Here is a 102,380-nt window from a genome sequence, read left to right as displayed (position 1 = left end):
ACAGCTCCAACCATACTTATTTTAATTTTAATGAAATGTAATTTTCAGGTATGAATTTCTTATCTCTTTTCCTATTCTTATATTATTGTTGGTCAATTTCAGTCCATGGGTGATGCCTTTTACAGTAATATTTTTAGGGGGATTGCGTAAAGAAATGATGAATTATTTTTTTAATCAATTTGGTATTTATCGATGAATTAAAAGAAGAGAAATCTGTGTCACTTAATCGGTTCTATCAAAATCATTAACAGTCTCAAAAAGTGTCATCTTTTCAGGAGATTTGGCCGTGTGATTGACGATCTTAATAACAAATTTTCATTATTTTTTTCTTGCACTGGAGGTGTGATACACACATGCAACGAAGTTACAGAGGATATAACGTTTTTGACCCATTCGTCCCCCCTTGAAACCGCCATTGGGCTTCATTTCTTATGGCACTTCATTCGAATCGCATATAACATTTCCACTTATCAAATCCTTAATTTTGCATGAGTTCGATATTCAGGAAAAATCACCATATGGGGAACAATACTATTTGTGGGAGGGAGTGATTAAATATCACACAAATTTTCATCATTTTGTTTTCGTTTTACCCCATATCTTGTAAAACGTGTTTAAAAATATGGTCAATGCAAATGAAGTTACATCAAATCCTGGAACAAGTTTCTTTATCACGAGTACGGTCTCTGAAATGGGACAACAGTCTTGGTCCATAAATAAATGCACGTTTTCACGTTGTCGTTGTTCGTCGCGAAATATGCTTTATGTGCTAAGCTGCGTAAATCAATCACCAATCAATCACTCACGTTAAAATTATACTTGGTACAGAATAAACATGACATTATGTAGGAGAGTTTTATTATTTTAAATTATACTGAAAGAAAAAAAGAAATAGTACATTTTGGTAAATACAAAATACCAATCTAATTAAAATATTGATCTCTGATTACGTTATACTACAGACTCATATGTAGTATAACGTAATCAGAGATCAATATTTTAATTAGATTGACAAAATACAAGTAGTTTCCTTCACTTTGTTCGTCTTTATGCATGGTCACGTGGTGTGGATGATCTGTCACGGATTCAATTTTCATTCAAATTTCTGGCACTTGATAACAAGATGAGCCCTATAATATACTACTTGGTAACGACGAAAATAAATGAATCCCCAGAAGATGTGGTATGAATGTTAATGAGACAACTCTCAAGCCAAGTCACAATTTTTAAATGTAAACCATTATAGGTCAAAAGTACAGCCTTCAACACGAAGCCTTGGCACCCACCGAACAGCAAGCTACAAAGGGCCAAGAATGGTATGGCTAGTGTAAAACCATTCAAACAGGCAAACTAACGATCTAATCTATATAAAAACGAGAAATACTTATGAACCACATCAACAAACGACTACCAATGAACATCAGGTTACTAGCTTGCAAGTTACAGCACCCTGAAAGAAAGCAACTACTGTTCTAAAAGTTTTGTTACAAGACCGTCTTATTTTAGAAAGACTACCATATGAACCCCCCTGGTTGAAGGAATTAGCAAAATCCACAAATACCGGGCGGGGTAAAAATGGAAGTCTTGTTCTTAGTTTCAGTGGAGTTTAAAACTATATCACTTGATATTATAGTATATAAGCTTTAGTTTAAAATCTTTGATTTTTTTATGGCTTTTATTTGTCGTGTATATATGTAAAAGAAGATGGTGTATGATTGCCAATGAGACAACTGTCCACAAGATACCAAATGACAAAGAAATTAACAATTAATATAGGTCACCATACGGCCTTTTACAATGAGCAAAGCCCATATCGCATAGTCAGCTATAAAACGACCGAAATGCATTTATTTTAATCATACTACATATACGGGGGAAAGATGTATTTTTTAGCTCCTAATTTTACTCAAAACATCTGTAAAAGAAGTCTATACTATATTTGAGCTACTTCAATCATTCAATACTCCGAGTAACCAGTAATCTGTAATCTGTAATCTGTATAATAAATTCTACCAGTCAAGGCACACCTCCAATTATAGCTGGAGTGACATCCACCACCACGAATATATATATAATTAAAAACCAATTCTTCAGAGAACAATTGAAGGTCTTTCCACCTCGATAATAAGAATGAAATTTAAAGAAACGAATGTCACTCCTTGTTGATGTAATTTGGTTCTTCAAATTGATAATAAAAAATAAGATTAATCGGTCTATGCAGAAGACTTAATTGTTTTTAATATGAACAGAAAACAATTTTTAGCAAAGGTCAAAATCTAGAACGTCAAATTGACCTTTGACCTTGACCTCAATTTCAAGGTCATATGTCAGTGATTTCAAATCAAAACACCCCAGGTCAATCGTTTGTATGGTTGTGGAGAAATACTGATTTCAAATACATAAGGGGAGAAAACTCCTATAAGAGTTAACCAAAACACTTCGACTGAAATAGGTTGAAGTTGCGCCTTTTTATAAACAGTAATTTGGCAAACAAATCAAATCATTACCTGTAACAGTTTCTTTAAAATAACGATAACAAGCAAAATTCAAAATTTATAACATGACCTTGACCTTTGACCTTGACCTTAAATTCCTTCAAATGGACTAAGGACTTCATATCAAAAGACTGTAGGCCTATATAGTTACGATTTAAAATGTATGAATTTATCCAACAAATCGCCTTTCTTAAATTTTCAAAGGGAAATAACTCCCATAAGATGTCTTCTGATCACTCTAGTCAAAACAAAGCAAATCCTTCTCAAGAGTAGACGAACAATTTGGTGAAAACAGTTTGCTGAAATCTATTACGGTTTTAGAGATATAGCGATAACAAGGAAAAGGGGAAGCGGGGAGATAACTCCTATAAGAATAAGTGTTCGGTCACACAGGGTGAGTTTTGAAACCCCCATTACTGTACAAAATCATTGGCCAAAAAATCCATTTGATATGTTGTAAGACAAAAAAGCATCTCAGACGGCAGAAGAAAAAAAAAAAAAAATAATCAGAAGAAAAACAAAAGGTCTTTCCACGAAAAGTGGAAAGACCTAATTATCACACAAATAATGGTTCCATCCACCGGCCGAATATTATATACACACATGCCAATTTATACTATACGCAATAGGCAAATTTAAAAATTATCTAAATAAGAAGTGATAATTTGGACTGTCTTATGCTGAGTCACTTACATAAGAATTTAATTATATATAATTATATATAATTAACCAATAGTCTTAAACTTTCCTCCTCTTTTTGAGTTGTTTAGTATTCAGACCGAGAAGTCTATATCTTGTTGTATGTAGTAGGTGTAACATTTTCCTACATTGAGGTTCAAGAAGTTTTGATAAATTATCAAATATTTGATCACTGTTATTTTTGCAATAGTTGTAAGGATCGCAAATCAATCTGAATAGTTCAATGTTATTGACTCTGTTGCTCTCAGAGAAAATTCTACCAGCAGTTCTCACTATCTTTTCCAATATGGGTTTTCTTACAGCATCTAAAGTTACACAAGTAAGCAGGAAATGGGATAATGTTTCTTCTCCATTTTTGCATAATTGACATGTTGGGTCCACTGCATTAGAGTTATATTTGGCTCTTTGGGATTGTAGGATGTATACCCCTGTTGCAATTTTCACTCGCGGTGGCAATTTTTGTATTATTTTTGGGTCAGAAGTAGATATACTGACTAACGGATGACAATGACCAAGGCTGTATATTGGAGATAAATATTGTAGGCTATTGAAATGTTCTTTCTCATCCAAGATCTTTCTATGCCAGTATGTTTTAATTTTATTTACCATGCTTCTTTTCCATGTTTCTTTTGTTGTTATTGTATCCAAAGATTCTACTGGGTCTGTTAGTTGATATTTAAAACAAATTTTCTTTGCATCTATGAACCAACTGTTGCTTTTGCACGATTTAATTTTCAATTAACGATTTGCTATTTTCCATTCAACAGTTGATTTGTCAGAACATAGAATATTTCCAAGTAAAGTTATAATTTTAATATCAATTTCAGCATTTATGGGTAGTAATCCAGATAATAAATATATAGCCGGGGTTGCAGTTGATATTGGTAACGATAATATTTGTTTTATCGTTTTCTTGTAGAAAGATTGTAGTATTTTCAAAGATTTGCTGTTGGTCATTACAACATCTAGTCCATATAATAGAATGGGCATAACATATGTTCTGAAGGTGGATATAGATGTAGATGGGTCTAGTCCATTTTCTCCATGCAAGCCACTTGCCATTAAACTGTATAAAGCTCTTCTTGCCTTCTTGATGTTTTCCTCAGCAGTTACTAGTTGTGTGTTACAGTTCGATCTTTGTATCCCAACATGTGTGGTTTTATCAACTGTAGGCATTTCCCTATCATCCATAAGAAGTGTCGTATCATTATGGGCATTGGTGTTGGTTTGGATAGGTAGTACAACGCTTTTAGTAGGTTGTAGTATATATGACTTTCTTTTGCTGTAATCGTAACTATGTTGACTAGTATTTGTGCTTCAAACTGAGAATTACTAGTTATGGTAGGATCATCAGCACAAGTAGGCGCACTACAGTTGATCGTTCCAATATGTCCTCCAAACCCGGTGTTACATATTTCGTTTAATAGATCGTTTACATAAACTTTGTAAAGGTCGGCACTAAGAGTGCCACCTTGTCGGACACCTTGTTCAATATTAAATGCATTGGATTGTTCACCGTTCAATTTGACACTGGATCTTGCATTTTTATATAGATCATCAATCATGAGTATTTCTTGCGGTGTGAGTCCCATATGAAATAATTTACGTATAAGGCTCGAATGTTTTACTGGTCAAAGGCCGACTTAGCATCTAGCATAACAAATATTGTCTCTTTTTCAGATCTTTGTTCTCTCGTTGAAATTCCTCCATAATTAATGAGCAATATAATTTAAAGGAGATGCATTCTTGGTAAAGCCTCGCTGGAGTGGATTTTGTATACATATAATTTTGGGATTGATGCGAAATTTAAGTACTGTTTCTATGATCTTTGATAGAGTTGGAGTTATTGTGATGCCTCTATATTTTTTTGCGTCATTCTTGTTGCCTTTATTTTTGAAGACTGGTGTTAATATTCCAAATTTAATAACATCAGGTATAAAGCAGAATTCAAAAGAACTGTTTAGTAGAGTTTGTAAATATGAGGCAAGTATTTCTCCACCATGAATTAAATTTTCAGCAGTGACTCCATAGGTATCCGGGGATTTGTTTCGATTAAGACTTTTAATGGCATTCACGATCTCTTGTTTCTCTACTGGAATATGCCTGAAGTCATGTTTGCATATATCTATGATAGTAGCATATTCGTTGTCTACCTGCTCAATATATGCTTGGTCGAATTGACTGTTGTCACTTTGTTTAGCAAGATTTGCAAAGTGTTCTCTAAAGCCCTCCAATATTCCCCCTTCTGTGTTGTATTTTTGTCCGTTTACATTTAGCTCATCAATATGCATTCCAAATCTTCCTCTTTGACGTCGAATAAGTTTGAAAAATAAATTGGAGTTGTTACTTTTGGCATTAATCAGTTCGCTTTTCCTTTCTAGTTGTTGTTTTGCTAGTGTTAATCGGCATTCTTTTCTAAGGTTACAAGTTGTTACTTTCTTCTTCTGTAACCACTGATTATTGGGATCATTAGGTCGGTTGTTCTGTTTCCAATCATAGTATGCATTCTTCTTGTCAGTTATTGCTTGACGAATTTCTGGTGTCATCACTTGTAGTTTTGATTTCTTCTTCCTTATCTGTTTGGATGGTCCTGAGGTAGATGCCGCCTTGGATAGTAGCTGATTTAAGTCTATATAAGCATGTTCAATATTCTTTATAGATTGGAGGTTTTTGTTCAGTTCTAATATGCCATTTTTTTCGAGCCTGCAAGCAGAAAGCTCGACATAGGGATAGTGATCCGGCGGCGGCGGCGGCGGCAGTGTTAGCTCACTTCTTAAAAGCTATATATTTTAGAAGGTGGAAGACCTGGATGCTTCATATTTTGTATATAGATGCCTCATGTTACGAAGTTTCCGTCAGTCACATGTCCATTGTCCTTGACCTCATTTTCATGGTTCAGTATCACTTGAAAAAAAAGTTCAGATTTTTTGAAATGTTAAATTCTCTCTTACTGTAAGTAATAGGATAACTATATTTAGTATGTGCGTACCTTGGAAGGTTGTCATGCCCGTCAGACAGTTTTCACTTGACCTCGACCTCATTTCATGGATCAGTGAACAAGGTTAAGTTTTGGTGGTCAAGTCCATATCTCAGATACTATAAGCAATAGGTCTAGTATATTCGGTGTATGGAAGGACTGTTAGGTGTACATGTCCAACTGGCAGGTGTCAGCTGACCTTGACCTCATTTTCATGGTTTAGTGGTTATAGTTAAGTTTTTGTGTTTTGGTCTGTTTTTCTCATAATTTATGCAATAGGTTTACTATATGTGTTGTATGGAATGATTGTAAGGTGTACATATCTAGCGGGCAGATGTCATCTAACCTTGACCTCATTTTCATGGTTCAGTGGTTATAGTTAAGTTTTTGTGTTTAGGTCTGTTTTTCTCATACTTTATGCAATAGGTTTACTATATTTGTTGTATGGAATGATTGTATGGTGTACATGTCTAGCGGGCAGATGTCATCTGACCTTGACCTCATTTTCATGGTTCAGTGGTCAAAGTTAAGTTTTTGAGTTTTGGTCTTTTTATCTAATACTATATGTCATAGGTCAACTATATTTGGTGTATGGAAATATTTTATGATCTATATGTCAGTCGTGCAGGTTTTATTTGACCTTGACCTGGTTTTCACGGTTCATTGCTCAGTGTTAAGTTTTTGTGCTTTGGTCTATTTTCTTAAACTATAAGCAATAGGTCAACTATATTTGTTGTATGGAAGCATTGTTAGATGTACATGTCTGCCTGGCATATATATGGTTCAACTGACCTTGACCTCATTTTCATGGTTCATGTTAAGTTTATGTGACGGTCGTAATAAAGCTTTATATTTAGGAGTATCAACATAATATCAATGATTAGTAAAGAAGGCGAGACATTTCAGTGTGTGCACTCTTGTCTATTGTTGAGTTATTTTTCTCAATATCTACTTTGTCCCAGTTGATTTTCGGAGTCGAACATATCCTTTTGTTAGGTTTATTGTGCATACAATATTCATATTTAATTCTTGCTACGATGGGGTAGTGGTCTGAAATGTTTCCAGGTATGTTTTCAAGCTTGATGATTTTAACAATACTCCTGCTGAAATTTTCGCTATATAAGAAGAAGTCAATGTAAGTTGAGTCGCAACCATTTGGGTGTATAAAAGTTGGACCTAGGTCTTTAGTTAAAAGATTATGTTCTTTCATAAATTCCTGAAGATGGTTTGATCTTTTACTATTGGAAAATTGGCTTGCATTTTCATTTAAATCTCCTCCAAGCAGTATGATGTGAGTATCTTTAAATTTTGAATATATATTTCGTGCAGTAGATCTATACACTCCTGAAATTCTTCAATACTGTCTGGTGACCCCTTACAAGGCAGATATACTGATATGATTAAAAGTGGTTCAGCAGCACTGAATTCAATACATTGTAAAATTGAGAATGGAAATGGGGAATGTGTCAAAGAGACAACAACCCGACCAAATAAAAAACAACAGCAGAGGGTCACCAACAGGTCTTCAATGTAGCGAGAAATTCCCGCACCCGGAGGCGTCCATCAGCTGGCCCCTAAACAAATATATACTAGTCCAGTGGTAATGAACGCCATACTAATTTCCAAAATGTACACAAGAAACTAAAATTAAAATAATACAAGACTAACAAAGGCCAGAGGCTCCTGACTTGGGACAGGCGCAACAATGAGGCGGGGTTAAACATGTTTGTGAGATCTCAACCCTCCCCCTATACCTCTAACCAATGTAGAAAAGTAAACGCATAACAATGCAAACATTAAAATTCAGTTCAAGAGAAGTCCGAGTCTGATGTCAGAAGATGTAACCAAAGAAAATAAACAAAATGACAATAATACATAAATAACAACAGACTACTAGCAGTTAACTGACATGCCAGCTCCAGACTTCAATTAAACTGACTGAAAGATTATGATTTCATCATATGAACATCAGGCACAATCCTTCCCGTTAGGGGTTTAATATTATACCATCATAACATATATGGGAAGAACATAACCCGTGTCATGCCAACATGTTTTTAGAATAAATGTGTTTAGTTCCGATGCAAAGACCTTATCAGTGACTCAATATTAACGCCAAAATATGCAATCTTTAATGACTTGACAACAGTATTGTAATCATATCCCTTCTTAATAAGTCTATTCAAAGGTTTTGTAAGTTTCTGAGGTGAATACTGACACCTTTGTGCTTTATAAAGAATATTTCCATAAAAAATTGGATGTGAAATACCTGAACATATTAGAAGTCTGCATGTTGAGCTATATTTACGAATGATGTCTTTATACCGATGATAAAATTTAGTAAATGTTTTGACTAGTTTGTGATATCGAAAACCCTGGTGTAATAATTTTTCAGTAATACATAAATTTCTCTCGTTAAAATCTAAAACATTGTTACATACACGAGCGAATCTTACAAGTTGAGATATATAAACACCGTAAGATGGTGACAAGGGAACGTCACCATCTAAAAACGGATAATTAACGATAGGAAATGAAAAATCATCCCTTTTATCATAAATTTTAGTATTCAGCTTTCCATTAGTGATATAGATATCAAGATCGAGAAAAGGGCAGTGGACATTGTTAGTATTAGCTTTATTTAAAGTAAGTTCAACAGGATAAATTTCATTAATATACATACTGAAGTCGTCATTATTGAGAGCCAAAAATATCATCCAAATATCTAAAAGTATTATGAAATTTGTTTATCAGATGTTGTTTCGATGGGTCTTTGCTTATTTTTGTCATAAATTGTAACTCATAACAATACAAAAACAGGTCCGCAATAAGTGGTGCACAGTTTGTCCCCATTGGAATTCCGATAATCTGACGATATACGGAATCCCCAAAGCGAACAAAAATGTTATCTAGTAAAATTTCAAGGGCATATATAGTATCAAAGCATGTCCAATTAACATAGTTTTTTTGTTTATTGCTACTAAAAAATGAGTTTGAACATATATATTCACATTCTGATTTTTTGAATGCCCATTTAATTAAGTGTGTGAATTTTTTCTTAATGAGAATGTGAGGCAATGTGGTATACAGTGTAGAAAAATCAAAACTTTGAACAGATTCAAAATCACCAATATAAGCATGCAATTTATCAAGTACTTCCAACGAGTTCTTGACACTCCAAAAGTAATTTATTCCACTATTTTCGAAGGCCTTATTTGAACAATTTATAATCAGGTTTTTAATTGTACCAATTGTGCTGGTAAGAAGAATAGACAATTTAGTAGTTGAACAATGGCTATACGTTCGTTCCGATCTGGAAGTTGTGTTATATAGCTATCAAGTTGTTTTTTCCACATGATTGCAACACCTTTGATACCGGTCCGAAATAGTGTGAACCTTTGATACCCGAAATCCGCATATCAAGTTCAAATCTGTATTAAATAGGTATTGTAATGAGCTTATAATTATGTATATTCATAACCTCGATTAGTTGAAGATCAACAAGTTTAAAACAATGACGTCCGCATTATCTGTGAGAACACAAATAGGAATTAGGAATACAGTAATTTTCCAAGCTTAATTTAAATAAGAATTAAATACCAATTTCAAATAATATTACAAAATTACATCTGAATTGACTAATAAATCTTTCTATAACTACACGCTATCATATATGTGCTAAATTATATATGATATCCTTGGATTTTATTTCAACTTTCTTCTTGAATGCACGTTTATACTATAGTGGTATGCTATTCAGCTGTGACATTTGAATTTCAATATTTTTCCTTTAAAAATCGATCGAGCAAATCGTTATATTACAGTAACATAATATTCCAATAATCACAGAGATAATATATATCTACATGTATTTGTTGTTAAGTAGAAATATCGGTTTTATATAGCACATGCTAACGGCAGAACTCTTGAGCAGCAAAATGGTGAGGAAAACGTTAAGAAAATCGAAGCCGATCGATAATGAACGCTACGCCTCGATGAAAGATAAATGATCGACTAACAAGCTTTAATATTTATATCCCGTTATTGTGTGACAACATTACAGAAGAGAATCCGTTTCAATGAATGGAACATATTGTAATAATTATGTTTTGTCACCACCACATTTGACTGATGACATAGAAACCAAAGATTGTTGATGAAGGGGAGGTAGACTCGTTACTTCATGGAGTTCAATACGACGAATAACCACATGTGAAAAATCACAACATATCAATTCGTTTTCATTCATTGACATTTGGGATTTAACGACGGAAATTGTAAATATAACTGTACTACAGATTTAAGTACTCGTATATATAGGAATACTCACAATGTAAGCAATCTGTTGTAACTTGTCACTTTATATTTATTATGAGGGAATATATGTGGAATCAGTGTAGTACAGACTGAGACTGAATATTCCGTCAAGATGACAAACACTACTGCGATAGATGACTGTCTGTCAGAAAGGAGATGGTACATTTTCTTGCTCTCCAGTCTCTTCACATTTATAGCGGGAATTGTTGTTATTGCCGTATACCGTCTAATATTGTGGATATGTTGTCACAAAAGAAAAAAAATACCTCAAGCAAAAGTGGCAAATCATACAGGACCTTTACCTATTCCTGAAAAGAGGAAAGGCTCCCAAACAGTCGGTGGGGCTGCGGGAGGTACCATTTTCTTAAAGACCCCAGACCCAGAAATAGGATGGATGACCGAGGCAAAAGACTGGGCTGGCGAGCTTATTTCTGGCCAGACAATGACTGGAAGAATCTTGGTAAGTTGGTCTATTTCTGTTTACTTGTAGATCATCCCATGATTCAGTCTTAAATAACTAGAACTGATATTTTGTCTTTAAAATAAGTTGCATATGATTTTGAAACATATTTTTCTAAAAAAAAAACTAATATGCTTACATGCTTTTATTTAATTATTTTTAAAAGTTATTTTGGCTGCAAGTTCCTACAATGTTTTTATTACTCCAACCAATGTAAAAATGTAGTATAAACCCGAGGATAAGTAAACAAAAAATACACGTGTAGTATTCTATGCGTTTGATGATTTCTATGTATTACGAATTCTTGGCAACCTATCAGTCAGTGTTATGCAAAGAGTGATGTTTGTTACCCTAGCGATGAATGTATAGGATGGAAAAGAATATATAAGTTATAACATATGTGCTCACTCAAGAATACAACAGACAATGATAGATAATTGCTCATATGATTTCCATTCTATATATTATACCATCAGCTGCTGTCACTACGAATAAGTCGATAGTTTTAATTAAAAATGTTCTTGTACAACTCATCAACTATACCAGGCTACGACAAACGCCTGTTTCGTTTACATATATACAAGACTCGTCAGTACCGCTCGAATTAAAACAGTTAGAAGGCCAAATTTAGTTCGAAGTTGGACAGCAAATACAATTGAAAATTCCAAAAATGTATGCCTTTATATACGGTTAAGCCAATCTATGAGTAAGCAAAACTTAGTAAATCGAATAATTCTATAGTTTTATAGTTTATAAATCACAATGTATATATATATGCAATAACACTTGAGTTCTATGTATATGTAAAGTAATATATGTCATTGATATGCAATAACTGTTTAGTTTCCAGTTCCTTTGTATTTGTAAAGAAATACATGTGATATATATGCAATTCTCCATTTGTAAAGTATTTACATGTAATGTTTTATGATACTAATAATTCATTTTTCACAATACAAATATAGATTTTAGAAGTTTAGAAGAGTTTATTTAATTATAATTCTAAAATCAATTTCGTTCGATACGTAGATTCGGATTCAATATTTCATTAGAGTCTTGCCGCTTGCTATAAATAAATCCCTTATTCATATAAAAAAAGCAACAACCGACAGAAACATAAACATGAAATACAAATGACATTTCATAAAAAGATAACTTCAAATTGGACTTTGAGAGTCTGTCAATATCCTTGTCGTCTGACCTAAGTTCTATAGACATTATATCATTTGTACTTATGTACATATTTTACGGCTTTATAAGCAGTGCTCAGACTTGCACCTTCGAGACAAAAATCGATTAAAATGGATCGCTCCACAGTTATACTGCATGGTTACACGCTAACATATAAAGCGTGCACTTCTCGACTGAAAGCTTCCGAATAGTATCATAAATGTATGTACCGTGTAAGATACTGGAACAGATCATCTACGATCACATGGTAAAACATATAGAAAATGTCAGAGAGCTTACATTGTCTTAAACCATTGATTAAGGTCCGGCTATTCGTGTGAACCGAACTACTGGACATATTGCATAACTTCATGAAACTATGATGCTGGTCACCAAACTAAGGTCGACGTTGCTGGACTTCTCCACGGCAGTCGACACCCAGCAACGCAATAATTATATAGAAGAATAATATTTTATTTCATTAAAGGGCCCAAGCATTTTACAAAACATAACATTATAACTTGAGATTAAAACAAATAACATTCGGCAATGAAATCAAATGATATATAACTTTCTTAAGTAAATGTTTGAAAATCTTAAGCTTTTATAACACGCTGGTTATTACTGTATTGAAAAAAATAATATACAATACATAGTTAACTAACAGATATGTATAAAGTTGTATAGTCCTTTAGGTTCAGCATGTTTCTAGTTAATACAGTAATAACCAGCGTGGAGAAGTCCAGCATACAGTTTTGTAAAAATATCGACACTGACGAAGACCATTTGTTAAGCCGAAATATATATATACATGTGTTTCAAAAGCATGAAAGGAAGCTACATAGTTAACTTGAATGCAGTTGACGATACCATTGGGATATAAGAACGTTTTCATTGATAGAAGAAAGGAAAAGAGAATGTATTAATCAATATCATCTTCATTTCCATATTCTTAAGAAGATTTAAAAACCAATATCTGTTTGACTTTTAAATCAATAGGTAAAATTACAGCAATTTTTTTTAATATGTATGTATATACTTCTCTTAATGTTTGTATGTAAAACTATTCATATAATTTTAAGTTGATCAACATTTTCTACACTAAAAAGCTAGTTTAAAAGTCTAAATAAACTAGACCGCAAATATTATGTAATAGGATCATTCAATAAATCGTTAGATATTTTCTTAAAGTCCGGGAAAATGAAAGTCGATATTGATGAAGGTGATTCTGAAGAAGCGACATCACAAGTATCACAAGGAACCGTGCTCTGTCGATTACATCAATGACCTGCCAGATATCGGGGGTTGGGGATACTTCGATCCTTTTGTGGTAGGGGAGCAGCTGAGTTATCAAGTACTTTGTCCTTTTCATAAACTATGAGTTTTAAAAGTGCATACCCTATCGTATCTAAGACTATAGTTATCACGTGTGTGCTATTTCAAGGAGAGATAATAGATTTGTGTTGTCAGTTTATTTTCGACTTGTGAGTTTAAATTTCCCTTTGGTGTCTTTACTTGAAATTTATCTGATGGATTTCAATTGCCTCTGTGTCTGAAAAAAACCCCATAGAAAACTTTGCCATAGACTGCAGAATTGGTTAAAATGCAAAGAAGTGTTACATCTAGAACAGGGATACATTGTTCAGCCTTGAGCCTTCAACTCTAACAGCTCCAACATAGCCCATAAACTAACTGAATATAGGACTGTACACATCTGTAAATATACAAGTCAATGGACAACTCACATCTTCAATGGAGTCAAGAAAGAAGACTCAACACATGGCTTTCTCAGACTAAATCTACAAATGTGTCCAAAAGACTGCACAAAACATCTTACATATCAATGGAAAGATCCACAATGGAATATGGAACAATGGAAACATATATACACCATGAATGCACAAACGACTTACACCAACAACAAAGTAGTTGCTTAAATCCAAATACTCCTTGATCCTGATGGGTTTTTCGGGGGATGGAGCACCACTTTTGTTTGTCAACTAAAATGCTTGGGCCCCCTTTTATAGGACTTGCATGTGTTTGAAATCCTTTTAAAAATGTCTGGAACCTACGTTGTTTGGTCTCTGATGGATCGTAGTCGTCTTATTGACAATCACACCACATGCATGTATACCTATTTATTTTTTTCATTTAGAAAAGATCAAACGGTTGCGATAATTTCAAATCAAGACAAGAGCAATTGGTTACCACTTGAAAATGCTATTTGACTTAGATAAAAGATGACTTGATCTGCCGTGCAGAACAAGCCAATGAAGCCACCTATCAATCCTGACTTTGAATTTCTATAGTTATAGTAAATATAAAAGGATTATCAAACCTATAAACGTGTTAAGATCTGTTAAGACTTAGAAAGTGTCAGTATCCTGGTCTTAGCAGAAACAATCATAATAGAAATTCAAGATATCATCGGTTTTTGGACATCCTTGTCACAGATTTTTTGTTAAAACTTGCAAGACTGGCTGCTTAAACATTTGATTCATTTCAATCATTTTCTAGCATACAGTGTGCAACAGTTGGAATCAGCCGATAGTGTAGGATTTAATAATGTCCCCAATGATAAAATGTCCACCGGACACATTTTCATAGTAAATACTGTCCATGGACAATTTTTACTTATTTAAATATGTCCTAGACATAATTTCCTATGAAAATATGTCCTCATGTATGAAAAAGTGTCCATGAACATGGACATTATTCACTACCATAATATTGTCCAGGTGGACATTTTTTCACAGGACATTGTGTCCGCCAAGGGATTTTTTGATATAATTAAAGTATTAAATGATATCCATTGCCCTTATTATTACTGGACGCATTTTAACTTTAATTGCGGACTTTAATTAAATATTACTTTGACATAGAGATTTCTCATTATCTCTCATACCATCCTTATCTTCATATTTATATCTTTTGATATAATTATATACATGTATAATTCAAACTCAAAAAAGTAACATATGCTGTTCAGTATCATTTTCCTTGGAGGACACAATTTAATAACATTTACTACGAAAATGTCTTCTCACTGTTCTGTAGATGGACCATATTTCATAACAGTTGCTGTAAAATGCTGTCCACTAAGGAGACAATATTTCATGACAATGGACATAATTTATTTTCTATTGCCTTTTTTCCTGCCAAATAAATATAGTAAAGTTCTTCAGATTTGATTGTACACTTTCTTCTTATTGTTATTCTTTCATTGTCACTACAATTTGCTGGGAATTTCTCTATATTCACTTCAATCCATTATTTGTTTGTTTACATTTGTATTTTGATCAATTTCTCATCAATCCTTCATAATTTGATTAAAATCCAAGTATAATAAAACTTTTTAATGACATTTGTATTACTTCCCTTGGAGGACACAATTTAATAGCAACTACTATGAAAATTTGTCCTGTGGGTGGACACTATTTCATATCTTTTGCAGTAAAAATCTGTCCATTTGAGGGACACTATTCCATGGGAATGGACATTATTAAATACCTAAATTCTATGAAAAACTGTCCACATGGACACTTTTTCATAGGACACTATTATGTCTTACAATAGCTTCCATTCAGCTTTACGATTACGTCAATATAATACCCTTATTTGCATGTTCACATTGCATCATAACTTAGTAGTTTCCGACGCGAGTGTCACGATATTGGTTTGGAGAATAGTTTTTAGATATCCGGTTTGTTTTTTCCTATAGTATAATTGGTGATTTTGGTTTTGTTTTTTGTACATGATCTATCAACTAATAATAATGCAGTTATAATCATTGGACTAATTTAAGTATCATACAATTGAGAATTCACATAGCCCCTACGTTAAGAATTTCAACAGGCTTTTTAATATAGACATCAACCATAGACATAATGATATAGCCTAAATGACTTTGTATTATATAAGAGACATCGTCTACGTATATTTGTACATATGTCTCACTCTCATGTTGTATGTTTCTGATAGGAAATATAATTCATATGAGATCGAGAGTTCGTCAATATGTCACAAGTTAACAAATGCAATTATACTATTCCCAAATACGAACTAAAAGTTAAACCCTATTTAGTCCAGATAATCTGTAAGGTACCTTTCTAATGTGATCTTAGATCATTAAATGGATCCCATGTTGAAGAAGAAAGGCTTCAAAGCAAATATTTTAAATGATTAAAATAGCCAAGGTAACGTCATAATTATTTGGACTACTCCCTTTTACGATATTTTAATATCAATGTGGTAAAATTACGGTAGTAAATTTGCCAGTAAGCCCAAAGTTGATCATGCTTATCAGGGCCGTAACTAGGGTTCGAATTCAGGGGAGGCAGGGTTTGAGGGCCTCCGATTTTTTTTCTCAGTGAAATGGCTAAAATTCACCCGTCTTCCTTCGATTTCCTTACTTTTATAAACATCAGTATTGCTTGAACCTGGAAGCAATTTTTATGCAAAAACAAGCTGTCTGAGCCTGAGATTGCTGTTCGGGTTGAGCCAAGGCTCCGTCTAGATGGCCGTACTTTGACCTATAATTATTAACATTAAAATCATTGTGACCGCAGCCGCCAATTTTTTTTTCTCTCAGTAAAATGTCTAAAAATAACCCGTTTCCTTCTATTTCCTTACTTCAAGAGAACATCAGTATCGCTGGATCCTGGAATCAATTTTTATGCAAACAATTATTATCTGTATTTAAAGATAATTTTGTTAGAAATCAAACTGGTAAGTTTTAAAATAACATATAAACCAAGATCATAGAACGCAAGATATTTTTTTTTTATGGAGGACCTTGAATTTCAATATCGTTGTAAGCTGAACAGACATGTATATAACTACAACCAGGGACTTTCTATTCCAAGTATATAGTTAATATAGAAAGTCCCTGCTACAACGAATGGGAGTGTTTAACTACTAAGGCATGGACCATAATGTTCTTGTACGATCGAGAGACGTAAACAAAAAAACGATCCAACAGCTGATTCAGCCAGTAACGAATTTCCGATATCATAAAAGATTCACAATACAAAGGGAACTTCCTCTGCTTAATTGAGCCCCTAAATGAATGTGAATAGTTAAGTTTTTTCAAAATTGTCGAAAGCAAAGTTTCATATGTGTTCTCGTACGAATATATATTCTGAATAACAGACAGAGGCACACGAAAAAATAAATAAAACTATACTTAAACTGTTTACTTTTGATCAAAAATCCGGAAAATGACAGATATATTACGTATCATGATAACACTGTTACAACTGAAACTTGTGTTGTTTATAATATAAATTTAAGTTCTTCGTGTACATATTTCATTTTATTACTTCAAAAAAAAAAAATTGGTGTAGAAATTTCAGGGGAGGCAACTGCCTCCCCTGCCTCATAGGTAGTTATGACCCTGCTTATGTTAACAGTTCTGCCAGTAAAACATGAATCATCAGGGGAGCGAATAAAATTTATCTCATCAGAAAAAAAAGTTGATACTTGGTATTATAGCCTGACAACCTTGATTTTTCTCCCGTATGGAATTGCCAGGTCTTGATCTATCATATTTTGAAAGTGGTTGTGGGATAGCAGCTTGGATTTTTTCTTATCATGCAAATATCAATATTATTATTTATTTATTTTTCAGGTTGGTTTGGTGTTTCTTTTGAGTATAGCATCACTTATGATCTACTTTATTGATGCATCAACGTAAGTAAATTATTTCAATCCTCAAATTTAAGTTACACTCTTAGATGCTTATTGATGTTTTTGTTTTGGATTTCATGAACTTTATCCTGGAATTATGTAAACCTAAGTGTTTTATGTGAATATTATATGTATATATATACATGTACAAATGTATATATATGTGAGGAATTTTTTTCCGTTCTAAGTACATTCATTCTACAATGATCACTTAAAAGTATAATAAAAATTATGATGTTATTTTCTTAAGAGTTATTTGGGATTGTTATACATTTTTGTATTAATTAATAATAAGCTTATTAATAATGTAGGATATGAATAAAAATGCCAGGATAAACATCATTAACTAACAATTAAAAGGCACCTAAATGACACTTAAACTGAAAGGGAGCTAAAGGTCAACATAAAATCAGGCTGTAATAAATCACATTGATGAGTCCTGACTCACCAACATTCTAAAATATGGACTTGTGCCTCACCCAAGAATACACCATTAGTCTTCCACAAATATAAAATTTCTATACCATATACATGCATGCCAAGTTCCAAATTGCCTTGTTTTGACAAAAATTGGTGAATTTTCCCCCTCTCCCACCTCAGTTTGAACTCCTGCATAGTCTTTCATTTCTTGATATGGGTTAAACCAATTTTATAAAGATTCTGATTGTACACCAATGAGAATGCAACTAAGTGCAGACACAAGTAAACAAAAAATTAACATAAACTAGCCCTGGTTCAAATATAATTTTTTGGTCATAATTGACTAATTTCTTCCTTGTACATTTGTTTTAGAATTATATGGTAACTAAGGGATTACCATACCGGTAGAAGTATAGATTACTAAACATGCTGAATCAATGTTTAGAATGGCCTTTATTCATCATAAATAGCATCAATCTTTTGGTTGCTGTGTTATACTCATTAATTTTCTGGTTTTGAATACTCTTAAGTCTTTGCTACACAATTTGGCAAATATTGACACCGATGTTCTTTAAAGACCCAGATGGATTTTTTTATAAGGAACCTCAGTCACAGGTTTAACCTTTAAAAAATACTAGTTGGTGTTGAATGCTGATACCACCTTAATCCTCTTAAGAATATTAATTTCAGTGAGTGCATATATATTGTTGGGAAAAAATATATAAAAAAACATTTATCAGTAAATATAAATAGGCTTTTCTAATTTCAGTAATTTGTAATTATGGATAAAATTTTTGTTTTTAAATTACATAAAGTTTTGAGTGATTTATTTCGTGGTGTAGATTATAAAATATTAATTGAAAACTTAATATGTTGCTAAGGGCTTGCTATTTGTTTTGCATCACCAGTAACATATGAACAATAGATTTTAAAATTTCGATTCCTGTTTCCTCTATGAATTTCCTATACTGCATGTTATACCTATCAAATACAATAAGGATCATTTTAAAATATTGATTGCCACTCCAGATCAATTTTCATTGTATATAGACAATATACTGCAGTGTTACCTGTAGTTGAATTATAGCATACAACATGTATAAGTAATGAAATGAACAGCTGAATACCATTTAACATGTACAACTTTATAAAGATATTAATTGAATCAGCTAAAGCATAGAATATCATTAATCTCTTACGGATCTTGAAAAATAAAAGACAATTGTCTTTGGAAAGGGAGGAGGTATTGTGTGGGGTTTCTTGGAGACCATAAAATGTAAAATTGAAAATGACAATAGCGAATATATCGAAGAGACAACAACCACACCTGAAAGAGCAGATAACAGCTGTAGGCCACCAATGGGTCAACTCAGAGAGAAAATCCTGCACCCAGAGGTGGACTCCAACTGGCCCCCAGCTGGCCCCTAATTAAAATTGTGTACTAGTTTAAGGAAAATGAACGTCGTACTAAACTCCAAAACATGTAAATGAACTAAAAATTTTAAAAATTACAAGATGTACTAACAAAGACCAGAGACTCATGTGTCCACTGGAATTGTAAAAATGTAAATTATTTCAAAATGATGAACATGTATTGTTCATGTCAAGGCTTAATTATTTTTATTTGAGGACCTTAAATGTTAAAGTATTTTGATGTTCCAAACTTTTAGTCTTTAGAATACCTGATATAAGCCATAATTAGATACATTACATATACTTCAAAATAATACCAATCATATATGTTACATTATAAGGATATATTAAGGAGATGTAATATGATTGCCAGTTTGACAAATATCATCACAGTTCACATGACAAAGATAATTATAGCTATTATAAGTCTGTCACTGTATGACCTTCAACAATGCTGTTTTTTTTCAGAAGAATCTGTACTTTCAATTGGCTGACAAAAATCCAGTCTTGTTTTTCTCTCAATAAAATGCAATATTCATGACTGCACATGCTTCCTATGACTACATTTATACCATGCATAGAAAAACAAACAAAATGCTTTGTATTGGGATTTTTTGGTATTTTCACAAGGCCAGGTAAATTAGGGTGTCAAAGGGTTGAATATGCATTCATTTTAAGCATGAAGCAACTTTACTGCTTCATAAAAAATGTGGTTCAGACATTGTTTTTACCCCTTTTTTCATCTTCCCTTTGATTTCTCTAGATACAAGCTTTCAGTCCTGAATATAACAGCAGGTTAATCAGGACAAATGGGTAAAAAAAAAAAATCACATTTTATTATAGAACATAGAATCAAATACTGTGTAAAGCTGATACAGTGACCACATTTGCTTTTGAAGATGCCTTGTTCAAGTGCATGTGTTAAAATGTTGTGTTTGTTTATGTATTGTTATAATTCCCTGTAGTCTGTTAATAATTTAAATATTTGAAATGTTTTGCCTCATTCTTCCAACATTCAAATGTAGTACTTATAAAAAAGAAAATGTGGTATTATATATTACTAATGAGACAACTCTTCACAAGAGACCAATGAACACAAAAATTAACAACTTTAGGTCATGGTATGGCCTTCAACAATGAGCATAGCTTATACCACATAGTTAGCTATTATAAGAAGGCCCTGCAATGAAAAATGTAAAACAATTGGAAAATGAAAACCAAAGGCCTAATTTATGAACAAAGTAATGAACTGAAAACAAATTTGGGTCATATTTCCACAGATAAAATATTTATAGTAAAAGTTCAAAAATTTTGCAACAATATCGTTAACTTTAATTGTATTTTAAAGTACCAGATTTACTGGCTTTGTTGATGATGATTGATTTTTTTGTTGCATAATGTACAGGGGCAAATATTTCATGCTTGTTAATGATGATTGTTGAAGATGCAAATATCATTTATATCAGATTTTTTACACAAAAATATATATTTATCTGCTTATTTAACATATATTGATGTTGTAATTTAAGTTAATCATATAGAAATAGTAGATAACCATATAACATAAGTAAATGTCTCTTAGGATCTTCACTGTGAAGTTACCAGTGTATGTTTCAGAGAACAAAATGTAGGTTGTCAGACGAATACTTATAGTGAATAAAAATAAAATTAACCTATAAAAACATTTCTTATAATTTTAGGGAGGAAGTAGAAAACTGTGACCCATGGGCAGACAGTCCTTCCCAGCAAGTAGATCTTGCTTTCAACGTATTTTTCATGATATATTTTTTCATCCGAGTGAGTATTTCGATTAGTTTTACAATTAAAGAAACAAACGGTTGTGATTTTGTCTTGGAGATTGGATTTTATTCTCAGGAGAAATCTCTTATTTCTCTTTCCTTAGAACATCAATACCATTAGACCTTTATTACAATTCTCCGGAAATTTATGTACTTGTTATGATCTTGTCTTAATGATATGAGACATTTCTGGTTATATTTCCTACACAATTTTTCAGTTTATGTAGTCAAACCAAGTATAGGTATAATCTGAGATTAAAATTTTACAACCTATAAAAGCAATAATACTTTTTCAAAAAATTTCAAAATGGAACGAATAAGTCTTAGATTTATGTAATATATAAATTGGTATTTATATGATATATAAATAAATTATATACATTCACCTATATCTATCCATCTATACAATATAAATGTAATTTCAAGATTAGTATATTTAACCAAATTCATATGGAATCTCTTCTTGAAATCTCAAAAATAACCATTATATACATCCACCTTCTTCAAATATTTATGAATTATTGGTTTATTTTGCACTTCTTGAAAATACCTTTAGGAAACATTTTTTTAATATCTAATGCCAATATTGATAATGTAAATGATTGATAAACTGTTCCCATTTTATTGACTGTATGCCAGTGTATCTTTTAGAGCCATATTTATTACTATTGGTTATTGTCTTCGAAAAATATTTAGCTTTTCTTGTTTCTTTCAACCTTTTTATAGGTAATGACTAACAATTGGTTAAAAAAAAACCAATTTAAATGCTATTCTACAAAAGATTCATATTTGAAATAGATAGAAACAGCTGATTTACTTTTTTTTTAGCTGCCTTAAACATTAGATATTAAATCTGATTTTTTCAACTCCAAGCATGTCTTTCTAAGAAAATGGTGCAAAGAATTCACAACTGTAAAAAATTAAAGCAAAAATGGTTTGAAATTTTGTGCATATTACATGTTGGTTTGATATTTAGTCCGAGTTGTTACTTCAAATATTTGCAATAAGAAGACAAATGCCTATATTTGCACTTTTTATTAACTTAACCTTAACCAATTTTAACATTACACAGTATGCTAGATATGTCAAATTTTACATGTTGAATATTCATTTGATTACTTCTACACACAAAAAGTTCCATTTTAAAATCAAGCTAAGCTTACTAAGATTTATAGGTCACAAACTTTTTTTTTTTATATTTAATGATGTTTCTGTGGTATATGATCTGTACTAAAGGTTAATAAAAAGTTATGATTGTAGGCTTTGCTCCCTTTTATTTGCCAGTTCATAATTTTTGTATTTAAGAGCCTTTTTTTCAAATGAATCACATATGTAAAAATGAATGATTTGCATCACAAATAAATATTTCATTGTTATGTGATAATTCTTTATATATAAAAACTAACAATATTTATTGCAGCTGTTAACATGCTAACTTGTATAGCCGTGAATAGATCAAAAAAGACAATTTATTCGTTTGTTGGTGTTCATGAATTCTTAAAATCAAATCTGTGTTTGTTAAACCCATTCTTGATATAAGATAGCAATTGATCCATTGGTTGGTGATAGGAGTGTAAACCATTGTTGTTAACAAAGATTATTGGAAAAAACTGTATCACGGTTTCAGCATGTTCAGTAACAATACTCAAGTTTGATCATTGAAATCAAGTAGATTAATAACTTTGATTAGATTTTCCTCTTTTCATACATAAAAGATGAGAAATGCAAATCAGGAAAAAATAAAAGTATATATTACAAAACAGCAGCCCAATTATAAAAGAATACAAAAATAATTCAAGTATTAGCATCAGTTTATTATAAAAAATGTCCATGCTTCATACAAAATGTACTTAGTCAACGCTTTTACACCCCAATGAATTAACAAAAAGAAGCATTCAATTCTTCTTTAATGTTTGGTTTTCAGACTAGCAACATTATATGATTATTGGAATGACCCCTTCAAAATTATGCATTCAAATATAAAAAAGAAGATGTGGTATGATTGCCAATGAGACAACTATCCACAAAAGACCAAAATGACACCGACATTAACAACTATAGATCACCGTACGGCATTCAACAATGAGCAAAGACCATACCGCATAGTCAGCTATAAAAGGCCCCGATAAGACAGTGTAAAACAATTCAAACGAGAAAAACCCATATCAAATGTGTAACAAGCTTAATTCATGTCTGTACAATAACAAATGTATCAAAGATATATTTCTTTTTATTTTCAGTTTGTTGCAGCAAACGACAAGTTACTGTTTTGGTTAGAAATATTTTCTTTTGTGGATTATTTCACCATTCCTCCATCCTTTGTTGCCATCTATTTAGACAGAAACTGGCTAGGTAGGTACACATTTTTTGTGGATTATTTCACCATTCCTCCATCATTTGTTGCCATCTATTTAGACAGAAACTGGCTAGGTAGGTACACATCTTTTGTGGATTATTTCACCATTCCTCCATCATTTGTTGCCATCTATTTAGACAGAAACTGGCTAGGTAGGTACACATCTTTTGTGGATTATTTCACCATTCCTCCTTCCTTTGTTGCCATCTATTTAGACAGAAACTGGCTAGGTAGGTACACATCTTTTGTGGATTATTTCACCATTCCTCCATCCTTTGTTGCCATCTATTTAGACAGAAACTGGCTAGGTAGGTACACATCTTTTGTGGATTATTTCACCATTCCTCCTTCCTTTGTTGCCATCTATTTAGACAGAAACTGGCTAGGTAGGTACACATCTTTTGTGGATTATTTCACCATTCCTCCATCATTTGTTGCCATCTATTTAGACAGAAACTGGCTAGGTAGGTACACATTTTTTGTGGATTATTTCACCATTCCTCCATCATTTGTTGCCATCTATTTAGACAGAAACTGGCTAGGTAGGTACACATCTTTTGTGGATTATTTCACCATTCCTCCATCATTTGTTGCCATCTATTTAGACAGAAACTGGCTAGGTAGGTACACATCTTTTGTGGATTATTTCACCATTCCTCCTTCCTTTGTTGCCATCTATTTAGACAGAAACTGGCTAGGTAGGTACACATCTTTTGTGGATTATTTCACCATTCCTCCATCCTTTGTTGCCATCTATTTAGACAGAAACTGGCTAGGTAGGTACACATCTTTTGTGGATTATTTCACCATTCCTCCTTCCTTTGTTGCCATCTATTTAGACAGAAACTGGCTAGGTAGGTACACATCTTTTGTGGATTATTTCACCATTCCTCCATCATTTGTTGCCATCTATTTAGACAGAAACTGGCTAGGTAGGTACACATCTTTTGTGGATTATTTCACCATTCCTCCATCATTTGTTGCCATCTATTTAGACAAAAACTGGCTAGGTAGGTACACATCTTTTGTGGATTATTTCACCATTCCTCCATCCTTTGTTGCCATCTATTTAGACAGAAACTGGCTAGGTAGGTACACATCTTTTGTGGATTATTTTACCATTCCTCCATCCTTTGTTGCCATCTATTTAGACAGAAACTGGCTAGGTAGGTACACATCTTTTGTGGATTATTTCACCATTCCTCCATCCTTTGTTGCCATCTATTTAGACAGAAACTGGCTAGGTAGGTACACATTTTTTGTGGATTATTTCACCATTCCTCCATCCTTTGTTGCCATCTATTTAGACAGAAACTGGCTAGGTAGGTACACATCTTTTGTGGATTATTTCACCATTCCTCCATCCTTTGTTGCCATCTATTTAGACAGAAACTGGCTAGGTAGGTACACATTTTTTGTGGATTATTTCACCATTCCTCCATCACTTGTTGCCATCTATTTAGACAGAATCTGGCTAGGTAGGTACACATCTTTTGTGGAGTATTTCACCATTCCTCCATCCTTTGTTGCCATCTATTTAGACAGAAACTGGCTAGGTAGGTACACATCTTTTGTGGATTATTTCACCATTCCTCCATCCTTTGTTGCCATCTATTTAGACAGAAACTGGCTAGGTAGGTACACATCTTTTGTGGATTATTTCACCATTCCTCCATCCTTTGTTGCCATCTATTTAGACAGAAACTGGCTAGGTAGGTACACATCTTTTGTGGAGTATTTCACCATTCCTCCATCTTTTGTTGCCATCTATTTAGACAGAAACTGGCTAGGTAGGTACACATCTTTTGTGGATTATTTTACCATTCCTCCATCCTTTGTTGCCATCTATTTAGACAGAAACTGCCTAGGTAGGTACACATCTTATGTGGATTATTTCACCATTCCTCCATCCTTTGTTGCCATCTATTTAGACAGAAACTGGCTAGGTAGGTACACATCTTTTGTGGAGTATTTCACCATTCCTCCATCTTTTGTTGCCATCTATTTAGACAGAAACTGGCTAGGTAGGTACACATCTTTTGTGGATTATTTTACCATTCCTCCATCCTTTGTTGCCATCTATTTAGACAGAAACTGGCTAGGTAGGTACACATCTTTTGTGGATTATTTCCCCATTCCTCCATCCTTTGTTGCCATCTATTTAGACAGAAACTGGCTAGGTAGGTACACATCTTATAGGTATCGTCATAAAACATTCAATGGATTCCTCTTCCTTCAAAATTCAATTTGTGCAGTCCATCAGATAAACATATGTTAAGCAACCTACCATCAATCAATTAGTTAATCTAAGTATATGTTGATAGACCTTAAATTAATTTGGCAATTCAAGCATATATCTTAGACTTTCAATAAGTCAACCAGTCAAAGCATATAAGCAACATTCAACCTATCAGTCAAACATGGCATATTTTAAGCTAACTTTATTCTGATAATTATAGCATATAATAAGCAATATTCATTCAAATGGTTAATTGGAGCATATTATAAGCAATATTTAATCAATCAAAGCATATGTAAATAGATTTTCAATCATAGCATATATGAAACCACCTTCAATTAATCAGTCAATCAAATCATATTTATAGAAATTCAACTAATCAGTCAACCAAAGCTTTTATCAATAGACACTCAACCAATCAGTCAATCAATCAAAGCATACATTAATAGACATTCAACCAACCAAACAATTAAAGCATATGTTAATATACCTGCAACCAATCAAAGCATATGTTAAGCCACTTTCTGTTAACCAATCAAAGCATATGTTAAGCCACTTTCTGTTAACCAATCAAAGCATATGTTAAGCCACCTTCTGTTAACCAATCAGTCAACCAGTCAAAGCATATGTAAAGCCACTTTATATCAACCAATCAGTCTATCAATCAAAGCATATGTTAAGCCATCTTCAATCAATCAGTCTATCAATGATATTGTCAATTGACATCATTTGACATCCATTTTCCAAAATCTATTAATCAAACAATCTTTATGCATTTTTTCTTAAAAAGCAATTTTCCTAGATCCCTGGAACATCTTAATTATGAAACCAAATTTAAATGAAATGTGCATCAAACAGTAAGAGCCTTTTATCAATAGTAATTTGTTTATCAGATCATGGTAAACCTACTGCATGTTGTATTAGGCTCATACAGAATAATAATAGATATGATCATATTTAAATTTAGACTTGAAGACTCTCAAATGTTTTGATTATAACGCAATATTTTTGTTTTTTAGTATTGGCAGGAATTATTTTGAATTTTGAATTTTACCAAAAATTAAGAAGTTGATTTTCAGTTTGCATGATTTCAGAGTAAATTCAGACCCTTATCCTTAATTTTTCTGGTTTTGATGCAAACTAGACTTGCTACAAGTCCCTCTTAAAGAAATAGTTTATGTATATCCATGTCATGATGTAATTTGTTGTCTTTTTTACGAAAGCTGAAATACTGAAAAAAAATTGCACTTTACTGTTTTAAGATGAGAAAGTGACTTGTAATAAATCAGAATTGTAAACAAAAATTTAAAAAAGTGATTTGTTTTATTCTAATATAAACTGCAACTTTTATACTTAAGAGTTAATCAATTTAAGACAGTTGAAAGGGAGGTTCTATAAACTAATTCCGAAATAATACCTGCAAATTTGATAAGTAAATGAGCTTGTTGTTAAATATTGATAAAACCAATGGATTATATTAGAAAAAAATCTGTTTATTGTAAGTGGTATATATAATTCTGTTGCTGGATTCAGAATAATACAGAATGTGATGTCTTCAATGTTGAGTTCATCATGAATATGTATGAAATATTTGCAAGTGGATGTTAAACAAACAAAAATCATGCTGAATCATTCAAAGTTTTCACTTCTAGTCCTTGATTTAATGATTCTATCCCCAGATTCAATGCACTATTGAATTATCTATGAACTATTAGAAATATATTAAATACTATAAGATTTTTCAATCCATCTTGCATGGGAAAGGATTTGTATAGGTGTTGACTTTTGTCCAAACCTTTTGTTTATATGTACCTTTGATATTAAAATAATGAAATAATTTTGAATTGAGAATATAATTGTACAAGGAACATTTTGTATTATTGCTATGTTGTAAAATATCCTAAGTGACCAATTTAACAAATATAATGCAATAGCAAAGGAGTGATAGATCATCTAATAATTAAGACTGGCATCACAAGTCCATAGTTTGGTATTAAAAATTCATGAAAAATTGCTATATACAAAGTGAAAACATAGTGTTTCTATGCAGTTTGAATGCATTATGTGACATGCATCATAGAAGATTTATCTTGAGTGAAAGTAAAGCTAGCCTTGGGAGTATACTACTCATCTACTGTTCAGGAATTCTATAGAAAATATTGAATATGACATTTTGTAACTGACTTAAACGAGGATTTTATCATTAATTATTAACAGATGAAATTTCAATGTTACAAACAAAAAATTGAACATTAGCTCATATAACATGCCATTATATTTGTTATCTGCACAGCTTTTAAATAGTAAAGAAAAAGATAGAATATAAAGCTGAAATAAATGGCAATGTCTGCATAGTTTGATAAGAATTTGTGGGTGACTTGTAAAATAACAATAAATCTATTTTTCTCAAATGAGTAAGTGATGGGAAAACAGTAAATTGGCATCAATATTTTCTCCTCCATTAAATGAGTAATTCATTGGCAAACAGTAAAAATTGCATTGGATTGGAAAAAGATACCTATTAGGTTTTGATATGCATAAAAAAGGGTACCTCTTAGGTTTTGATATGCATCTAATTTTTATAGATTTATCTTATTTTCAACCTCAATTTTTAATTCATAGAAATCTGAATCAGTCACTTGAAATCAGAAATTTAAATTAAGTAAGACACCTACTTAAAATATATGTTCATTTGGACCCATCTCAAATTATGAATGAGGTAGAAAGAAGCATTTCGTCTTTTCTATAATAAGATGATAATGAAAATATTAACTCAGCTGAATAAGCTGGTAAAATAGGTTAAACTTTACAGATTACCTTTTATATACTGCTATATGTACTGAACTTCATACAACCTTAACTTATATAGAGCTGTTGCATTTACATCAATATAACATTTATCCCACAGCATGGGGCTAATATTTTACATCAAATCTTTTCAGGTTAAATGATTCCTCTTTAGGTCAATAAAATACATGATTATTATCTTCCTTAGAGACCTTATATGCTGTGAAAAATATATACATCTGTAAAATAATTGACTATTTGATGAAAGGAAGAGATTAAATAAGCTGTTCATTTAAAATCTGATATAACTTCTGTAAAGGCAATAAATAGAATGTTCATACTTTGCAACCTGCAGTTATTATATTCGACACTATATCGGATGTGTTTTTCATAGCAACATTAAAACAAGGATTTGTATACATACTGAACGATACAAATCCTAGACTTAAACAAAGAGGCATTGTATCGTCACACAAAGAAAAAAGCATATGTATATCTGTTATTATGCCTAGTAATAAAAAATATTTCCACATCACACCCAGCAATAAAGTGATTTCTACATCACACCCAGCAATAAAATGATTTCTACATCACACCAAGCAATAAAGTGATTTCTACATCACACAAAGTAATACAGTAATTGCTACATCACAACCATTTATAGTTAAATGATTTTCACATCACACCAAGTAACAGAATAATTTCTACATCACACCAAGCAATAAAGTGATTTCTACATAACACCAAGCAATAAAGTGATTTCTACATCACACCAAGCTATAAAGTGATTTCTACATCACACCAAGCAATAAAGTGATTTCTACATAAAGCAATACAGTGATTTCTACATCACACCAAGTAATAAAGTGATTTCTACATCACACAAAGTAATACAATGATTTCTACATCACACAAAGTAATAAAATGATTTCTACATCACACAAAGTAATAAAATGATTTCCACATCACACAAAGTTATAAAATGAATTATACATCACACAAAGAAAAACAATGATTCTATATCACACTAAGTAATACAATGATTTTTGTATCACACAAGTAATAACCTGATTTTTTCATCACACCAAGTTATAATTAAATGATTTTCACATCACACCAAGCAGTAGAAAGATTTCTTTATAACACCAAGCAATACAATGATTTCTACATCACACAAGTAATAAAGTGATTCTTCATCAAACAAAGTAATACAATGAATTCTACATCACACAAAGTAATACAATGAATTCTGCTTCACACCAAGTAACAAAATGATTTCTGCATCACACAAGTAATAAAATTATTTCTACATCACACCAAGCAATAAAGTGATTTCTACATCACACAAAGTAATACAGTGATTTCTACATCACAACCATTTATAGTTAAATGATTTTCACATCATTAAGTAACAGAATAATTTCTACATCACACCAAGCAAGCAATAAAGTGATTTCTACATCACACCAAGCAAGCAATAAAGTGATTTCTACATCACACCAAGCAATAAAGTGATTTCTACATCACACCAAGCAATAAAGTGATTTCTACATCACACCAAGCAATAAAGTGATTTCTACATAACACAAAGCAATACAGTGATTTCTACATCACACCAAGTAATAAAGTGAATTCTACATCACACAAAGTAATACAATGATTTCTACATCACCCAAAGTAATAAAATGATTTCTACATCACACAAAGTAATAAAATGATTTCCACATCACACAAAGTTATAAAATGAATTATACATTACACAAAGAAAAACAATGACTTCTATATCACACCAAGTAATACAATGAATTCTACCTCACACCAAGTAATAAAATGAATTCTACATCACACCAAGTAATACAATGAATTCTACTTCACACCAAGTAACAAAATGATTTCTGTATCACACAAGTAATAAAATTATTTTTACATCACACCAAGTAATAAATTGATTTCTACTTCACACCAAGTAATAAAATGATTTCTTCATTACACACCTTATAAAAAGTAAAATCACAAAAGTACTGAACTCAGAGAGACATTCAAAACGGAAAGTCCCTAATCAAATGGCAAAATCAAAAGCTCAAACTCATCAAACGAATGGAAAACAACTGTCATATTCCTGACTTGGTACAGGCATTTTCTTATGTAGAAAATGGTGGATTGAAAGTGGTTTTATAGTTAGCTAAACCTCTCACTTGAATGACAGTCACATCAAATTGCATTATATTGACAACCATGTGTGAACAAAAAAAAAACAGACATAACAGGTAAAAATGTCAATAAATGATTCTACATCACACTAAGTAATAAAATTATTTCTACATCACACAAAGTAATAAAATGATTTCTACATCACACTAAGTAATAAAATTATTTCTACATCACACTAAGTAATAAAATTATTTCTACATCACACAAAGTAATAAAATGATTTCTACATTGCACTAAGTAATATAATTATTTTCTAAATCACTACAAGTAGTATATTAATTTCTACATTACTTGTTTTTCATAAAAGTAAACTAAATGTTATTGAGTCATTTTTCTATAACTATTTTAACAAATCAGTAACACAAATTTTGTTGATTCACTATGTATTTAGTAAAAGGACTTGGTACAGGCAGTCTCCTGAATTTTCTACCAAATAGATATGAATTACTTGGTGATTAGACAGCATTAAATGGGAAAACCATCAATGTTTGTCTGATGATTTTTAATCATGAAAATTTAAATCTTGGAATTATAATACTCGATCTTGCACTAGTAAGTGTTGACGACCTTCAATTACTCTGTGCCTATTGGTTACTTTAGATAGGTGTTTTGGATTTCCAGGAGCTAATTATTCCAGAAGTTTTTAATCAATAAAAGACTTGTAGTCTCAAGAAACGCATCAATGTTATATAATTTGATTGCAACTCAAGAAATGAAATTTCCTGAATAGAAACACTTTAGCCTTGTTATTTGCATATTTTTGTATTGAATATGTGTCATTAATTGAAAAAATGGTAGACAATTCTAAGGTCATTGAGGGCATAATTCCTCTGTATTTGAATTTATACACAATTAATTAGTTTTGAGTTCTTTGATAACATTTCCACCTTCTCAGTGGTATATATGAAGTGGGAGCTGTACTGTGGGGTACAGTACTGTTTACTCTCTAGTTAGGTAACCGCTGTAGCCTTATTGTATATACATGTTCAATAGCCTGCTTCTAACAAATGTAATTAATATAAATGTATTAACTCAAATAATTCAACCGTTACCCCCTCTATCCACTACTGTTTCTTAATAGTTAGTTATTAAAAAATTTCAACAGAAAATTAAAGAAATGTTCGTTCTAAATCATGAGAGGTGTGTATATGAAGGAATCTTTTTCCTTAAAACTTGATTAAATAGTCCTCAATACTTTGAATGAAGACACAAAAGTACCAATTCTGAAGATAGCTATAGGCTTGCAATCATACCTTAAACTCCAGGGATAAACAATTTTCTTTGTATAATGTCTTCAGAGGTAATCAATTTACATAATAAAACAAAATCTGCCTATAGGTTTGATCCTTAAACTTTGTCTTTGAAGAGGGCATTTTTCTAAGCTTCTTTAAAGCGAGTGCTGAATCCTTTCTTTGTTGACATGAACTAGCATTAATATAAAAATATAAGTAAATTAAATGTTTACAAAACTGAATTAATCAAGATTTACCCAGGAATGGTTTACTTTGATAAAAGCCTTTCATTTGTATGCCCCATTTATGGGCATTATGTTTTTTATGCCCCATTTATGGGCATTATGTTTTCTGGTCTGTGTGTCTGTCTGTCCGTTGTACCGTTCGTTTGTCCGATTGTTTTTTCCGTTCGTTCGTCCATTCTTTTGTCTGTCTGTCCCGTTTCAGGTTAAAGTTTTGGTTAAAGTTTTTGGTCGAGGTAGTTTTTGATGAAGTTGAAGTCCGTTCAACTTCAAACTTAGTAAACATATTCCCTATGATATGATCTTTATAATTTAATGCTAAATTCGAGATTTTATCCCATTTTCACAGTCCACTGAACATAGAAAATGATAGTGCGGATGGGGCATCCATGTACTTGGGACACATTCTTGTTTTGGTACTTTATTTGGTATTTTGAGGTTTTTATTCCAGCATCACTGATTAGTTTTTTGAAAATGAAGAGTCCGGCATCTGGCATACAAAATTATAAGTCCCACAGGTATCAACAGAGACATACAGTGTACTATTTATAATACATGTTTCTAGGATCATTGATGATTTTTTTTTCACATTAAACCATTTTATTTGTTTAAATACACAGAGTATACATATGTGTATCCAGGAAGCCAAAATCAATATCTTGTATAGTAGATATTAAAAACCTATCCAGTCTTTACAGTAAAAATCAATTTTTCTATCAGTGTCTTCATCTATAATTGTCAACAGTACATTGTCACTGATAAAAAAAATCTTAGATAGATTTTATTCATAGAATTATTCACTAAGACTCAAGTGTCTCAGTTCCATTTGATTTAAAAACATGAAAAAGACCCAATATGTTTTTAGCCTTTTTGTATAATATACAATTATTATACATTATCAATTGCTTTGTAAATAATGAATATTGCCAGTTGAAATATGGTAAATATTTGTTGTTAACAGAATCTTTTGCTGTCATGGAGAATCGACTCTTGTAATTGTTATAGAGTGTCATTTGGATCACATTTAAATTTTGATTCAGTTTAGTTTGTTTAAAGTATCTTTTACTTAAATTTGTATTGGTAATGATTTTACTTTTATTTTTTTTTCAATATTGTGTCTAGTGTACAGGTTTGAAATGACAGACATATTCATGGTTAAGTTTAAGTAGATGTTTGTATTGTCTATTAGGTAACCAGTATGAACAGATCGAGCCATGTGATATTGTTCATTTCATACTTCACAGTGAACCTTTTTGTCATACTTAGATTTAGTTTTTCATCACATTCAGTTGAAATTGGGTGACCTGATAGGAACAGTAACTTCAACCACTTTGTAGCTACCATATTATTGACTTTTCTATCACATTTAGTTTGAATCAGATGACCAGTAGATTGATTGATTGTTTGATTGATTTGTGATTGCTTTACGCCACATCAGCACGAATAGGCTTTATCACTGCAAGTAAGCAGTAGAAGCTCCAATGGTATCTACCATATTGATAACTATGATCCCATTTAATTTCACTTGGTTGAGCTGAGGAAGAAGTTCTTCTATATGTTTCACATGGTATTGTTTAAAACTACATCCTAGAATATTGGCCATACATGTATACTCTCAGTGGAGAAGCAGCAAATACCAATTTTCTATTTGACCCAGCTGGTGATGGAAACTATAACCTCCAACAATCTTGGACAGCACCAACCACATGACCACCTAGGCTGTTTGCATTTCGTTTAAAATATTGTTAATTATAGATTTCTAATTGCATTTCGTTTAAAATATTGTTAATTATAGATTTCTAATTGTAAGATAATATATCTTCTGTAATTAATGCTTGGAAATCAATATTAATTGGCCTGTAGATAAGTTAAATGCTATATTATCTTAAATATATCCTGCATTAATTTTCTGTACTTATTGAAAACCAATTTAGATTACAAAAATCAAGACAATAATTTTGTTTAATAGAAAACAGTTGTTGTCTCCCATAATTTAATGAGATAATGTCATGTTGTCTTGTCATTTCACATAACAGTTTTATATATATACCCTGTATATATATATGACTATTGATTTTGGCCTAAGAACAGTCATGTCCAGGTCAGCAGCTAGTAATATCATGAAAAGATAATAGCTAATTTGTAGTCAAGTGTGACAGGGGGTTGAATAAATACTCATTGATATTAGACCCAACGCTCAGGAGATAAGGATTCTGTCTTGTGAATAGAATAATTAAACAATTGATTAAAGGAACAAAATTGTATTGTTTTTTATCAGCGGTTTATTCATCTGTATCACTTGATAAAGATAATTTATTCTGTGGAAAATCTTTTTTGTTCCAAAAATTATTTGGTCTGGAAACATAGGCAAATTTATCACTAAATTAAAATAACCATTTTGCTCATTAAGGTGACTCGAGGGTATAAAAAATTAAGACAAAATTAAACAGTTATTTTTCATTACACATTTTATTTATTACCTTTAGTAGTTGTTACTTTATCATATGGTAAAAAAAATATTCAAAAAAATCATTTCCTGGATGCCCCAGATGACTTTTAAGATGTAGATTCGAGGCCACAGACCACAATTAATTCCTCTATCAGTTCTTTATAACGTTTTGTATCATTAAAAAAATTGCACCATGCACTTTTGTCAATTTTTTTGTGTGTGTAATGTATAGTCCTAGTCCAAATATATATCCAAAATTCAGAAAGATTGAAGCAATCACTTTTACAAATTTAGCCAATACACATCCATACCCCTATTGACAAGTCTAGAAATGTTCAGAAAACTGTAAATATGACCTTTCTGCACTTGGCCTAATCACTCATTCCATATCAAAATCAGTTAAATACAACATCCAAAAATTTATGTCTTCTTTCATTTCCACCCCCAAAAAATCTAAGAAATGAGTGATGAAGGGAAAGAAAAAAAATGAAGGAAAAATACACTCTAATTAAAAGGAACTATATTCGTGGACAACGAAAAGCGAGGACATTAATTGTGGTTCTTGGGCCATCATGGGAAAAGCTCCAAATTATCTCCCTTTGGTGCAAAACTGCCATTTTTTGGCATTAAAATTGAAATATCTTTTTTAACTCAATGGTGACCTTTATATTTTATTATAATTTTTAAATAAGATGTACTTAAACTAAACTAGTGTCAAATTTGAGTGATTTCTGTAATAAAGTTCATTTTTTATTTCGATATTACCTATATTTCTCCTATTAGTTTAACAGAAAAAATGTACCTTTACAAAAATGTATGCTTCTTTCGAAAGCAGATTGTGAGCGTAAATGAACGGTGACCCCATTCTTTTATTTCATTTTTCTATCAAGTATAAGATAAAATTCATTTATAGGGAAATCCTATATTAAATAAAAAATTTGATTTAGACCCGCGAGCCCCTTAAGTATCATGATTGTTAAGCAGTCAGTTTTTCCTATCTAAGGTCCATGGTTTTTTCCAGTCACCTCAGTTTCTTCTTCCAATAAAAACTGTCCGCATGAAATAGTCCAAATGTGGCAAATAAAAGTGGTGTTAAAACACCGGCAATCAATGTTATAAAAGAAGTAGAAAAAGTAATTTGGTTGAATTTTATTACAAATTTTTCATTTTTGGGCTCTACAAAAAAGCATTGAAAAAGGATTAAGAATGTTGTGAAGTAAGATTAAACCATGCTTTAGGGATGTCATCTTATTGATGCCCACTCTTTATTTTTTGCATAAAGATGGTGTTTTCTTACTACTATTCAGATGACCTTGATATTCTGACCCCGAGATAAAAATAATCATTTTGCAAGAACCTTTTTGTTCTCCTTAAATAATGTAGATAATTGAATACTTGTACATCATCACAAAGAAGATTAGTCCAATACCAACATGGATGACATATGCTTATGACTTATGACCTCAAGGTCAAATAAAGTAAAACTTTTTGGGAGGGATCATTTAATTATAACGAGCAGACCTATTACACAAAAAATCATGAAGGATTACTTTGCTTTTTTCTTACTGGAGTAATTTCAATAGACTACAGGGAGACATATATTTTAGTCAAATAAAACAAAACAGTCTTCCTAGTTTGAAACACCTGTAGCACTATGGAGATGGACCGGTGCAAGCATAATATTGAATATTTTATGTACCCTCTCTCATACTACTTTCTCCTGTGAAATGTCTTTTCTCTGGTTTGTTTCATTAAATAAGTAAGTTGAGATACCTATTCATATATTTGTACTTAGAAATCTAAAAAATATCTGCATCATGAACTTTACAGGGAGAGATTTACACCAGTTTTTTTTCTCAGTTTATTCTGATAAACTTATTTTGTTGATAGATGTTAGTTTAATTTCTTTACCATATCTGCACAATTTCAGGCAGATTTTATTGAAAATATACCAGTTTGTTTAAACAGTAAGTAATATTAGAGAAAGTTTCTGTATTAACTGTTAGATTTTGAAAAGTATAAGTGTCAGCACGTACAATAATTTTACAATTTCTTTTGTTTATTTGTAGGTTTAAGATTCTTGAGAGCTCTAAGACTAATGTCTATCCCAGACATTCTGACGTACCTCAATATGTTACAGACCAGTACAATGATCAGACTGTGTCAAATGTTGACATACTTCATCAGTCTATGGCTGGCCTCAGGAGGTTTCTTACATTTAGTAAGTTGGAATTTTTAACAAAGATATCCCAACGAGTTTCCAAGATTAAAGAAAAAAATTGCAATTTGAATAAAATGAGATTTTAAAAAAAAGTAGTAAGTGAAAGAGAGTATAAAGGATAATTTTACATCAAAAGAACTGCTAAAATCGCAAAAGACATTTACATGATAGTTGAAATTGGAGCTGATGAAGAAAAAAAACATATTTTTAAAAGCAAAGTATCAAATTGAGTAAAGGAATGTGATAACATCTTTTAATTTTGAGAGTTTCTAGCAAACAGTATTAGGCTATAAAACATTGTTTGGGTAATCAGAAGTTTTGAAATTTATGGAAAATAGGAACTACTTAAATTGAAAGTTGAATGAAGATGAAATTTTGGAATCATTTTATCACATTAAACAAAAGTTCATCTGTTACTGACGATTATTTTGTTTAATATTTCCTTTCATTTCAGGTTGAAAATTCTGGTGATCCATGGAGAAATTTTGAAAATGCTAAAAGTCTGTCTTATTGGGAATGTTTATACTTTCTATTGGTTACCATGTCAACCGTTGGATATGGTGATATTAGTGCTAAGACAGATATTGGTCGAATCTTTATTGTCCTCTTTATAATGATAAGTATTGTAAGTAAACTAGACAAATATTTTATTACATAGAACATAAACCAATGAAAATATTTTAATACATGGTACATCGTATTGGATAAAGTCAAATTATTTTTTCCATGTAAAATATTTAGGTAGTATTTCAATCTTTGATATATATAAATTAAATGAGGACCATTATTGTCAATTTTTAATGTAATTAGATTAGTTGTTCATTTTGTTATTAAAATTCTGGAGCAAACTGATTTCTACAATACTTTTCTGGTACTTTTATTATGAACACTTATGCTGAAGAAATTTGAAAGCCATAGATGTATGACTACTGGTCTACTGTTTTGTAATTTTGGATCAAATGATTTCTACCGATTTACCATCATTCAGGAACTGTTGCTTAAATTGTAAATAGAAACCTATGAAGTTCTGTCACATTGAATCCAAATATACAAACCTATTGTATCCTCTTCAAAGCTGTCACACAACATAAAAATTATAATATTCTTCTTAAAAAAAGAACTGTCATAATCACACAGTTTTCAGAAATATCTTAATATATATGCCTTTTTTTCTGTAATTGTACATGTTACTTTCTAAATACATATAAAGATTTTACCACTGTAGCTGCCAACTTTTTGTTCTCACTGTATATAACATGCATCCATCTGTCCACCTTAAATGTGGGCTGCAGTGTGTCCCAACAAGTCTGTATTTTAATCATTGGTTATAATAAATATTTTGATATCATTTGTAGGGTATGTTTGCCAGTTTTGTTCCTGAATTACTGGAAATATTTGGTAGAAGACAGGTCTATGGAGGATCATATAAAAAAGAAAGAGGCAAAAAGTAAGTGGAATTGGAATATGATATTTATATGAATCACTAGCAATATATCTGACAAAGAGAGATAAAGTTTGTCAATTATAAACGTTCATTGGATTTCTTTGATATGAGAAACATTGATGTGTTTTTGTATTAATAACAAACTTATACTTTATGAGCAATCAATCCTATTGTGTAATCTATTATTCTACCTATCTGTAAAAACACTACATCTTATATATCACCTTTCTGACTTCCAGCAGTTACTGCACTGAGAAATACAAGAATTTTCATGAAAATGTGTTGAAAAGAGTCATATATTTTCACCAAGTTTGGCATTATATAATCCTTTCATAACATTTTACTGAGAATTCATTTACTCTGAAAATCCACATTTCTGTAAAAGAGAGGCGAAAGATACCAGAGGGACATTCAAACTCATAAATCAAAAATAAACTGACGCCATGGCTAAAAAGGAAAAAGACAAACAGACAAATAATAGAACACAAGACACAACATAGAAAACTAAAGACTTAGCAACACAACCCCAACAAAAACTGGGGGTGATCTCCATCAGGTGTTCATCAGGAAAGGTAAGCAGATATTGCACCACATGTGACACCCGTCGTGTTGCTCATATTAATACAAATCTGATAAATAGTGTATTTGGTGAGTCATATTCATTTCTCTTTTTGTGAATAAACTATATGTGTGAATGAAACAGTCAGTGGAAAAATTAGCATTTAAAACTTGAAAACAAAACCACATTTTGCTATTCTCAAAATGCCTCTATTGATTTTAAGGCAGATAGTGGTGTGTGGTCATATAACATTTGATTCAGTCTCCAACTTCTGCTATTCTCATAATTTGTCTATTTATTTTTAGGCACATAGTGGTGACTGGCCATATAACATTTGATTCAGTCTCCAACTTCTGATATTCTTATAATTTGTCTATTTATTTTTAGGCACATAGTGGTGTGTGGCCATATAACATTTGATTCAGTCTCAACTTCTGCTATTCTCATAATTTGTCTATTTATTTTTAGGCAGGTGGTGGTGTGTGGTCATATAACATTTGATTCAGTCTCCAACTTCTGCTATTCTTATAATTTTTCTATTTATTTTTAAGCACATAGTGGTGTGTGGTCATATAACATTTGATTCAGTCTCCAACTTCTGCTATTCTCATAATTTGTCTATTTATTTTTAGGCACATAGTGGTGTGTGGTCATATAACATTTGATTCAGTCTCCAACTTCTGCTATTCTCATAATTTGTCTATTTATTTTTAGGCACATAGTGGTGTGTGGCCATATAACATTTGATTCAGTATCTAACTTCCTCAATGATTTCCTACACAAAGACAGGGAAGATGTTGATGTGGAAATAGTCTTTGTTCACAAGTAAGTAGAAAACATTATCTTGGTGAAATAAAGGAGGTGTGTGGTGAATATTGATTAGAACAAATAACAAAAGCAAACTAAAAATGTAAGACGTGAAGTTACAGTCAACATATGGAGAAGTGTCACCTAGTCCATCCAACATTGTCAAAAGATTGAAAGGAAAAGAATTCAATAGAGAGTACTCGGAGGAATCTGGTATTACAACCATAGATAACTTATCATTTCCTAATTTTGATATTTTCATTATCATTTATTGGATACAGAATTTTTTAAGGTTTTGTGGGTACAAGTGAACCTCATATTCAAATGTTCAACAAATAGCACCTTTTCAATTGGATTTGTATACAGAAATAGGCACAACCACGAAATCAAATATCCACAAATATACAAGTTTTTAGCAATTCGCAAAAATTGATACCCATGAAAATAAATTCACAGTAATAGTGTTAAATGTGTTTTGTCAATACCATTGGATATGAATATTCAACCCTGACCCATCAGAAAAAAACACCTTAAATTTAATAATTTCATGCAAAGTAGAGGTATAAAGAGAAGTTTGCAAAACATATGTGTTAAATGAAGAGCAAATTTTCATTTCTAGGCAATACATGAACCTTAGTAAAGAATACATAGTAACTGCACCTTCTGTCCATGTATCCACCTGAGTGCTGTTAAACACTTGTTTGTATCAAAGAGATCTAGTCTTCCCTCCAATTCATATCATACTTTGCTTTTTTTCCATATCTTGGTTACCTGAGTACTTATGCTAGAATGAATTTCAAGGTCAGATTTCAAGTTAACAACATGACAGGAGATTGTACTGTATAAGCTTGAGTCCAACATCCTATTTCTAATCATTCATTGTCAAATGCTATATATCTTCAGGGAAAGATTGAATCTTATTGATATTCAAGTTCAGTGGCCAAAGTCAAGGCCATAAGATGACTTACAGGATTAAAGCTTATATACATTTTAACTCCATTCTTGCATTGAATCTTTCTAAAGCATTCCAGATACTTGTTTCTCTATACTTTTCAGTAAGCCATATCAGTACATAGGTATCGTTAATTATTGATTCAAATACATTTCTGCCATGCACTGTATCAGAGTTGGAATTGATTCAAATAAATTTCCATAATGCACTATTACAGTTATAGCATTGGATCTAATAATTTCCATAATGTACTGTTACAGCCATAGAATAAAGGGACAATTGACATAGGTCTAACTAAAACTATAGGCTATTTGGATTTTAATTTTTAAAATATGATTATTTTATCATTAAAAAATTACTGCAATTAAAAATTCTTGTATAAAATTAAAATAAGCTGATGGTAAATTTTCTTTCTAAGTTTAAAAAAGGAGTTTTATTTTAGTATGGTATGGAAAGGTCTGTAGAAGAAAATAGCATTGATTGAATATCACGGGAACTATTTTTATTTCTGTGACTTTTCCCACATGACTAGTCATATAGAATAAATGGCTTTAGTACTTTAAAAAGCCGTATTACAATTGATGATGATTACCATCTTTAGTGACATTCAGTATTGATATTGTTGTTCTGTACAAATAAATGCTCTGAAATATGTTACAATTTACTATAATTTGAATAATCTTAGTTGCAAAATGTCAATAAGTGTCTGCATATATCAAATCTATTCTAATTGCATTACACTAGGAAATTTATTCATTATGTATAAAAGTGAAATACTTTTTCGCATAATCAGCATATTTTTAAAAGTGCAGGATAACATACATCTTAATAAAATTAATTTGCTCATAATAAGCCCTGGAATGCTATATGAGGTTTCATTGATAAATTAATCATCATACTCACAAATATATGGGTCTATTCAGACACTTGCTATTAAAATTCGGAGGTATTCTTGACTTTTAACTATAGACCACTTATGAGTTTGTTGCATTTCCGTCCAAGTCTTTAGTTTTAGTGAACATCATTCATGCATTTAGGGAAATCTTCACTCCCTCCCCTTGTTTTTCACGAGCAAGCGGTTGAAAAAAAACTGATTCTATATTGCTGGAATTATTCCGCTAATTATATTCTTGATGAACTTTAATAGTGCAGGTAATACAGGCTGTCCCCTCTATCTGGTAATTGATATCATAAAGGCACACATATTTGACTAACTTTTCTGGTGAAGGACATACTAGAAAGTGGTCTATTAGCTTCAGAAAAAATTTATTTAATTGCCTTTTAAAAAAGAGAACTTAGTGAAAAAGGCCACAGGCCAAAGAATGACTGTGTTAGTTTCCTTAATTCCATCAATAAGTTTCCTTAGACAAACATTAATCACATAAAGTCTTAGGATGCCATCTGCTTCGGTTTCTTGTATAACTATTTTAAGGTAGATAATTGTCATTCTGTCATTTGGTTATTGACTAAAGCCAGGAGAAATTACCTCATTATTGGATTTGTTCACATCATTATATAGATAAATCTGTCCATAAAGAATTGACTAATAAATGTTTGCCAATTTCTGGTACAAAGTTACAAGGCTAATCATGAGTTATGGGTGCAGTAATCAGTCTGATATCAAACTATGATAATAGATGATGGACATTTATGAGAATGAGAAATGAACAGTTATTATCTGATTGCACTGGTGAACATTTTTTTATATTGTTTGTTGTACTGCCAAAATATGTTCTTCCTTTTAACATGTCATTTTCATGCATTTCTTTATTTAAAATTACACATATTTATTTACTTCACACTGGTATTACTTGATTTATTGCACTTGAATGGGCGGAGTTAAAACGGTTCGCTCATCATTGACCAGTCCATCTACTGATAGGTGTTTTGGGATAAACAAAGTTACTCATCAATGAAGTGTCCAGTTATGGTCATGGTAAATTCGATTGGCGACACTGATATGTGATTAGAAATCAATGATAATTATAACGGCAATCATTCTTATCACATACATCTTCAAATAGACTGTCCTTATGCAAATTAAAACCTAAGCTCCGCCCGATCAGTTGAAATAACATTGGTAATAATATGGCAATACAGATTTTTTGGTATAAAGTTTGCTGTGATTAGAGACATAAATTGTTTTTTCCAAGTAAACAACACATGAAATAAACAGTAGACAGTGGCGGATCCAGAAATTTTCATAAGTGGGGGCCCACTGACCTAAGAGGGGGGCCGCTCCAGTCACGCTTCAGTGATTCCCTATTTAAGCAACCAAATTTTTTCCCAAAAAGGGGGGGAATCCGCCTCTGGTAGATTGTCAACCCTTTGAATCTCCAAAACTATTTTGTCTAGATCAATAAAAATGCTTAAGTCTTCAAGGAATCTTTTTAATATCAACCTAAGAAGACTAAGTAGGGCTATCACCCTATACTATATGATCAGTCTGTCTGTCTTCCATAACAAATTGTGTCTACTCTATATCTAGAGAACCATTATCATTTCATACTTTATACTTGACATGTATTTTAGCCAACACCAAAGGTGGTGTCATATTTTTTTTGTACAACTTCTTAGGTCAAAGGTCAAGGTCAAATACTTTAGTTTCAGTTGACAACCCCATGTCTTATGGTAAAGATACAAGTTTTAACAGCGGGGCCCACAGAGATAGCTCCCATCTCAATGCTGTCTAGTTACATCTGGTTACAATGGTTCAAGGGAAACGTATCAAAAGCGTTAGGACAAAATGTAAAGAAGGCTTCAAATAACTGACACCTTCCTATATGTGAAACAGTTTGATTTGATCTGGCTTTGGTATCTGATGAAATATTGCTTTAAATTTAGGTTCCATACTATGGATTCATTATTATTTGTGGGACACCAAATTTCGTGGTTAAGTGGGTAAAGGTAAACCACAAATTTAGATGTTCAACAAAATATAAATTTTCATATGTTTATATGCATCATTTGGAGAAAAAAAAATCAAACATCAAAGAAAAACACAAAGAATAAACAGAGTTTAACTTATTACATGTTTTAAAGAGTTCTGTGGGTGTATGTTAACACTATAGACACTGATGATAATTGCTCAATCAAATTCTAATATAATTTGTTTACAGAATGTTGCCAGATCTAGAATTAGAAGGTTTATTAAAGAGACACTTCACACAAGTAGAGTTTTTCCAGGGAACAGTGATGGATGCCAATGATCTAGAGCGAGTAAAGGTTAATAAAACTTTATATTGATATACAAAATTAAAAGTGCTATTTGCCTAGTGAAATTCTATTTAATATATTAAAACATAGTCATTGAGTGTTAGTTGTCTAGCCAGTAATCATAATATGTAAAGGACTCTTCAGTCTCAGAATACACAGGCCTAATTCCTCTAGTCTACCATTGATCTTAGACGTCATTATATTACTCATTATAACCTTTTCCATTTGCATGATTTTTTTTCAATATTTAGATAGAAAGAAATATTGAATTGCTTTTTCCTTAAAAATAATTAGATTGTTAATTTTTCATTTAACTTAAGGGAAATTCTCTCCTACAATCTGCATTAGGCGACACCCCTGTGATGAAATGTAGCAGAGCTGAGTCCTCAACTTTATATAAATAAATGCATTGATAATCAGTTTATCTATATATTTTCCAATAAAATTGAGAATGAAAAGAGGGAATATGTCAACGTTCCATGAAAAAGGGACAATGAAAAAAAATGTTATATATTGTTTTATGATACAGATCCAGTCGGCTGATGCCTGTTTAGTTCTAGCTAATAAATACTGTACTGACCCAGACCAGGAGGATGCTGCTAACATAATGAGGGTCATATCTATCAAAAACTTCCATGCTGATATCAAAGTTATTGTACAGTTGATGCAGTATCATAATAAGGTATAGAAAAATCATATATATATATAAGAAGAAGATGTGGTATGAGTGCCAATGAAACAACTCTCCATCCAAGTCACAATTTGCCAAAAAAACAACATTATAGGTCATAGTACGGACTTCATACATTTAATAAAAATTTTATTCACATTATATTTATGAAACAAATATTGATGACTTATGACAACAAGAACATATTTAGGACTAGGTACTTGTATAACAGATTAGAACATATTTAGGACTAGGTACTTGTATAACAGATTAGAACATATTTAGGACTAGGTACTTGTATAACAGATTAGAACATATTTAGGACTAGGTACTTGTATAACAGATTAGAACATATTTAGGACTAGGTACTTGTATAACAGATTAGAACATATTTAGGACTAGGTACTTGTATAACAGATTAGAACATATTTAGGACTAGGTACTTGTATAACAGATTAGAACATATTTAGGACTAGGTACTTGTATAACAGATTAGAACATATTTAGGACTAGGTACTTGTATAACAGATTAGAACATATTTAGGACTAGGTACTTGTATAACAGATTAGAACATATTTAGGACTATAGGTACTTGTATAACAGATTAGAACATATTTAGGACTATAGGTACTTGTATAACAGATTAGAACATATTTAGGACTAGGTACTTGTATAACAGATTAGAACATATTTAGGACTAGGTACTTGTATAACAGATTAGAACATATTTAGGACTAGGTACTTGTATAACAGATTAGAACATATTTAGGACTAGGTACTTGTATAACAGATTAGAACATATTTAGGACTAGGTACTTGTATAACAGATTAGAACATATTTAGGACTAGGTACTTGTATAACAGATTTGGTTTTTGGACCAAACTACCTGACATACACAATATCTCCAATGTTCATTTAATTTAGTAAAACATTGATTTTGTTTCAGCGTTTCTATTGGTTTTTAAACATTATTAAAAATATTTTTGTAGATTTAATTAGATATACATAGAAAATTGCCTTTTTGGTCGCTGTGTGGCTAATTGTTAAGTCTGATCAATAGTATACAGACTTATCACTTTCATTTTAATAATGAGTTACTATCTATCAGGATTCTAATATTTTATTCATAAGAATATACACTCAACTTCTCAAGGCAAACAAATAGTAATGAACTTTTGGCGTGAAAACAACACCTTTGATAATTACTTATGTATCATAGGATTAAATAATGAAAAAGTATTGTAACAGTGCAAAAAAGACACAGCTACATCAATTACATGTTATTTAGTGAAAAGAGAAGGCCCGTCACCGTGTTTATACTTAAAAACAAAACAGATAAAAGATAAATGTTAAATCCCAAGTTCAACTATAACAGTTGAACACACAAGCAGATTTAACATGTTTTTCTGAACAGAATGACAGATAGTCCAAATGACAAGAGGATTGGTTGCACCATACAAATTCTCAGTGAGCAACTCAATTGTAAAGATATAATAATTCACTGCATCAATATTGTCTTTTTACATTTGCAACTGTTGTTACAGTTGTTTTTTGTCACGGTAGAAAAACTGAACATTGTGAACTTTGATATCTAACTGTTAGTGAAAGGAAATGTCCCAAATTTGAATCACAATGCAGATGTGAAGGACAGGCTTACCTTATTAACCCATTTCTGTATCACTTCTTCATATCACATCTCAGTCAGTGTGATACAGGAAATATCAATTCTTGTGGGAAAAAATAACTGGGACACAACCATGAGATAATATGTATTTTTATACTATGCAGAAGGTTGAAATTCCAAGTATCTTTTATATGGGGAAACAATCATCTGTTTGCAGGTTTCCTAAAACATGTGATTGGCTTTTGATAAAATGTCTAGTAATTTTTCAGTCTAATGTGCCACTGCACATCTGTTTTTACCAAAATGAGTTCTACAGTTTCCCATAGCAAAAGTAGGAACCTGGTCATTTTCATAACAGAACTACTTGTTAAGGTTTACAATTATTTCTCTACTCACAATACTTTCTATTAAAGGCTTATTTACTGAATATTCCTAGCTGGGATTGGAAGAGAGGAGATGATGCTGTATGTGTGGCTGAACTCAAGCTAGGATTTATAGCTCAAAGTTGTTTGGCTCCTGGATTCTCTACTTTAATGGCAAACCTCTTCACTATGAGGTCTGATAAAACTGTAAGTATATATTTATTCATAGGAGAGTTTAACATGTGTGCTGTGTATTTAATTTAACAGTCTTGGAATTAAAATTAGGAAAAAATCAAATTGAACTGCGATACCATCGCACAAGAAATATTTCAAATGATTAAATGAACCATTTAGATCTCACAAGTTTCTTTGATACTATATGAACACTCTTAAACCACAATTCTTTGTGTTTGGGAATGTTGACTTTATCATACATTCGTCTTTCCATCCTTGTTCTTAATTTTTATGTCCTATTTATTGGGCGTTATGTTTTCTGATCTGTACATCCGTCCATTATTCCGTCCGTCTGTCCAGCTTCAGGTTAAAGTTTTTGGTCAAGGTAGTTTTTGATGAGGTTGACGTCCAATCTACATAAAACTTAATACACATGTTCCCTATGAAATGATCTTTCTAATTTTAATCCAAATTAGAGATTTTTTCACATTTTCAGGGTCCATTGAACATAGAAAATGATAGTGCAAATGGGGCATCCGTGTACTTTGGACACATTTTTATTTTTATAATCGTGAAAAATTAGATGAAAAAATATGGAGTAGTAAAGGATAAAAGCATGTAATCTTCCAACATACAAAAACTGATCTTGATGAAATTAAAACCTCCTCATTTTTGTCCTTTAATATGCATCTTATATGGGTTTTATGTGGTACATAATGATATTTAAAGTTTCAAATAAGAGATCTTGTAGAAATTGTAGGATGTCAATAAATCAGATGGCATGGGCTTAATTTATTTGTGTTGCCTTTACTCTGATAACTTATTACAGAATTATTTGATTTATAAAGGAATTTATTTTAAATATATATTGATAGATAAAAGCCATGGTATGGATTAAATATGAAATAATGGAAGCTTTGGGAAATTTTAATGAACAGCACCCCAAAAACACAAAGAGACATGAAAGGGTTAACATAAATTTTTCAATGATAGGCAAGTCTCCACATCATAGGTCAAATATTCAGCTAAATTGAGAATGAACTCAGCATTCTGACTATCAAAGATCTGACCTCAACATCAATCTTTTGATGGACAGAAAACGTATTTCATAAATTTTCTTGATTAAGAGCTTGACATCTTCTATAGATACATTCTATTGTTGAAGACCAAATGTCTTTGTTTGTTTCTTTGTGTCATATGGTTGCTATTTTATTGGTGTATAGCCCACATATCTGTTTACTGCACTGTATGGAAAGTAAATAATGTTTTGTGTGAATTTGTTGCAGTTAAATATACAGTTAAATTCTATGATAAACAAGATAATATTTGTGTTATCAGCAAAATCAAATAAACCAACATGTTACACTGCATCAATGTGTATAATGAATAAATATTTTAAAAGGCTACTTTCAATTTGAATAAATTCTGAGTAGATTTAGCAGATGCAAAAGCTTATTACCTAAATTGACTAGCTATTACCATTAAAAATTTACATCTCAGACTTAATTAGGATTTTTTTTCAAATTGCATAATGCTCAAAAAGTTGCATGGATTTTCCAGTAGAGAGAACTTAAATTTTAATATAAAATTGATACACTTTTTGTAGCAGTTATTCAGTTTATTGATCCACACATTATGTATGTTATTTAGGTTTTCATTAAAGCAAGTAGATCTAATTACTTTAAGCACATATCAATAAAATAATATGAATATGGTCCTGAATATATGTTAGATTTTATGTTGATTTTGATATTTCAGCAGTGAAAGTAATGGAAAATCTAATGACTAATGCATCATTTTAATGATATAACAATTCCAATATTTTAGTAAAAAATGATAAGAGATATCATATAACTTTTTATCAAAGCATGAATGTATAACATTAATCAAATTTAAAAAGTTGATTTTTTAGGTGGATTTTCTTTGAATGGTTCTTTTGTACTGTTACAGGCTGTTATGACTAGGTCATAATGTCCATTTTTTTGTTCATTTATTTGTTCAGTTTTATAGGTGGCCACCAAAGTGACAGTAGAGTGACAACCATACAATTTGTTTGATATTTTGAAGGTGACCTTCATTTTTTATAAGGCATCTCTAATGCATTAATCCTGTTAACTTTCAAAGTCAATAGGAAAAAGCAGGGTCTCAAAAACATTTACCTCACCCAAACAAAAAAAAACCAAACAAACACAAAAAGCATTAACTAATACACTTGTTTTGCAACTTTGCCCCTTTGAAATTATCTTTGACTTCAAGGGGAAAAAAATATTAGACATTAGCAAGTGAATAATGAGAATCAGGATTAGTAGCAGGCTTACCTTTGTTTTTATAATGAACAATGGTCAATCCCATAACCCAAACGCTTGCAGTTTCCTAAAATAAAGAAGATTTGATTTGAAATTGCTTAAATCAGGAAATATAGGTGAAAATGTTCTTTATTATATACAACTGTACCTACTTTATAAGTTAAAAGGAATATGAACATCATAAAAAGATTTTTGTGGGGAAGGAATAGGAGGATGACATAAAAAGTGTGTTTTAATTACATAACATTACCAAACTGACCATGAAAGTTGTATCTACTATTTTTATTTTTTGTAGAATATGGAGTTACCTGATTGGCAGAAAGACTATTTGAGAGGAACAGCTATGGAGATGTATACTGAATATTTATCTAGTTCCTTTAATGGTATGACATTCCCAGAAGCAGCTGAGTAAGTATTACATTAAAGCTTGTTTACAGATTTAAGAAGATGTGGTATGAGTGCATATGAGACAACTCTCCAGCCAAGTCATAGTCAGTAAAAATAAACCATTATAAGTCAAAGTACAGTCTTCAACACAGAGCCTTGGCTCACACCAAACTGTATAGGGCCATCCAAAATGACTAGTGTAAAACCATTTAAAAGGGAAAATCATGCTGCTTTAGATTAAAGTGATTATACAAAGTTTTCATGTCCTTGAAATTCAGAACATGCTTAAAAAGTCCTAATCACATTGTAGAACTGAAGAATTCTCTAAACTAAAGTAACAAAAAAAATCTTTGATTTAAAAGCCATCAGGTCTTGATCAAAATCACATTATGTTTTGAATTGATTAAAATATAAAAATTCCCCAACTTTTGTTACAGAATTTGAGGGAGGATCCTAGATCTTAATTGTCTATGAATAAAACTTTCATATAAATGTCATTGAAACTGCAACCTGGCAACAAAAAAATAACTGAAATAAACATCAAAAGCTCAACTTTGTTTTAAATAAATGCTCTGTCTGAGTTTGCTGCACAATCTTTTGTTTTCTATTTTTAGATTATGTTTTTCCAAATTAGAATTACTATTACTGGCTATTGAAGTACGTACAGAAGATGGAAGGGAGAGCACTCTAGCTATCAATCCTGGATCCAAGATCAAAATAGAAAATGCTACACAAGGATTTTTCATTGCTGAATCTGCTGAAGAAGTTAAAAGGTATAGTTTTGTAAATTGAAGCAAAGAACAATTTTGGAATAGTATTCTTTCCTTGAGATTGCTTCAGGAATGGTAAGCTTTTGCAATGTCACTATAGCAAATTAGAAAAATAAATTATAATTGAAGTTCGACCAATAAGGAATAGGAACACAAACCACAGGTTGAATATGAGAAAAAAACAAGACAATTTGGAGAAAGTTTAAATTGACTTAGAATTAGAAGGAAAAAAAAAGATTTATTCATTTCTATATAATTACATTAGATGTATGTTTCATTATAATACGTTATTCTGATTGGCCAACTGCACATCTCGTGCTATTCCTGAAACAATTGTATTAGACAATAACATTTATCATTCATGATGACACGAGGTCCCACAATAAAGTGCACAGGTAAATTAAATGAAAACTTGATAAAATCGTGTTTTCATGATTCTAGCTAAAAAAAATGTAATTATAAGTATTGAATGCTTCTTTTTGTAACTTTATAGGGTTGTAAAAGCGTTGACCGTGCGCACATTTTTAGTATGAAGCGCTTCCGCGCTTCATACAAAATGTACTTCGGTCAACGCTTTTACACCCCAATAAATTTACAAAAAGCAGCATTCAATTCTTAAATAAGGATTTCAAGACATGTGTTTATAATCTGTATTGATACTACTTCTAGAAGACCTTTCAAAAATAAATTAGTGTCAGTATGAAGGTAAATGTTAGGAGGTAGAATATTTCTGTACAGTTTATTCAATGTACTGGCATTGATACTAATTTATGTTGTACTGTTTACCGTGTCTAGCTGTTGTCTTAACTTTCCTGATAATACATGTAATAATATTTATCCTCATCTATATGTCTATATCTTATTACTAAATTACTCACAGAGATAAAGAGCTATACATGTTGACATTGATATACATTTTTAGCTCACCTGGCCCGAAGGGCCAAGGGAGCTTTTCTCATCACTTGGCGTCCGGCGTCGTCCGGCGTCATCCATCGTTAACTTTTACAAAAATCTTCTCCTCTGAAACTACCGGGCCAAATTTTCATTGGGGTACCTAGTTTAAAAAATGTGTCCGTTGACCAAGCCAACCAACCAAGATGGCCGCCATGGCTAAAAATAGAACATGGGGTAAAATGCAGTTTTTGGCTTATATCTCTGAAACCAAAGCATTTAGAGCAAATCTGACGGAAGCATAATTGTTTATCAGGTCAAAATCTATCTGCCCTGAAATTTTTTGATTAATCGTACAACCCTTTGTTGGGTGCTGCCCCAGAATTGGTAATCTTAAGGAAATTTTGCCGTTTTTGGTTATTATCTTGAATATTATTATAGATAGAGGTAAACTGTAAACAGCAATAATGTTCAGCAAAGTAAGATCTACAAATAAGTCTTCATGACCAAAATGGTCAGTTGACCCCTTAAGGAGTAATTGCCCTTTATAGTCAATTTTTGTAACTTTTTGTTATCTTGTACAAAAATCTTCTCCTCTGAAACTACTGAGACAAATTTAACCAAACTGGTCCACAATTATCATTAGGGTATGTAGTTTTAAAAACGTGTCAGATGACCCTGCCTGCGAACCAAGATGGCCGACATGGCTAAAAATAGTACATAGGGTAAAATGCAGTTTTTGGCTAAAATCTCAGAAACCAAAGCATTTAAAGCAAATCTGACGAGATTAATTTGTTCGTTAGGTCAAAGTCTATCTGCCCTGAAAATTTCAGACTAATCAGGCATCCCGTTGTTGGGTTGCTGCCCCAGAATAGGTAATTTTCAGAAAATTTTGCAGCTTTTGGTTATTATCTTGAATATTACTATAGATACAGATAAACTGTAAACAGCAATAATGTACAGCAAAGTAAGACCTACAAATAAGTCAACATGATCAAATTGGTCAGTTGACCCCTTAGGGAGTTATTGTCCTTTATAGTCAATTATAAACAATTTTCATAATTTTTTTTAATTTTTTAATTTTTTTTTCGTTTCTGATATGCCCATAGACCAAGGTGAGCAACACAGGCTCTTAACCCTTAGACTGCTGCATTCATTTCTATTGTACTTTTGTGTATTGCTGAATAAAATTTTAATCACTGATGAAATAATCATGTTCACTTACAATTGCTGTATCTTTGTAAATATTGAATATTCATCAATAAAAGTTATATAAAAAAGTATTGTTAGATTCTGTATTTTTTATTTATTTTATTTTTGTGTGAGTCTCTGGTCATTTTTTACCTGTACAGGTGCAAATAGAGGTAAACAAAGGTAACTTATTTTGTTCCTGTTTTATTAACGAATCCATCAATGTAAAACTATCCATGACTTCAGAATTGAACCAATATATAAAAATCTCTTTTAAGAACTAGTTCCATTGTGGTTATCAAAAAAAAAAGTTTCTTCTAGAAAAAACAGCCTTTTTGATACAAATATTTTCCGGTATTTTCCTCCGACTTTCACTGCGCCGACTTTTACTTCCATGTACAAATATATTTATACGACAAGTTCATTGTTATAGCTTTCATCAATAAATAATCTTGACAAACTTAAAGTTCGGATCTATCGATGTCAGTCAATATTGATTCACATTTGAAAGGCGAAATGATAAACATCGCAAATCCTGTTTCATGTCATCCATTTTGGACAAGGTCTGGGAATCCCGGTGGTTCTCGCTTTAAAAGTCTTCTGTTCGCAGTTTTGATAAAATATTTCTATTTCCATCTATTATATCTTCTGTTCTCGTCCGAATCCTTTTTATCGGCCGCCTCTGTTAAATCGTTATCATTGAAATACTTCTGAACGTGTTGGCCATTTCTCCAAATATCCGCCATTTTGTCACTTTTTTCATCAAAAATTTTCACTTTCGGTTTTATTGCTTATACCTGATTTAAAGTCAAGAGACATTCGAAAGAACACAGATTTTTAACCAATCAGAATCCATACAAGTCGAAACTGCCGCAATCTCATGAATATTGACTCCGCCCATTCCATGGTAACTGTGTAAACAAACGAGTTACGGAAAACGACTATAGTCGCGCGTAGCAGTAGCGGACTGTTTTATCGGAACAACAATAGTCGCGCGTAGCAGTCTAAGGGTTAAGAGCCTCTAGTTAAGTTCATAACTTTACTAAATTGAAACAAAATCTTTTGTTCAATATTTTGCCTTTTGATGCACTCTTCTATGTTTATTATTTCAGAGCCTTTTATTATTGTCAAGCCTGTCATGGAGCCCTGAAAGAAGCTAGGGCTATCAAAAAATGTCGGTGCAGACCATGTAAGTTTTATCAATCATGTATCATTCAGTTCTATAAAATTACCTGTACTGTTGAAGAAGAAATATAGCTTAGTTAAAATATCTTAATAATAGATATGAATAGAGATGTGGGGAAAACATAAGATGAGCAACCTATACACATAAAAAACAAATATAGATCAACAGACTTCACCTTAAGGTTTTTAACAATGGTCACATACCACTGCAAGCTTTGTTTTGACTAAGTGTAAGACAAATGATGGAGAAAGCAGAAATTACCTTAAAACAAAATCTCTATAAGTACCAAAAACACATCTCATAAAATTCCTGACTTTGAGAAAAGCCCAAAGGGATGTTGTGGGGTTAAATTGGTTTTGTGAGGATGCAAAGCTATCCTTAATATCTTTTACATTGGAAAAACAACAAATACATTGAGAAATAAAACACATAGGATATTAAGATTCATACAGGCAATTAAAAGGATTGGATTAAATTCAGGTCTAAAGATACTGAACCCTCCCCATTTTTCTGTTTCTACCCTATAAAGTGTATATATTTTCATTAGTTTTCAAGCTAGAATATGTTGATTCAGTTAAACTGTTTTGCACACATAGAAACAATATTACAAATTAAAACATCTTCATGCGGAAATATACAGTCAAAATGGTAAGAATCGAGCGATTTTGTTTTTAGTATAAAAAGAATTGCTGAATTGAATGTTCAATGTTGTGTATAGATAAAGAAATTTTTCATAGATTCAGTGACATTGATTTGTCTATGGTTAGTTATAGATGCTGTTAATTGATAAGAATATAGATTATTATTTCAATGCTATTTATAGATGGTTTGTGTTTGATGTTTTGCTTTGTTGGTTATTATGATAAGCTTTAGATCTACCAAATGACATGGTATACATTTAAATTGAAACAACAGATCACGATCGAGTAATAAGGAAACCAATTTTTAGTTGTAGCACAGCTATTATTGGGAGGACATAGGTGCTCAATGTCATTTGGTAATATGTGTGGCATATAGCATGAACAGTTTTGGTACATCTTGGCTTACATCCAATCATATCAGAGTTTTCGCCAAACCTTTAACTTTCAATAAACAAAGGTTATCATGTAACTGTCTCTGAAATTAAGATTTGTTTGCATGGTGTTTATATCTAATTGGTAACCTCAGCCCAATTAAAACCTATTTTGAATTTTACGATTACCAGGGAAACTTTCTATGATCAAATAAAATAGCATGGGTAACTCTTTAACACCTTTCTCGAATCTCATCACTTGTGCCTCTCAACAAAATCATTTTTTTTAATTAAAAAATAAAAAAAAAGTGTATGTATGAGAAGTTGAAGTTCATGTATACTAGTACATGTATTCTTTTAAACTACTATTACAGTAATAGTATGCTTTGAGTGCTGTTAGGATATAAAACGACAGTTCACCAGACATCATTTTATATTTGGTATATTCAAATTATGGAGAGGGAATAATTTGTTATTTTTCAATCCTGTTTAGTTGTGCCATGTTGAAGTTTTTGTATAATGCTTGATCTTTGAAGTTTTTTTTAATTCATTGTTCAATTACCATCATGTTAATAACCAAAGTGATTTTTATAAACACTTCACAAACACTAAATGGGTTGCTGCCTGCTTGATTAAAAAAATAACAAAAAAGCAAAACATCAATTTCATTCTTATTAAGTTCCAAGTTATAAAGGGAGATAATTCTTTGATTTTATTTTCTATCAGTGGCTTTATTCAAGAAAGGAGCAACAGCTGTTATAGGTTTGTTAACATTTCATGTTGTCTTTTGTCATCATTTATTTATTATGTTCTTTTATCCTTTTTCTTTAAACGTTTTATTATTTATTTATAATAAATGTGGTGTAGGGCCAAAGTGGCTAATTGTTTTCAAACAATAAGATTCAGTATTGTGAAATTCTATTAATGTTGTACTATCTTTTGTTAAGTAAACATGAAAAGCTTTTTTGAAAAAAATGTACATGGTATAAGTGGTTTTTTATTTTTTTTATTCTGGTAATTTTGGATTTTAGCTTTTTGCATGCTTATGCAACTTCTGGCAATTTAAATATATATAAATCTGCTAAGAACCAAGAAAAAATTATAGCTTAACATGAGTATTTTGTATAACAATTTTCAATATTTCTATATCAACAACAAAAAAAACCAAACAAATGAATAGAAAAAATACAAAGGTATAAAGAAAATTCAATTTCACAGAGATTGTTGAAATCAAAGTTTTTTTTTTTAAATTGATAAGTTAACAAATTTAACTTGTTAATATAACTTCCCTACATAAACATAAACATAAACACTGTGCATCAAGGTTTGTTTTATTCCTGTTATTTTTATTTTTTTTAATTTAATATTCGTTACTAACAAACAGCACAGTGTATGTGAGTGTCTTGGTACTAAGCTTCACTATTAAAATGGTTTTAAAATTGGTTATAAGCAGCTAAAGAAATTTATTTTGTTGTACTTGAAATGATGTATGCATGTTTTTTATTTATTTGAAAATATGGAGGAAAGGTTTTGATTATTTTACTGAAAGCTAATGTTCATAATGCAATACTTTCTTGCTTTGTTTGCAAAAGAGGCTTAGCTTTTTATTTTATCAGATATTGGATGTTGTAATACTCTTTTATCCATGTTTATATAATACATTGTAAGTTATATTTCAGACTTCTGTTTTGTAGTTGAAAACTTTTATAACTCATAGAAGAAATAAATAAACAAACTTTCATGTATATGTAAGCTCCCTTTAAAAATGAATATGCTCAGTAAGTGCAAAATATTCCGAAATCATATGGAATGATCAAACTTGATATTCATTTTTAGACAAGGTGTTGAATTTCGCTCATTCACTCAACATTTTTTCATTTTAGGGTTATGCATTTTTTCTTTAGATTTTCTTTTGATATTTTGATAGCAGCACCACAATTGCTAAAAAAGATCAAAAAATTCTACCACAATTGGAATAAGTATTTAAACAGTAGCACTTTCTATTTTAAACAGGGACACAGGCTTTGTTAAGAACTGGTGAGAGGCATGGGGACACATATATAAGTCTACTAGATTGATTGTCACTAATTTGTTGTTACAGTGAAACCTGTTTAAACCAAACCTCTTCAGGACTTAAGATTTTGTTTGGTTTTGGCCAATGTTTGGTTTTATAAGGTTCACAACGCATACAATGTGATATGGTGGTGCTTAAGAACATGTTTGGTATATATACATTGTACAGGTTTTCGGTTAAAATGCAGGATTCAGTTTAGCCAGGTTTCACTGTACTAAGTGTCATTCACATAATGTCACTGATGGCAAAACACTATATATTTTGTCATTCATTTTGAGTTATTTAAAAATATTTTTGTTATTACTAGCAAATTGTTATAATTATACTACAGGGAAATTTGCAATAGCTGAAAGTGGTGAGATTTCAAGCATGTTCTGTTAGTCAATACTAATAGTCTAACAAACGTACGAATGAAGAATATTGTTGTAACAGTGTGTTAAATTTCTATAACAGCTTCACATTGTTTGTAAGTTTATTAATTGTATTCTGAGCTTTGCAGAACAAGAGTGTACAGTTAAGTATGCATCCATATATATCCATGATAAATGGTGGTTTAATAACCAAGTTTCTGCTTTTTCCATAAACAGAAGATTTCCAAAACCTTATTTTAAAATTCTGCTTACGTCAATTGTATGGCCTGTTGGAACTTTAATTCACAGGATACTACAAGACAATTCATTTTCCAATTGACTTTGAGAGCATCTACATGGACATCAAAGAATAGTTAATTTAAAAATCTTTTTCTGAGTTACTATAAGTTAATGACAGAAGTGACTCAGAAATTTGGAACCTTTATGATATCTCAATATGAATATTTAGTCCTTGGATAAGGATACTTCTTTTTTCACAACACCCTTATCCTAGAAATAACCTTTTATTATAATCAGTATGTTTTGTTTGATTTCACTACATGTGAAGATATTCACTAAATTTTGTGTTCCTACACATTCAAACATGTTCTAATGGTCACACACCCAATTAATGGTACATGTACCAATTTTATAGAAATTATTGTGAATTAAGAAATGTATTTCCTTTATGCAAAATTCTGATTCCTTGCCCAACTTCGGCTATACTTTTTTTGTAGTTTTCATCTTTTTAATAAGCTTTGGATTTTCAAATATTTTGGACTCAAGCATCACTGAAGAGACATTGATTGTGCAAATGAACATCTGGTGCATAAAAATTGGAACCGTGAATATTATTTGACATTCACACAGAATTTCTGCATTTGTTTTATGAAAATATGCATTTTACAGTTTCCACTTGACCCTGACCTTGACTTTTATATGGTTCACTGATTAATATTTATTCTTTTTATTAAAGTCAGTTTATCCTTTACAATAAGTTGTGGTCAACTGATGGTCAGTACTGTGGTACTTTAATTAAATTAACTTCAACCTAAACACTTATTTGCTGTCAGTGTAATATAGAATGCTTTTATATAGTATGTAACTGTATAAACCATGTTCAGCTTTAAATATATATAAATGAATGATTGTAAAAGTAAAAATGTGAAAGTATGTTCTTTTATGGCTTACAGCTTTCAGGATTTGTGAAAATGAGTTGATCTGTGTGGTTTTACTTGATGGATTCAGACTTTGCATTCAAAACTTTTGGTGATCTTTGATTTTGCTAAATATAATTTTTTTAGAATCGAACACACAAAAAATGTTGTTATCAAGGAACAAAAATACTTGCACTTTTTTCAGTAGTAGTTATGAAACTTTAGTAAAAGATTGCCTATTATCATTATTATATTATAGCAATACATCGGATGAAACGATATACAAAAAGCAGAGTTGGTCTAGCTTGTGAGTCAAAAAAGCAAAATATTTAACTAGTCAAAGAGCTTCTACTAACTATTAACAAAATATATAGTACCTGTTTGAGCTAGAATAACAGAGCTAACAAGTTAGATATAGATAGAGTTGTTGAGTATATCTAAACACCAATCTTATACATACTTTGGTGTTGAGAGTCATGTTGTTGAGTATATCTAAACACCAATCTTGTACATACTTTGGTGTTGAGTCATGTTGTTGAGTATATCTAAACACCAATCTTATACATACTTTGGTGTTGGTCATTCACTTAGAGAACTTCGAATTAAGGATTTTGACAAATATAGGTAACATTATTTTTATATGACCGCAAAAAAAATTTTGGGATCGTATAATGGTATGAAGTCATCTGCGTTGTCGTTGTCGTCTGCTTCATCTGAAGACACATTTGTTTTTTTGACAATAACTTAAGTTTAAGTCAATGGATGTAATATGAAATTTAAAAAGAAGGTTCAATACCACAAAAGGAAGGTTGGGATTGATTTTGGGGATGATGGTCCCAACCGTTAAGGAATTAGGGACCCAAAAGGGGCCAAAACAAGCATTTTTCTTCTTTCAGGTAAATGACTTGTGTAGAAGTATTTCAATTGCTCTGAAATTGTACCACAATATTTAATACCACAAGTAGAAAGTTTGGATTCATTTTGGGGGTTATCATGGTTATGGTGCCAACAGTTTAGAAATTAAGAACCAAAAAGGGGCCAAAAACAAGCATTTTTGTAGTTTCTGGACAATAACTTGTGTGTAAATTTATGGATCTCTCTGACATTGTACCACAAGGTTCAATATCACAAAAGGAAGGCTTGGATTGAGTTTGGGGGTAATTGCCCAATTCATGCAGGAATTGGGGGCCAAAAACAAGCATTTTTTCTAGTTTTGAGACAATAAATTGTGTTTTAGAGTATGGATCTCTCTGAAATTATACTACAAGGTTCCATACTACAAAGGAAAGGTTGGGATTCATTGTGGGGGTAATTGCTTTAAGGTGGGATTCAAAAGTTTTGGGGTTTCTAATTTTTTTAAGGGGTTCAAAAAAAAAATTCAATGGAGAAGGGGCATTAAGGCCTGGTTTTGGCCCAAGAAAATAAAATGTTTGATAACTATTTCTAATAGGCACAGAATGTTTAGAAATTCATAGGGTCAAGAAATATAAATGAAAAACAAAGATTTTTATCTGATGACTTCACAATTACGTCATAATAGGTACTGCTTTCACAAAAATGATGAAAAATACAGAATTTATGCAGTTTACTATCTTTATTTCCGTTTTAGGAAACATCGTGCACAGCCTAGAAACAACAAAATAATTTAACAGATGCTTTATTATAACTTTTGACATAACCTCACCAAATATAAAGTTGTTTCTTGGGTGCGCACATTCTTTTTCCTAAAATATACTTAAAATTTGATAAAAAAACAAGGAAAATCACAATTTTTTTTAAATATGCAAATAAAGTCATGATTTGTTGCCCTGGTAACTTGTTCAATGTCAATTTTTTTTTCTTTTCTGAATACCTTGTGCCTTAGTCAAGTTTTTAGTAATTTAAAAATATGTATGATAACTTTCTAAATTTGCAGTAATTTTTGGGCCAAATAAGGGTCTTATTGCCCCTACTCCTTTTTGAAATTTTGAAGAAGAATCTTTAATTGCACAGTATTGTGCAATAGATGTGTAAGATTTTGACAATTATTTTGTGCCAGAAACCTATACTAAGTCAAAAATTTGATCACAATCCAAATTCAGACAGTATCAAGCTTGAATATTGTGTCCAAATTTGCCCCAACTGTTCAGGGTTTAACATCTACGGTTGTATCAGACTGCGCTCAGCAAAGCAATTTATTACCACTTATTCTGCCATATTTATGAGTGGTTTCTTCTTCAATGTATTTCATTTTTTGGGTAAATTATACTTTGCTGTTTTATTGATGCTGCTATGTACATGATACTTCTTCTGACTACCAGTAGTTAAAAATCTAATAGATGCTCCTCATATCTCTGTAAGCATTATTTATGGTCATATATATAGTTTATAGTAATGACTAAAATTTTGATATAGTACATTTGTACATGCATATGTCACTTGTACTCAATTTTTTTGTTCTAACTTAAGATTAACTTAAGAAATATAATTTCGGATCTTGTATGCTAGTTCTTTGTACAAAAATATGTACACATAAATGAATAAAACAACATTTGATTCTAAAGAGTTTATTTTCTCAAGGTGGTAATTGTTATTTCATTTCTTCTCTAACTGTTTTACAAGAAATTTTCTGAAAGTTAAATACATTTTTTATCATGTTAGAACAGAGTTTAAGGTGTGCATTCAAGGCAATTAATTTGCTCACTGATAAATCATTCTTTAAAACTGTAAAGTCATTTTATAGACCCAAAAATATATCTCAGATTGGAATACATAAGAAGTAGGTTTGTTGAGAAATAATCCTAAAAAGTTTCAAGTTGACTAAGAAGATGGTCTGTTATGGTCAACATTATGATAAATGGGAGGGTAGGTTCATGCACAAGCAGGTTTTCGGCCTATATTGATTTTTTGGTTGTTGGAGTTTAACACCACTTTTATTTTGTATTTGTCGAGGAAGCATACAATATAGCTGTAGATAATATAATCCAGAGCTTTATTTTAATATTAGATAAATCTTCCATTATATATTATTGATTGAATTAAGTATAAAAAAATACTTTCTCTCTGTCTACTTAGCTGACTCTTATTATTGCAGAAGGAACTCTTTAGCCAAACCTATAATATCAGAATATGTTAACAACATATATTTTCAGTATGAAACTTCAATGTAAATACATTTAAAAAAGATTAAAGATAACTAAAGTAAATTTCTTGAACTTTCATTATGTTATGATATTCAATAATTTAATAGATAAATTGGTATCAAACATGATTTTTTTTTTCACAAAATAAATAAATATTTATGTGTGTTACAAATAATTTTGTTTTCTTAAATTGTATAATATTGCTTTTGATCTAGCTTTAAGATATTTGTTTGTCTGTTTTAGCTGCAAATCCTATGATAAATAAAGAAAATAAAGAAAGAAGAACATCAACAAAAGCAAATGCTGCATTGAATGCTGGGTAAGGAAATATTTCAGGAGTTATTTCCCTTTAATCAAACACTCTTAATATAATTCTTTAGTTTCTACATAAATATTTCTAGTTAACAATCAATAACTACTGCATAATCATCTACAGAATAAATAAGATGTTAAAGAAACCTAAGTAAAGTTAAATTGAAGTAAGAAACTGGTACTTTGTTATCTTGTTATTTTATGACCAAAAAAAAAATTATCCGTTAACCACTTTTCTAGAGTCCCATCTGTGCAAATTTGATATTTTCATTTAGATTTTTAAATGCCTTTGCAACAATCTAAATACAGTTGACAACTTGCAAAAAGTTGGTTAACAGATGAATTATTTACACAGCATATAATAAGATGCTTTCAATGATTTCTCACATTTTTTTATTACAAATATTTGATATTTATCTATGAATGTGTGTTTCTTCTATAGCTGATAATACTCTTATTCTATAAAATTTTATTGATGGCTTTTGTAATGTAAATTTATCTGAATTTTTACAGTCCAGATGAGTTTGACGAAAGCGAGGACAAAATATCAAATGTTTTCTCCTTTCCTTTTGCTAAAGGGAAAAGTACTGCTTCCTTAAAGGGTCCCAGATTAGCAATGTAAAGATCAAGTAAAAAGCATGAAAATGTTTGATTTTGTACATGCAGTAGGCTGGAATGCTTATAGATGCTTAAAATATTTGTTCTATAAGTTACGCCCTGCCATTAACATCATTTCAAGTCAAATATTGAAAACATAATGAGTTTTTATTTCTCTAGATTAAACAAAATAATAACGGAATGATGATAGAATAATATGGAAATGATAGCTAGCATTAGAAGTTTTTGTTTTAAAATTTTGACTTTAAATTTCCAGTGTTAAAAGAAACCATTGGTATGTTTATGTGATATTTGATCCCTCCCTGTCAGTACATAGATATGTGATCAATAATAACTTTGGAACCTGCTAATGTTCTTGAACATGCATGTTCTGATTTTTCCTCTTTTAATCAAACTGTCAACAACATAGCACAGGTATATTAAGAGGTTGATAAGAAAGAGCAGCTTGCTTGTACATTACAGATTAAATGTTAGTGATCTCTTGTAAGAGTTAATAACCTTGTTTTTAGCTCACCTGGTCAGAAAAAGGCAACAGAATCAACACAATTAGGGGGCTACTGTCCTAAAAATGGTAATTTTTGGCAATTTATTTGTAACCTTTAGTTATCTTGATAACCTTACTAGATAGGTAGAAACTGTAAGCAGCAACAAATGACCAACAATATAACAGCTCAGGACAGAATAGCCAACATGACTGAATCATTCAAATGGTTCTTAAAGGGGTTATGTAACTATGACACATACATTTTATATATAAAAAAAATATTCAGCATTCATCATTGCTAAGAAATGGTTAAGCTTAATATTTTGCAGAATGAAAATTCTAGTTGATAAAAATCTAATATATATGCAATTTCTCAGCATTGTTTAATATTCACTTAATAAATGTTACAACAACATATGTATTCATGGTGATTTTCAAGGCCATAATGAACATTCATAGCATGATAATATAGACAATATCTGTTTGAATGGGAATTAGAAAGTTTGAAAAATGTTCTTGCTAGTGTACATAGTCTTTTCTATCATTGTATTCCAAAACCTGTCAAAGAAATGTTCTTCCTATAAGGGTAATTAACTCTTACAAGACATGTAATATTTAAGAGCAGCAAAAGTAATTGTGGCATGGTAGAATAGTATTTATGTAAAACCAAGGATTTGTATAGTATTTGTCCTGCTATTCAAATCCTTGATAAAACTATAAGAAAGTCTGTAAATGATCTTGTATAATATTATAATGTCTGTGTGGTGTGTACAAGATCTTGTGAATAGTAATATACATGCTTGATTAAGTAAGAGGTGTATGCTTACAATTATATATGCAGTGATGGAAACAGTCTATCCATTAGAAAACTAGGTTTATAATTCAAATTTTGCAAGAGTTATCTCCCTTATTTTATGGCACATACTGTTTTGACATTTCATATTTAACAAAATGTTTAACAAAACTCTTATTACGAACTTAGAAAAGATATGTTTTTCAATAAATGTATTTTTAAAAAAGTTTAATCAAAATGCATAGAAAATGTAAACTTGCCACCAAGAGAGAAAATTCTTGTTAAAATTCTTGAATTAAAGGGGGGAATAACTACATTATTTAATACATTTTACTTTATTTGTCGTGTATAGATCTCTACATCAAAAGTCATCTTCTTAGTCCAGCAGATAGGTGAATAATTGTGCACTTTGTGTTAAAAGCATAAAATTTGGTAGAAACCTAGTTTGGGCCATTCTAAACAAAATTAGATATGGAGGCAAGCTTGATTTTATCAACTTCCGGTTTTATCTTCAAAATGGCGGAAACGCATATGATAACTGATTAAAAGATATTTAATTCTCACAACTGGTAGCCAAAGTTTGCTTTGTAGACTATATTATAATTGTGTCATGGTTTGACATAATGTATCATTTCTTTGAAACGCTCGGGGTATTTTATTCAGAATTTTGTCACTTCCGGTAAAAAAATATCACAAGAAAACGTAATTAAGAGATAAAATACATATGTTAAATAAAAAATAAGCAATGCTGTTAAAAAGAAGTTGAATGTCATTGACCTTCTTTGATATATTTGTTTGATCGTATATCAGAATAACGAATCGTTCGATTAATGGCGTAATAGTGGTTTCGACATTCAGAGTACTCGACTGGGTTGCCTTCAGTGTTGTAGCGGCTACATAGGACCATGTAGATTTATGACTATTGAACGTGTAGCTAGCCTAGCTGCTACATAGATATTGGTAGAGTAGCTAGGCTATCTACTCGTTCAATAGACGACTATCTACGTAGCACTATGTAGCACTTAGTAGCTGCTACGACATTGTACGCAACCCTTGGTCGCTGCTATCAATATCTATGTAGCAGGTAGGCTAAATACACGTTCAATAGTCATAAATCTAAGTAGCACTACCAGTCCTAAAGCAACCCATAAATATCAGCTGCATTTGTCACATGAAAGCAGGACACAGCAAGTACTTCTACATCGGTATCAACTATAGCTATAATTCTCTTCCCGAAAATGTGTTCATCCATCCGTTTATTTGACAGAATGAATTAGCTCTATTTTGATTTTTTTTACATGCGAGAAGCTCTATCAGTTTCGTGATAGCATGTTTGCCTTTGACAACGTCAATCTTAATATTGTCAACAATAGTTACATTTTATCAATGGTTCTAATGACTTCGTATTAAAGTAAATCACACTGAATGCTGGCGGATGCATGTGATTTTCCTGTTTAAAGAACTCGTCCAACTTTCCTCTTAGATAAACTGTTCATACTGGTACTGTCCAACTATATTTATTCAACGAACGACGAATAGTATCAACAACTGCTGAGGGAGCTATATATAAAAGCAGTTCGTTGCTGTCTTCAAGAAAATGATTTCCTAACTCTTTTACCATAGAAGCTACATCAGTGAAGTAAGCTTATCAGCAATATCATTAATATATAAGACAAAGAGAAGAGGGCCCAGAACTGGTCCCTGGGGGACACCAGCTGAGACATTACAGAAGGAAGAAGACGAGTTATTTAATACTACTCTCTGTTTTCTGTCGTGTAGATAATCCTGAAACCAATTCAATACGTTTCCGTCAACACCATAAGCTTTCATTTTATATATAAGACCCCTATGTCAAACTTTGTCAAAAGCTTTAGAGAAGTCACAGAATACAAAACAATTTATATCTTTTTTTTCCAAAGAGTTTAATATGCAATTATATATTTCTAAGAGTTGATGAACAGTTGAATTTTTAGGGAGGAATCCTGATTGATACTCATAAATTAATTTATTAGCTTTTAAATGATTGTATAAGTGCTTAAACACTACTCTTTCCATAACTTTTCCTACACAACTAATTAAGGATATCGGTCTATAATTTGATGGCAAGGATGAATCTCCTTTTTTGAAAATGGGTATCAGATTTGCTATCTTCCAGCTAGTTGGGTATATTCCCTCTCTTAAGGATTTATTAAATATAATATGGAGTGGAACTGCTACCTTTTCTGGACACAGCTTTAGCATCTTATGACTGATCACATCAGGACCAGATGCTTTGTTTGGATCTAATATCTGAATAATATCTATTATTTCTTTTATATTTACTTGAATATCTGAAAACTTACTATTAGTTTTTGTATCAAATTCGGGCAAATCAACATGATCCTCATCTAATTTTGAAATCATACTAAAATATTTGTTCAACAAATTACATTTCTCCTCATCTTCATATACAGTATCATTCAGTTCATTATCATTTATAATATTTTGGAGAGGGGGTATGGTTTCTGAACCTTTTTTGGATTTAATTAACGTTTTCATTAATTTCCAATACGTTTTTGAGTTTGAGGGTTGTTTTGATATTAGACAGTCCAAATTTGTTTCAAAATTTTCTTTGGCGATTTTTTTCATATTATTTACCTTATTTCGTTGTTTTTTGTACTTCATAACATTATTTTCACAATTATATTTAATCGCTTTTTTTCTTAATCTCTCTCGGATTCGAATTTCACGTCTTATGTCATTATTGAACCAGTGTTTGTCATTATGTCGTACTGTTACTATTTTAGTAGGAATGCATTTTTTTAGCTATTTTCAAAAATTCTATTGTAAAACATTCACACATCTCATTAGTGGTTTTACTTTCGGGAAGCATAGTATTCCAGTCTATTTCGTCTAATTTCTCAGCAAATTTGGCTTTATCAGCCCGATCGTATAGCCATACTTCTCTTTTAAAAGATTTAAAATCGGACATTGGACATTCGAGAAATGCAACAGGTGCATCATGATCACTAATTGCAGATGGAGTTTTTAGAACATTTGAAAAGGAACATGACATAGAGTCACTAATAATAATCGGATCTAACAGAGTACTACTATGGTCCGTTACTCTAGTAGGTAATTCAATAACATTGGTTAAATTGAACAAATTTAATGTGTCAATCAGTTTGTTATTATGCGTAGTAAGTAAGTCAGAGTTCAAATAGCCCGTTATTACCATCCTCTCATTGACCTGCAAACCCATCCCAATTGCATGATTTAATCGTGTCCAGTAGTTATTATCTGAATTAGGCGATCGGTAAGTGTGACACAATAGGAAGCTTTGACCTTTAGCATGGATATTGACAAAAAGGGTTCGTCTTCTTTCGTTTCGAGTGCATTTATTCGACTAAGTCCGATACCATCTTTGACATAAATGAGTAAACCACCACCAAAGCTATTTCTATCTTTTCGGACTATATTTGAAGAGAAGGAATCAAGTTTTATATCGGCGTCAGCAATGTTGGGATCTAAGTGTGTTTCCGATAGCGTAATAATATCAAATTCATCACAAAAATTATTTAGAAATTTTAGTTTATTTCTCACGGATCTTATGTTGAGACTACAAATGGATATAAAATTTTCTTGTGGTTGTGTTTCATTCATCGACGGTGCGTTCGATTCATTACGAAAACTTGGACCAGGATTTGTTTCAACATTTCCAATAATAAGGAGAAAATGAAGTACGTACAACAGAAAAATAATGTTTGATCTTGGATTAATTGTTTGTAAAACAGAGAGATTGAAGATGAGGAGACTGCAACGTAAGTTGATTATAAATATGTCTAGATAGGAAGCTATGTGTAAATTGGATGAAGGTCCACATCGTTTTTTTCTGTTATTAAATATACCTATAGCAGCCCTGTATTCCTGGACGCAGTTATCCATTACATGAATAAACTGTTACAGGAATTAGGAGAGGACTGCTGTAGGAGAACATTACAAAACTGACACACATATCATCATTATCATCACCACCTTCATCATCACAGAAAAATACAAAAAAGTAAGAGCAAGAAAAGTTGAAAAATGTTAAAGGCCAATAAATAAGCCTCGCAAATATGGAAGTCATAAAAAAAAAAGGAGAATGAAAATGGGATATTGTAATACTGAAGAAGTTATATGTATTGTATTTAGAAATAAAAAAAAAAAAAAAAAAAAAAAAAAAAAGCAATTGGTAAATAAATAAAGAAAGAAAAAAGTACATGGGACTGTATTTGATAGTTACCCCAGAAACTAAAGTATGATTGCCGATGAGACAACTATTAGCCAGCGATCAATAGACATGGCTGTAAGTAGGTTTGTAGCTTTAAGTTTATTTTTGTTGGTGTCTTTCCGTCTATCCCGGATATAAGTTTGACAACCTAGTTACTGTTGATGAAGCTGTTCATTGAGAAAACTTGAAGATCGTAGCTCTGAAGTTGAGTGCACATTGATTCGGCATGCAAAAAAAGAAATCGCAAAATAAAAATTTATAAATTGAATGTTAAAGGAAACACCTATGTTGTCACTTTTTTTAATTGATGAAATATCATTAAATAACGACATTTGGTTTCAAAATAAAAAAAAAATGGAGATTATGACAAAATCGGAAGGTTACTTGTATTTTTTACAAGATTTTTACTTTTGAATTTGTAATACTCAGTCTAAGATATGTAGTTTTGGAGCACATTTTACAGTGAACAGTTCATCAGTTTGGAATGAGATGTACCAATCGACATTAAAATTGTCAGATCCCTTCGATATCGTTGAAAATATGCCGAGGCGATGTGGTTGACAGACTACCGGAGCCAATCACCCTGCAACCACGCCAAAACAGTATTGGAAAGTCTCATTATTTTTTGCGTTCAAAGACCATATGATAAGGCAACTGGAGAGTGGAGTCGCGTCAAGTTATCAGAAAATCGCTTCTTTGTGCTGTATCTGCTTCATCGTGTTGTAGGAAATATCACAAACGAACACATCTCAATATTGTCTGAAACATACGAAACTGACCTAGCATGTAATTTTGACGAATTCAATTGGGAGGTCGCTCGATGCCGAACACGAACGCTGGTTTATAACATCTCGCTAGTGCTACCATGCCATGATGGCCCTGAGATCTATCAGTCACGGTACTACGTATGTAATTGGAAACAAATGTACGATCAACAATGAACAACGAAAGATACATAGCATTACTGCATATTCATCGGGATTTCAGTGTGAATGTTGACAAAGTAATAGAGAAGTTTGTTTCTGCCCAGACCCGAAGAGCAGATTTTGGACAATTTCGAGTAAATTCTGTATCACAAATATGTGTTGTTTATGTATTACTATATTCAGAAGATTTATTAATAGTTTTACATTCATAAATTTTTATCTTCATATAGCTCCTCTTTTAACCGTCCTATGACCGAAAACCGAAAAAAAAAACTAGAGTCCCAATTTTTTTTCGCCTCGCTCCGCTCGAAAGTAGTTGCTTCCACATCGTTTCTTTCTAGCTACGCCCCTGTCTATCTTCATTCAATTAAAATAATGAAACAGTATTGTTAACTATATTAATTGAATTTTAATGGTCTCCAAAGAAATAAATACATGATTCTATTACATCCTTCTTCTCACTTTTTGCAAATTAAAAGTCGACATTTTTCTTGAATTTTAACATGAAATTTTGACCGGAAGTTGACCAAATGTCACCAAATTGCTGCTTCAACAACACTGCAAACAATTTAATGTGATTCAGATCAATTACCCTCACAGAAATGAAAAGTTTGCTGCAATATTGCAACAATATAGCGGCAATATTGCGGCAAACAAATTTGTTTGCAAGAAGTGTTTGCAAGAAAGTTGCAGGTTGTTGCAGCTACCTGCAATATTCCCGCAATGTTACTGCAACAAAATTTGTTTGCTAGAAAATTGCAGCAAGTTTGCTGCAATGTTGCAAGAAAGAATTTGTTTGCCAGAAAGTTGCAGGAACCTTTTCTTTTATTATTTAAGGAATGACTATTTGCAACAACTTTGCAAGAAATTTTCTTTAATAATGTCAGACATGTAGTAATGCACCAATATTTCAAGCATTTTAAAATATTACATATGACTTTTTTTTTTAAAGATTTAAGGTTCAAATAATACACAACATATGGTTTCTTTGAACATTCGATTATGGAATTACTTCAAATTATCTAAATTTGTTATGGTCATACTTTATTTTACTCAGATATATCTGGATATTTGAATAATTTATTTGAAATAATCTTCAAATAACAATTAATGCTTATAAAGAATTCCTAAACTGCACGTTTATCACAATTATATGATATTTTGTAAGGAATGAATACTTTGGTATTTTAATATTTCAACAAATTTAATCTAAATAATTGAGTCATAATAATTTTTGTTCTATATGTATTATTATGCCTTTTTGTCACTTTTTTGTGACATTTTTCTTTGAACAATATTTTTAATTGTAATATTTTCCATCAAATGAATTTAGCCTCACCTGCAGTTTAATTTCTAGTATCATTATTTTAAAATTATTTATACACAAATTATCTTTCTCATCTCAATTAGTAATATGAGCTGGTGCTATAGAAATGTAATGTGCCATGCCCATCTGGTTTTCATTTATCTCTGTGTAGTGGTCAAGACAGGAAGTACCATAAATTAATGTACACAGAGTTTGAGGCCAAATTAAGGGCAGAGCATTTCTTCTTTGTATATATTTCCATTATAACTTATAACACCAAAGATAAAAAAAATGTATTTATAATTATTTATAATTTTTTATTATAATAAATAACAAATATTCAAGATTTAGGCAATTGATATTTATAATTATGGGCAAATTTCAAAGGGATCACATTGAAACAATACCCTAAGCAACCTTGATCAACATATATTCAAAATTTGAACTGGACATGAACATGCATGCATACAACAAACAAAGATGTCTTCTATCAGGAACAAAGTAATATGAATTTTACAATGGATTTAGACATGTTAGATCCAAAAGTTCCAATTGATTCTATTGACACTGGGTAGTGCAGATGATAGCCTTCAGTTGACATGACTCTTGGATTCAGGAAGATTTGTGTTTACACACAATTTGGACAACATCTTTTGGTAAGTACAATGGATTTGAATGTCCACCATTTTGAATAAGTGCATGCTCTTTAACAGTTCAAATAGTGATAAATAAAGAGTCTTCTTAATTCAATAGAGTTGGCAAAAGTATTATATAATAGATTTATGCACATGAATATTATCAAAATTGTGTAAGACAGGAGATATTTTTTTAAATCTTTTTATTACTGTATGTTTTAGAAATAACATTACTTAAATTGAAACAAGAAATCTTCTAATAAAAGCAGTTTGGTATTAAATTAGAGATCTGTGATTTAACTGCCAATAAGAGGTTTGTCAACAAATGGCAACAATGTATAGCTTTCATATATATATACACAACTTATCACAAAAATGAACATTTTAAAGAATAGACAAGACCAATTATGTTATAGTTCAATGAAAAACAAATATTCAAAAAAACAATAACAACCTAGTACTGGCATGAGGTTAAATGTATTCAATAGTTATATGCAATTTCTAGAAGGACTTAATCACTTTTAGACATTGACCCTTTACGTGAAACAAATTCATGCATAGCAAGTCATTTAACAGTGAGCACCAAATTTTTTATGTTATTTTGAATAGACAGAAAAAATATTACAGTCATTTCTTATAATTTAATTCTAAATTCCATTTTAAACCGTAAAAAACTATGAAAAAACGTTGATGACATCACGGTCACATGACTAAATTATGTATATGGGGTGATAACAAAATAACGTCAGCCAATCAGAAGACACGTTACATCCACAATTAAATTATATAGTAGTAACTTATATCTGTATATCTTTATAATTTTAGTTATTTTTTTTATGTCTACTAATTAAATTTCTTCAACTTTTATTTTGCAGTATTTTTGAAATCAGAAAATTCAACTTTAAGGACAGTGAGACTTACAGAGAAACAGAACTAAAAGCTACACAGATGTAACACGACAACCTATAGAGGACAGAGACCATTTTCAACCTATAGAGGACAGAGACATTCTTTTTTTTTTTTATTAAAACATAAATTTTTTAATTTTTAGTTTTTAATTCAAATTTTACACCTGAATTGCTGAAAGATTTGCTGCAATATTGCCGCAATATTGCAAGAAATTAATTTTCCTGCAATATTGCTGCAACATTGCAGCTAATGAACTTGCCGCAATATTGCTGCAACAATCACAGCTACTGATTTTCCCGCAAACATTTGCAGCAATATTGCCGCAATTTGTTGCAGCAATGTTGCAGCAACTGTTTGCAAGAAAACTAATTTGCATACGAAAAATGAATATTTGCAGCAATATTGCCGCAACTATTTGCAGCAACATTGCCGCAAATATTTGCAAGAAGCCTTATTTTTCTGTAAGGGTAAAACACCAGTTCTTGTAGTTTAAACTAAAAAAAATGAAAGAGAACTAAGAAAAATTGAAATTTAAACATGCATCCGCCATTTTGGATTTTACCGGAAGTGAACTATATTTCCAGCTTGCCTCCATATCTAAAAGTGAAGAGTATAGATAGAAGTATGTTTGTGCAAAATTTGGCGCTTTTAACACGAAGTGCACAATTCCTTCATATATTGCACCTATCTGCTGGACTATCTGCATTTATTTTAAATCAAAACTTAATATCATAATTATTTATGTAATGTATACTGAGAATGTAAGGTAGTAATTATGGCTAGCTCTTATTAAGGTTAAATACTCAACTGTCAATCAATTCCTAACATCAATATTTATGATTAGTTGGAAATTGTCTCATTTCCTATATTTACATAATTGAAACTCTTTATAATTGAATAAAATATGTATAGTTCTATGAAATACGAGTAGATGTTGCTCTAATATTGTGTGATACAGTTCATGTATACTGATTAACAACCGTCAGATCTGCTTCCATTGGTGTCTTTGTACCGGTTTGAATGTACCTTCAATCATATTACATGCATATACTTACATGGTTATTTTTGACATCTTCAGGGCATTGGCACAGCTTTGGTCTAAAACTGCAAATAAAGAGTAAGAAAAACAGAAATCACTATTTTGCATATTTTTATTCAAATTTTTAAATTTACTTCTATTTATATTAGTTATATTATTTGAAGCACATATTATAAATGTTGTAAATCAATGCACTGCTGAATTGATATGCAGGCATTGATTTTGTCCTTTTACAAAATCACACACATAAGCAATATGAATGAATAGATAGTAGTTTTTTTCTTGTTGGTTTTACTTTTCAATGTTGTATTCACATACAAAATGTATATATATTTTCAAATAAGTGCTAATAAGACAATAGGTATGGAATTGAATTGAATTTTAAATTCAATATTTAAATACCATTCATTAGACAAATGAAGGTGTTCGACAATACACTCAGTAGTTTTATTAATATAACATTTGTATTTAAATAGTCTCCCTTGTTTTGGCACAGAATTCATTCAATGGTCTATTTGGTTAGGAGAGATTGTTTTAAAAGAATTTTTTTTTTTATAGTTTTCATTTTGAAGACTAAATGCAATTAGTTTTATTCCACACATTAGCATGAAGTAGATCTATTAGTTTTTTATTTTTATTTCTGTAATTTTCATATCTCTATGGAAGAAATTTATTTCTAAGCTTTAAATGTCTTATTGTTTATTGTTTACAGTTTTTATGACTTAGGGTATGTATAAGATGACTGGCATACTAAATAGCCGCATGATTTGATACATATATGTACTTTGCTTCAGTGCGCTGGAAAAGGAGCCTGCAGCATCTTTATAGTCAAATGATTTCATTTTATTGAAAAAAAAAGGCAAAACTAAAGGCTTCATTATCAATATTCAACGGCCTGGTGACATATTATTATTTTCCGTTGTCTGTCAGTCCATCTAAATATGTCTCAAGGTTAATTGATATATTGTTTGTTCAGATATGTGTTATTTTTAAGAGTTTTTACATCAATGGTCAAAATATTAGTTACTGATGTATAATGTTTTCTTGGGGCAGCTGCAGTTCATAAGTTAGATAATGATTGTGGGGAATTTGTGAATTATAGGGTAATTAGAATCAGGGTTGTTGTGAATAGGGTAATTAGAATCAGGGTTATGAAAAGTGTGATCTTTGCAATAAAGTCATTTTATTATGGCCCATCAACCACTCCTGTTTTCTGTAAACCATTTTAGTGTTTCGATATGTTTTTTTGTTCATTAGCATTATAATATTTCACATGATGACTGGAGTTAACCTTTGTCTGAATCTCATTAAATCTTAGCATTATAATAGGGTCAACAACACTTTTACAACAGTATTCTTTGTGCATTTTACATCGCTTTTGATTTCATAATTAATTGAAGAGTTCGTGATTTTTAATGTGTATATCATTATTTCTCATAATACTTTAGCTGAACCTTACAAAATTTTTACACAGACAGCTTAAAAACTGATTTGAACAAGTTTTACTTTTGCAATTTCACTGTCATTTAAGATTACTCAAGTTATTTTTGCACCTTGTACATTAAAAATTGTAGATGTTTGGACATATCAACTATCTCATAATGCAGCTGTTTATTATTATATATTTGGAATGTGCAAATAGAATATATATCTAGTATGCATTTAGATTGGCTTCTGTTACAAGAAGCATAAAAACATGTTAGCATAAAACATGGGATTGAATAGCATATGCAGATAAAAATTTAAGATAACAAAGTTTTGGACTGGAGCTTTAAGAGAAGATTTTCTTCAGATTAATGATAGACAAAAGCATGAGCCTTCAAATATATACATATATATATATCACATTGATAACCATGATACAATATCTGTCAGTATAAATTAAATATCTTTAAAATAGTTCAAAATATCACAAAGTCCAGCTTGTTGGTTTTTTCCAGAGTATACATGTATTATACTTTGTTGGTGATGATTTTTTTTATGATCATGAATGAACAAACTGAAGCATTTAACATTTAATATATAAAGGATGAATTTTGTCTGATTAAGCATTATATTTTAAATAATTATAAAAGGTAACATCAATCCTTTTCATTGGAATAATACTCTTAAAGAAGTTTTATCTACCGGTACCATATTAATTAACCATCTAGATTTATTGATCAATGATAACCTCTAAATTTTTAGGCCTACTAGCCCCAGTAAACAACATTTACCTCCCTTAGAGAAGGAACCTGTAGACACATCAAATGATCAGAGTGTAGCTCCAGGAGAAGAACCAAGGAAGTTTGATTCCACTGGCATGTTCCATTGGTGTCCTTCACGTCCATTAGAAACAGCTGTTATGGTAAGTTTGATTCCACTGGCATGTTCCACTGGTGTCCTTCACGTCCTTTAGAAACAGCTGTTATGGTAATGATAAAAATAGGAATGATTGCCAATGGGACAACTCGACACCAGAGGCTTCAAGATGTTAAAGTTGATATCTATAGGTCACTGTACAGCCTTTAACAATGAGTAAAATCATATTGCAAAGAAAGATATAAGAGGCCAGAAAATGACAAATGTAAAACAATTCAAACCCAGTAAACAAACAAAAAATATGATATACAGAAACAAACAATAATTTCAATTGTGTACACTATATTCATTTGAATGAGATGATATTGTAGATATGATTCCACTACATGTACATTATATTCATTTGAATAAGATGATATTGTAAATATGATTCCACTACGTGTACATTATATTCATTTGAATGAGATGATATTGTAAATATGATTCCACTACGTGTACATTATATTCATTTGAATAAGATGATATTGTAGATATGATTCCACTACGTGTACATTATATTCATTTGAATGAGATGATATTGTAAATATGATTCCACTACGTGTACATTATATTCATTTGAATAAGATGATATTGTAGATATGATTCCACTACGTGTACATTATATTCATTTGAATGAGATGATATTGTAAATATGATTCCACTACGTGTACATTATATTCATTTGAATGAGATGATATTGTAGATATGATTCCACTACGTGTACATTATATTCATTTGAATGAGATGATATTGTAGATATGATTCCACTACGTGTACATTATATTCATTTGAATGAGATGATATTGTAAATATGATTCCACTACATGTACATTATATACATTTGAATGAGATGATATTGTAGATATGATTCCACTACGTGTACATTATATTCATTTGAATGAGATGATATTGTAAATATGATTCCACTACGTGTACATTATATTCATTTGAATGAGATGATATTGTAAATATGATTCCAGTACGTGTACATTATATTCATTTGAATGAGATGATATTGCAAATATGATTCCACTAAGGGTACATTATATTCATTTGAATGAGATGATATTGTAAATATGATTCCACTACGTGTACATTATATTCATTTGAATGAGATGATATTGTAAATATGATTCCACTACGTGTACATTATATTCATTTGAATGAGATGATATTGTAAATATGATTCCACTAAGGGTACATTATATTCATTTGAATGAGATGATATTGTAAATATGATTCCACTACGTGTACATTATATTCATTTGAATGAGATGATATTGTAAATATGATTCCACTACGTGTACATTATATTCATTTGAATGAGATGATATTGTAAATATGATTCCACTAAGGGTACATTATATTCATTTGAATGAGATGATATTGTAAATATGATTCCACTACGTGTACATTATATTCATTTGAATGAGATGATATTGTAAACATGATTCCACTACGTGTACATTATATTCATTTGAATGAGATGATATTGTAAATATGATTCCACTAAGGGTACATTATATTCATTTGAATGAGATGATATTGTAAATATGATTCCACTAAGGGTACATTATATTCATTTGAATGAGATGATATTGTAAATATGATTCCACTACGTGTACATTATATTCATTTGAATGAGATGATATTGTAAACATGATTCCACTACGTGTACATTATATTCATTTGAATGAGATGATATTGTAAATATGATTCCACTAAGGGTACATTATATTCATTTGAATTTTCTGTTATGGTTCTTTAATAGTTGGTGGACAGTTTAGTTTTTTTCCTGGTCAAGAGTTGACTATACATGTGTATGTTACAACTTTATTATGTAATTCTTTTCTAACAAACAGTTGAGACAGAACATCCATAGAAGTCTTTTGTAAATTTTTATTAAAAGAATTATTTATGTTGTTTTCAGGACCGTGACAAAGCGTCCATGACAGTACTATGTAACCATGTTGTTGTTTGTTTATTTGCTGATGACAGTTCTCCACTGGTTGGTTTACGTAACCAGGTGATGCCACTTAGGGCAAGCAATTTCCACTATAAAGAACTGAAACATGTTGTGATAGTTGGAAATCAGGAATATTTAAAAAGAGAATGGAAAACACTTCAAAACTTTCCAAAGTTATCTATTTTACCTGTAAGTATTACCTGTCTTTTCATCTATTTTACCTGTAAGTATTACCTGTCTTCTCATCTATTTTACCTTTAAGTATTACCTGTCTTCTCATCTATTTTACCTGTAAGTATTACCTGTCTTCTCATCTATTTTACCTGTAAGTATTACCTGTCTTCTCATCTTTTCTGTCTTCTCATCTATTTTATCTGTAAGTATTACCTGTCTTCTCATCTATTTTACCTGTAAGTATTACTTGTCTTCTCATCTATTTTACCTGTAAGTATTACCTGTCTTCTCATCTATTTTACCTGTAAGTATTACCTGTCTTCTCATCTATTCTGTCTTCTCATCTATTTTACCTGTAAGTATTACCTGTCTTCTCATCTATTTTACCTGTAAGTATTACCTGTCTTCTCATCTATTTTACCTGTAAGTTTTACCTGTCTTCTTATCTATTTTACCTGTAAGTTTTACCTGTCTTCTCATCTATTTTACCTGTAAGTTTTACCTGTCTTCTCATCTATTTTACCTGTAAGTATTACCTGTCTTCTCATCTATTTTAAGTTTTACCTGTCTTCTCGTTATTGTATTGTTATTCATTATTGCATACTTATAATTATATGTTATCATTGTAGTAATGCAATTTGTAATATTAAAGATTTTAATCTCTAAATTTCTAGATAACTTTGTAGTCAATGAGATTCATAGGATGAAAGTCAGTTTTAGGAATGTTGCATGAAATTTTTTTTCTATTAAGAGTAAGTGCATTAAAAAATTACAAAATGCAATGCATTTCAGAAAAAATACATACACAAGTGTTAAAATGTTATGGGAAAAGAATATATCACAAGTTTTTTTAACCTACATTGCCTTTTGCCGTGCTTATTATACCCCACGCAATGGGTTGCGGAGGGTATAATGTTTTTGACCCGTCCGTCCGTCCATCCGTCAGTCCATCCGTCAGTCCTGTTTCTTGTCATCGCAACTCCTCTCAAACCACACAACAGAATTTCACGAAACCTTTTCAGATAATAAGGACATACTATGTAGTTGTGCATATCGACGGGAAATTGCGATTCAATTTTTTTTCTAGGAGTTACGCCCCTTTGAACTTATTTACTTTAATGTACTACTGCAACAGTTTGTCATCGCAACTCCTCTCAAACCACACAACAGAATTTCACGAAACCTTTTCAGATAATAAGGACATACTATGTAGTTGTGCATATTGACAGGAAATTACGATTCAATTATTTTTCTAGGAGTTACGCCCCTTTAAACTTATTTACTTTAATGTACTACTGCAACAGTTTGTCATCGCAACTCCTCTGAAACTACACAAAAGAATTTCATGAACCCTATTAAGATAATAAGGACATACTGTGTAGATGTGCATATTGACAGGAAATTACGATTCAATTTTTTTTTCTAGGAGTTACACCTCTTTGAACTTATTTGATTTAAGGTACTACTTCAACAGTTTGTCATCTCAACTCCTCTGAAACCGCACAACAGAATTTCATGAAACTTTATATTATAAGGACATACAATGTAGATGTGCATATCGACAGGAAATTACGATTCTTTTATTTTTTTTAGGAGTTGCGCCCCTTTGAACTTATTTGCTTCAATGTACTTCTGCAACAGTTTGTCATCTCAACTCCTCTGAAACCACACAACAGAATATCATGAAATTTTGTAGATAATAAGGACATACTATGAAGAGGTTTATATTGACAGGAAATTAATATTCAATATTTTTTCTTATATAATTTTTTTTTCTTACACTTATTTAATTTCTCTAATGGCAATGTTGGGACGTGGGGTATGTGAGCGTGCTCACTAAGGTTCTTTAATTTAATTTTTGATTTTGTAATTTTAGGGCCTTTCCCAAACAATAAATCATCTGAAATGATTGCATTAGTTTGATAGTTCTGGTCACAATACTTTTAATCTAAATATTTCTTTTCCAGGGTTCTCCATTGAACCGTGCCAATCTGCGTGCAGTGAATGTAAACCTCTGTGATATGTGTGTTATTATATCTGCTAAGGACAAGAACTTAGATGATCCACATTTAGTGGACAAGGAAGCCATTTTATGTTCATTAAACATTAAAGCAATGACATTTGATGATAGTATAGGTTTATTACAAGCTTCTGCACAAGGAGTAGGAGCTGGAGGTAGGTTTAATGAGTAGTATAGGTTTATTACAAGCTTCTGCACAAGGAGTAGGAGCTGGAGGTAGGTTTAATGAGTAGTATAGGTTTATTACAAGCTTCTGCACAAGGAGTAGGAGCTGGAGGTAGGTTATATAAAGCTATATATGTTAAATTTTGAAATTAATGTGTACATTTTATTGTTGCAAATCAGTGATTTATACTGGTAAAATATAATTTTTTTAAAAGTGATTGCAAAAATTCTGTCAAGGAAAGTCACTAGTGCAATTATGTATGAGAGTTGTATTATTTCAAACTGATGCTGTCACATGTTCGCTTTGAACAATAAAACTTTGAAATAATATCTGAATTTAACACTATTCAAGAATCAGAACATCTTGTTTGTAGTGATGTCTTAGATTTAAATGAACATCCTTTTCTCAATATTAAAATAATCTTTTACAATAGGGAAATAGATAATGACAAATTAGTCAAAACATTTATAACCAAATTTTATTACAAATAATAAAGTGTTTTTTGAAAGTTGAAGTTTGATTTTATTTGCAGGAATTTAGCATTAGCACTATTGTTTACTATATTTTAGAATATAATTAACTTTTTTGTGGTGAACTGTACTTATGTTTATTATTTTGAAGGTTTCCTTCCACCTGGGTTTTCACCTATAGGCAGTCCAGCAAAACAATCAAGGAGGGGTTCAGTGTGTGGTTCAAATGTACCTTTAATTACTGAATTAGGTTAGTAGTTTTAAATGCCTTTTGGTACAACTGTGAGAAGTCACAATTTCTTTTAATAGGCTGAGGTTTAGAGCTTCAATTAAGATCTGCCAAATTAAAAAAATAACTGTTGTTGAATGCACAGTATATTTTAGTTACACAGCTCCCTTTTACAGTAAGAACAGCAACAAATCTATTCACATTCATGCTTTCTGCTTTCTAATGTTGCAGTTACAAATATGCAGCTTCTTCACCTTATACCTTGTTTTTATGCAGTTATTCAAAAAGTAAATTCATCATTGTAAAAACTTTTAATTGAGCTTTTTATGAAATTCATAACAAATCTTTCAGTCAGTTTAACAACTATTTTCATTAAAATTATTGACTTTGTTTTCAGCCAATGATTCCAACGTCCAGTTTTTAGATCAGGATGATGAAGATGACCCTGACACACCTCTTTATATGACACAACCATTTGCATGTGGTACTGCATTTGCTGTCAGCGTTCTGGATTCATTGATGAGTACTGTAAGTAGGGGAGATAACTCTCCTAGAAAAAAACACCATGTGTTTTTAACAGTTAATCTGTATCTTTCATTTAAAAAAGACGTCTGTTCTGTCAAATATTCTGATGATTGTTAATTTTGAACTATATGCTTTGATTTTAAAAATAGATTCTGTAAAATCTGTCAAGTTTGTACCATAAACTTGTAGATATACTCTTTTTAGCTCACCTGGCCCACAGGGCCAAGTGAGCTTTTCTCATCACTTGGCGTCCGTCGTGCTTCGTCTGTCGTAGTCCGTCGTCGTCGTCGTCGTCATTAACTTTTTACATTCTGAACTTCTTCTAGAGAACCACTGAATGGAATAAAACCAAACATGGCATGAATGTTCCTTATAAGGTGCTGACCAAATGTTGTTACTTTGTAGCGGATCCATCATCCAAGATGGCCCCCAGTGGGGGACTTAGTTTAACATTGGACCCAATGTGAAATGCATACAAATGACTTCTTTTAGAGAACCACTGAATGGAATGAAACCAAACATGGCATGAATGTTCCTTAAAAGGTGCTGACAAAGTGTTGTTACTTGTAGCCGATCCATCATCCAAGATGGCCGCCAGCAGGGGACTTAGTTTAACATTGGACCCAATGGGAAATGCATACAAATGACTTCTTTTAGAGAACCACTGAATGGAGTGGAACCAAACATGGCATGAATGTTCCTTATAAGGTGCTGACCAAGTGTTGTTACTTTGTAGCCGATCCAGCATCCAAGATAGCCGCTAGCAGGGGACTAAGTTTAACATAGGACCCTATGGGAAATGCATACAAATGACTTCATTTAGAGAACTACTGAATGGAATAAAACCAAACATGGCATGAATGTTCCCTATGAGATGCTGACCAAGTGTTGTTACTTTGTAGCCGATCCATCATCCAAGATGGCCGCCAGCGGGGGACTTAGTTTAACATAGGACCCTATAGGAAATGCATACAAATGACTTCTTTTAGAGAACTACTGAATGAAATGAAACCAAACATTGCATGACTGTTCCTTATGAGGTGCTGACCAAGTGTTGTTACTTTGTAGCGGATCCATCATCCAAGATGGCCGCCAACAGGAGACTTAGTTTAACATATGACCCTATGGAAAATACATACAAATTTCTTCTTTTAGGAACCACTGAATTAAATGAAACCAAACATGTTTGTTCCTTGCCTTTTGAGGTGCTGGCCAAGTGTTGTTACTTTGTAGCCAAATTTTATCTTTTTTAATATAATTTCAAAAACCTAAGAAAATTCAGGTGAGCGATACAGGCTCTTGAGAGCCTCTAGTTATCTAAGGTAGGAAAATTGATTGTTTAAACATGAAGTGGTAAAATTTCATACAAATTCAGAAAAAGAACAAATGAAGGATAAATCCAGTAGGTAGATTCTCTGAAGAGGTTAACAAGGATCTAAAGGGGGGTGGGGGACTTAAGATAGCCACTGTAAGATAAAAAGGTAAATTATACAGTTGACCATTATGATAATGGTGCAGGAGTTTGAGGCCAAATCATTTATACCTTTGAACATGTTGATATATTTACAGAGTTATTTTAATGACAATGCTTTAACATTGATACGAACACTGGTGACGGGAGGAGCTACACCTGAGTTAGAACAGATCCTTGCTGAGGGGGCCGGAATGAGAGGAGGATACTGTACTCCTAGTGTGCTAGCCAATAGGGATCGGTGCAGAGTTGCTCAGCTATCACTTTTTGAAGGACCACTCTCAGGGTTTGGGGTAAAATTAACATATATACAGACTTAAATATACATTATTAAGCTCTCATTGAGTTAATATAAAAAATATCGCGGTTATTTTATACGATAAATTTTTTTAAGTCTGCTTTTTGGGAGCCTGGGTGGTATTTACAAAAATACCTTTCTAGAGAAGTTGAAATTTCCTGAGCTACCACCGGTAGTTGAAGGAAATTTATGGCTCGAGACTGTTTTTTTGTTTTAAATATTCTTCATAACTTTGTTGACTACATACATGCTTTTTCTGCTTAATTACACAGAATTTCAATAGAAATTATTACCGGTAAATTAAACATTTGATAGCATTCCATTACTCTTCGGTTTGTATCAAGAACGTACCATGCTTTTGATGAAGATTATGTAGATGGCAAATTTAGAATGCTAATCTCTTTTCTTGTCAATCAATTCCCTTAAAAGTATATCTGGTTTTATCATTGGAAATAGTTTATATACCCGTAAATAATACTTAAAGCCATTGAATGTGAAATTAAAGTTATATTGTTCATTGTAACTTGTAAATCATTACTAGTACTCTATTGTTTATATAAAATTGTCTTATTTTTATAAATTATAAAACCAATATTTTATTTTAAAAACTATGCATTGCAGGAAGAGGGGAGTTATGGAGACTTGTTCCTTTATGCACTAAAGAAGTTAGGAATACTTTGTATTGGTTTGTACAGATTCCGTGACACTAATGAAGTACAGACCAGTCCATCGTCAAAGAGATATGTCATAACTAATCCAAATGCTTCTTTTAAACTGTACTCAACAGATCAGGTTTGTCAAAGCACAAATATTGTGATGCTATACAGTAGAACCTGTAGTTCAGGAAAGGTTTTACTGTTATAGTCTTATTGCTGTGGATTCATTATTATTCGTTGGATACCAATTTTTGTGGGTTTTTCGGGTACAGGTGAACCATGAATTCAAATGTTCAACGAATAATATATTTTCTATAGGCTTTGTACACAGAAAGTGGCAAAACCACAAAATCAAATATCAACGAATAAATGCAAGTATTCAACAATCTACGAAAATTGATACCCACGAAAAAATAAATGAATCCACAGTATATATTTCTTTTTCTTGTAAACTGCATTAAATACTTTGCATGATTTCATATTTGTTATTATAAATTGTTGTACTTTTTAAAAGTTATGCTTAATGTAAATTGTAAATCAGATCAATCAAGGAGACTTCAAAAACATAAACACTGGAAAGAGGGAGGCATATTTATATTCTGTATCAAATAAAAAAAAATTACATCATGATTCATCCCTTATATTTAGCTTACCCGGTAACAATTTTTTTTTATTCATTGAAGAAATTTGCTGTTTCAGAATCAGGTATGCACTATGGTAATATGTTTAAGGGCATACAGTAAAGTTACAGGGGAGGTAATGACGTTGCTAAAGTAAAATGTTATTTTCACGACGTCAAACTATGACTTATCGGGAAAAGATTCAGTTTTCGACTGATTTTTATCATTCAAACTTATTTAACTTGAAAACGAGTTCATGGACCCCTCTGTTTTAAAATGCCATTTGGTTTGTTTACGCGAGAAGAATATGTGTGCCAATTTTCATGAAAACGTAAATATTTTTTTAAATTTGATAAATATACAGCAAAAAATTATGTTTTATCTACATTCTTGAACACTTGATAAATATGAGTTATTTCTGAAAAAAAATGTATAATGTTTAAGGATACTTATAAAAAACAGAAATTACAAATTATTTAACAAAAAACATTTTGTATCTATCTTTTAAAACAAAAAAGTTATGTCTTTCTTTTGAAAGGGAAAATACGGCCAGAAATCTGAATTTTGAGCAAATATACAAAATTTCGACCTCATTTTACTCAAAAAGTAGCACACAAAGGTATATTTTTTATTACATATTTGATATAATCAGGTAAAAAATGGTCTATATGGAAATTTTTATCAAAATGTAAATACGGGATCAAAACTGTATTGTATGCCCTTTAATGGGAACACTTCAACATTGTGCTAGGTTTTTAAAAAAAGTCCTTAACCATGGAAAGTCCACCAATGGCTTGACATTATTTTTATTTTTGGGTAAAAACAGTGAAATGCCCCATAGTGCTTTAGGTTCTGAAACAGCTTATTATTGAATGACTGTCATACTCAAGAACTTGGCACAGGCACATTAGTAATGGGGTGAACCTGGTTTTTGGCATGTCAAAAGTCACACTTTTATAGTAGTCCTTTCCAGATATGCATTAGGAAAAACTCAAAAGACAAATCTTGAACTTAAATAAAGTACACTGCCATAAAATTGAATATAGGAGTCCATCAAAACATACATGATACCCAGGGAAGGTACATTGAAAATGGAGTTACCCTGTACCATCTTTGGAACCAACTTAAGAAATTCTCTAACAAAATACACGGAAACACAGATAAGTTTTTTCAGAGTGCCTTTCCTGGGTTCCATGCATGTTTTAATGGAGCAGCTCTTAGGGACAAAGAATTAAATTTTTCATATTAACAGAAACAAGGAACTAAATCTATGTCAAAGTACATTATTGTAAGGACAGTTGTTTTTTAGTTTCTATATTTATGGATAAAACTGGCAATTAATTGAATTATTTTAAAAATGCTTTAATGGTCCTACTTTTAAGAAACATGGTAATTTTGAGATTTCAAAACTGGGAATTCTTGAACTTGATAAGTTGATGGCTGTAGAATAGAATTATTTTTATAAAAATGTCATGAAATGATGTTTAAATAGATAATTGGGGAATTTAGTTTTTTCTGACAAGATGTTACTGTTTTTTATTTTATGCTGACACATTTCATGGCACTGTTTTTAACTTTATACATGTATCTTGCACTATTTTTCTTGATGTATGTTATATGCTTTTCTTATTCTATGCAGGTTTTCTGTCTAGTACCATGCAATTTTTCACAAAGTTCAAAGTCTACTCTCAACGAGAAAAGTAAGCTATGTTTTTGATTAGTATCCCTCCCTGAGTTTGATATATGTAAATTCTGTTGATTTTTACCATGGTAGACAATCGATAAAATGTAAAATGGACACCAGCATTAATTCATTTTTAGCAGAAATTTACATATTTTGTATTTTATACAATAGATGTGATGTATACCAGTTTTTTTTTATAACACTATATGACCCTAATGAAGTTGATGAAAATTTGCCAACAAAAATCCCATTCACTGACCTGAAGAAAAATTGTGTTGTTTAGAGGGTTTAAATTAAAGCAATTGGAAACATGACATAACAAACATATTTCAGAATATAAGTAATGTACATAACAGAAGTGTTCCTGTTTTGGTAGCTATAGAGTTATAAATTGTATAGATACATTGAAACTATAAAATAGAGGGAGTTAATTTTTAAAAGAATTATCGAGTTCACTAAAATGCTTTAAATTATTTTGATTTAAACATCTTCAGAAATAAATTAGCTTCCTTTATTACTTTGGACTGGGACAAGGTCAATATGTCATGTTTTGTTTTGAAGTTTTGTTTTAGTTGCCTCATTCTTATTTTTTCATGAAAGTCTGTAATTTATTTGGAGATTTTACATATTGTGAAGAGCAGAAAGTTGACAAAAAAGTCAACACAAATCATATAACATCATAATATTTTCAGATTTTTTAAAAATTTTCATCATTTATTTGATTTTTTCTGGATTTTGTTGATAAATGTTAACCATGGAATAAAAAATGTACAACAGAATTAAAATATATATAAGGGTAGTAGGGTAGTATTCAGAGTTGTAACAGAATTAAAATATATATAAGGGTAGTAGGGTAGTAATCAGAGTTGTAACAGAATTAAAATATATATAAGGGTAGTAGGGTAGTATTCAGAGTTATATACAAAGGTAGTAGGGTAGTATTCAGAGTTATATATAAGGGTAGTATGGTAGTATTCAGAGTTGGTTAAAACCAGGAAATCAAATATCTTTTCCTCAATCCACTAAAATTTGTGCCCATGAAAGAGGAATTGGGAACCCCACATGAAAGAGGATAGGAATTGGGAACCTCGCATGAAGAAGAACAGTAGAATATTTGTTAAAGTGACGTTAACGATAAATTTACTCTATTTGACTCAAACAGTAGCTACAAAATGAGATTTGATAAATGACGAACAAAAAATTAATGCTCATTTGGCACCTACAGTAGTGAAAAACAGATATTTGACACTTGCAATAAAGGGAATTCCTACCCTCACAAAAACAAACAAATCCACATTATACACTGAATAGATTATCATAAATGTCAATCACTCTCTTCTGTTTTATAAAACAACACTTCATAATGTAGTCAATTTACACTGCTTTTTTTTAAATCTTTTTTTGCACATTATTTTTTGTACATGTACATATTTTATATTTTACACTACTGTTAGAAATAAGATTTTTTACAGAAAGGTAATTAGCCCATGGATACTGCTGAAGTGCAATATTTTGACCTTCATCATGGTTGTGTTTGATTAATACTAGAGATATTTTCCATTTAATTTTGCTTTATAACTAACATGAAACTTTGATTTGCAGAAATTTTAAAACTGCTTTTTAAGTAGACTGAAGGTAAACATTTTGAGTTTTTATTTAACAACACATTACTAACTTACAGCAAGGATTTGTATAGTGACAAATCCTTCCTCACATTCTCTAAGATTGATAGTTCTAATCACTGGGGTAAAATATATGCTAATCTAATTAATTTATATGAGGAATTATACATACTACACTATATATTGTACTTTTAAAGTTGTAAATTTTATTATCAGACATAGAGCTTTTCTGCAAAACAGACTTTTTTGACTAAAATAGAAGGTTGGACTTTATCTAGTTATACTAATCTACTGTAAATTCATAAACTATTGTGTGCTTTAATTATTACTATTATTTATGAAAAACAAACAACAATGCGAGATTATTTATTGCGATGTCAGATATAAGAATGCCAGTTCTTATTATTGTGATACTCACTTAGTCCCATTATTCCCATTAATAAAAACCTTTGCAATTATTTTTGAATTTACAGTTATACATAATGCATTTTCTAAATAGTACAAAACAAAAGGAATTTTAAAAATAAATGGAAATTAATGTTATTTGTAATTGCTTAGATTATTACATTCCAAATATTAAACCATTGATTTTACCCGTACGGAATTTTAGAAACTGCCATTTCAGAGTGCGATTGCTTTAGAATCTGTCAACTGTGTGTTTCCCCATTTTATAATTATTTACTTTCACATTTTGGGATTTTTAAGGATATCACTTATATTTTTATTGTATTAAACTATCTGAAATAATCTTCTTTTACTATCTTACCACTGTGGGATGCTTACAAAAGACAGTTCATATACTTACTAACAAAATACATGAACTACATGTGTAAATAGTCTAAAAATATAGTTCACATGCTTACTACAAAAAACAAAGTATTCTATAAACAGCCAAAACTAACTACAATATTAGTCTTTAAATAAAAACCCAAACAAATTAATATTCAACAAATTATAACATTTTTCAACCTCACATAATAACCAACCAATGTACTTTCCTAGCATTTATGGTAGCATCAAAATTGGAAAATAAAAAGTTACATACTAAACTGAAAAACACATTATTAACTGATTGAACAAAGACTATCATCTGATCATATTCTTGATGTGGTCCATACACAGTTATCAGTGCAAATTTTGAGTTAAACCTGGTTTAATGATACTAGATGCTGTATGCAGTTATTTAGCAAACAAAGTTTGAATAAGATTGATTGATAGTTTGATGAAAATAAATTGTAAAGTTAAAGTCATACATTTTCTTTTCTGTAGAAGAAATCCACTTTTTGAAGACTTAGTTTTATAATTACACATATAATTTGGTTTTATCCTTCTTTAGTTAAGTCTTTGAGAGGTAAAATTGTGTTGTGCTCTAAATGGAAATATATTATGCATGATGTAATAAAGATGTAGTAAATTATATCAGCAAAACATATGATAGCATGTTGGGAATATGCTTGTCAAAGTACATAGTATACTTATAATAGGTAATAAAATCTACAAAATAGTTTATGATAGCTGTCACAAAGATAGTAAAAAATAGATTTTTAGCTGATCGGACACATATGAGCTCATACCAGGTTGTGAAAAAGGTAGACGTCTTTCTTGAACAGTGCATATATGAAATTTGCCCAAAAAGTTTAGGTTGACGCCAAAATTAGGAATGATTGATTAAGAAACAGGACATTGAAGACAGAAAAAATGGCAAAATACTCCATAAATTAAAGGAATCAATGTTTCTATTCAAATATATATTTTTATTACTATGATCATGAAAACATTTTTAGTGTGGCAAAATTATAGACAAAAATTCTATTGGACATACACCATATGAGGGAAAAGTCATTTTGGGTTTCTGTTTTCCAAAAACTACCTTCAATTTGTAAAAGGATGTAACACCGCTACTAAAACTGTATAAAAATAAACCACACCTACTAACCTCTTATTAAATATACATGGTTGCTTTTAACCAATGATATTTCTAGAAATGTATAGGAGGTAAGATTTCTTATCTTTGTAAAGAGAATACTTCTTTCAGGGAAATGTGTTTACATCACACCCTGTTGCCTAATTTTGTTTGCAATGGTGTACAACTCATGGTTAAAAGGACTTACATATCCAGTTAACAGAACATCTCAGTTTAGCATCTATTTTAATAACATATTTGTTTTTGAGAATCAAATAAGTTGTCAGAGCTGTCATTGTCATATTTTATTACTCTAGTTATAACATAGTGATGTATGTATTTGTCCAAGCAATATTTCAGTTAGACCTGTATAGGATCATTATTGCACAATAGCTGTTTTGTTTCCTTGTATTCTTTGGTTCATGTCTTATTGACAGTCATATGTTTAAAACATGTATACTGACCACTATTCATTAAATCAAATGTTTGTTTTGTGAAAGAAACTCTAACTCTTTTAATACTATAATTTTAACAGATCCAACTTATGATCATAGTAAGAAATAGCTTTGGAAAAATTGGTTTGCTGGCACAACCAAATCATTAACTCATAGAGAAATCACTGTCCAAATTAAAACAATTACTATCCACACTGATCTGTGTCCACACTTGTTCTGTATAAAAAGCTATTGCTGACAATGATATGTTAATCTGTTTACAGGTGTTTTGTCTGCTTCCTTTCAACAAGCCAGTGACAGGAAAGGAAATGAGTCCACGAGCTGAGGAGGTTACAGCCTGATGTCTTTCACAATAATCAACAATCATAGCAAATTGTGTCAAATTATTAAACAAAACTGTGATTTTTTTTACTAGAAGGAAAGAAGTGTTATCCAATCGTATATGTGATGAAGAGGACAGACATGATGATTCAATATCCTTATTTTTATAGTGTTTGGTCTTCAGTTAAACTAAAGTTACTTTCAACAAGTCTGGTTTTATGAACTTAAATTAAGACCAATTGGAATCTATTGTTTTCTAATTTTATGTATATCAATATGTGACACAAGCACATTTTTTTTCAATTTGGGTTAATACTGTCTATCCTTGTAAATTTTTAGAAATTGTCTGCAGGTAAACTTTTGTTGAATTCAAAAATTTAATAATTCTGTGATATGTGTTGGTCTGCTATAGCACCCAGAATCACTGTAATGACAAATCATGTAAGGAATTATATTTTTTATTAGATATTGAAACAATTAGAACATGTAAAAAATAAACATAAAAACTGAAGAATGACCAGGCCCGTAGCCAAGAATTTCCAAGGGGGGGTTCGTTGGACTCATGAACTCGACTTTAACAGTCACAATTTGAACAAAACGTTGACTTTAACAGTGCTTATTTGATTTCAAGAGAGGGTTCGTCAGAACCCCCCGAACCCCCCCTGGCTACGGGTATGGAATGACTTTTGTTTCTATCAATAACACAAATAAGCTTTATGGAGTATAGATAGAATTTTCATTTCCATGACAAAGCACTATCTTGGATTATTGGATAAGGAATTTGTGAATCTTTTTAAATAAAAGGTAGTAAGTTCCTAATATTATTAGGGAATAAAATGAACCCAAAAATGTAATTGACAAATTGAGAGCATTTTCCCTGTTGTTTTACCATAGAAGTATTACTAATTGTGGTGTTGAGAATTTTGTGTGAATATGTAGAAATGAAAAATGGTAACAACATTTTTTTTCATTAATTTTGATAATGTTGTTGTGTTATTTATATGTTAATGGGATTTGTGCATTATTTTGACCTGTGATTTTATAACTAAATATGGCTATTTGTGTGTATTCATTATAGTTAAGAGTGCAAATTTTCCAAATGATTTTTTTACTTTAGAGACTAAGTAAAAGCTTCATGTCTATAAACACATAAATAACCATGTTTTATTTACATGTACATGATAAATCTGTGATATAGATATAAATGTTATTGTGCTATTTTTATACACATGTTTTGATTTGATATTCTTGTCAATAGTTGATATTTTTGTAAGTTTTGACATTTTGATGATAAAATAATTTAGATTGAGAAAATTTTAATGTTTTCCAATTATCTTTCAGAAATTTTCTTTAATCGTGAAAGGCATTTTGAGGTATATATAGTTATCCAAAAATTTAAAAACAAATATTTCACGATTCCTGAAATGGTCCCTTAATAGGGCTACAAAACTTATGCTTTAGCTAATTTATGTATTTTGCTGAATTTCTGAAAAATGTTTATTGTTAATTTGCTTTTATAGAAAATTAGGCTACATTAAAATGAAATAAATAAAAAAAAATGTTTTCAGTGAATTGTAGGGCTATATAAGCTCCAAAATGTAAACTTTTTTGTCAACAATTTTTAATTATATTTTATACTTTATGTAGATTTTAGTTGTATTATTTAATTTTCCTTTTTTTATCACTTTCATATGTTGTAAAGTTTGTAGTAAACTTTTAAAGAGATGCATGGCATTGTGCCCTGTTTGCATCTGTCTCATAAAATCTGGTATAAGAGCTTTAAGATTATTGAACCAGAACTACTATTAATTGATGCATTTTTATAAATATGCCAGTTTGAAGTTCTGAACATAGGAGAGAAATGGAAGTTACTTATTTTTAGAAATTCCGAAATAACCATATAGTATTGTAACCAATATATCAGATTTGTTTAAACCAATTTAAAATTTTTAGATGAGAGAGTGATGTTCTATTTTGAGTCTGATGCACTAACCACTACACCACAGCTCTCCAACAGATGAGACATATCTTTTTAATTTTCCTTGTTGAACAAGTAAATTAAGAGTAATTTTAATTTGTCCAAGTTTGCAGAAGATTTAAAATTACAACAAACTAAAAACCACCAGTGAATACTCATAAAAAATACTATATAATTGATATTTTTATAAGAAGCACTATTGTTCAGTGTTTATTTGTATTCTATGTTTGTGACATTTTTGTTATGCTTCTTGTGTAGTATTTTAAATCAGAAAGTTTCTCATGCCTGTGTTGTTTGTTTCTCAGTGCTGTCAGATTTTTTTACTATTGATTAAACATAGAATAAACATACATATTTTGTTTGTTACTTCATGAATGTGTCAACTTCATAGTCTTTTGTCATCCAGTGTAACTCAAATCAATACCTAAGACTTTCAGTATGAAAAAGGAATTTGCAGACTTTCCAGAAATAAATTGTGCTAAGATTTTATAGTAAATTTATGCACAAATGCAAAATGATACGTGAAAAAGCTAACAGAAATTATATTGTTTTTTAGAAAATTTGGACAAAAGACCAATTTTGGCCCCTTGGAGTAATGTTTTATTTTTTCGTCAGGTTAAAATTTTGAATATTTTTTTTTTAAGGTTTTGAAGTACCTTCTCCAGAACAGTCCTGCATTGGTTATTTTAATTCACTTTCATATATTCCTTAAAAGAAACTTTATATCAAATTCCCATTGAGTTGCTATATCAGCCTTGACCTCCCAAGTTTTCTATTAAAATAAAGTGTGCACCGGCTTAAATGTCTCACCTTCTTTACTAATCATTGCTATTATGTTGATAGTCCAAAATATAAAGCTTTACTACAACTATCACATAAATTTAACATGATCCAAGAAAATGAGGTCAAGTTCATATAAACCAAACAAGAAATACCATAAAATCATTCAATACACTAAATATAGTTGACCTATTGTTTATAGTTTCTAAATAACAGACTTAACCAAGAAAACTTTACATTGACCAATTAACCATGAAAATGAGGTCAATGTCAAATGAACCATGCACTGCAGACATGAACAGCTTACAATCCTTCCATGCAACAAATATATTTGACTTATTGCTTATAGTTAAAGAAAAATAGACCAAAAAATGAAAACTTAACACTGACTGAGCAATGAACTGGTTAAAGTCAAATAAAACCTGTGAGAGTGACATAAAGTATTTCCATACACCGAATATAGTAGACCTATTGCATATAGTATACGAAAAAACGACTAAAACACAAAAACTTAACTTTGACCACTTAACTATGAAAATGAGGTCAAATTCAGATGACACCTGCCAGTTGGACATGTACACCTTACAATCATTCCATACACCAAGTATAGTAGACCTATTGCATACAGTAAAAGAAAAACCAACCAAAATCAAAAACTAAACTATAACCATTAAACCATGAAAATAAGGTTGAGGGCGGATGACACCTGCCAGTTGAACATGTAAACCTCACAATCCTTCCATACACCAAATATAGTAGACCTATTGCTTAAAGTATCTGAGATATGGACTTGACCTTTTTCATTAAACCATGAAATGAGGTCAAGGTCAAGTTAATACTGTCTGATGATCATGATCCTATTACTAATAATAAGAGAGAAATTAACATTACAAATTGGTTTTTTTCAAGTAGTCACAGAACCATGAAAATTGGGTCAAGAACATTGGCCATGTGACAGACAGAAACTTTGTAACATAAGGCATCTATATACAAATTATGCAGCATCCAGGTCTTCCACCTTCTTAAATATAAAGCTTTTAAAAAGTAAGCTAACACTGCTGCCGCCAGATCTGTATTCCTATGTTGAGCTTTCTGCGACTAAAATCACACTTGTTTAGAAAATTTCATAAAAAGAATGCACACAATGAAATGTTTCACCTGCTTTAATGAACATTGATGTAAAGTTGAAAGTTTGGAAGATAAAGATTTTACTACAAGTACCTCATAAACTTCACATTTTCAAAGATCCATGAAATGATGTTGAGGTCAGGTGAAACCTGTCAAACAGACATGCAGATGTTACAAGGAACTCATATAATAAATATAGTTTTCCTTTTTACTGATTAGTGAGAAATTCACATAACATAAAAACTAATTTTCAAGAAGTTGATACATAATGAAAAAGCAAGTTTTTCCACCAATCCACAAAAATTAGTACCTTGAAAATAAATGAATCCACAGTAAATATATATGTATTCAAATTTTCCTGAAATCGCATTAATTTATCTTACATTTTGTCCATTTTTCAAACAATAGACAACTTTCGAGTTAGTTGCATTTCCGTCGAAAACTCTGGTTTTAGTGAACATCTCTCGTACGTTTAGGAAAATCGTCAGTTCCCTTCCAATGTTGAGCGAGTGGTCGGAAAACTATAATGATATATTGCACTAATTATTCCGCAAATTAAAGTCATATGAAACCAGTGAGTGGTGAAAAATAATGTTTATCCAATTCTTGAACCAATGCATGTATATGTCATAAACTTACAACTCTGTGCACGATTTTGTCATTTTTTACGCAAATATATCGTATAATCGTCAATTTTTTTCTCTCTGTCTGTTATGAATTAACAAATATGGCTGCTCATTAAATGCTGTGTTTTAAAGCTGAAGTTTACCGATTGTCACCTTATAGTAAATAAATTACAAAAAGCATGGGTATTGAGCACGTGTTTTAACATGTACAATCATTTAATGACAGATTCATGCGTATTGCGATCCCAGGATTTTTACGAGGAGAGTTACGCTCAGGTCACTATGCATACGGAAAATATGTCGACGAATTTCTTCCTGGAAGCAAGCGATTAAAAACAAATAAACTTCTTCAATTGGACAAATTAAATAATTTTCCTCAGAAAAAAGTATATGTACATAAGTTGTATAATGAAAACTATCCATTTAGTTATAAAAAAACATATTCATGATTTTTTTTTAATTTGAGGTTTCTTGATCATTCTTATGACTTTCATGAATTCTCATAATTGACAATAATTGACTAAGACGCTTGATGAACGTTGATAGTGCAGGGATACAGGTCATTCCCTGTATCTGGCAAATGACGTCATAAAGGCATGCATAATTGACGAGTTTTTTCCGGTGACTGATGAACTTAAAGTGGTCTATACACCTTATCGCTATTTGTCCGCCATTACTGAATATCACACAGGTTCCCGTAAAATTTTGAAGTCACAAAACAAAATATCTGACGCCACAATAGAAAAGTGATTGTTGTATGCGTCAAAAGTTCAAGCGGCCGGGTCAGCCAGGATTAGCGATAAGGTGTATTGAAATAATACATGTACCTATATGCAATAATTTTTGAATTAACAGTACTTGATAGTCAATAAAATAAATACAAGTTTAAGTAAAATATTATATATTATGTATACAGGAACAGTTATAAAAAAAATTAATACAAATACATGATAAAACAGTCAAAAAAAGATTGTTGATTATTATTTACATTGACCTGATTTCTGAGAAACATACACATGTTGATACAATAAAACAGATATTTTATATTATAAAAGAAACTTGACAATTTCTCATTATAAAGTAGAACATCAATACAAAACAGTACAAAAAGGATAACTAAAGCTAATATTACATTTGAAAAAAAAGTCAATTGAGCAAACAATTCAAACAGTAATGTAATTTGTTCAGGGGAGATAACAAATAGTAAAATTGTTATAAAGGAATGTTAAAGAAATATTTAATACCTTTAGCAAGAAAATAAGTCCAGGGATACTATTTTTATTTTCTTACAGTATTTTATATAACCTATCTTCTCATTATTTATTCCAAAATTCTATTTCATAGATTATTTTTTATTCACAAAAAACTTTTTCATGAATAATCTACTCAAAATTACCACAGTGAGTCAGTGACCATTATTTTTATTATACTTTTGAAATAACACGGTTAAACCTACATTTTGGTAAATTATAAGAAAAGTCAATCTGAGGTGATCCATCTTAAAATCTGGTGAAAAATATTTTGGTTTAAATTTCTATTTAGATGTTTATAAGACTTTGTTTAAAAGTCACACAGATTGGTATCATAAACATAATTTAATTAATTGTATAGTTAAAGAAATACATCTCTTCAAAAGAAGAATCAGCTGTATACCAAATTGGATAATTGTTAATCAGTGACTTAGCTTCTATCTCAACACTTGGGAACTGGTGTTTATTTTTTCTGGCTGAAAAAAGAAAAAAAGATGTTAACAAAATGTGAATTCTTTAAAATCAAATTTACAAATTTACAAACTATATCTATCAATATTTCTTTGTATTTATTTTCAACTTATCAACCTTTATTAGTTTTAATATGTTGCACGAAGACTTCTATTCTTGTGTCAAAATTATGGCCCCATAAATTAATACAACTTTTTTGTTTGCTTGTAGATATTTTTAAAAAGCTTATCATACATTTCTATGGACTCTGTTCTGTGTTCGATAGTGGTATCATTTGAAATCGTAACACATTTTTTTATTTCATAAAAGTTTTTGTAGCTGTATTTTTTATGTTAAAAATTGTAGTAAATGCTCAATAATTATGGTTTTAAGTAATCATAATAATCATATCCCTTGTTCCAACTGTGCATTCTCAATCAACATACAAATCAATAAATACCTTCACTGATGAAAAAGTTGGCAATATGTTGTGAGACCCTTATAGACTGAAAGTCATGTACTAATCCAGTGTATCTACTGTTCCATAAAAAGTTACTTTTCTCTGGATGCCATTGTATACCATAAACAGGATATTTATGTGCTGAAATACAAGAAAAATTGGCAGAAATAAGACTGACACAAAGACTGTGAATAATATATGACCGAATTCTTCTAACTAGCAGTATAAACCTAAATAGCGAACATCAGGTGGAGGTTTATACATCTGAGGGCTGATGATTATTGTGGATTGAAGGTTTATACATCCGAGGGCTGATGATTGTTGTGGTTTGAAGGTTAATACATCTGAGGGCTGATGATTGTTGTGGTTTGAAGGTTTATACATCTGAGGGCTGATGATTGTTGTGGTTTGAAGGTTTATACATCTGAGGGCTGATGATTGTTGTGGTTTGAAGGTTTATACATCTGAGGGCTGATGATTGTTGTGGTTTGAAGGTTAATACATCTGAGGGCTGATGATTGTTGTGGATTGAAGGTTTAAACATCTGAGAGCTGATGATTATTGTGGTTTGAAGGTTTATACATCTGAGGGCTGATGATTGTTGTGGTTTGAAGGTTTATACATCTGAGGGCTGATGATTGTTGTGGTTTGAAGGTTAATACATCTGAGGGCTATTGATTGTTGTGGTTTGAAGGTTTATACATCTGAGGGCTGATGATTATTGTAGTTGAAAGGTTTGTACATCTGAGGGCTGATGATTGTTGTGGATTGAAGGTTTATACATCTGAGGGCTGATGATTATTGTGGTTTGAAGGTTTATACATCTGAGGGCTGATGATTGTTATGGTTTGAAGGTTTATACATCTGAGGGCTGATGATTGTTGTGGTTTGAAGGTTTATGCATCTGAGGGCTGATGATTGCTGTGGTTTGAAGGTTAATACATCTGAGGGCTGATGATTATTGTGGTTTGAAGGTTTATACATCTGAGGGCTGATGATTGTTGTGGTTTGAAGGGGTTATACATCTGAGGGCTGATGATTATTGTGGTTTGAAGGTTTATACATCTGGGGGCTGATGATTGTTGTGGTTTGAAGGTTTATACATCCGAGGGCTGATGATTGTTGTGGTTTGAAGGTTAATACATCTGAGGGCTGATGATTGTTGTGGTTTGAAGGTTTATACATCTGAGGGCTGATGATTGTTGTGGTTTGAAGGTTTATACATCTGAGGGCTGATGATTGTTATGGTTTGAAGGTTTATACATCCGAGGGCTGATGATTGTTGTGGTTTGAAGGTTTATACATCTGAGGGCTGATGATTGTTGTGGTTTGAAGGTTTATATATCTGAGGGCTGATGATTGTTGTGGTTTGAAGGTTAATACATCTGAGGGCTGATGATTATTGTGGTTTGAAGGTTTATACATCCGAGGGCTGATGATTGTTGTGGTTTGAAGGTTAATACATCTGAGGGCTGATGATTGTTGTGGTTTGAAGGTTTATACATCTGAGGGCTGATGATTGTTATGGTTTGAAGGTTAATACATCTGAGGGCTGATGATTGTTATGGTTTGAAGGTTTATACATCTGAGGGCTGATGATTGTTGTGGTTTGAAGGTTAATACATCTGAGGGCTGATGATTGTTGTGAATTGAAGGTTTATACATCTGAGGGCTGATGATTGTTATGGTTTGAAGGTTTATACATCTGAGGGCTGATGATTGTTGTTGTTTGAAGGTTTATACATCTGAGGGCTGATGATTGTTATGGTTTGAAGTAGTGTTGTCAACGGTTAACCGGTTAACCGGTTAATCGGTCGAACGACCGAATACTGAATACCAAAAACGCTAACCGGTTAACCGGACTTTTTTCAGTTTTGATAGATTTGATATAAATCTGTATTGAAATCATAAAAATGTCGTCGTGGTAATTCATTTGACAGATCAATTGTCCAGTATATTGATTGCTATTGTTAATCCTAAAAACATAAAATTGATTAGAGTTCGGGGCAGGATCTTAAAGAAACATAATTAGTATACATGTTTTTTTAACAGTAACTTTAAATCAGTAATGGATTAAATTTTACTAATTACTTCATTATTTCGTTTTTGATCTAATATTGTGTAAACCTACATCTAAATGTGCAACCTCCGTAGTGCAAGGGTTAGTCTTACTTTACATTAAAAAAAATTGTAAAATGCAAACCAATGTGCATGTACTCAATTAATGTAGGTGTACGTACGAATAACACGCCTAAAGAAAAAAGCAAACACAGTAAAGAAACAGGTCGTACGATGACCTATAGTTGTTAATTTCTGTGTCATTTTGGTTTCTTGAGAAGAATTGTCTTATTGGCAATCATACCACATCTTCTCTTTTTATAATTAATCATTTCAAATTGAAACACACCACATTATTTTCGGAGACAATAAGAGAAAAGGAAAGAATAATCGGTTTCAGACATATGACATATTCAATTATACGAGATTAAGATTTTTTTTTTCAATCTGAACAAACGCTTTAGTTGATACGGTGTATTTGATTATTAAAAGTCAAATTTCGCCAGGAACCCCCACGGACAAGCCTTATAATGCTAAATGAAAAACTTCAATTCTAAAAGCGTATTTATGTCTTGGATGAAAGGTTGTCAAATTGACACTCATACCACATCTTATATCTATGTGTAGGGTTCTGTTGATAAGGCTTTCAAACATCAACTAAAACTACCGGTTAACCGGTTAATCGGTCGAACGATTATCCGAGTAACCGGTTAGGCAAAAGTGTACGATTTGACAACACTAGTTTGAAGTTTTATACATCCGAGGGCTGATGATTGTTGTGGTTTGAAGGTTTATACATCTGAGGGCTGATGATTGTTGTGGTTTGAAGGTTTATACATCTGAGGGCTGATGATTGTTGTGGTTTGAAGGTTTATACATCTGAGGGCTGATGATTGTTATGGTTTGAAGGTTTATACATCTGAGGGCTGATGATTGTTGTGGTTTGAAGGTTAATACATCTGAGGGCTGATGATTATTGTGGTTTGAAGGTTTATACATCTGAGGGCTGATGATTGTTGTGGTTTGAAGGTTTATACATCTGAGGGCTGATGATTATTGTGGTTTGAAGGTTTATACATCTGAGGGCTGATGATTGTTGTGGTTTGAAGGTTTTTCATCTGAGGGCTGATGATTATTGTGGTTTGAAGGTTTATACATCTGAGGGCTGATGATTCTTGTGGATTGAAGGTTTATACATCTGAGGGCTGATGATTGTTTTGGTTTGAAGGTTAATACATCCGAGGGCTGATGATTGTTGTGGTTTGAAGGTTTATACATCCGAGGGCTGATGATTGTTGTGGTTTGAAGGTTTATACATCTGAGGGCTGATGATTGTTATGGTTTGAAGGTTTATACATCTGAGGGCTGATGATTGTTGTGGTTTGAAGGTTAATACATCTGAGGGCTGATGATTATTGTGGTTTGAAGGTTTATACATCTGAGGGCTGATGATTATTGTGGTTTGAAGGTTTATACATCTGAGGGCTGATGATTGTTGTGGTTTGAAGGTTTATACATCTGAGGGCTGATGATTATTGTGGTTTGAAGGTTTATACATCTGAGGGCTGATGATTGTTGTGGTTTGAAGGTTAATACATCTGAGGGCTGATGATTATTGTGGTTTGAAGGTTTATACATCTGAGGGCTGCTGATTATTGTGGATTGAAGGTTTATTCATCTGAGGGCTGATGATTGTTGTGGTTTGAAGGTTAATACATCCGAGGGCTGATGATTGTTGTGGTTTGAAGGTTTATACATCTGAGGGCTGATGATTGTTATGGTTTGAAGGTTTATACATCCGAGGGCTGATGATTGTTGTGGTTTGAAGGTTTATACATCTGAGGGCTGATGATTGTTATGGTTTGAAGGTTTATACATCTGAGGGCTGATGATTGTTATGGTTTGAAGGTTTATACATCCGAGGGCTGATGATTGTTGGGGTTTGAAGGTTAATACATCTGAGGGCTGATGATTATTGTGGTTTGAAGGTTTATACATCCGAGGGCTGATGATTGTTGTGGTTTGAAGGTTAATACATCCGAGGGCTGATGATTGTTGTGGTTTGAAGGTTTATACATCTGAGGGCTGATCATTGTTATGGTTTGAAGGTTTATACATCTGAGGGCTGATGATTGTTATGGTTTGAAGGTTAATACATCTGAGGGCTGATGATTGTTGTGGTTTGAAGGTTTATACATCTGAGGGCTGATGATTGTTATGGTTTGAAGGTTTATACATCTGAGGGCTGATGATTGTTGTGGTTTGAAGGTTTATACATCTGAGGGCTGATGATTTTTGTGGTTTGAAGGTTAATACATCTGAGGGCTGATGATTGTTGTGAATTGAAGGTTTATACATCTGAGGGCTGATGATTGTTATGGTTTGAAGGTTTATACATCTGAGGGCTGATGATTGTTGTGGTTTGAAGGTTTATACATCTGAGGGCTGATGATTGTTGTGGTTTGAAGGTTTATACATCTGAGGGCTGATGATTGTTGTGGTTTGAAGGTTTATACATCTGAGGGCTGATGATTATTGTGGTTTTAAGGTTTATACATCTGAGGGCTGATGATTGTTGTGGTTTGAAGGTTAATGCATCTGAGGGCTGATGATTGTTGTGGTTTGAAGGTTTATACATCTGAGGGCTGATGATTGTTGTGGTTTGAAGGTTTATACATCTGAGGGCTGATGATTATTGTGGTTTTAAGGTTTATACATCTGAGGGCTGATGATTGTTGTGGTTTGAAGGTTAATACATCTGAGGGCTGATGATTGTTATGGTTTGAAGTAGTGTTGTCAACGGTTAACCGGTTAACCGGTTAATCGGTCGAACGACTGAATACCGAATACCAAAAAGGCTAACCAGTTTACCGGACTTTTTTCAATTTTGATAGATTTGATATAAATCTGTATTGAAATCATAAAAATGTCGTCGTGGTAATTCATTTGACAGATCAATTGTCCAGTATATTGATTGCTATTGTTAATCCTAAAAACATCTGAGGGCTGATGATTGTTGTGGTTTGAAAAGGCATTTCCTAAAGATTATATCTTGCATGTTTAAACTTAAAATAAATTTTAACAAATGATCATTTACACCAGAAACTAGATATCATTGAGATGGGAGCCATCTCTGTGGGCCCCTCTGTGAATAATGTGCATTAAAAAATTGCATCTTTACCATAGGACATGATTTTGTCAACTGAAATCAAAGTTTTTGACCTTGACCTTTGACCTAGGAAGTTGTAAATAAATTATGACACACCCTTTGGTGTTGGTTTATAAACAAGTCAAGTATAAACTTTGAAATGATAACGGTTCTCAAGATATAGAGCGGACACGATCTTTACCATAGGACATTGGGTTGTCAACTGAAACCAAAGTTTTTGACCTTGACCTTTGACCTAGGAAGTTGCACATAAATTATGACACACCCTTTGGTGTTGGTTTATATACATGTCAAGTATAAACTTTGAAATGATAACGGTTCTCAAGATATAGAGCGGACACGATCTTTACCATAGGACATTGGGTTGTCAACTGAAACCAAAGTTTTTGACCTTGACCTTTGACCTAGGAAGTTGTACATAAATTATGACATACCCTCTGATATTGGTTTATATACATTTCAGGTATAAACTTAAAAATGATAACGGTTCTCAAGATATAGAGCGGACACAATCTTTACCATAGGACATGGGGTTGTCAACTGAAACCAAAGTTTTTGACCTTGAACTTTGCCCTAGGCAGTTGTTTATAAATTATGACACACCCTCTGGTGTTGGTTCATATACATGTCAAGTATAAACTTTGAAATCATAACGGTTCTCAAGATATAGAGCGGACACAATCTTCACCACAGGACACAGGGTTGTCAACTGAAACCAAAGTTTTTTTACCTTGACCTTTGACCTAGGAAGTTGTACATACATCATGACACGCCCTTTGGTGGTGGTTAATAAACATGTAAAGTATAAAGTATGAAATCATAACGGTTCTCTAGATATGGAGCGGACACAAAGTGT

At 31.4% G+C, this 102,380-nt stretch overlaps 2 protein-coding genes across 25 annotated transcripts in view; one reads left to right on the top strand and one right to left on the bottom strand.

Moving 5' to 3' along the window:
* The first annotated feature begins 9,498 nt into the window (after positions 1-9,498).
* Positions 9,499-91,953, top strand: LOC139487707 (calcium-activated potassium channel slowpoke-like). 24 transcript variants are annotated; one of them, XM_071272703.1, is made up of 29 exons: positions 9,499-10,948; positions 17,748-17,809; positions 21,340-21,436; positions 23,679-23,790; positions 37,024-37,175; positions 37,630-37,800; positions 38,531-38,622; positions 39,893-40,003; positions 44,057-44,162; positions 44,683-44,835; positions 46,863-47,018; positions 49,587-49,699; positions 50,293-50,451; positions 53,643-53,719; positions 55,455-55,490; positions 58,569-58,616; positions 61,675-61,750; positions 62,257-62,361; positions 72,745-72,783; positions 74,893-75,052; positions 76,976-77,200; positions 79,153-79,360; positions 79,993-80,091; positions 80,468-80,598; positions 82,165-82,359; positions 82,986-83,156; positions 85,280-85,340; positions 86,927-86,959; positions 89,568-91,953. In XM_071272703.1, exons 1-28 carry the CDS (start codon positions 10,601-10,603, stop codon positions 86,950-86,952), a joined length of 3,489 nt encoding a protein of 1,162 aa, XP_071128804.1. In that variant the 5' UTR covers positions 9,499-10,600; the 3' UTR covers positions 86,953-86,959; positions 89,568-91,953. The 24 variants fall into 24 exon arrangements, with proteins under 24 accessions (XP_071128804.1, XP_071128802.1, XP_071128799.1 ...); XM_071272701.1 differs by lacking the exons at positions 72,745-72,783; positions 86,927-86,959 and adding an exon at positions 73,418-73,432; XM_071272698.1 differs by lacking the exon at positions 86,927-86,959.
* A 3,068-nt stretch (positions 91,954-95,021) lies between these two features.
* The window catches only part of LOC139487706 (gamma-glutamyl hydrolase-like), a gene marked incomplete at its 5' end in the record, with an annotated part of 14,049 nt that continues 6,690 nt past the window's right edge, over positions 95,022-102,380 (bottom strand). The window contains 2 exon segments of the mRNA XM_071272697.1: positions 95,022-95,863; positions 96,298-96,438. Of these exon segments, the coding sequence (XP_071128798.1) occupies positions 95,733-95,863; positions 96,298-96,438 (272 nt within the window). The 3' untranslated portion in view covers positions 95,022-95,732.

The sequence above is a fragment of the Mytilus edulis genome, chromosome 9 (genome assembly GCF_963676685.1).
Source record: "Mytilus edulis chromosome 9, xbMytEdul2.2, whole genome shotgun sequence".
NCBI lineage: Eukaryota > Metazoa > Mollusca > Bivalvia > Mytilida > Mytilidae > Mytilus > Mytilus edulis.
This window is presented reverse-complemented; position numbering and strand designations above follow the sequence as displayed.

Coding starts and splice junctions, on each gene's coding strand:
- LOC139487707 (XM_071272698.1), top strand. CDS start 10,601: ATGACAAACACTACTGCGATAGATGACTGTCTGTCAGAAAGGAGATGG. Junction 80,092..80,467: donor ACCTTTAATTACTGAATTAG/GTTAGTAGTTTT, acceptor CTTTGTTTTCAG/CCAATGATTCCAACGTCCAG. Junction 85,341..89,567: donor GTCTACTCTCAACGAGAAAA/GTAAGCTATGTT, acceptor ATCTGTTTACAG/GTGTTTTGTCTGCTTCCTTT.